Source organism: Panthera pardus, unplaced genomic scaffold, assembly GCF_024362965.1.
Source record: "Panthera pardus isolate Hobbes unplaced genomic scaffold, ASM2436296v1 HiC_scaffold_16, whole genome shotgun sequence".
NCBI lineage: Eukaryota > Metazoa > Chordata > Mammalia > Carnivora > Felidae > Panthera > Panthera pardus.
The window spans coordinates 101,250,412-101,394,590 of NW_026526721.1; the positions used below are offsets into that span (position 1 = coordinate 101,250,412).

General features: G+C 35.0%; 2 pseudogenes; one reads left to right on the forward strand and one right to left on the reverse strand.

The window, feature by feature from the left end:
• The first annotated feature begins 22,979 nt into the window (after positions 1-22,979).
• LOC109258373 (vacuolar-sorting protein SNF8-like) lies at positions 22,980-23,719 on the forward strand (annotated as a pseudogene).
• A 33,978-nt stretch (positions 23,720-57,697) lies between these two features.
• LOC109258103 (60S ribosomal protein L11-like) lies at positions 57,698-96,718 on the reverse strand (annotated as a pseudogene).
• Between the last annotated feature and the right edge of the window lie 47,461 nt (positions 96,719-144,179).

Here is a 144,179-nt window from a genome sequence, read left to right on the forward strand (position 1 = left end):
GAGGGAGAGAGACAGTGTGCAAGTGGGGAGGGGCAGAGAGAAAAGGAGACACAGAATCCCAAGCAGACTCCAGGCTCAGAGCTGTCAGGACAGAGACCAATGTGGGACTCAAATCCACAAGAAAGATATTAGGCAAGCTGTCCATTTTGGCTTCCTCCTCTTCAAAGTAACTGCATTCTATAATTGGCCACTTGAATTGGGATTTTGGCACATGAAATGTATAATAAAAGACAAAATAATACAAACAAGTGTGCAATTGTTCTGGGTGAAAATTTCATAACTTTATTTTCAGATTGCAAATCTCGTGCAAGTACTTACTTCTTACAATGCAGATTTGGTAGCCAATTAACATTGAGTAAATAATAAAACAGAGTATTTAATTTTAACTTATGAATGATATCTCTGATACCCTCATATATGAGACCTCACAGGTATATTGTGGAGCCCATAAAGGTAATCTAAAGGAAATATAGAATCACAGATATATGAAATTGTAAAAATGTTAAATATTTATGAAATTCTAAAAGTATTTAAAATGTATATTTTACATTATATATTTTAATTATTTATTATTTTATACCTTTTTTCTGTCTGTTAATTTTCTACTGTGTGACACACAATAGAAAACATTATGCCAAATATATATATGTATGTGTGTGTGTGTGTATATATATACATGTATATATGTATATATGTATATATATGCATGTATATATGTACATATTTATATTAATTTATATGTGTGTGTGTATATATATGTGTACATATGTACATATATATGTGTGTATATATGTATATATATAAATATTAGTTTGTATATATATATAAACTAATATTTGGAAGTTTGTGAAATTTTAATAAATTTGAAAACATTTAAATATTTAAGTTTTAAACTAAATACTTCAGTGCTTCCACACAAAAAGAAAAAAAAAAAAACCTGCACTAATGCTACAAAGATGAAGTAACTATATCATATATGGAAAATCAATCTTAATAAAATGGGCTGAAATATTTAATACATATGATGGGGTTCAGAAAATATTATCTCAAAATATGTTACCTTGGCATACTGAATATTTCAGGCTGACATATTTCCATGACTTTCCACCCTTCATCAGACCTAGCATAAAACCTCTTTGGTTCTTCTTTTCCTTATGAGGGCTACCATGTCATATAAAACTTAATGTAAAGTGAATTTGCATAGCTTCCTCTTGTTAATCTCTCTGTCTTTTGTTACATGGGCCCTAGCCAAGAACTATCCCAAACAGGTAAGGGATATTTTCTCTCTTGCTAGTTGGAATAATAAAATGATTCTGAAAATCAAATACAATTACAAATAGTCTGAGTTATTTTTAACAGTGCTCCTGAAATTATTCTCATTGGTTCACAGAGTGCATATTTATAAGTCTGGCCTCAGAATTCCACGTTTTAACTGAGGCGCAGATGGCATTTAATCATGGTTATTCTGACATTCACGCTACTATTATATGAGGAGTATATTTAGAATTCAATTAAGGAAAAAAAAATAGAACATTATTTTCTCTATTGTTTTAGTCTCCCTAAGAATCAATTTTACTGAATTTCTTTTGCTTAGTGCCATCAGTCTACTTTACCAGAGATAAATCTATAAATGCATTTTTGAACTTACTTTAACAATTCGGTTCAAATTGTTTAATATATTGCAGAGTGTTCACTACAAGAGTTCTTGGGACAAATTTCTCTCTCATCTTAGGACTAGGTATATGATTCTTCTATGGAACATCTGGCTTGCTTTTATCTTAAGTGTACTATAAATAAACAACATAATCATATTCTACTGTTTTCATTGGCTGCTGAAAAGCTTAGAGCTAAACATGTTACATTCTTCAAGCAAGTGTATCGGAATTAATAGCATCTGTTTAATGTTCCAATAGCCCTCCTAGTTTCACCTTGCTTCCGTTTCCCCCATGACTCCACTTAAAGATATTTATTCATTATAGAAATACCATTTTTGCAAATAGTCTTAAGCATTATACTGTGAATTCAGTGAGGTGTTATTACATGAGCAGCCTTATAGCCAAAGATGTGAAAATCAGAGAGAAGAGAAATGCAGAAGATTTTAGTCTAATTTTAACCATCTTTTGTTCATAACCAGCTGAGCTTTAAAAGACAATGAATGTTGAAATTTCTCAAGAAAAGGAGTTTAATTGAATAGTTGGTTTCAAATGGCTGTTTTATATTACAACTTGGACATTTAAAAAAAAATCTGCCAGCAGCAAAGCAAGAGCAGCTTGGTACAAATACAATGTCGTATTTTTTGTTTGTTTATTTTAATTTAGTATAATATTCCTCATAAAGCCTTCACCACATGTGTATCTGGCATATGGACTAGAGGATTTATCTGTGCTTCAGGCCAAAAGAAAAAGAGGAGGGAGACTGCTGTGAAGTTTAGTACAAACAGAAATAATGAAAGTTAAGATGTGATCCAAGGTTAAAATGCAAGCTAGAGATTATGGCATCAGGTATTCTGAAGTTTTATGGGCTTCAGAGGCCCTCAGGTTTTGAGAAGTGTTACTTAAACTCTCAAATATGTCCTGGGTTTTCTCATCTGTAGAGTTGAATATAAATATATAAAGCATGTAGCACAATGCCAGACACACAGCATTTAGGAAATCTCATTCTTATCCCGTCCTCACTTTTTTGTTCTTACTCTTAATTCACCACAGTGCCTTTCTCAGTGTATTCTCCAGAAGTTTTTTAAATGACCAATGCCTGGGCAGGTGAAGCCAAATATCTCTCTTGGTGGAGTCTGCAGACCTGCAATCTTAGAGCTTTTCAGGTGATTCTATTTCTATTCTATCCAGTCATTATTTCTGAATTGGCCTTACAAAGCATCTGGAAAAGTGTTTGACATTTGATATAATTTGAGTCTGAATATCTAAATATCTACCGAATGAACCTAGGAATCTGAGCATATCAGAATATTTAGCGTAGGATAGAGTTCAGGAAGAATGACTATAGTCATTTGAGCTGAGAATGCTTCAATGATTCACTGGTTATTTTTGAGTTGATAGGAGAATGGACTCTCTTAGGAAGAGTGTAGGCTTCTTCCTAACTATCTACTCCTATCTATTTCCACACTTCCAGCCCTCTGCATTTATGATTTTCCTAAACCAATGCAGAGTATCACAAATGATTTTTTGTTGTCAGATTAAATATTTTCTTTTCAATCTTTCAGAATCACTCGGCTCAGTCAGTCACCTTCCCTTTTGCAAGGATTCATCTGCTTTTGCTTCTGGCGAAACCATACTCCCCTAGTTTTCTTCCTACTTCACTGGCTATTTCTTTTGAGTGACCTTTGCTAGATTGTTCTTATTTTCCTTACTACCCCAACATTGGATGCCCCAGGGATCAGTGATCTCTGATCACTTCTCTTTCTTATTTTGATTCACTCTGTAGCAGATTTCAACCAGCTAAATGACCTTAAATACCATATCTATTCTGAAGACTCTCAAGTATATATCTTCAGCCATGTCATTTCCCTTACATTCACGCTCACATTTCAAAGTCACTATTTTCTATCTCCTCTTGAATGTCTCATAGGTATCTTACACCCAATATGTTCAAGACCCAAATCCTGGGCTCCTCATCCAAATTTGTTCTTCTAGTGTTGCTGATTAGTATTGCCGTGACCAATTTTTTCAGGTCTAAAACACTGGCAGCCATCCTGGATTCTTTTCTTTCACACTCCATATGTACAATACCTTCAAGCCCTGTTATAGCTATATCAAAATTAATTCTAGAATTGGATTATTTTTTATTACTTCCATCTTAGACCAATCTTCCACCATACCTCAAGCGAACTGGTGCCACAGCCTTTCCCAAAACTTACCAGAGAGTAGAAGGTCCTGCATTGTCCGCTATGCATAACTTTCTCCTCAATTTCATTTTCTAACACATTCCCCATGGTCACGGAACCCTGGGTGCTCTCTCCCTTACCATCCCCTGATCTTTCTAAAACATTTACTCCCACTTTGGCATCCACCATTCTCATTGCTTGGAACACTCCTCCCATATGTGTCTATGTGATTGCTCATTCACTTCTTTCGGTGACTTCTCTGCTCAGAAGTCACTTTCTCAGAGAGGACTACCTTGATTCTCAGATCAAGCTCTATCTCCTTATCCTGCTTTCAGTATCTTTATAGCACTTACCTAGATGGTGTTTTGTTATGTAAGTATGCTTATTTATTTGTTTCATTTTTGCTTCTGACCAACTCAACAGAATGTAGGATACATAAAATCAGAGAATTTGGCTGCTTGTTTCTTTATTTATAATCTCAACACCGAGAACAGTCTTGGCATATAGTGGGCATTTAATAATTATTTTCTTTGCTAAAAGACTATACGTCAGAGTGGCATCATTTTATGATTCTTCCATGGTTGAAATAATCCATTTATTAGGATTATATGCTGTTTGCTCTGATTCTCTCGCTTGAGAGATACCACATTACCATCTCATAGCACAATCTCTCCAGTTCTAGTTAGAGCGGGCAGCTTTGACAACATGTGCTGACATTTCTCAAGTTTAAAAAACTTTCTTTAACTTTTGCCCATTGTTTGACTCCCTTTTATTTGCTCTCCTTTCTTATTTTTAAAGTTATTGAATTTGTATTTTATATTTATGGATTTTAGAAGTGTCTTGTGTTTTAAGTTTATTTATTTTGAGAGAGACAGAGACAGCATCTGTGGGGAGGGGCAGAGAGAGGGAGACACAGAATCTGAAGCAGGCTCCAGGCTCTGAGCTGTCAGCACAGAGCCTAATGTGGGGATCGAACCCACGAACCACGAGATCATGACCTGAGCTTAAGTCTGACGCTCAACCAATTGAGCCACCCAGGCACCCCGGAAGTGACTTTAATGAAGAAATATCATTTACATCTGTGTGTGTGTATGTATGTGTGTGCATGTACCTATAGCTTGCGTGGCTAATGCCACAGATGGTTATGCCCCAGCATTTGAGGTAGAATGTGATAGTTCATTTTGTAGGAAATTATTTACAAGGATTCATTGTTGCTCAATTTATCTATTAGAGAGGTCACATTTTTATTGTCTTAAAAAATCTAATTTTCTATTTCTAAATCTCTTAAATTCAGGGTACATTTAACTTTGTAACAAAACTGAGGCTTTATGAGATGTTTTCCTGCTCTTTATTCTGCTGATGGGTATAGAATGTCAAACATTGTTGTAATTTAAAGTGGTATTTATTTTTAGTAATATAAGCTCATGCTGAGAATATTCAAATGCCTTCCTCTGAACATAATTAACACGGCAAGTTAGATTTAAAATAACAATAATAAAATAGAAGTCGTGAAACCAAATAATCAGAAAACTCTCCAATACTGTCTGAATTAACATTTTTTCAATGGTCAAGTCTCTTGCAATACAAACAACATTATTTTAGCCGTTCATATTTTAAGATTATTATACAAAGGAGGGTTACAATAATCATGTTTTACTCTTCTGTGTAATAATGTACAGATACTTCTTTGGCTGCAGTGAAAGGTTTTCCTGATAGAATATTGCATCAGCAGAGCTATGACAAAAATCAAGCCAATGAATCAGCTTCACATCAATTCTGTTTTCTTTCATGAGATTAGAGGAATAGAAGATGAGAGGTCAATTTTCTTTCCTACTCTTAATTCAGAAATCCATTCACCGGAATGCCTCATGTCACAATTAATATTCTGACACCATCATTCTTTCAGTGGAAAGCAAATTTAGCAGTCTAAACTGGTTCTCATCCCCTTTCGTCTATGGTCATGTCTGAACTTCTGCATGCTACTTGCCAACACATACTTCAGATAATTGCTGTACCATGAAACTCCCTCAAAGTATAAGAAATCATGGAGAGTTATAGGGATTAATAATTATTTTACCAATTTTAAAAGAGTGAAACCAGTTTAATAAACATATTAAAAAAGAAAGAAAGAAGATAGCATCTTTTTGACACCATTCCTATTTTTGACATATAAGCCTTGTGCCTACATTCTAATTTTACTGATGTAGCAAATTGACATCTCGTCTATTTTTAATAATCACCTTTGTTTCTCTATGTGTTTGGAGATTCATAAAATGATTTAGAGATGCAAGTGACTCAGAGATCACTTTCTTAAACTTATTTGTTTTACAGATGCTGGCCTGGTGGTATTATGTGTAACCATTCGTGCATTAGCATAGTCTCAGACTTCAACTACAATTCAAGCTGATAAATGGCCATCCTGCTGGCAAAAGGAACCTGTAATGTTCCAGGACAGTTTATCCCATCAATGAGCAGTCCTAGTCATCAAAACGGTCTATGGTAAACTCAAGTAGGCCTTTAGTTTCAAGTTATTTATCCCACTCTTATCCAGGGGAATAGAATATTTTCTATTAGGGTTCCTATTTGCAGGATGATCCTTGAATATTTGTAGAGCTTTCTTAGCTCTCTTCTCATTCTTCTCTTTTCCAAAGTACACACATCCAGGCTCTCAAGCACTTAAAAAATTTTTTTTAACATTTATTCATATTTGAGAAACAGAGAGAGACAGAATGTGAGCAGGGGAGGGGAAGATAAGAGAGAAGACACAGAATTAGAAGCAGGTTCCAGGCTTTGGACTGTCAGCACAGAGCCAGGCAAGGGGCTTAAATCCGTGAGCTCTGAGATCATGACCTGAGCCAAAGTGGGAAGTCTGACCAACTGAGCTACCTAGGCACCCCTCAAGCACTTTTCATGAAACAATCTTACATCATTTAAGTCCCACCAGCTTTTCATATCTTCCACAAATCAAAGCAGCTGAAAGTGAACACAGCACTCTGACTTGCAACTCATACACATTAAATCTTAATCTCAGTTAAGGTATTTGGTACCTAACTAGTGCTTCTTGGATATGTGAAGCTCAGTCTCTCCTAGTTCCAACCTTAATGTTACCTGTTGTGATTTGTCACCCTCTTTTTTGTTTTTTTCTTCCTCCCTCCTTCCTTCCCCATTCCCTTCCTCCACCTCTCTCTCTCTCTCTCAGTCAGATTACAGATTCTGGAATTGTGGCTTCTGTAAAGAACAGCGAAGAGTCTAAGATTTTGCTGTACTCCCAGCTAACACAGCAGCCTGCCACAATCAGAACCAATGGACTTTTCCACTAGGAGAAAAACACAAGAGCCAGAGGACCAGCATGTGCACCAGTTTCTGCAGTCCCAGCTCCTACAGAGGGTGGGAGATGCTTGTATGCACAGTAGGTTCCAGTCCAGAAGACAAGGCCTGAGTTTAGGAAATCTGAATCTTTTATAACAGGCAATAAACCTGCTTGTCCTTTGCATTGCAGGAGGATGTAAGCTTTATTTTAGTAGGCAATGAAAAACAAACAAACAAACAAACAAACAACAAAAAACCTGACCTTTGCTCTGGATAAAGTCACTTCTGCCTATCCAAGGCTGTTCAACATGCAAAATCTTTGAAAAAATAGTCTGGAATGAAGGCAGGTAGCATGTCTGTTTATAATATACACAAAATTGCAGAAGACTCAACTACTTTTAAAATATATTGGTATTACTTCTATAGGTTGTTCTTTTTTATTAAATCTGGAAAATTTCAGCCACATTTCTTCAAACATATTTCTTCTATCCCATTTTCTCACTTTTCCCTTTCTGAGATTAAAATTACATGTGCGTTAGACTCTGTCCCACTGATCATTAAAGCTCTTTGACTTTTTTTTCCCCCCTCTCTGTGCTTCAGCTTTGATTATTTCAGTTAACCTGACTTTCAGTTTACTAATCCTTTCTTGTAGGATATCCAATGTGTTTTTAATCTCATCTAGTGATTTTTTTTCCAGATATTTTATTTTTACGTTCTAAGATTTCCATTTGATTCCCTTTTATACTTTGGTAATTTTACATGAAATTCACCATTTTTTATTCCATTATTTCCTGCTTTTTCCTGTAGACTATTAAACTTATTTTACAGTTTTTGTCAAGACCTGTTTAATTTGTGGGTCTGTTTTCTTGGACTGGTCTTTTGATTATTGATTACATTTTCTCTTTATTCTTACCTCTACTACTTTTTATTTTTTTTTAATGTTTACTTATTTATTTTGAGAGAGAGAAAGAGAGAGAGTGCACACAAGCTGGGGAGGGGCAGACCTAAAGACCCAGAGAGAAAATCCCAAGCAGGCTCCACGCTGTCAGCTCAGAGCCCAATGCAGGGCTCTGTCTCCTGTAACATGAGATCTGACCTGAGCCCAAATCAAGAGTCAGACGCTCAACTGACTGAGCCATTCAGTTGCCCAGCTATTAGTTTTTAATTGTATGCAGGATGATATCTTATAATATGATACCCTGAATTTTTTTAATCTACCACTGAAGACTGTTGAATTTTGTGGTAATGGGCAGTTAAATAACCAGATTATCTTGAATTTGTGGCTACTTGATTTGATACTTTGTAGTGTGAATCTATTTAGATTTTTTTGCTTTGTCCTAAGGATAATATCTTAGTAAGAGGGTCTAGCTCTCCTGGAAAGGCAATGGAAAGTTCTAGGTATTTGACAAATTGTCAAGACTATATTATCAAGGCACAACTCTAGGCTGCATTGGGTAGTAGCTGAAATCACTGCTCAGGTGTTCTCTCTCTGCTCCTCAGAATCTTGTCTGCAGTTCTAGAGTTAAAGATCTAAGGGAATTTATATGAATACTCTTTGGCATATACATTGGAATATCTCACATCCATATGCGTCTTTCATTTCCAAGTTTCTCTTAATGTCTCATATTTCTCAGGCCAATAAGACTGTAATTTTCTGTTTGTGATCTGCCCAGTAGGAACTGAGAAGTGCCCTGGGGGAAGAGGGGAAGCTGTGTAAATGAAGATCTCACCCTTAACCTTTCAGTTCAGGAGAGTCAAATTCTCTGTTTTGTCTGCCTGCATTTCCTCACTCTTCAATATTTTTAAATGGGATTTTTTTGTATTTCCCTAAGAATTGGTAATGTTTTCTGCGAAGGGATTAATTTGTTACAAGTTACTCTGCCAGTACTGGAATCAGCTCTGTAATTTTTAGCTGTGTGATTGTGGGAAAGTTGATTTCTTAAAAAAGCTGTGCTTTTTTCATCTTTATTTTTTTTAACTTAAAAAAAATTTTTTAATGTTTACTTATTTTTGAGAGAGAGACAGAGAAAGAGACAGAGCATGAGCAGGGAGGGACAGAGAGAGAGAGAGAGAGAGAAAATCCAAAGTAGGCTCCAGGCTCCAAGCTGTCAGCACAGAGCCTGGCGTGGGGCTCGAACTCAGGGACTGGACCGCGAGATCATGACCTGAGCCGAAGTCCGACACCCAACTGACTGGGCCACTCAGGCTCCCTTCTGCCTTGTTATCTTTAAATTAGGGATGTTAAGAATTTATACTACCTAAGCATGTTATGACACTCTATTGTCAACATTAATGTAAAGCACTGAAAATGAAGATTGGTGAATTGTAAGAACACACAAACTTTACTCCTAGGCTTACAATAGGAATATCTTTCACAAAAACTCTCAAGACTGATACTCTTAGGTTAGCAATAAAAGAAAAAATACCTATTTTTATTGATTTTGGAGTCTCTTTCTTGATTGCAAACTTTCTAAAATTCGACTCTTTTTATATGATAAAGAGAATTATTCAATTTCTGCCACTAAAATGTTTATTAAAGAGATAAATTAAAAAATTACCACACAGTAGATGTTAAACTATTTTTCTCTGAAAAATAGTAAAAGTTATACATACTAAATCTGCATCTATTAAGCAAATATTCATAGGTCAGTCTGCTATAATTTGAGATGAGAAACATGAAATGTTCCATATACACTTTTTGGCTCTATCTCCTTGAAACTTCCATTAAAGAATAACTAACTGGGGCACCTAGGTTGCTCAGTCGGTTGAGCGTCCGACTTCGGCTCAGGTCATGATCTCACAGTCCGTGAGTTTGAGCCCCGCGTCGGGCTCTGGGCTGAAGGCTCAGAGCCTGGAGCCTGCTTCCGATTCTGTGTCTCCCTCTCTCTCTGCCCCTCCCCTGTTCATGCTCTGTCTCTCTCTGTCTCAAAAATAAATAAACGTTAAAAAAAATTAAAAAAATAACTAACTAAATAATAACCATATAAAAATCACTTTGTTAGCACTTGATACCAGTCTTATATATGTACATATACCCAGAAACACATAGACACAAAAACTCACAATTAGCATTATTGTGGTGTTCTTTGAAAGCCTGTAATCCTGGAGTTGTACATAATGCTAACTGTGTCTGAGTAAATTGCTGAGTCAGTATGAAAGGCTTTCTCCTTTTTTAGCTCATTTTCTCAATACCCCCCATCTCCTTTTGAGCTATGTTCAGCCAGACTAAAATATTTCATCGCCAGCATAACCAGAACTGAGGCAGACCCTGAAATGATGTGGACTCAAGCCCGAGAGAATGCCAGGGAATCTACCAACAACCAGAAGAGGCAAGGGGTGGACTCTTCCCTAGAGTTCTTGGAGTGAGTGTGACCCTGCCAACTACCTTAATTTCTGATTTGTAGCCTCCAGAACGGTGAGAGAATACATTTCTGTTATTTTAAGCTACCAAATTTGTGGTTATTTGTTAAGACAGCCTCTAAAAACAAATTCCACACCTCCATTAACATATTGGCTTCTCACATGTAAGAGCTATACCCTTTCCACCAGTTTCTTTTCTGCAACTCAATGTAGTTCTAAGTATATAATATACTTTTCTTAAAGTGAATAGTTTCTTTGTTAAAACATTGCTTTTCTATAGTGATAGTATGGTTATTTATAATCCATTTTATAACACATAGCATAAAAAACATCATTTCTAGGGATACAAATATATACTGTGCATCACGACTAAAAATATCTTCCCTGGGCTGCGACAATATTTATTACTCATTTTGAAATTGTATAAATGGCAGTGTAGCACCATTTGTATCATTTACACTATGTCATAGTGAGAAAATTTCTCAGTATTGTTTTTTCTTGAATTTATCATGATCCTCTGTGAAGATTATGTCAGTTATTTATATGAACCCTTAACAGATGAGAAATGTTAATACAATGGACTTTTCTTAAGAAACATTTAAGTATTTTATGCAACCGTTGTTACACTTGAGAATTCCCTTCTCTGATTACCAGACTTCAAAAATGAAAGAAAAAACTGAAATAATGTGTCTTTGCTCATTACTATTGAAAGACTCAAGCTGCTAAATAATATTTTGCTGAACACAAATAGTTTTTTACCTGCTAGATGTTTTGCTTTTCAATCCCTTTACCTTTACAATATTTTCCACAATGTGACAATTTGTAACTTTCAAAATATTGTCTAAACACACATCTTTTAACAACCTCTTAAATATCTTCTTAGCTATAATCTCATTTGAGCCAAACACGGAACTGTAACTGATAGTTATAACTGACTTTATAGGGAGCTAGAGATTCCAGAATTATAAACAATGATATATTCATTGTATTTCTGAAGAGTGCACAATTTATAATTCTTTCCAATCATTTAAACCACTACCACCTATAATATAATATAGAGTATTTTTTTAATTATAGAATTCAGTTTTTTATTTTATTATTATTTTTAATGTTTATTTATTTTGAGAGAGAGAGAGAGAGAGAGAGAGAGACTATGAATGGGGGACGGAAAGAGAGAGAGGGAGAGGGAGAGAGAGAATCCCAAGTAGGTTCCATGCCGTCAGCATAAAACCCAACATTGGGCTTGATCTCATGAACTGTGAGATCATGACCTGAGCCAAAATCAAGAGTCAGACACTTAACCCGCTGAGCCACCTAGGTGCCTGAAGTCAGAGTTTTTATATAAATTGTATTATTTTCATGCTCAGAAAAATGTAAGAAATATTATTTATCAAGTTACTAATTAATATCTATTTTAAGAATAATTATAGTAATAAGCTTACACATTTTAAAAACATGTGCTAACCAGTTAAGTTTAAGGGCAGTAGCTGAAGTTCAACTAAGTCTCATGAGTTTGTTTCATAAACAATGTGATAATTATATCCTTATTGATTTTTTACTTTTCTAATTTTAGATGAGACTATTAAAAAATGCTAACAGACTATTATAAAGTGATTATGCTTTGTTGGAAAACTAAGATATTTAAAAATTATAATTTCTTATACAAAATCAGAAAATCTAAACTATAAACACCTCACAAAAGAAATTTTTGCAGATGACATATATTGTGTTTGTATTTGGAGGTGTTCTTCTTGAAGTGCTTGCAGTGATTAATTTTTAACTCATTCCTCTGCAGAACCTTAACTTTTTCCACCAAACAATTTATCAAATTTATATTGATACTTACATTTTAGCTCACATTACACAATCTAACTAAATACTGATTCTAATATTTAGAGTAAATACTCATATGATGCTTATAATATGCAGGGTTCTTTTGTAAGATCTTTTAATACATTAATCCATTTAATCACCTCACAATTCTATCAGGTGGCAATTTTATCATTCACAATTTTATACATAAGGCACAGAGTTTAAGAAATGTATCCCAGGGATGCCTGGGTGGCTCACTCGGCTAAGTGTCTGACTTCGGCTCAGGTCATGACCTCACAGTTTGTGAGTTCGAGTCCTGCAAAGGGCTCTGTGTTAAGAGCTCAGAGCCTGGAGCCTGCTTCAGATTCTGTGTCTCCCTCTCTCTGCCCCTCCCCCACTCATGCTCTTTGTCTCACTTTCTCTCAAAAGTAAATAAAAACATTATTATAAAAAAGGAAATATATCTCAAATATGGAATTAAAAACTCAGGAAATCTTGTTTCAGAAGATGTGCTAACTATCATTTTACCATACCTCTCTACAAAAATAATAACCACTAACAAAAAAATATCAAGGGAAAATATAATAAAGTGATTTAAACTTAAAAAGCAAAAAAAATCCAACATGTCAAGCATACTATCTTGAGAAGAACATAATGCAACATTTCTCACTGACCTTCCTGATTTTATAAAAATAATTACTTTCCTGGGGCACTTGGGTGCTTCAGTCTGTTAAGTGGCCAACACTTCATTTAGGCTCAGGTCATGATCTCACACTTCGTGAGTCAGAGTCCTGCATTGGGCTCTGTGCTGACAGCACAGAGTCTGCTTGGGATTCTCTCTTTCCCTCTCTCTACCCTTCCCATGCTTTTCTCTCTCTGTCTCTCTCAAAATAATTAAATAAAAAACTTATTACTTTTCTTAAAATTTCTCCTCCAGGGAAGCTTTCCTGTTACTGTGCTTTCCTTCAGACCATTCCTCTGACATTTCTTCTATCACCAGTTTCTATAAGCCTAAATCTCATCTCATCCCATGGCATTCCAATTTTGCTGGTAAGAAATCTTTCCTTTCAGATCTTCAGGAGAAGGGATCCTAATTCTAAGTATTATATCACTGTCATTTATATATCAAATTACATACCACAACAAATGTCCTGATGTCTTCACCAAAATGATATCTACCTTCTGTTAAGACGGGTATGGATTATTTCGCCTCTTCTCTTACCCATTCCCTGTTTAGGTACAGTCATTAGTTTCTGTATCTCAGTTTCCTCTAGCCTCCCATATCTAGCAGCCCAAACAACTATAGTACATTTATTTTTTAAATGTTTATGTGTTTATTTTGAGAGAGACAGACAGAGAAAGAGAAAGAGAGAGAGAGAGAGAGAGAGAGAGAGAGAAAGCAAGAAGGGGAGGGGCAGAGAGGGAGAGAAAGATCCCAAGCAGGCTCCTCACTGTCAGCATGGAGCCCAATGTGGGGCTGGAACCTACTAACCTTGAAATCATGACCTGAGCAGAAAGGAAGAGTCAGATGCTTAACTGCTTACGACTGAGTCATCCAGGTGCCCAGCAACTGTAGCACATTGAATGAATGTGTTTAATATGAAATACAGTATATCAAACTCTCACAGAGAATATACCATATTGCTGAATCATTTGAGCAACATTTCAGTGCCAATTTAGAAGAAAGCAATTTACACAGTTGGATCAAAATAATTTTAAAAATTTAGAATTGATAAGATTGAGGAGTGTTACAGATTCCACTTATAACCTAACCATAAATATTTCCTTTGTCTTAAATGTGTTTGCTGTATTAGGATTCAAAATAAGATGCAATGCTATAGATGGTCTGGAATTTCCAATTTGTAGAGGAAAGGAGAAAACTTTACTAATCAGTAAAATTCCCACCATGTATGTATTACTGTCAATTTGTGACTGACAGTTAATGTATTACTGTTAATTTGTAATTATGACATAATTTTTCAGGTTGCATAAATATACATATAGGAGATATTTTAAAAGGACATTTATACCAGCTTAAAGTGCTTTTAAGAATATATTAATATAATTAATTTGGGGATATTTGGTATTTTTTCATGTAGGTCAGTAAAAACAAATATTTTAAAAATATTAATAAAATATTTTTAAAATGTATTTTGAAAGTTATGTGCACTTTGGAAGTAAACCTGGAAAGAATCTTGACAAATCCTAGGGAGCCTACGAAAAAGAAAAGTAGAACAATAATAGAGGGCTTAGCAAAAGTTACCAGCTGACAATTTGACTTTTAAGCTTTCTTATTCAAGGAAAACCCAATTAAAACTTTCCTGGGGTGGTGTGGTTCAAAATGATGGTGTAGGAGAATCCTGAACTCACCTCCTCCCACAGACACACCAAATATACAGCTACATATGGAATAACTCCCTCAGGAAAAGACCTAAAAACTAGCTGAAACTCTCCTCCATAACAAAGGATAAAAGGGCCACATCAACATGGGCAGGACAGGCAAAGATGCAGTCTTGCAGTTTCCCAGTCTTGCCCAAAATCCCTTCCCCTCAGCATGGCAAACCTCAATTGGCAGGGATCTCATAAAGCAGGAGCTCATCCCTGAGAAGTGTGGGATTCATGCTCTACATCAGGCACCTCAACTCTTGGGACCTGCAACAAAGAGACAAATCTCCAAAATACCTAGTTTTGAAAAAACAACAGTCCAGGAAGCCCAAAGGTCTGTGGGGAACCGAAATTACACTCCTCTGCAGACTCACTCAGCCGGGGGCCTAGAGGATATTATGGTAAATGATAAGTCTGATAGAGAAAGACAAATACCATATGATTTCACTTGTATGTGAAATCTAGAAAAAAAAACAAACAAACAAAAAAAAAAAAAAAACAAAGGAACAAAACAAAACTCAGACACAAAGAACAGAAAGATGGTTGCTAGAAGGGCGTGGTGTTGTGGAGTGGGTGAAATAGGTGAAGGGGGCAAGAAATACCAACTTCCAATTATAAAATTAATAAGCCATGAGGATGTAATGTACAGCATGGTGACCATAGTCAATAATATCGTGGTGCATTCTTGAAAGCTGCCAGAGAGTAAATCCTAACAGCTCTCACCACAAGGAAAAAATTTTGTGACTTTGTGTGGTAACAGATGTGAACTGGATTATTATTGTATGTAATTATGTCACAGTATATACAAGTATTGAATTATTATGTTGTACACATGAAATTCATATAATGTTTTATGTCAATTATACCTCAATAAAAAACAAATAAATAAGATACAAGTGCAAGCCAGGACAAACAACAACAACAAAACTCTTACGCCTTCACAAAATGATTTTCATTTACTTTAAATCAATGAAAACTTCATGTAGCCCCAGTTTAGAGCTGGTCTTCCAATGCATGAAGAGTCTCCACCAGAGTAGCCCATTCATCTACGTCCTTTTCCTCTTAATGAAGTTGCACGGAGTATCAACAGCGGCTAACAGCTGCTGTGGCCCCAAACTTTGTATCTGTCCATACTGTAGATCTGCAATAAAACTTTCAAACTATACATGGATCATGATCAGCAATCCCAAAATATTTAAGAAGTTTGTTAAATTGCTTTAAAATGTCTGATTTGCAGCTTTTTTTTTTTTTTTTTTTGGACTGAATTTGCAACTTAGCACTATGAAAATGTTTCCATTTGGTCATCAGAGTAGCTAAAGTACGGATAATTTGTACAGATTCCAAAGATGATAATTAAGGTTATTACAGTGATAACCCCCAGCATATTTGTAGACTTCCTAGGCAGCACTAATAACCAGCTCATCGTCTTTAATTAAAATGGTAGTCATTTTGTTTTCTAAATATAAAATTGGATCCCATTTTATTGTCAGTGGAACAGCATTTTTACTACAGTAGACATTTTATTTCAGTTTTCATTTGACATTAGAACATTTTTTGCCTTATGTGATCCATATTATCAAACTAAATATAAAATAATATCATAATGCCTATAGTAACCAGTAAAAGATCATAATACATTTATACGAGGCAGTTGGCTTTTTAAATAGAATCATGTCTTGTAATTTTATGTGTTTTTCATAAACAGAAAGAGTACAGACATGACTCTTGCAAATTTTAAATAAGTAAATGGATCTATAAAACAATGTAATTGAATCCATGAAATAACCATGATTCCATTGTGTTTGTCATTATAGTTTTTCTTCCTCAATATTATCATTTCTAAATTGAAGAATCAGATTTCTAAAAATTTAAGAGCTACCTGAAGAACAGTAGATGTTTAAGCAACTTTACAGATTAGGGAGAGACTGCTGGACCAAGCTTTCTAAACCCAAGACTTTCTTAGTGTGTATAAAATAGAGCAGATTAGGGACATTCTCTGAACTACAGAGTAGAGCTTGATTTAAAAAAAAAATCGAGGATTTTACAAATGATAAATGTTTTGCTTGCTTGACAAAATTTCCTGAAGATTAGAGCAGTTTCATATTGTGCTTCATCAAATCCTATCATTCTCATTCAAACTAAATGTGCAATTGCAATCATTCCTCATTTTCCCCTTAACAATTGAAGGGCTAAAAGTTTGGAATACTTTTTCAGAAAACTAACCACCATTAAAATTAGTCTTATTAGCATTTTCATTTTAAGGCCACAGTATTCCTTTGGTTTCATTTTTCTATTCAAAATATTTGAATAGAAAATATTGAAATGGTACAGAAAATGGCAATTTATGGCCAATAATAATATTCTTTCATATTTAATATCCTATAGTTCATTGAAATGGGATTAGTTCAGTTCAATTTTCTTTAACTATATGACTTCAATTGTTACATTGATTTTCTGGGTTTTTTTTGGTTTTTTGTTTTGTTTTTTTTTACAAAATAAACAACTTGAGTTAAATGTTACTATCATGCAATAATTTATATTTGCATTTTGGTATATAGTATTTTTTGATACTTTACATTGTGACTAATCATTAATATAAACAAGAAGTATCAGGCTGCGTGCCTGGTACCAAGAATTTGAACAGAAGAGATATCTTGGTTTCAGTCTCTCTCTTCTTCTTTCCTACAGGCAGAAGTAACAGGCTGAGGTGGCAGAGATGCAGGATAGAAGGTGTGTGTGTGTGTGTGTGTGTGTGTGTGTGTATAGGCATACACATGTGTGTGTATACGGGTATACACACATGCACATAAACTTATACACACAACATACAGTACATACATGGTAAGGGGTACTGATATATGAGCCCCATTACAGTGGTTCACATATGCTAAAACAAAATAAATTTAGCCATGTGAATATTTGGGAGACTATAGTTTCAGGACAAGCATCCGAGCAAGGAATTAGCTTGGCTTTTATATGAAACAAAAGGAAGTCAGAGTAGCTGGAAGAGAGTGAGCATGTTTGGACCAGGGAGGTGAGGGCAGAGAGGTTCAGAAGGGCTGGATGAGATGGGAGTAAGTAAACCATGTTGTAAGGGAGATCAGTTTGCACACACGGAGACTAGCAAACATATAAAAAACAAAAACAAAAATACCTTTTTTGGAAAACTTTAAGAAGAGAAGTAGTGAAATAGAAATTGTCCTACCAAAGTTGGCTACGGCTCCTGCAGATCGGGAGAGGTGAAAGTGAAAGCAGATTGATAATCACAAAGCTATTGTAAAAGTCCAGGGTGAAACCATGCTGTCTTTTGAAGATGGTGACACTTGGGCTTGAGAAATGTAGGCAGTGATTAAAGTGCCCTGAACAGAGAGGAAGGAAATCTCTATAACATTGAAACACCGGTAATTACATTTCTGAGAGCAAGTGTTATATTTCTAGCTAGGTCTTATAATTTTTTCTCTAAATCAGATTATACTCACAGTCAGAGATGGGACCTAAAGATCATTATCTTACTATATTAAAATCTCGCTCCATGAATGAACTCTACAACAGATAGTGTATAGATAATGTATCAAATATATTCATGCATACTATCATTGTATATCCTGTAATTTTCTTTTGATAGATAGGAGTACTCAAGCTTTCAATTCTTAGGAGCTTTCTTATTATTAAAAAATATTGACATCCCCAGAGAGATTGTTCTTTATGTATACTATGTCTATTTGCTTTTGAAAGTAGAAATTAAAATGCGGAATTTAAAGATATTCATTAACTAATTTCAAGATAAAAATAAACTCATCATATATTATCCACAAATCAAAATAATTAGAGAAGAGTCCCATTGTTTTACATTTTTGCAAACCTCTCAAAGACTAGCCTACTACAAGATAAATGAATTCTCATATCTATTTCTGCATTCATTCAGTTGTGATACGTTGTTTTGGCTGAAGTGAATGAAGAAAATCTAGCATCACAAGAAATATGTGAATATACATATTTGATACCACACCAAATTTTGACAGATGGTAGTTTCTTTAAGATTACTTGCATATGGAATCCGAAACAATGTCCATTAATTTTTGTAGCTTCTTACATTATAATCCATTGACCTGTCTTCCGCTTTGACTGCATCTCTATCCATTTGTGATGTTACAACATTAAAGTCAGTAGGAAAATATTGGTTCATTGAGGTATGAAGAAATACCAAACACTGATATATGTCTTTATATAATATCAAATGATACATTTGTTACTATTATCACCAGATTTATTAACAAAGACTTTATTGGCAAGCTGTGAAGTTTTCAATGATAGATTTAAGTTTTTGAAAATTCTCCTTTTTAAAGTTTATTTATTCATTTTGAGAGTTAGCACGAGTTGGGGAGGGGCAGAGAGAGAGAGGGAGAGAGAGAGGATCCCGAACAGTCTCTGCACTGTCAGCACACAGCCTGATGTGGGGCTCAAACTTGCCACTGTGAGGTCATGGCCTGAGCCCAAATCAAAAGCTGGACGCTTAACCAACTGAGCCATCCAGGCGCCCCTAATTTTTCACAATTCTAATATTTGGTTAAAATCAAATTTTATTATCCACAGCAAATAGTATCATTTGTTTTTCTTGAAGAGACAAGTCCATTTCTTCACTTTTGAAGACAATGTCTATAAAGTATGCAAATCTGAATTACTATAGTGCATCTGCTAAAACTTCTTTCTAGTGTAATGGTTTCCACAAAAACAAAACAAAATAAAACAAAACGTAATTTAGCTTGCAAGTGTCACAATAGCCCCCTTCCCCAGCACACAGGTGTTTTCCTTAGCAACAGTCATATACTTAGGCAGCAGAGGTGCTTTATGGATAATTTTCATTTCCTCACGTAGAATACTGAAAAACATGTACTCTAGGGTCAAAATTTAATCAAATCAATAATTTGCACTGCTTCATCAAGGGCACTGTTAAGTGAAGCCTTTATTCCTTTACTGTAAATTCGTGGTGGTAAAAATATAATGAATACTAGTGCAGTTTAGTGCCACTGCTTTAATTCATGCCAAGGTGCCATACTTTTTATTGAAAATTGCTTTTGCAATACCAGTGCAGATTTCACCCCAGAAAAATGCTTTTGTGTTCTTACAAAAAAATATTTTTAATTTGTTGATCTCCTGAGAGGGTCTTAGGGACGCCTAGAAGTTCATAGAAGTCACTTTGAAGACCACTGTAATTGCATGATTAAATTATGTTATGCATTTAAATGTGAATAATTTTGTTTGGAATTTATTAATTTTTACTTATTATATTGAAGAATTGAAGAGGCTCAGATTACTTTCAACCTTGCAGAAGCCTTCACCAGATGGATGAGAACAAAGTACACCCAGGTACATGTGAATAGGGCTGACTGAATTGAAGGCATAAACAGTTAAGTTGGGTCAACTTTTCAGCCTTTATATATTTAAGACCACAAACTATTCAGTCAGTGGTCCAACTATGCCTTTACTTTAACACTCTGTCTAATAGGAAGAGAAGTATCAAAAGACATAGTTGACTAATAACATCTTTTTCTAAGGCTGTGGAAGTAACTTCTTACCTCCCCTGTCATTTTCTGACTCCAAAATCACAGTCTACTGTATATTTCCATGACCGAGATGACAAATTTAGGATGTTATGGGCCAAATGGTGTTCCCCCTTCCAAATTCACATGTTCATGTCCTAACCTCTAGTACTTCAGAATGTGACTGTGTTTATAAATAGGGTCTTTAAAAAGGAAAATTAAGCTAACATGAGGTCTTTAGGGTTGGTCCCTAATTGAATATAGTTGGTATCCTTATAAGAGGAAGAGATTAGAATACTGACATTCACAGAACGGAGGATCATATGAGAACATCAGAAGACGGACATGTACACACCAAAAAGGGAGGCCTGATAGACCAACCTTGATGACTCCTCGATCCCAGATTTCTAGCCTGCAGAACTATGTAAAAAATAATCTCTTAAGTCCCCATTCTGTGGTCCTTTCTCATTGCAGCTCTTTCAGACAAATCAAATGCATTTGAAAAGTAACTGCTTCTAAAGCCAACTCAGGAATGTTATATTTAGTTGATACAATTATATACTTGAAATTTCTACTTTCATTGGCTTGGGATGTAAATATATCCACAATCAATGTACACACGCAAAAAATTCCAGCATAAATCCCTTTAAGATCTGATATTTTTAAAAGGGGAAATACAACACGTGTCAAATTGGGTTCTATTATTTTGTAAAATGTAAATTTTAAACAATTACAAGGGGCAAAGAAATGTAGTGTAGTTCTTTGCTCAGAAAGGAGAAAACTGAATATAGAGAATCTAATCATTCTCTGTTCTAGTTCTTGATAGTTGTTAATGGTCTCATACTATATTTTACACACATCAACTCAGTTAATCCTCAAAACCACCTAGAAGCACTATTATTATTCCATTTTATTAAAAAAGGAATATGAGACTCAGAGAGATTACACAATTGCTCAAATCACAGAAATTATAAAAAGCTGAGACTTGAAAACAATTTTTCTAATGTCATAGCCAAGACTTACACATTAAAATTCTGAAAGAAGATGACAAATAACATGAGTGATAATTAATCAAAGATAAGCAACATAGTGATATTCGTTATTTGTGGGCTTTTCATTTTGTTAACAATTTTTCTTTCAATTTTAACATTTCTTTTAAAAAATTTAGAAGTCAGAGAATATTAGAAATAACAGGGCAATGAATATTTACTTTTATAATGGATATAGATTTACCAGGTGTTAATATTTTACTATATCTACTTTACCATTCTTTTTCTATGAAATTACAGCTAATTCTCAAATATTTATCAGAACTTACACATCATCACTTTAAATCTACAAACTTAGAACTTATCTCCTAGCAATAAATCATCTAAAATCTATAATGCATCTAATATTGGTGTTCATTCACACTCAACAATTTAATACTGGTAAAAACCATGTATTAAACAATACATTAACCATATTCAAATTTTTCAGTTACTCCAAAAAATGTTTTTGTAGTGTCTTTTTTCAAGAACCATGAACCATTCAAGCAAAGTATAATGAACATTTATAATGCGATAATGGTTTGGGGTTTTTTTGGTCTCCTTTTTTTTTTAAGAGAGAGAGAGACAGAGAGAGAGCATGCACAGGGCAGGGGCATTGGGAGGGAGAGAGGGAAAAAGAGAGAGAGAGAGAGAGAGAGAGAGAGAGAGAGAGAGAATTTCAGGCAGGCTCTGAAAGGGCGGGCCTACGCCGGCCAACTCCATCTTGTTCTGTGTCCTTCACCTTGACCACACCTCCTCCCCTTGAGTAACCCACCCCTCACCTGCCTAACAGGGCTGGGACCCTTCCACAGCCAATCGGCTGAGGCCACAGCCATTACCTCACCAACTGCCCTTAGGCCCCAATAAAACCTTTGTCCTTTTGAAACTTGCTCTCTCTCCCTGGTATCTCACCGCTGCATCGGTGCAGGTAGGGGATTGAGCTCGAGCTAGCTCGAATAAAGGCTCTTTTGCTTTTACATCGGACTCAGCTCCCTGGCAGTATTTGGGGATCACGAATTCTGGGCATAACAGCTCCATGTTCAAAGCAGAGCCCCAAGCTGGGCTCAGCTCAAAACTGTGAGATCGTGACCTGAGCTGAAATCAAGTCTGAAGCTCAACCAACTGAGCCACCCACGGACAAAGTTTTTGTTTGTGTGTTTGTTTTGTTTTTATCTCTTTAATCAAGATTTATTCTCCCACTTTTACAGATATTATTTAACAAACACACCAGGTTTTTGCTTTGGGATTCGTTTTGTGTTTCTTTGTTTTTCCAGAATTTCTTTCAATTTGAATTTGTCTCAATCTTTCCATCATAGCTAGTTTCAGGGGGAAATTTTTGGTCAGCAGGTCAGTAAATTCACTTAGGTGTGCCCTTCTGGGTGCATCACCTCAGGAGTCACATAATATCAGTGGCTCTGTTTTTATGTTGTTAAATTTGATCCTTTAAGGTGTAAACTGGCTGCCTTTATTTGCATGCATTCCCTTTCCTCCTCCTTCTTCAAGTCCTTTCTTTTGCAACTGTCGTTTTTCTTTCTTTCTTTCCTTCAAGGGCCTGTATTGTGGCAAGTTTGTAATGTTCCTCTTCAAGTGTAAAGATGTCTTCCGACCTTTATAGTTAAAAAGTAATCATTCAGAACCAGCGGTGGATTGTCGGATGCTGGGACCCGGGGTCCTGGCAGCAGGGTGGCCTACAGGCCCAGGGCAGGGATGCATGGCCTCTGGGTGGGAGCCGGCGCTACAGCCAAGAAGGAGCTTGCCGAGGTCAAGTATAAGGAACGAAGGACTGTCTTGGCTGAGGACCATCTGGCCCAGATGCCAAAGCAGTTGGACGTGTTCAAGACCAACCAGGAGGAATTTGCCGGCAAACACAAGCAGGAGATCCTGGAGAAGCCTGAGTTCCTGGCGCAGTTCCAGGACACGTGTGCACTACTGGGGTGGATCCTCTGACCTCCGGAAAAGGATTTTGTCTGAGATGGTAGGCGGGGGAGATTTCTATTATGAGCTGGGTGTCCAAATTATCGAAGTGTGCCTGGCCCTGAAGCACCGGAACGGAGGCCTGATGACTCTGGAGGAACTACATCACCGGGTATTAAAAGGAAGGAGCAAGAAGGCACAGGATGTCAGCCAAGAAGACCTCATCAGGGCCATCAAGAGACTGAAGGCACCCGTTTCCACATCATCCCTGTGGGTGGCGCCTACCTCTTTTGGTCTGTTCCCGCTGAGCCCAATACCGATCACACTGTAGTGCTGCGGCTGGCAGAGAAAAATGGCCACGTGACTGTCAGCGCTCTCAAAGCCAGTCTTCTACGGGAGACGGAGCAAGCACAGCAATGCTGAACACCCTGGCTGGACCCACAGCCCCGGGGAAGCTCACTATTGGCTGCCAGCCCTCTTCACTGACCTTGGCTCCTAGATTACAGCCAGAGGCCAGAGAAGTGCTCCCCTGAGGCTGGGAGTGCAGGAGGGGGTGGGGGCAACAGCAGGCAGGGAGAGGAGGGAGGAGCTTAAAAGCTGAGACTTCCTTGGAAAGGAAAGGAGGAAGTGAAGGGGAGGCTAGGGGAGGGAAGGAAAAAGTAATCATTCAGGTAACACTTTGGCTGTTTGAGTATTTTGTCCCCTCGCCTCCCCTGCAGATACTTTTCACCAACTGATTTTAGTATTTGTTGGTGATTTTGTCTAAATCAGTTATTACAGAGAAAGGTGTAAAGTGATTTTCTGATTCTCTCCTTTCTGATTTTACTAGCTGGCATTCTCCTACAAAACTTTTTTTATCCTATTAAAGTCATATATATAGATATATATAGATATCTATATATATATATCTATATATATATATCTATATATATATATATAGTTCAACCTATCCTTTGCTTTTGATTTTCAGTATAGTTTCTTTTAATTATTCACTGGGTCATTACTACCATGGTTGATGCTAAAAGTAATTTCAAATCCGCCAATGGAAGCAACTTCTGATAGGGTAACATCTGGTTTTTGTTGTTGTTGTGGTTGTGGTTGTTGTTCTTGTTCTTGTTCTTATTTTTTTGAGGGCATTTGGAGGAATAAATCTATTTATTAAACATAGTATGTGCCAGTTTCTTTGCATGTACATTCAATTCTCATAATAATCACATGGAATAGGTAACATTATAATAGTCATATTACAGATGAAAACAACAACTACAACAAAAACAAAAACAAACAAAAACCAAAAAAACAATGCCAGAGAGATAAAGAAACTTAGATAAGGTTATACAGAAATTTGGGCCTGGATCAATCTGGCCTTTTTCCATTTTACCACAAACCCCAGCCAAAGAGCTTATACTGCTTTTACCAAAGCCCTGAAGCTGTTTGTGGGAATCCTGGGTGTCAATATTGATAAGTTCTATGTGAATGAGTCAAGGATTACTCATATGTAGAAACAAAGAAAGAAACAGTTTTCTGTTTCACATCTTGTTACCAGTAACGGTCTTTACAAAACATAGCTGCATCCTGGTAGATGGAGAAATGTGGCTTCTGAAGCATTTCTTTCCTCCCCTCAATGTGACAGCACAATTATATACTAGATCTGTGTCTCATAGTGCTTATGCTTTTTTAATCTCTTAAAAATACTTTATTTTCCTCTGAGAGTGGGAGTTGTTTTTTAAAAATTATTTTTAGTGTTTATTTATTTTTGAAAGAGAGACAGAACATGAGTGTGGTGGGGGTTGGGGGGAGTGGGGAGGGTGGGGTGGCAGAGAGAGAGGGAGACACAGAATCTGAAGCAGGTTCCAGGCTCTGAGCTGTCAGCACAGTGCCTGACCCAGGAGTCCAACTCACAAACCATGAGATCATGACCTGAGCCAAAGTCAGACGCTTAACCCACTGAGCCACCCAGGCGCCCCAAGAATGGGAGGTTTTATATTTCCTATTTAATTGTCTTTCAGTTCACTAATCTTCTTTTCTGTGCCATGTAACTTCCAATAGACTCATCTATGGAGCTTTTAATTCTGGTTATTGTATCTTTCCATTCTAATTCTGTGGAAGAACTCTACATTTTAATTTGTATTCCCTTATGTCCCTTTATTTTCTTGAAAATATTAATCATATTTATAGTAAGATCATTGTCTATTAACTTCAGTATGTCAATCATCTATATGTCTGTTTCTAGTGTGTATTTGTGTGGTTGTGTATGCGTGTATATGTATTGGCCTTGGCTGTTTATTAATTGGCCTTCCTCTGCATGCTTGATTATTTATAATTAAATGCTGTGCATTTTTACTGGAAAAAAATGTATAGGCTCTGGATGATGTTATTTTCATTTTCCTTTAAGAGTCCATTCTTCCCTTTACTATGGCATGAGCTGTCATTTTAATTAGGTGTGAACTGGTAGAAGGAGAGATGTTCCCCTAGGCTCCTTCCCCAGGCAAATCTTAAAATCCGATTCTAGTCTTCCTAGGTCTATGAGACTGCCAAAAATTCTAATCTGCTTTTCAAAAGCTCTCTGCTCTGCTCCTTTCTTGACTGCAATGTACCATTCCAGCATTTGGCAAATGTCCTGAAAGGGCATTAGCACCTGGGCAGGTTTATTGCTCATCCCATTCTTTTCATCTGAAACTGGCAAGTTTCTAATTTTTGTCTCTCCAGACCCATGAGACTGCCGGAATTCAGGTGACTTCATCTCTTTTTAGTAAGAGTCTCGACCTCAGGTCTTTGCCCATATTCTGTCCCTCTGGGTCCGGAGTAACTGTCCTCCTTGAAAAAGCACAGGTAAAGTATTAGCTTGCTTCGCTTGGTGGTTCTCCCTTCTTTGAGACTCCCCCACCCCCGCAACTTTGATTGGGGTTACCTTAGCAGCTCTCAAATCCTATCAGTTTTTGAACACATCCTGACTTTCTGATTCCAGGTGTTTGATGTATATCTTGTATTTTCCTGTCCTAGTACTATAATTATTAACACTTATAAGGACCACTGTTTGCTCTCATTGCTTTTAGTCCGTTTCTGTTGGTAGAGCAATGAATTTCATACACATGCAGATATATGTGTGAGTATATATAAATACATGAAAATATATACTGACATAGGTAGGCATACATACTCATAATTTCACATGGATACCTGCAATTCCAATCCATTAACACAGAGTTATTCCTTCCTCTTGCATTCCTTGTTTGTGTTTCCCTCCTTTCATGATAAAAACCTTACTTTCAAACATTCTATTTTATTTTTAGGGCTTATGGAACAGTAAACAGTATTTCCTTGGAATGCACTGGTATTTTTACTTTAAAGGCTAGAGGCTTTATGAGCAATATAAGCCATTTAAAGTTTATTTCTCAATGCTTTTAAAATGTATTCATTTTAAAACTCTAATGCCCACTGAGCTCAGCATCAAATCCAGATAAAGGCAATATGGAACAGAGTTTGCGTTTAGAGTCTCTGTAGGAAACTCACTTACAAGAGGATGCAAATATATCTTCAGGGGAGTACCATAAAAGTGAATTTGTGAAGACGATGTTAAAATATGGTTGATAATCCTTCCTGAAAGCGCAAAACCTTTCCACTATAAAAATATAATAGTGTTTGCTCAAATATTTATTCAGAGAATCACAGGGCTACCCTGAGAGGCTGTCAAGTCCGTTTTCTGACCTTCAGGCAAGACCACATTTAATCTACCTTAGATGATGAAAATGTCTTTCCTTGTAAAGGACTTCCTTTTTTGGGTAGCCCACAGTTACACTTAATATTTTTAACTGTGAGGGAATCCATTATATGTAGCTTATACCTTCTATGATGCAGTTTAATCCACTTTATCTTCTTCCATTCTAAGTAATGAAAGAAAAATCATTTGTTATTATCTATTGAATAATATCATTTTATAGTCTTGAAATCTTGTTATCTGACTCAGCCTCATTTCTTTCTTTTATTTCCTTTTTTTTTTTTTAGAGTTTGGCCAAGAGTTCCATGGCCTTTTTTGCTTTAGCTTTATCTATTCATAAAACTTATTATTCTGCTATCATCTATTCAAGTTATGCTTAAATTTTGACTATTTCAGAGGCCAGTCTCAGAGCAATGCCATCAAAATGTGGCTGACTGTAACTACTATGTAAGGAGACCATAAACCTCTCATCTGTATATGTTTTAAAGTTATGGTGCATTTCTGAATCCTTATTTTATTTTATCCCTTAGATATCAAAGATTTTTTTTCTGTTCAGTCATATATAGCTATTTAAGCCAATTCTCATAGAAAGCCCTATTATTTAATGTAGAAGGACCAGGAATTCTAGAATAGTGCTGATAATATGCCTCAACCTGACAATCCTTGAACAACTAAGAATAAGATTGCAATGACAACCACTATTTATTGAGTGCTAACATGTGGTGGCCCCTTAATCACCTAATTAAATTATTGTAAGAATCACCTAATTCAATTATTATAGCAATATTTAATTATTATAGCAATATGGCAATAAATCCTATTACTTCAGTTAAATGCAGGGGACTGAAACATAGTTAAATGAACGACACAAGGAATAGAATTATTACTTGAACATGGATCAGTCTGACTTTGAAATGTGTGCTTTTAGCAATATACACTTCCCTGGGATCTTTTTTTAAATTTTTTAAAAATGTTTATTCATTTTTTGAGAAAGCTGGAGTGGGGGGGCAGAGAGAAAAGGGACACAGAATCTGAAGCAGGCTCTAGGCTCTGAGCTGTTAGCACAGAGCCTGATGCAGGGCTTGAACCCACCAACCATGAGATCATGACCTGAGCCAAAGTCAAGACACTTAACTGAGTGAGCCACCCAGGCACCCCATAAACTTCCCCAGAATTTAACTTGGTTTCTAGGACTTCAGAAATTATCTTAGTGATAAGACCTGATGCTACTTAGAACAATCCTAAGGGGACCAGGGGTGACTTGGTTAAGCCCCATTTCAATGTCACAGTAATCTTTGCCCAAGTATGACTTGAAAGCAGTTACACACCTGGTAATTGTAATTTTCAAGCTACCAATTACTAAGCTAGTAACTGACCCCCAAAATGGTTTTATGTAACAGAAGTAATATGGGAAGTTCTATTAGTGCAATACATTAGAATGAAAATGGAGAGGCAATGGAATAACTGAGGACAGAACAACTTTGTTGGAAGGTTAGAGGGATCTAAGAGGGTCAATTTCAGTTTGGGAGAAATAGGGTGTCTTGAGTATCTCAGTCGATGATATCCAGTTTTAGGAGGAAAGTGATTTTAAAATGAAATTATAAATCTGAAGTGTGATATGATCCTAGCCCCCAATTAGACAGTTGCCATTTGGGGCCTGACATAGTACCTAGGTATACAGTGTAACAGATCATAAATAGAAAAAAAAAAAAAAAGTCATCTGGTTGAGGATCTAGCATCAGTGTAGGCCAAATAAGAGGTAACACTGAGAGAGGCTATAATGGCAGCAGGTGGTAAACTCAATCCAAGTAGTGCCCCAAGCATAAAGCAGACAAATTAGGATAAACACGTCTCCTACCAGTCACCTACTACTATAGTTTTGTGGGTTACTAATTATAATTAAAGACAGAGGTCTGGGGATTGTGATTTCTGAGTAAGAATCTGTGGAGCTTGCATCCATGGATTAAAAAGGAAAAACAGGAGCATCTGGGTGGCTCAGTCAGTGAAGCATACAGCTTTGGCTCTGGTCATGATCTGGTGGTTCTGGGTTTGAGCCCCTCATAGGGCTCTCTGCCCCTCCACACTCTCTCTCTCTTAAAAGTAAAATAAACATTAAAAAAAAACAACAACCCTGAAAGATATAATTACACTACACTTTCATTATTTCTGTGATCCATTTCTTTTCCCTGAGAGAGAAGAAATATCCTTCTGGTTTTATTTGAGCAATTTTATTTTTTGATCTTTTGTTTTGACAATTTAGGTTAATTCTGTTGGCAAAACACATAGTTTTTTTTTTTTTTTTTAAACAGGAAATAAAGTTGATAAAATGAAATAACAAGGCTTTTTCCCCCCCTGAGAATTAAAATCACAAATCTTGTACTTTTAGTACATTGGGGTCATGATGTTATTCTTACATAGTTTAAATAATTTTATTTGAATTCAATGTCATGATTTTAACAATGATAATAATACTGATTTAATACAGTTTACTCCATTCCATGGTTTTTAAAAAAGTTTAATTGATAGTTAATAATAAAAGTTGTAATTTCAATTTGTGTCCTTGTTTTGGTCCTCTTTAAACTTTTATCTTGCTGCATATTCCCCTCTCAGTGTACTACTTCTACTGAAAAGGAATGTATTAATATATATTAATGTATTAATACACAACAGCACCTCCTGAGAAAATAACAGCAACAAATATTCATTGAGAGCTGCAACGTACTCAGTATGGTGCTAATAATGCACAAGTTTTAATTTTCGGTCTTCTTTGCACATTAGACACATTTTAAATTATTTTTATAGTCCGTGAGATACACAGTCAGTGAAAAGAATCCAGGATCCAAATCCAGATCTGTCAGCAGCCCGCAGTTAAGGGATTGGTGAAGTAGAGTGAACAATAAATGTGATAAATGGTTTTTTAGACCTAGTGGGAAAGTGTAACCAAAGGTAGGCATTGCTATTTATAAAAACATCTTTATTTGAAATAAATATGCTGTGTGTCTCATAAGTGATGTGTAACTTAAATATTTCACTTTATGTAGTGATGTTCTATATCTTGTTTACTGACTCAATGTTTTTAAAGGAAAAAATAGGTTATAAAGTTGGGGCAACCGATAATTTCAAAAACTCCTTAAGAAGGGATATCTACACTAGTAACAAAATACACTTAGCTTTAATACTTGCTATAAGGAAAGACGATTTGCTGCAAGTGAAATTGTCTTTATTAATTTATGGGAATATTCTGAATACTCAATCATTTTCACTCGCTCATCTCAAGATGTGAGGAAAGTTTTATTGGTACCAAACAGTATTTCTGCTGGTTGTACCTTTATAACTGAGAAATCACTGCTTCTACTGCCCAGGGTGAGATTGAATCTTTTGAGCAGTTTTCCTATAAACAATGACATTCAGCAGAGTCTATATTGCCAGTTCTTGTAGAAATGGCATATTTGTCTAATAGACTATAGTGAGAGCATTTCACATTCCATTCCTTTTATTGACAATATGTTATTACCATTGATCATTTCTTTGGGAAAGAAACAAAATTCATTGTCAGAAGAAAAGAAAACTCAAAGCATGATTAAAAATGAAAGTGACGAGACATTTAAATCAAACATGTGTTAATTGAGTACTTACTTTAAGAGTTTGGCAGCTCATTCAAGGATGCCTTTAAAACTGGTCCAAACCAGTTTGGCCAAGTTGGAATTGGTTGTAGCAATTCCTTTTTTAAAATCAGTTTTAAAGAGGATTTAGTTGTCTTTACCATGGAAAAGCATTATTCTTTAGAAGTATTTTGGGTTTTTTTGAAGCATCTAGCTTGTTTTTAAAGCTATTAACTTCTAAATGTGTAATTTGTCTTATAGTTCAAAAGGTAAATTTGAAGAAAAATATTTTGGTAATTATAATGTCACTGGTGAATTGAGTGTACATCCTTTCAAAATAACTGTTTTCAAGATTATGGTAGTTATTTTGAAATCATCGTTGTAGTTTAATTTTTTACAATTATGTACCATATAGTAATAATTAATAATTTCCATCTTATTAAGTATAAAATAGAATCTTCAATAAAAAATGTAAGGCTAAAGTAGCTAATAAGTTTATGTTCAAGTTTTATGCTTTTAGAAGAAATTGCATAATAAATTCCTTTTGTGAAAGATACTCAAAAGTAGTTTGAAATCAATTTCAACTTACCTCCAAAATGTGTGCTAAATATTTATTTTGTGTTAAATGAATTAATTTTAACTTCACCAATAAAATGAAACTTCCCAAGGAAGAAAGTTTCATTAATACATCTTCAACAATGAAACACTTAGTAAAATTCCACACAACCTGTGTCATCCTCAGAATGAAATTATTTTTTGCACCTTTGCATCATGTAGTTACTTAAAACAGCTTACAGAATTAATGTCAGGCTTCTATCCAATTACTCCTATGTTTTCCTATGTTCTTCTTGGAACTTTAAAAAAAAGCAACTATGTTTTTAAAAGCTATTTGCTTGGGCTTTAATTTCTTGATGATAGAAAAATAAAGTATTCTGCATGCATTAAAAGTAGCTGAATTTCATTATATAAATGAAATTAATGAGTGAGCTGGAATGAGAGAGACAAGAGCATATATAAACTTGTTGGCATATTAATATTTTAAAAAAGGATACTTTCATACTACTGCAGTTCAGGTTTTCAACTGAAATATTGAGGAGGTGAGAGCAAATTAATGTATATTATATAGTAGACTGTCTCTAAACTTAGACAGCAATAAGAAAGATAATTTAAATAAAAGTAAAAAGCCAATGAATCTAAAAATCTCTTGTTTCAATTTCAGGCATACACTAGATCTAAAGGAGAAATAATTGGTGGTAACACTAACAGATTTGTTGATAATATAAATAGAATATTTCTCTATAATAAAAATGATAAATGAGAAAAAGAAAAGAAAAAAAAATTGGAAAAAGATTCCATCTGGTGTTTTGGCCATTTTGCTTGCAAATGCAATGAAGTAGAATTACTACCAACGATGAAGGAAAACCAGTTACGTCTTGGCCAACACACTCAAAAGCACATGTTCGCTTGCCACTCAGCCATCTTTACAGAATGTAGGAAAACCACGGTACTTTAAATTAACGTATTTCCATCCCCTACTGGTAAGAAACTGGATTCATCAATTTGAAGGTTCTTAAATGTGTGACATGTGAATACTTAATTAGAGGTTGGACAGTTCGTTTTAAATACCAGCAGCAGAAATTACATAACCTTCTTTTCTCTTGTAAAAGAGAGCCACCCTTTACCTACAAAGGACTGGTCAGGTTCCAGAGGTTTTAGTTCAGGAGCAGCAAGCACATGGTCTGTAGCCGTTTTACTAACTCCCTGCACTCATGGAAGGGAAATCCATCTACAACAGGACTCTGTCCCAATATGTCTAAGGTCCTTTTACTGTTTCAGGATCTCATTCAAGATACAATGTCACATTTACTTGTCATGTCTCCATTGGCTCTTTTTAGCTATGACAGATTCTCAGTCTTATATGCAGTTCCTTGTTCCTTTAGTCTAACAGACTCATTTCTATGGTGACATAGGTCTACGCCTGTCTTCCACCCCTTAATTAGGTGGTTTCATATATTTGTAATACAGTGAGATTATTTTCCACTGGCTGCATTTTATTTTGGGATGCCCTGATTATCTAAAATTGTTTTTTAATTTGCATACATTAGAGTTCACTATAGGTTTGTAAAGTTCTATAGGTTTGGACAAATGCATAATTTTATCTATTCGCTATAAAATGGTTTCACCAACTTAAAAATCCCCTGTGCTGCATTTACTTCTCCTGCTCCTCCTTTTCTGAACTCTTAGCAACCACCATTGTTTTTCCTGTTTATATACTTTTACATTTTCCAGATGTCACGTACTTGGAATTACATAGTATGTAGACTTGAAGACTGGCATTTTTTTGTTAGCGATATGAATTTAAGCTTCCCCCACATCTTTCTGGCTTGATAGCTCATTTTTTTTAAATCACTAAATTGTGTGCTTGGGTGGCTCAGTTGGTTAAGTGTCCGGTTTGATTTTGGCTCAGATCATGATCTCACAGTTCATGAGATAGAGCCCCATGTCGGGCTCTGTGCTGACAGCCTAGATCCTGCTTGGGATCCTCCCTCTCCCTCTGCTCCTCATCTGTTCATGTTCTCTTTCTCTCTCAAAAATAAATAAACTTAAAAATAAAATAAAATCACCAAATAATATTCCATTGTATGGACGTACCAGTTTCTTCATCCATCCACCTGTTTAAGAATATTTTGTTGCTTTCATTTGGGGGCAATTATGAATAAAGTTGCTGTAAATATTTTTATGCAGATTTTGTGTGAACATAAATTTGATAGCATTCACCAGGAAAAATGTCTGGGTCCGGCACTTTGTTTGTTGGAAGTTTATCAATTATAGATTTATTGTTAACTTATATATATAGGCCTATTTAATAAATCAGTTTTCCTTGTGTGAGATTTTGTAGTTCAAGTCTTCCAAAATATTAGTCCATTTAATCTGTTATTTAATTTGAGGTCATAGATTTGCTTATGGTATTTCTTTATTCCATTCCTTTTGATAATGGGAGCTCTCTTTAATTTCTGCTGTTGATATTGTATATATTTTTCTTAGTTTGCTTGGGTAGAGTTTATTGATTTTATTTCAAACAATCAGCTTTTGGTTTTATTGATTTTCTTTATTGTTTCCCATTGTCAGTTTATTTGATTTCTGCTCTTCCTTTGTTACTTTTCTCCTGTTTAACTCAAACTGAAATTTATCTTCTTTATCTAGTTTGTAAAGTATAAGTTTAGATCATTTATTTTATATCTTCCTTATATAGTAAAACTTTGGATTGTGAGTAATTTGTTCTGAGAGTGTTCTACAAGACAAGCAAACATTTCTAATAATTTTTAACTTAATAAATAAGTAATGTCTTGCAATGCAAGTAGTATGGGTTGCCAAAGTCACATGAGCACAGCTGAACCAATGGTTCTTCTCTCGCTCTCTGTCTTTCTCTCTGCAGGATTGTGGGTGATTGTCTCCCATGCTCAGATGCTCAGTCTCAGGCCATGGTGTTTGGCAGGAATCAGTGATTTTTCAGAATGTTGGAAGTGCCTACAACTGGTACCAATGTATTTTTTGTCACTTCAAAGCACCTATGGACAGCCCTTTGGTTTTCTATCTACAAGCAAGCTCAAGAATGCTTTGCTTCATTTTAGGTCAGGCTGCCTGCAGATACAGACCTTTTCCTCTGCTGCCTTGCTTCCGGTTACATTAACTACATTATATGACAAGAATTTATTAATACTATACTGTAGTCAGCATCTGTGCCAGCATATACAATGGCCCCCATGCAGAAAAAGGTTGAAGAAAGGCAGTAAGAGTAGATGCTTAAGGTGGAAGTGAAGAAGGAAATCATCAAGTATGAACGAGGTATGCAAGTGGCCGCACTTGCAAGATTTTATAAGAAGTCCATGTCTGCATGTCATCTGCTGAGGAGGAGAAAAAGGAGGAGGAATCCCTCACTTCAAATGAGATTAGGAAGATGTGTAAAATGTAGGAAACAGTGCAAAATTTTGTAGAAAAGCACCATCCAAATAAGGCTGTAGTAGTGCAAGTGTTGAATGTGTTTAATGACAATGCAATGTCACATTTCCCTGAAATCCTCAAAAGGAGGCAAAAACAAGTGTCTTTGGATAAGTTCCTTGGTAAAGCTGCAGGAACAGAAAAAGATCCCATTGAGCCGATAGATAGCACTGATTCCTTAGTGAGAGTGAAAGTTGTCCTACAAAATAACCCTCCTCCCTTATACCAGCCATGAAGTTTTTTCAAAGATAAGAGCACATTAATTTGTTTATGTTTCTTTATATTTTGTATTTTCTTTGTTATTTTGGATTATATTACAGAATTATAATCATTTTTATGTGAATATTTCTGGGTTGTGGAATGAATCATCTGAGTTTCCATTCAATATACAAGTGCTTTGGATTACAAGCATATTCCCGGAACAAATTATGTTCACCAAATAAGGTTTTACTGTATTCTATGATTTTTTAAAAAGGTTTTTATTTATTTTTGAGAGACAGAGACAGAGCGTTAGTTGGGGAGGGGCAGACAGAGAGGGAGACAAAGAATCTAAAGCAGGCTCCAGGTTGTGAGCTGTCAGCACAGAGCCTGATTCGGGGCTTAAACTCAACAAACCGAAGGATCATGACTTGAGCTGAAGTCTGACACTTAACCGACTGAGCCACCCAGGCGCCCTTACTGTATTCAAATATAGGCATTTAATGTTCTGAATTTCCATCTAAGCATTATTTTTGCTTTGTCCCACAAATTTTGATCAGTTGTATTTCCATTTTTACTTTAAACTATTTTAAAATTTCTTTTGAAATTTCTTCACTGATCCACGTGTTTAGAAGTGTGTTGTTTAATCTCAAAATATTTGGGATTTTCCATCTATCTTTCTGTTATTGATTTTTTTTCCAATTAAAATATATTATTTTTGTCAGTATTTTCACTTTAAGTATCCCTCTAGATACAGCAGACCCTTGAACAGCATGAGTTTGATCAGCACGGGTCCACTTAATCTGCAGTTTTCTTTTGATGAATATAATATAGTACTCTAAATGTATTTTCTCTTTATTTTCTAAATAACATTTTTTTTCTCTAGCTTACTTTAATTTAGGAATACAGTATATAATCCATTTAACATTCAAAATATACGTTAATCAACTTTTTGGTACCAATAAGGATTCCAATAACAGTAGTCTATTAGTAGTTAAGTTTTGGGGGAGTCCAAAGCTATACTTAAATTTTTGACTGCACGAGGGGCTGGCATAAAGCTCCTGCATTGTGTTAAAGGGTCAACTGGATTAATTACCAAACATTTGAGGGAAATTTTTCATTTGATTTTCACTTTTTCATGTGACTGCAGAAGGTTTCTTATTGCTATGGTTCTCCATGTTTCCCCTTTCCTATCCCTACCCCAATTTTTCCTATGTAAGCTCAGCTATAGGAAATACTGGGAATACTTTTCTTCTGGCAGATTTCCTAGAATTTGGAACTCCTCAAACAAGATGTAAATCGTGGTTAAAATCCATTACAAAAGTATGGATAAGTTTATTTTGGACACCTGTATAGACCCCCTTGATGTGATGTTTTTTCTTTCAACTTTCATTCAATTTTTGTCTGAAAGTTGTTAAGTTTAGGTTGGTTGAGGGATGTTTTATGATCCACAATGTAGTGTATCTTGATGAATGTCTGATTTGAGCTTGAAAAGCATGTGTATTCCACTGTTGTAGGATAGAGTATTCTATAAATGTGAATTTGATCAAGTTGATTGATAGTTCTATTAAGGTCCACTATATCCTTATTGATTTTCTTCCTTGAACTATCAGAAGGAAAAGTGTTAAAAGTCTCTTACTATAATAGTGGATTTGTTTACCCTTCTTGCAAGTCTATCAGTTTTGCCTCAACTGTTTTGATATCATTGTTAGGTCCACGCATATTAGAATTGTTATGTCTTATAGAATTGACCCCTTTGTCATTATGTCTCTTTTACTTATTTATTTATTTTAATTAATTTTTTAAAAATTGAAGTATAGTTGACATAATGTTACATTAGTTTCAGGTGTACAATATAGTGATTCCTTTTTTATATATGATAAGTTTTTCTATTCTGAAGTGTCCTCTGAAATAATAGAGCTACTAAAGCTCTCTTTCAATTAATGTTAGCATAATACATTTTTCCCCATCACTTTCCTTTGGATCTATTTTTGTATATTTAAAATGGGTTTTGCTCTCTTTTTTTTTCTTAATTCACAGAATTCGAAGAGGGTTAACTATAAACTGCAAGTAAGAGAAATATTTGGAGACATTGTACCTCAAAGGAGAAGAAAGAAATGTGGGAGCATATACCAGGAGATGGGCTTAAAATTATTTATTAGGATTTTTGACAAGATAAATAACAGTATCTGTGTCAGATTGTATAAGTTACCCTGGCGTTAAAAAACAACAAACAAACAACAACAACAACAAACAGTGCCACCATCTCAGTGACTTAACCCAGCTAATATTTATTTCATGTTTGTGCAACGTGTGCTTTGCTTTTTCATTTTTCTAGAATCATGGAGGCTGAGCATATCAAAATCATCAGTCTTTCTAGAGCTCCATATCAATTAAGTGGCTGAGGTATTGATACAGCAGGTGAAGAGAGCTTGGTAAATCACTCATTGCTTGTCATCACTGGGAATAATTTAAACAGTCACAAAAGAAGTTGTATAGAAAACAAATAAGCAATGAGTAAATGTTCTCATCATTAGCCATTAGGGAAACCAACTTAAAATTATGATGAGATCTTATTACATCCAACTGCATTAGTCAGCTGGGCTGCCATAACTACACACTACGGAGTAGGTGGTTTAAACAACATGCATTTGTATCCTCACCGTTCTAGAGGCTAGAAGCCCAAGATAAAGGTGCTGGTTGATCTGGGTCTTGCTGAGGACTCTCACCTGGCTTGCGGATGCTGCATTCTCACTGCACCCTCACATGGCCTTTCTTCTGTGTGCTCATGGAGAAAGACATTTCAGATGTCTTTTTCTTTTCTTATAAGGGCACCTTTCTATCTGGACAAGGACCCTACATTTATCACCTCATTTAACTATCTGGACAAGGACCCTACATTTATTAGCTCATTTAACCTTAAAGTCCCCATCTCCAAATATAGTCTCGTTGGGAGTTAGGGCTTCAAGATGTAAATTTTGAGAGAAGGCAAATCAGTCCAAAACAACAACTAGTATGATGGATAAAATAAAAATACTGATAATACCCTGGTATTAATAAAGATGCAAAGCATCTGGACTTCTTAAATATTGCTGACTGCAAAATGTTACAGTCCATCTGGAAAACATTTTGGTAGTATCAAATAAATGAAACATACACTTACTGCATGACTAAGATATTCAATTCCTAAGTTCTTACCCTAGAGAAATTAAAACTTACATTCATTGAAAAAATCTACTTTTTTATTATTAAAACAATAATAAATAAATATGGAGGAAAATTTCGTAAGAACTCTGTTCATAATCATCCTAAGCTTGAAACAACTCAAATGTGGTTCAGTGAGTGAATACACAAATTGTAGTATATTATCCAAAGGAATATTGCTGAGATGGTTACTTTTATGTGTCCATTTGACTGTATTATAAGATACTCAGATATTTGGCTACAGATTATTTATGAGTACATCTGTAAGAGCCTTTGCAGATGAGAGATTAAGCATTTGAATTGGTGGACTCAGTAAAGCATATTGCTTCTCCCAATGTGAATGGGTATCATTGAATCCCTCAAGGATTATAATGTGATTTGATATGATTTTCCTATTAATTCTGTTTCTCTGGAGAACCCTGGCTAGTACAACTACTCACAATAATAACAATAGGGCTATATATATATGTCAAAGGTTCTCTCTACATATCAAAATTTACTTGCTTGGTGATTCTATTTATATAATATGCTCAAAAATAAAACTAAAGTGTTAGAAAACAGATCAGTGGTTGCCAAGTCTTTGAATAGGGGTAGGTTGTAACTGTGTATAGAAAGCATGAGGGAGTATTTCAGGTGATGAACTATTCTGTATCTTAGTCGTTGGGGTTACATAAATCTACACATATTTTAAAACTCATAGAACTGTATATCAAAAAATTTAGATTCACTTTATATTAATCTATGTTTGTTTATTTTTGAGACAGAGTACAATCAGGGGAGGGACAGAGATGGAGACAGAATCTGAAGCAGGCTGCAGGCTCTGAGTTGTCAGCACAGAGTCCAATGTGGAACTTGAACCCATGGACCTGAGAGTCATGAGATAATGACCCACGGACACGAGATCATGACCTGAGCCAAAGTCAGATGCTTTAACTGACTGAGCCACTCAGGCGCCCCATTTAAAAAATATTTTTTTTTAAATAAAATGAGTCAATTTTAATGAATCTTTTGTGTTTATATAGAAAACAATAGGCAAAAATCACTTCAAAAAACAGAAATACTGTCCCCATTCTGATAGATAACTAATATAGGAATTTTACGTATAGTACAGGTGACTTTTCAGTTTCATGAGGAAATATATGATACATTCAATAAATGGTACTAACACAAGTAATTAGTCATGTCGAAGGAATTCACACAATTTAAAAAATAAATTTCTACTGGATTCAATATGCAAATGCAAAGAATGCTTACAACAATAAAAATCATAACTTAGAAAAATGTTTTGGAGATTTTCACCATTACCAATTCTCTTCTCTTTACTTACTAATAAAGCCTCTGTGTTTTCTCTACGCACGTTTATGACCACCTAAATAAAGACCACTTTCCCCAGCACCTCTTGTGACTAAGTCTTTCAACTGATTAAATTCACTCCAGTTTTAAATGGAAATGTCCATCTTTTCCAGGAAGCATCCATTAAGGAATGGGTACACCCTCATTCTGCTTGTGCAGTTTAGGAAATTTACCTAGGTCTCTTTTCAGGGGTGTTCTAAACTTTGTATCTCCCTTAAGATGTCATTTTTCTATTGTTAACCATCTTCCATTCTTCAGGTAACCAACTTTTGAATTTCTTGTAACCGCAGATCTGTTCCATTACATACCTTTATCTCCAATGAAAAGGTAGGACACACAGTCTTCCTTTTTATAGTTTTACATAGTGTTTAATTTTACTTTATATAACAGTCTAACATAAACTTATGAAATATGGGTAACTAAGTTTTTCTGTTTTTATTTCACATTCTTAGAAGCTGGAGGATAATATGTGGAAAAAATGTTTTCAGCTAAATTATTAAAAATGAAAAACAAGTCCTTTTTCTTTGTTTGGCATATCTTCTTTTTCTCCACATCAGCCTCAAACATGGACAGCGAAAAACAAAAAGATGAAGAGCTAAAAAACAAGCTAATGCGGATGGCTGCCTTAGGGGGAAAAGCCAGCCCCAGGGCACAACTGCCAGACTGAGACAGTTGCATGTAGCAGTATTCTGGGAGGTACGGTGTCTGTTTTGACAAACAGTAATTACATTAAATCACATAAATATTATATGCGTATGTGTGTATGTTATGTGTGTGGGAATACTCTCTCATTATTACAGGATTTGATTTATCTGTATATTTTCCCTTATAATATCACGTCATTTTTAACTTTTGTGACAGTTCTTTGTTAAACAACTAAATTTGAGAATTCAGCTAAAAGCATGGATACGTTTTTAACCTTAATTTATGTGTTGTATATGGTTTTATCTTACATGCTGGGAATTTGCCAGCTAGTGCAATTAGGACATTTGCTTGATTAGTCTGAACCAACTTCATTTCAAGAAAAATATTTTTAAAGAGAACGATAAATGATTTACTCTGAAATTTTGCTCTTAAATCTTTACATGTAATGAAAGACTTAACATGTGCAACTGCCTCCTGTTTTCTCAGAAAGATTAAGAAAGTGCATTACGTAAAATAAAAGAGTAGCTGGTTCTTAATCAACATCAAAATTTCCCATTACCAGTGAGTCACTTTCCTTCTTGATGTTGGTAACCCCGCTAACATCACACTATACAAATGAATATTTTAATACATATTATGAAGTTGCATTCATATAATAAACACACATATTTTTAACAAATAATAGATTTGTATATTATTTTATAATTCTTTGTTTAGAGCAATGCACTACATTATTTACTAAAACTACTTAATTACCGCTAGATTATGAGGAATACGAAAGGCTACCGCTTCCTAAAGACAGAGCAAGAAATGTGTCTTTTTGTAAAGGAGAAATATCCTACCACATAGTCATGATTCTAAGTTTTGCAACACAATTATAACACATATCTATATATTTACATCCACATACATACAAAATAATACAAAGAGTAAAATCGTTTTTAACAAATGAAGATTTCTTTTAGAGACTTTTATTCCCCTGACAGTTATAAATGTTTCCACATTTTCAAAGATATTTCCATAGATAGTGGTCGCATTTATTTAATGTTTTTTCACCTGATAATGCACTTATTTAAATTTTACCTTATTAGAAATCAATAAATATATAGGTACTTTATGTTTTAATGTTATAAAACCAAATCTCTGATCTACTCAATTATATTCTCTAGGTTTTAAATTTTGCAAACTTTTTTTCCCCCTCAAAAATTATATTATCATTATCAGTTCACATTCTAATCTAGGGTCCAAAACAGTGTTTCTTCGAGTTGGGTGCTCAATGTACTCATAAAGAATATGTTGTCATCATCACTGGAAATGTGAGTAGTCAGTCTGCTTTTTCGATTTTTTGTTACTCCTGCATCTATAAATTTAATTACACACAATCACCATTTGTCCTGTCTGTTACACAAATGTTGCTACAAAGACATTAAAACTTACACCTTTTAAAGATATAATATTTTACTATTTCAGAAAATATCATCCAGATTTCTTTCCATTTATTTATTTATTTATTTATTTATTTCCTTTTACTTAAAATCTTCAAAAGGTAAACAAAATGTAAATTGTCTGTCTCTAAAGATAGGTTTTGTTTTATTTTATTCTTTTTTGTAAATTGTATGGTGTCTATAAAATAATAAAAATGATAAAATCAGGGAAATATGCATTTTTCAGAATGTTCTTTCCAATTATCTTAGTGATAACATAAAAATTTTATCTTTCATTTAAACTGCATCATTCCGTATATTATATATATAGATATACATTAACATATACCTATTTATCTCTGAATATTTTGAGAGAGGGAGAATATAGTTCAAGAGAGTCAAAAATATTTGCAAAGATACAGGCACACTTTTTTTCCCTCTCAAAACCCCTAGCAGGAGTGAGCTTTGAGAGGTTCTGGGGTCAGATGCTTGTGTACTCATTGACAGAGATGATAATGATGCTTCTGACAGCACTGAGATGCTGCATGCTGTATGACAACGAGCTTGAAAAGGCATCACTGAAGGTGATAATAATGAAGACCAGCAGGAGGACATATTTCAGACTGAGAAGCTAGGAGGGTATTATCGGTCTGATGGAACAGGCTGAGCTCTGGATCCATGTGGATGTCATTCTTCTTTTATTGAGAATCCTGCTGAAATACATACCCTGTACTCTGGGATAGGCTTTTTTGCCGCAGCTTAAGAGACTGAAAAACATTCTTCCTGCAAGAGCAAGTCTAGGGAAGGATAAAGTCCACAAAGAAGGGGAACATTTATTTAAAAAGCAAGAGACTTGAGAAATCACCTTAGGATTTTAATTTTATCATAAAAGAATGACAAGTTATGTTACATTTTACTGTGTATTTATTAGTAAAAACTTAAATATTGACTTTCTTCATCTACAATCAGTCATTCTAAAACATATGATACAGGGTCATTTTTACCTTTTAGTTAGCATGTTTACTAGTTCTACTAAGAATGTTTTGCCCAGCATGCAATTTGTAGTAGAGTTCTGGGTTCCACAGAGAAACTATCAAAAGGGAGTCAGGGGCTAGATCTGTATCCCACAATTCCCTCAAAATAGGTGCTAACACAGGTGAAGAGTTATGTAATAACTATCATTGAAAGGTCAGTTTGGAAATGCAAGAACTCACTCTACACTTGTAACTGACTTTTTAGGGAACAAAAATAAAGATGAACCAGCCAGGAAATGTCTCTGGCTTTGGTGTGCAAGTATGCATCCCGGTTATAATTGTAAGTGATTCTGATTAAGTTTTCCAAAGGCACACTTTTCCTTGAAACGAGTGTGTAGCTGGTTGTAGGTGTTTTGGCAGGGGCATGATAGGATATTGTTTCTAGAGGAAAATTGATCAGCTTCTCATTGGGCTCTTCAGTTTGTATCAGCAGAGTATCACTGTCAGATCCTCAGCAGGTGGTGATATGGGGAGCATCCACTTCTTGATTAACTACTATGGTGACCAATACACAAGAACAGATTACGAATTTTGGTCACATAAACGTTTCCATGAAGTTAAAATTCCTTGCAAATGTAAGTTACATGTAAAAAGTCATGGTGAGGCTTAATTAGCGGATATTCTAGTACCTGGGATTTTTGTTCAAGTTATCTACCCCCATCATGAAAGAAAGAAAGAAAGAAAGAAAGAAAGAAAGAAAGAAAGAAAGAAAGAAAGAGTGAGTTACAGGAACATTGAAAAAATCCTGCAAGAGGAGTGACATGGGGGAATCTGCAGTTCCAGAGAAAGCCCACCATAGCTAAAAACCCATCCCTATTAGTAAGAGATCAAAGTTGGCCTGTTTTAGAACACTGAGGATGCCACTCCCATGTACAGTGTTTCTCTCATCCTCCTTAAGTAATATCACTCATGCTGATGCTTCGCAAGATTATAGTTCTACTTTGTTACTCTCCTTTGAGTTGTAGCATTCTTTATCCAGCTGCTTTTAGACATTTCCACTGGATTGTTTTGAAAGTGTTTTAAAATATCATGTCAACCAAAGCTCACATTGCTCCCAAATCTTTTAGTTTCTTTGTTTTTCTCATTGTAAAATATAGTATTATCAACCACCCAATTGCTAAAGTCAGAAAATTCTTTTATGAAATCCTATTTCTCTCAACAAAATATCGTAATTTGTCTACTTATTTTAACACCAGTTCAACTTTCTGCTCCAATCTCCTCTCCTGTATGTATGTATTTTTCTTATGTTACAGTGGACTATGTTTTCTGAGACAGTAAACTGGATTTATTTCTCTGAAAATAGGAATAATAAAGCCTAACCTGTTCTCATGATAAATAGGAAAATCTGTGAAGATAATTAAACAGAAGTCTCTGTCATTGTTGCTTGTCCAAAATGCATGCGTCACCTTCTCAGAGAGGACACATTTGATGATCATATCAGAATTTTACCCTGACCCTCTCTATCTCATTACTCTATGGTACTATCTCATGGCACATATTTATTGGTAGAATGGGTAAATGTCTCCTGAAACATAATATGTATATGGGCAGAGACTGTTTCCTGTTGAACACTGTATCTACAATCTTAAAACAGTGTTGGTAAACAGTACTCACTCCATCAATAATGGATGAATGATAAGTGAAAGAACATACTCTTTTTAAAAAAATTTTTTTAACATTTATTTATTTTTGAGAGAGAGACACACACACACAGAGCATGAGCAGGGGAGGGGCAGAGAGAGAAGGAGACCCAGAATTCGAAGTAGTGAAAGAACATACTCTTAAGCACAGATGTACTATGAAAATATAACTGGAATTAGCTGTTTATGAATTAAGAGTTCAAAAAACATCACCTTGTCCATTCACAATTCTGGGACCTGAAAGTCACTCAGCTATACCTCATTTACACTTCTTTTCTCTTTCTGATCAGTGAGATAAAGAGCTCCCCCTAATAAGAGACCTTCTGGGGGGCCTTGGTGGCTCAGTTGGTTTAGCACCCGACTTCAGCTCAGGTTATGATCTCACCGGTTTGTGAGTTTGAGCCCCACATCAGGCTCTTTGCCGCTCGCTTGGAGCCTGGAGCCTGCTTCCGATTCTGTATGTCTCTCTCTCTGTGCCCCTCCCCGACTCACACTTTGTCTCTCTCTCAAAAATAAATAAACATTAAAATTAAAAAAAAAAAATAACAGACCCTCTAATATAAAATATATGATGATTATTTATTTATTTATGAAATATACAATGTTTGAAAAAACTTCCTACATTTCATTAAGACATGACTGCTGATATTGTATTGAAATAATGATTGATTTACACCAATACCTTTATAGTCTCTTGCTGTAATGCTATTTGGTTCAATAGTGAACATTTTCTAGGTCTTATTGTCAGTCATGGTCTAAAGTTCACGTTCACAGAGTGTTAAGACATCAGATATTCTTAAAAATACATTACTGAGAATGTCTAGAAAAATTCCAAATACACGTTAACTACCTAAAAATACCCCACTCCTGGTTGTGTTACTGTTTTTGTTTTTTGTTTATTTTTCTGCACAGGGAAGAAAAACCAATTCCCAACTATTCTGTCCCCTCAGAATGTTAATTTCAAAAGATGGCATTAACTAAGGCTATTTTAAAAGTCTGTGTAGTCACTTAAATGTAGCTCCCTCTCCCCCCACCCCCACTCCAATACTGTGCATTCATGTGCAATAATAAGCACTTCTCCTTTTAAGGCTTCCTCTCGAGTGCATAGCAGCACGTTTATGTAGTTATGTGGCTAGACAGTGATTCCTGGTCTGCAGGGACCACTGGGAGGGTTTGGGACCAAAATTTAGGCTCTGACCAATACTGAACTTCTGCTTTGGAGATTACCCTCAACTAGGTACCAATAAATGAATATTTGATTTTGCATTTGCCATTGTCTTTTTCATGTTTAGCTCATAAAGAAACTCAGCAGAGGTATAGCCACATAAGGGATTCAATATTTCTAGTTTTATTGGCTAAAATAATATTTTACAATATCAAGAAATCACCCTAAATCCTAATAGACAGTGTGTCTCTGTAAGGACAAAAATTACCAATTTTGTGTTAGTATTAAAACAGAAGGTCTTTAAGCCCCTTTCTATTCTTGAATTACTTTCAAAATCCTACTCCAAACAAATAGTTTTAAATGTGCTCTGAAATGTCTAATGATCATATTTTTAAAACTATTTTCAAATATAAAAGAAATAAATATTTACAGATATAAATATTGAAGAAGAAGAAAACATGAAGGAGGTGATGAAAATTATTCATATTAAAATTATCCAAAGCAAACAACAGTTAAGAGTTTGAATATTTTATTTTATTTTAATTTTATTTTAGAGAAAGCAAGGGAGAGGAGCAGAGGGTCAGAGAGAGAAAATCTCAAGCAGGCTCTGTGCTCAATGTGGAGCCCATGAACTTGGGATTGTGACCTGAGCTGAAACCAAGAGTCAGATGTTCAACCAACTGAGCCACCCAGGCACCCCACATTTTTTAAAATTTAATGGTTTTTATGCTATTAGAAAAATAAAATATATGTCATTTATACATATAATGAAATATATACATATAAAATATATATATATAATGAATATATATATGTATATAATGAAAAGTTTCTTATGCCATGAAAAAGTCTTCATAAATATCATTACGGGTTCTGTAATATTGTAACAAATAGGTAGTAATAATTCACTTAATAATTCTATTATGGACATTTAGCTGTTTTCCCTAAATTTCCCATTAGAAATTATTTTCATCTGAATTTATATCTATTTTCTCCACGATTACCCAAAATTAATCTACCAGAATCAAATACTGAAGGCTCTTTAAATATTGGCCAATAGCTAAATAAGCTGTCAGTAGTTATGTATGAAAGCATTCAATTTATCAAAAATTCATTTGGCATAAATTCTTATTGTAAAAATAGTAACTTAAGTCAGATGTTAAAAATTATTTGCATTGTTAACATTTTCTTAGTCCTATTGTTAGTTGCAAATTTATTGTCTTTATTTTAGATACTATTTTGATAAAACATTTATAAATATTTGTAAGTTAACATTGCTGTTATCAACACAAATCTTTCATTGCCATGTATATACTGGAGAGTTATGGAATAATCCAAACACATAATAAGTATACAAATCAATTTGAGTGGTGTAGCTAATGTGAATTTTGACACCCACCATAGGTAGGTAGGAATAACATCACATTAATTTTACTTTTCTAAGTAAAATAGAGTCTGTTCTGAGATCTCATCCTAACCACTGGTAGAAATTCATTGGCAGTCGCTTTGGGGGTTCTTTTTCCCATCCAGAATTTTACATAAAGTACATGGATCATGCCTAGTTCAGAACTAAGATGCAAAAAGCATGATGGTTACTATTTACAGGGTTTGGCCTGACCCCTCGATTAGCAGAAAGTATTATAGAATTTTTCTCCCAGCTTCCTGAGTTCTTGCTGTTGCGGCATAAATAGAAACATGTCTGACCGAGCTTAACCCCTTAAGAATAAGCCTTCTCCATTTCTTAAACATAATGTGTCTCCTTTGACATTACTGCCAACTACATTTACCCCTTTATTAAAAGTAGCCTCTCTTGATAGATGTGGGTTACCACAAAGTGTCTATTTTTCCCTAAAGTAAGGAGAAAAAGGGGTATATAAACTTCCCTAAACTTCAAACTGCTGACTCTGAGATGTTCACATTGCTATGGGTCAGAGCTCCTCATCAAAATCAGTTTCATTGCATCAAACCTTTGAGTCTTAGCCATTTGTTAAGGTACCAAGATCTATTCAAGTAAGCAGTTGGCTTCTGAGGGGTTATAAATGCCTTCAGTCTCTAGCCTCTGTGACTAGTCTTCTATGAACTGTTTTCTGGTGACTCTGAAGTTGCCATGACTTCCCTTACTCAGAAAAAATTGCTTTTTTTTGTTTTTAATTTTTATTTCCCCTTTGCCATCTTCAACAACTGGAAAAAAGCAGAAGATAGTCTTCTAATAAGGTGGACCTTGAAGAGGATTTCTGTGCTCAATATTACCCTAAGACACACATGTTCTGTGTAGAATTAATATTCCTGCATCTAAAACTCCCAGGTCCAGTGTCCTTTGTAGTCTTTATATATTAAACATAATCACATTTTCTTCAGCTCTGATAAAATCTTAGGAAATTGAGATTTGCTGTGCTTTAAAAGTTTTGTTTTAAAGTTATTATTCAGTCACTTTTGCTGAATTCTTCTATATTTTGAATACTTGTAGCCAGATTACAAATTTGAAGGCAATCGTTTTCTTTTTTTTTTTAACTTTTTCTAATGTTTATTCATTTTTGAGACAGAATGTGAGTGAAGGAGGGATAGAGAGAGAGGGAGATACAGAATCTGAAGCAGGCTCCAGGCTCCAAACTGTCAGCACAGATCCTGACCTGGGGCTCGAATTCAAGGCCTGCAAGGTCATGACCTGAGCCAAACTAGGACACTTAACCAACTGAGCCACCCAGGTGCCCAATATTTTTCTTTTTAAGTGTTAATTTATTTTTGATAGAGAGAACATGCAAGAAGTAGAGAGAGAGAGAGAAAGAGAGAGAGAGGGAGAGAGAGAGAGAGAGAGAGAGAGAATCCCAAGCAGGCTCCACACTGTCAGCATAGAGCCTGACGTGGAGCTCCATCCCAGGACTGTGAGATCATGACCTGAGCCGAAATCAAGAGTCGGATGCTTAACCAACTGAGCCACACAGACACCCCAAAATTTGAAGGTAGTCTTCTAAAGACATACCATTAGAGTGTCATCCCTTCCTCTTACACAAGTTCCACTTTGACAGAATAAGGAAACACTACTTTTTGGATATTTTCCTTAAAAAATTTTAAACAACTCCACTAAGCTGATTAAACATTCAATGTCCATCCTTAAGGGTACCTTCTCCCCAAGTATCGGCAGTCCCATGCTGTCAAGTGCATATCTTGGAAGCCCTTGTGTCACTGGTCTTTACCAGATGCCTCTGGTGTACCCATTTTCTAAATGTTCAGGTCTCCTTAATGTCAGGTGGCTCCTCTTCTTTGGGGTCAAACTTAAATATTTAGATCAAAAAGAAACTTTGTCAAATATCGATGCTCTAGATGCCTTAATTATACACAACCGGATTCTCTCTACATCCTTGGGGCACTGCAAGAAAGTGAATGATAGATCTGTTCTCACATGGACATTCCCAGCCTTGGGAAAATCTCTAAAAACTGACCTCAACTAAACCCACTTCTGGACCTCTGATTTAAAGTTCTCATCTCCCTTACCTCACTCTTCTGAAAGTATCCTATGTTTTCCTCACACATGCTAAAATCTTATTAAAATTCAAGGAAGTTCTGTATTTTTGTACCAACATTGATTTTTTTCCCCTTTGCTTTATTTGATTATATTCTGTGCATATATCATAGTTCTATGATGAATTTTAACTATTTCTGAGATCAGGCAGATCTTGAATTGAAATTTGATTCCAATATTTATTTTCAAATAACTTCTCAGAATTTCACTTTGATTTCAGCTGTAAAATTAAAATGATTATAACATGATTATGAACATTGTATAGATGATGGGCATAAATTATATAGTTCAGGGCATGACACACAGTAAAAACAATACATACTAACGACACCTAAAATAATTTTGTCCCTTGGATTTTAATATGAAATAAAAGAGATTTATATTACATGTGAAAACTCTCTCCTAATTTTTCTCTTAAACCTAGATTTTTATTCTTTGATTTACTTGGTAATTTATTTGCCTGGTGTTCCATTCACTTCTTTAAACCAGGTTGAACATCCCAAATCAAGTTGAGAACTTAGTAACCTTTTATTGAATATCTGTATTTCACGAATAGTTATATGCTTTCAATAAGAGAAATCTGGACGGGGGTTGAAGATTGGAGGAAATTGTCTTCAATTTCTTCTTTCTGGTGTGAGCTACCACAGGACCTGGGGCAAGACAACACATGTGCATCTTTATCTTCTTGGGATGTGTAAGGAAAAATACCTAGTGCCAGTAAACAGAACACAGCTTATTTTACTAAATTGTCCTGTCACAACAATGAATATTTTCAAAAGCTGAAGAGCATGTCATCAAATAAATCAAAGCCCATGTGTTATTCATGGCAAAATTGACTTTGACATTATTTGGACTCCAGACATTTGGCATTCATGATTCTGGCTTCATCTACATCCAAATGTTGGAGAATGGATATGTAACTCTTGCCTCACTGTCATCCTCTGGCCACACTACTCTGTTTCCATGATCAAGCTGTGTCTATTCACAAACCCCTAAGCGGTTTGAAAGTGAATATGTGTTTTAAATGGAAAAATAGTGCATTTGTTAACAATTAATGAAGTAAACCAGATTTTGATGTTTCGGCATCAACTTCTGGCATCACATAGCCATAATTCGGGACAGAGCCACAACTACAACGGAGGTGAGATTTGGTACCCAGATAGCACCTAGATATTCGGTTTTGACAATGAATACAGTAAGGTATGAAACCATTGGTGAGTGGTAAAAGGAACAGAAAAGACAACAGCAGCCTTGGGCTTGAAGCCCAAAGATGACAAAAAGTCTGTTCCTTCAGAATGTAAGAAATTATCTTTTTCTCGGTAAACTGGAAAGATGTGTGTGCACATACTGCATGGTAAACTATACCATACTTTTGTTTTTCTGACTCATACTTCTTATAAAATTCCAATTATCACATATTTTAAGAAATCTACACTTTAAATGCTCCATAACTATGAGTGAGAGACCGTTTGGCAATCTTTTAATCTAAATAAAGTAAATTAAAAAATTATTTATTTTGAGACAGAGGGGGCAGGGACAGGCACAAGCAGGAGTGGGCAGAGGGAGAGAATATCCCAAGAAGGCTCTGCACTGCCAGCATGGAGCCTGATGCAGGGCTTGAACTCCTAACTGTGAGATCACGACCTGAGCCCAAATGAAGAGTTGGACACCTAACAGACTGAGCCACCTAGGTGCCCCCAAAGTAACTTTTCTTTGTGAGTCAAAAGACAGTCAAGTGATTCTAAGGATATTTTAAAAATAGATTTGGTAAATTTTTCTTAGAATGATATTTTTTAATACACAGATGCATGCAAATACTTTTGCAACAATCATAAAATTTGTTATAAAGACAATATGGTATTTATAGTAACTGCATATATGAACAAAAATTTAAATGGAATTTAAAATGCTGAAAATTATAACTATCATTTATATAGACAATTAATTCATTTGCAAGTATTTTGTACGATGTGAAATTATAAAATTAGGACAGTATTTTTTCTATCCAGGAGAGTTGCTGTCTTTTTAAAGCCATTATTATCATTCAACTAACCAAACACCTACACTTTCAGATAATGCAGGAATTCTGGTGACTTAAGATTATACTATTAGCATATATCGTTTCATGTATAATTTATGACTCTGAAAGTTTAACTTTTTTTTTTCTTTCTTTTTGGACTGTAAGCATAGTGTTCAATTTAAACTAATCCTTTCATCTTCTTTCAATCTAGATTGTGAAGGTCGAGCTGAATATAATATTCCTTATAAAATCAGAACCAAGGTCAGCCTTTGAATTTTATGATCAAAATTTCCCACATGAGAGAAGACTAAGACCTGGGAATCAATCCAACCTCTGAAACTACCATGAGCTAATTACTGAATACTCTTCTCTGAAGGTCCTGGTTTAAAAAATAAAATAAATTCTGTGATAAAAATTTTATAGCTGCAAGTACAAGTTAAAAATAGTAACAACCAAATGGTTTCTTTAAGCTGTGATAATTTGATATAAGTAGTTTTGTGTAAAAATGACCACATTGTGTCTTCAGCAATTATTTGGTTCCTTTGCTCTGGACTCAATGCATTTGTCAGCCAATTCACACAGCATTTTCACATGTCCCGTCAAAATCCTCACTTATGCTTCTATGTCCTTTTGTTTATACAAGTTCAGAATAGATTCTCTTCTTAATGGGTGTTTAAAAGAAAAATATTTTAATTTTATTCTTAAATGACCACATTTACTTATGTGTTCCAGTTTTATTGAGAAGCAATTGACATACATCATTGTATAAGTTTAAGGCATACAGTATGATGCTTTGATTTATTTACATTGGGAAATGCTTACTGCAGTAGGTTCAGCTAACATTCTCTTCTCATATAGATAAAAAAATAAAAAGAAAAGGGAAAACTTGGAAAAAAATCTCCTTATGATGAAAACTCTTCAGGATTTGCTGTACTAACTGCTTTCCTATATATCATACAGCAGCATTAGGTATAGTCATCATGTTGTTAATGGCATCCCTAGTACTTATTTGTCTTATAATTGAAAGTTTTTACTTTTTGACTAATTTCTTTCAATTCTCTCTTCCCTTACCCACTGACTCCAATAACCAATCTGATCTCCTTTGCTATTTGTGTTTGTTTGTATGGTTGTTTGGTTTTCGTTTTGTTTTTGGATCCCACATGTGAGATCATATAGGTTTGGTTTTTTGTTTTTTTTTTTTTTGCTCTGTCTGACTTAGTTTAGTAAAATGCCTTCAGGGTCCATCAATGTTGCCACAAATGGTAGTTTTTCCTTGCTTTCTATTGCTGAATAATATTTCACTGCATATATATGAGAGCTCCTTTACCCATTCATCCCTCAGTGGACACTTAGGTTGTTACCATGTCTTAGCTGTTGTAAATAATGCTGCTATGAACATGGAGGTGCAGAAACCTTTTCAAGTTAGTGTTTTTATTCTTTTTTGGATATATTCCCAGAAGTAGAATTGCTGGATCATATGGTAGTTCTGTTTCTAACTATGAGGATCCTTCATAGTGTTTTCCATAGTGGCTGTACCAATTTACAATCCCACCAATAGTGCAAAAAGAGTTCCCTTTTCTCCACATCAAGGCCAGCATTTGTCATCTCTTGTCTTTTGGTGATGGGCATTCTAACAGGCTTGAGGCAATATTTCAATGTGGTTTTAATTTACTTTTCTCCAGTGACTACTGATGTTGAGCATCTCGTGTACCTGTTGGCCTTTTGTGTATCATCTTTAACAAAATGTCTATTCAGGACCTTTGCCCGTTTTTAATTGGGATATTTGTTTATTGTTATTAATTTTTACTATTGAGTTGTTTGAGTTTTTATGTATTTTAGATATTAACTTCTTATCAGATACATGGTTTGCAATATTTTTTCCCATTCTGTAAGTTGCCTTTCACTTTGTTGATGGTTTCTTTTGCTGTTCAGAAGCTTATTAGTTTGATGTAGTTCCACTTGTTTATTTTGATTTTGTTGCTTGTGCTTTAGTTTAGGTGTCATATCCAAAAAATTGTTGTTACCAAGACCCACGTCAAAAGAGCTTTATTCCCATGTTTACATCTAGGAGTTTTGTGGCTTCAGATCTTGTATTTAAGTCTTTAATTCTCAATAATTTTTGTGAGTGATGTAATTTATGGGTCTAGCTTCATTCTTTTACATGTGATATCCAATTTTACCAACACCATTTATTGAAGAAACTGCCATTTCTCCATTGAGTATTCTTGGCTCCCTTGTCAAATATTAATTGACTATAGATGCTTGGATTTATTTCTTGACTCTTGAATCTATTCCACTGGTCTTGTGAAAATAAATGAAGGAAACCTAATTTAAAATGGAGTTGGGAAGCCCTGAAGGGGGAGCTCTTACACCCTGCAACTTGCTATAAAAACCACACCTCCAGAAATTCCCCAACTGGAAGCTTACTTTACCTGCCTCAGCAAGACAAAAGAATTTCTCCTTGCCCAGCAATAGCCAGCTAATGAGAACTCAGTGAAACAGCCTCACCCAGCTTTCTCCTTTTCCCTATAAAAGAAAGCCTTCTCCATTCTTCAAACATGCATGTATTTCACCATAGTTTGAACATCCCAAATTGTAATTTCTCTACTATTTCCAAATAAACTCATTTATTGGTAAAATAACTGGCCCTTTTGTTTTTTTAAGGTCTCCATTCGTCATTACATGGAGACCATAAAGGTACCCAAAGGAGATGAACCCTTGAGGAACTAACAACCACCAGAACCATGTGAGTTACCCATTTGTGGCCCCAGTGCTCTCTGCTTCTGTGAGTTCTCTTTTTCCTTTCCCTTTTCTTTCAGTCTCCTTTCAGATCCAAGTTCCCTTCTTTTGGTTGAGCTCTCCAACTTTATCAGGATCTGTTTTGTTTGTTTGATTTTAGGAAGGCCCTTCTTCAGGTTTCTAAACCTCTGGTTTTGAATAACGGGATCCCAATCTGCTAAATTCTCTCAAGAGGATCTTCTTTTTGGGACCCTATTGGGTTTTATGTTTAAAACTATGGTCCCTCCTCAAGTGCATTTTAATGTAATTGGACCAACTTAAGAAAAAAGAATCTAGAACTCCCATGGCCATTATAGGGAAATTTTTATCTCCCCAAATGTGCCTTTTTTTTTTTTTACAAGCAAATTAGAAGACCATGGCTCTAAAATAAAATAAACTGAATAGGATACCTACTTCCATTGGTATCTTTAGGCTTCTGATTTTATTCAGGACTCTAAAATTGCCTCTTTTCAAAATACCATTTCTAAATTAACTGAGGCAAACAATTGAAAGAAGGTGAAAAAGCTTCTGAGGCCTCTTTCTTCTGTCCCCTTCCCCCCTGCTCTTGTCTCTATCCACACCTCTTATACCCTCTGCTTCCTGATTCAATTCTCTCACTTCTGAACTTCCCTTTTTCTCCAGACTTCTCCCTGCTCCCTCCTCCTCAGAACCCATTAGGACCTGCCCCTTTAATTAGACCCACTGAGGGGCGCCTGGGTGGCTCAGTCGGCTAAGCGTCTGACTTTTTCGGCTCAGGTCATGATCTCATGGTCCGTGAGTTCGAGCCCCATGTCGGGCTCTGTGCTGACTGCTCAGAGCCTGGAGCCTGTTTCAGATTCTGTGTCTCCCTCTCTCTCTGACCCTCCCCTGTTCATGCTCTGTTTCTCTCTGTCTCAAAAATAAATAAACGTTAAAAAATATTAAAAAAAATAATTAGACCCTCTGAGAACCCTAATGCAGAGCTCTCACACACTGCCACTACCTCACATTCTCCAACAGGAAGAAGTTTACTCCACATACCTTAGTAAGGGGAAAGAAGCAACAGCTCAGCCAGCCATTGAGAACTCAGCAAAACCCTGAACTTCCCAGTTTCCTCATTTCTCTTATAAAAGAAAGTCTTCTTTTCTATTCTTCAGTTGTGCCTATGGTTCACTGTAGTTTTCTTGTCATGAATTATAACATCTCTGTTATTCCCCAGTAACTCATTTTGCTAGTAAAAATAACTGTCTCTTTTGTTTTTTTAAGATCAATAGTCTGTCTGTTTTTTATACCATACTGTTTTGATGACTATAGCTTTATAGTATAGCTTGAAATAAGAAAGTGGAATGCCACTGGTTTTGTTCTTTCTTTGGATTTTTTTTTTGCCTTTCAGGGACTTTGTGGTTCCATATACATTTTAGGAGTGGTTTTTTTTTCAATTTTTTCTTTATTATTATCACAAGAATAATACATAACTGTTTCTCTCTACCCCCCCACCCACTTGCCAGAAATAAGCACTATTAACAGCTTTTTGTAGTCTTTCCAAATGCTTAAAAACATATACACACATTATCCTATTAAAGCCTTACAAAAAGATGTTTCAAGAAGTATTTGATTTAAAAATGCATATTAAATTTACCTAAACAGGATAACAGATTCATAATCTGGATAATTTCTTCAATTTTTCTTAATTTACTCATAGAGCCACCACATTGTTTCTTAATCTGCAGATTATTTAAATATATAAAATATATGTGACACAATATATTTTTTTGCTTGCTTTCTTCTGTGATGAGTGTTTGAGTTATTCCAAATAGCTCTTTCTTACAAAATAGCAATAACATCATTGGACCTACATCTTATTCATATTCAAATGTAAACTAATTTTCTTTATTTTTTGAATCTCCAATCAATGACCTTTTTTTAAAATCATAAAATATTCAAAGTAAACAAAAAGTGAAGAGAAAAATGTAACAGCAGCCATGTACTTAACATCTAGGTTTAACAACTGTTGGCATTAAGTCATATTTCTACAACTATTAAAATGTGTTAGACTTTCCCTTGAAATGCATTCCCTTCCCCCCCACCAAGGAAACCCTGACCCTGAAGTCTAGGTTTACATGCTTTGCCAGTGTTTTATATTTCACTATAATATGTAGTAGATATCCCAAACTGTTATGATTTGGAATTTTTAACATTTACATAAATTACAAAATACTCTATATATCACAAAAATTTTGTTCTTTTATTTTTTTCACACAGCAGCCATCCATGTATACATGCAGGGATCAAGTTCATAAGTGTTGTGTGATATTCAAATTTCAGAATATTCCTCATTGTATTTTTCCATTTCCCTACTGATAGTCATTTAGTTTATTGAAATTTTTATTATTAGAAAGAATTCTTCATTTATTTATCTTAGATATGTGTTTTATGTATATACTCAAGAATGATTTCAGTATATTTACTTGAAAGTAGCATTCAGTTTTATTATATAGTACTCTTAAGCTCTCCAAAGTGATAGAGCCAATTTATAATCCCTCTACAGAATGTGATAAATAATATTTCTCCATATTTTTATCAACAGTTTTTAACCCTTTATTAGAGTTTTATAAAATTTTAATTTAAGAAAATGTTATGGTTTTTAACTGGTGCTTAATAGTTTTAGTTGGTCTTTCTCAGATTACTAAAGAAGTTGAATAAATTCTGATATATTAGTAACCAATAAGATTTCTTATACTATATATATATATATATATATATATACATTTCTTTTGATGATTTGTAGAAGTTATTTATATAGAAATAAATACTTGATAGTAATTATTTATTCGTTTTATTTGTTGCAAATAACTTTTCATGGCTAGGATTATCTTTCAAGTTATTTTTGGTAATTTTTTCATTTTACAAAAGATAACTTAATGTAAACAAATGCCACTATTTATTTTTCTGGATTGTATTTAATGTTAGGAATTAAAATCACTAGCCTCCACACAACTTGATTATCAGGATTAAGAACGAAGATCATCTATGTCAACATGACAACTATTTGTTTCAGAAGATTCTTGCCCAGAAAGCTAAGGCTATAAAGGAATAAATGACTTTATTGTCAGAAAACCAATTTGTGTAACTGGAAAACTCTCTCCTATTAGAAGAATAGAAAGCTAAGCTAAGCAAACAATTCACTTACGAAATAATAATTTGCTAATCAAGATTTTCTTCACAATCCTCACTTCATTGTGCCCATCAATTTTACATGATTTTGTCACTGACTTGGCCTGATTATACTCAATTTCTCACCTTGAAACCTCTTAAACCACTTGAGAACAAACTCAGAGATGTGTTAATATCTTCCATGACCAACCAATTTCTTCTAAGAATTACTAAGACTGTCAAAATGGTGTCCTCTTTTAAAAAAAATAGAATAAACTTAATTTGCTTTAGTGATCACTTATGTTGTGTGGTTTTCTGAAGGAACCAAACAGCTAACAATCCTGGAATTCACACTGAGATCCAATCAAGACACTCTTACTCCTATACTTCAAAATCCCCAACTTGGAAACTATACTCCTCCAAGAGCGTTAGCTTCCTTTCAGAGGTGCATCCAAATGCTGATAGTGAATTAAGTGTTGCATTGTGTCTGACTCCAGTTCCTTTTGTCGAACTTGCAAATATTTTCCTAGGAAAGCCAGCACTTTTAGGAATCCTTGATTACCTGATAAGATATAAAAAACTCTTGTTCTGGGCAGAAACCAGCCTTATTAGTAATAATAGGACTTTGCCATATTTCAGAGTGAGTCATTAAGAGGAATGTCACACAGAAGAGGATGTACCTAGGATCAATATGGCTATCTCTCAAGCTGGATGTAAAAATTGATGAATTTAGATTTCAACAGAGCATTGTTCTTTACAAACAAATTTCCCCTTGCGATAAATCTCCCCAATCTCCTCTTGTTTGTCCCTAAGAGTCTGGACTGGAAGTGACCTCTTATCTAAAATTTTTGTCTGCCAGGAATTGAAAATTTGTCAGGTCTGCAGCAGAGGAAGCCAGCCATATTCAGTTAAGAGGCCTGAGAAATAAGGTACACCAACAACATAGACAATGAATAATTTCTAGACCCTCATAGGTGTGTCAGATTGCTGCCTTCTTTAAAATTTTTACTTATTTATTTATTTTAGCATTTCACTGAAAAGTTTTTGTTGGTCTTGGTCTTCTGGATGGAAATGGAAATTTATTTTTCAGGAAGGAGTATCCCATCATGCTTCATGCTTCACCTGTAACCAGTGCATGGCCTCCTCTTTGCTGATCCTGTTTTTGTATTTGGCCACAATGTAGCCTGCCCTGTGCTTCTTGTCTGCAATGCTGAAACTTGACTTAGAACCACATGGAAATCTAGGCTGTAGATACCAATGCTTGGATCATGTTTGATCCCCAGATTGATGTGTTCCTGAATCCCCAAACCAAGGATTCCAGTACTGGAGAAGTTAACTCATACTCCAGCACTTTTAGACCTTTCTCTAGGAATTCCTCTGCCTTGACCCCATGGAATGTGCAGTGGACAGCAATCTTTTCATTTCTCTTGATGCCAAAGGATCTGATGGTGTGTCTAGCTTTGGAGAACACAAAAGGTCTGGCCTGTCAACTGCCCCAGTATCTTAGCTGCCTGAGTCAGTCTGTCCATTCTCCTTCCACCCTACAGATACTGAGGCAGAGCTTGTAGATGGGAAGTGCCCACATGGAGTTCTCTTTTCTGCCTTGATGTGGTGCAATGATGGGGAACAGGAAGAGCCAGAGTACTGCTTGTTAAGTGTATTCAAACTATGGCTCTAATTCTCATACTTAATATTAAAAATGGCACAATATCACCCAGGATAACTGAGAATTAAATGGGCCCTTGGGAAACTTTCTAAAAAAAATTTTTTTTAACGTTTATTTATTTTTGAGACAGAGAGAGACAGAGCATGAATGGGGGGAGGGGCAGAGAGAGAGGGAGACACAGAATCTGAAGCAGGCTCCAGGCCCTGAGCGGTCGGCACAGAGCCCGACGCAGGGCTCAAACTCACAGACCACGAGATCATGACTGGAGCTGAAGTTGGACGCTCAACCGACTGAGCCACCCAGGCGCCCCGGGAAACTTTCAATATGAGCAAAACATTCATTTGAGAAGTATCTATAAGAAAGGAGAAGGGGTATAAAATTCCATATATCCATGGTTTGACTGCATTTTTACATGAAAGTTCTTACATTCAGATTCCAGGTTGTTTTGATTAAATATTCCTTGGCCAGAAAAATTATAAGTATACAAAGTTTTATATCCCTCTGCATTACCCAGATCACCACTTGAACATAATGACATTTATGTCAGTGGCTAACATTCCATAACCCTCTTTATAACCCATTTTCCTTCCATTTTCTCACACCAGAAATGTTCAGAGCCTAATTGCTTAAAATTAATCTTTTTGGGGGGCACCTGGATGGCTCAGTTGGTTAAGTGTCCAACTCTTCATTTTGGCTCAGGTCATGATCTCCTCTGTCAGCAAGGTGTCTGCTTGAGATTCTCCCTGTCTCTCTCTGTCCCTCCCCCACATTATATATAATAATATGTATTATACATATTATTATATATATTATTATATATATTATATATGTAATATATAATATATATGTATAATATATAATATTACATATAATATTATACATATATTATTATATATAATATATATTATTATATATAATAACATATATATTTTCCCAGAGATTTACTTTATATAGAGTCATTTTCTAGAAACAGTTTTGATTATTTTGATCTCCTTCATGTAGTTATTTTGTTTTCCATGGTTACCTATATTTTCTTTTATACATACTTAACACTTTTTAGATTCATAAACATTTTACTCTGACTTAATGAATTAAATAAAGTATTAGGAATATGTTTAGAGAGAACTGTAAAAGCCATATAATAGTGTATTCAACTAAATAGGACTTTGTTTTTCCTTATTCTCAAAAAGACTGAAGATAGAGTAGGCACTATAACCAAGATGGCAACGTAGATTGTTTCCAACATCAGACTCACTCACAAACAGACCAACTAACAACTATTAATACACAAGATGCCATTTTGAAAGCCCCGGAACCCAGGTATAGGGCTGAAGCATCCCCCTAGACCATAATGCAGAGAAGGGCTGCATTGGAAGGTTAAGAGGAGTAGAACAGCTACACTGGACCATATCACCCTTTCTCTAAGCTGGCACAGCACTGCACTGAGAACCAACCACTCCCCGCCCCCCACCCCCAGCCTATGGTTTCTCCAGTGGGAGAAGAGAGTCCAAGGTGTATATCTAAGGTGCCCAGCAAATGGGACACTTCCCGGGAGGCCTATTTGGGTTTTGCCTCAATGAGGAATTCTGGGACTAGCCCACTGGATTGAGGTAGAGATGGAGAAGGTGGTGGGACTTACAGCAACCAGTGCCTAGACCTTGGAGGACCTAGCTCCTGCTTGTGGCTATGTCAAAGCAGAGACCCTAGCCAGAGGTTCCAGAAGTGGGATTGCTGGATCACATGATGGTTCTGTTTCTAATTTTTTGTGCAGTCTCCATACTGTTTTCCACAGCTGTTGTATCATTTTATATTTCTGCCAACAGTGTATAGGGTTCCAATTTCTCCACAACTTTGCCAACTCTTATTATCTTAAAAAATTATTATTAGGCCTATGCCATGAAATTTATTCCCCTTTGCTTTACCTAGACCAGTGGAAGGAAATACATATCTTCTTATGTATTTATTTATTTATTTATTTCTGAAGGAGGGAAAGCCTTCCACTTAGAGGAATTGCCAGGTATGATTCCCCTTCCTAGAATCTGTATCTGAGAAGATTTCTTTTTGTGTCAAGACTTAGAAGAAGGAGGCCTTGGGCTTTCTGCCCTAACCTCTACCTATTATTTCAGTATTATATTACAGATTCCTGTCTCTTTCTTGGGGATGAGAGAGTCACCCTTAAGAACCAAAAAAAAACGAATGGCTAGGCGCTCTCCTTTCTGTTTTAACTAATAAAATGCTAACCTGAAATGCTCACATGTCTGGGAAGAATGGAATATTCAGTCAAAACAAGAAGAAAATACTGCCATGACAGAGAAATACAAGTACTGTATGATTTCACTTACGTATGCAACATAAAAAAGCCGAACTTACACAAACAGAGAGTAAACTAGGCAATTGCCAGTGGTACAGGATAAAGTGGGAATAAATGGGTGAATGTGGTCAAAGGATATAAACTTTAGTTATAAAATAAATAAATTCTGAGATTGTAATGTACTGTATGGCCACTATAGTTAACAATACTGTATTGTATATTTAAAATTGCTAAGAAAATAGATCTTAAAAGTTCTTAACACACACACACACACACACACACACGCAAAGTAACTATATAGATGATGGATGTATTAACTAACTTAAGAATGGTAATCATTTCACAATACATACATGTACCAAATCATCATGTTATGTTCATATACACCGTATACATATACACAATTATATGTCAATTATATATACCAACAAGGGAAAACATTTAAATAATTGAAAAAAAAGACCAGAGAAGGTAATTTCAGTTGAATCCACAGTACTTCTTATTTATCTCCAATGTGCATGAATTCTATTCTCCAAATCATCCCATCATCCAAAATAGATGCTAATATGAGCTGTTTCATCAGTGATACAGGCAACAGAAAGGAAGGTAACAGAAGAAATTAAAGACACTTCCAAGGTTTGCAGAAAAATTTAAATCTCAGTGATGAAAGTCATATAACTTTGCTTAGTTATGGCCAACAAATAAAGGTTTTCAGATATAATATGTAGTCTTCATGTTTCTAAAGTGTTCAGTTGCTTGTGGTCAATCAACCATCACACTCATTTTAACTAAAGTATTTGGGCAATGCAGCTCTTCAATTGATTATTTTTGTGTTTCAACTAAAAAAGATATCTGTGATTTCACACATTTCTAATTTATGCTGAAGATCATATATCTAGCTAAATTTGGAAATTATATTACTGTGGAAGAGGTGAGAGACAGAATTGAATTGACAGTCCTTTTTTTATATAATATCTGCATTTCAAGTTCATGTTCTGTGCTGAATTGTGTTGCCCACCATTATTTATATGTTGAAGTCCTAACTCCCCATACCTCAGAATGTAAATGTATTTGGAGATAAAATCTTTAAAGAGGTAATAAAGTCAAAAATCAAGTTGTTTTTTTTTTTAAGGTGAGCCTCTATCCTATCTGACTGATCCTTATAAGAAGCAAAAAAAAAAAAAAGTTAAAAATCTAACATTTGTTGAATAATGATAAGAAAATGGTTTTGAATATTTCAGGCAAAGGGAAGACAAGGAGTAAAGGACTTGAGGAAGAAATGTGTTGGTAATGTGTGGGGAAGAGCAAGGAGACAAATGTCAAGCATTGAGCTTTTTATTTAAAATTTCAAAAGTAGGGGCACCTGGGTGGCTCAGTCGGTTGAGTGTCCGACTCATCTCAGGTCATGATCTCACAATTCGTGAGTTCGAGCCCCATGATGGGCTCTGTGCTGACAGCTCTGAGCCTGGAGCCTGCTTAGGATTTTGTGTCTCCCTCTCTTTATGCTCCTTTCCCCCTCACCCTGTCTCTCTCAAAAAAAATGAACATAAAAAAATTTAAAAATAAAAAATTTTCAAAAGTATATATATATATACATATGTATTTCTTTTTTTACTGCTTTATTGAAACATAATTAACATAGAACATTGTGTAAGTTTGAGGTGTACAACATAGTGATTTTATATATGCATATATATGCAAAATGACTACCACAAAAAGATTAGTTAACACATCCATAATAGTAATATATATAGAATATTATATATGTACATATATATTATACATAATATGTATGTAATATATATGTATATATTATATTATTATACTATACATATATGTGTATATTATATATATTATATGCATATGCATATATAATATATTATATTATATATGTACTTATATATGTATAATATATATTATATATGTACATATACATGCATATGTGTATTATACATTATATATATTATATATATGTAATAGTTGGTAATTGGTAATATATTACATATATATATATATGTTATTGGTCAAAAGATATAAACTTTCAGTTATAATATCAAAAAAAATGTCTGGCAATGTAGTGTACAACATGATGACTATAGTTAACAGTACTGTATTGTATAGTTGAAAGTTTCTAAAGGAAGTAAATTAATTTTAAAAGTTCTTACCACACACACACAACTATATATATTTTAATTGAATTTCTGAGTAGAAGTCTTTGCTTTCCTTTAGACAATGTAAAATAAAAATAATATAGCCCCTTTCTTCATTAAGGAAAATATTTTTTAAAATGTGAATATTATTTTGAAATGAATATGCTTCTATTACAAAGAAGCTATAAAGCAAATCACTTTGGGCTAAAAATATTCAGGCACTATGTTAAAATCCATTCACTTTGATCATAAGGCAAGCTAAGAATACATAAGTTTGTGATACAGAAAATTAACTAAAGAACTTGCCCCTATTGAAATTGGGAGAGAAATTTATATATAAATTCATTTCAATCATGATTGAAAGTTTTCTTATTTTATTTTCACATGCAATTTAGTGTAAAAGTGTAAGGGCTCTCTTCTTACAGATTTATAAGACAACTACATCTTGAATTCAATTTTAAATCCACTGGCTTAAGGTATTTTCCTGGAGACAAGAAATATGTGTTTGTAAGAAACAAAAAATCCATAAAAATACATACCTATTGTCCATAAATAACAACATCATATTTTTTTCTTGTTTCTTTTTAAATCTTAAAATACATATAAGAAGTTACAGGAAGTTTTGGTTATTGTAGATATCAATTATGATATCTTATACATCATTTGTTAAGTAGGTATTAAGACGAAATTATCAAAAGTGATTTTTTGAGTTTCTAAACATGGAATATGTTTTATACTTTTACATTAACTTCCATTATGACAATATTTTAAGGTTGCATACCATAATCATGAAAAATATTTTTCCATATTACCATTCAAAAAATGTATAGTCAGAACTCTTGTGCACTAGGTATCTCAAAAAAGATGGGGCGCCTGGGTGGCGCAGTCGGTTAAGCGTCCGACTTCAGCCAGGTCACGATCTCACGGTCCGTGAGTTCGAGCCCCGCGTCAGGCTCTGGGCTGATGGCTCGGAGCCTGGAGCCTGTTTCCGATTCTGTGTCTCCCTCTCTCTCTGTCCCTCCCCCGTTCATGCTCTGTCTCTCTCTGTCCCAAAAATAAATAAACGTTGAAAAAAAAAAAAAAAATTTAAAAAAAAAAAAAAAAAAGAGAATAAAGCACACTGCTTACTCTCAAGAAGCTCACAGTCTAGCAGGGACGCCATTCTAATAAACAGAATACTGCATTCAGTATGAGAGGTGAAATGATCGTTGGATGCCTAGGGTGATATGATAGACAATAGACAATATGGGTGGGGCAATAAATTAATTCAACAGTCATTCAGCAAATATTTCTTAACCTTTCACTATGTGCCAGACATTATTTTAATTGCTGGGGACATGGTGGTGGACAAAACTACATTAAATGGTTTACATTTCATCATGGGAGACAGATAATAGGCAAAAAAACACAGGTGAGCATTACGTCATACAGTGGTAAGGGCTTCATGCCTCACGGGACTTCTGAATTTGAACTTGCCAATCATCCGAGTATAGGGAAGACTTGCTTAAGGTAACTTGACTGGGATCAGAAATCATGTCAGGTGTTATTCTCACTATCACAATGTGGAGAGAACAGAAGGTAAAAAGTCAATGAAAATAATTGTTCTAGCAGTGTTCTGTTTCCGGGCTTGTACACACATATGGAAAGCATGATCAAGAATGACTACAAAAGAATTCAAAGTGTGTTTGAATAAATGATATGTGGTATGTGGTAAACACAGGCAAAGATTTGGCTATCGGGTAGCTCAAGTGAGTAGAAATAAGGTTTGGCATCAAAGGGTGAAATGAAGGGGAAAAATTTTAACCATTTTTAATTTTCCCCTCTCATCTTATATATATGGGGCATACTTTTTAACCTGTCCAGATACTGTGGGATGAGGTGGAATTAATGGATATGGAGGGAAACTTTTATATTTCTGTATGTGACACAAAGGAAAATGCAGCAACAACTTTGTGTGTGTGTGTGTATGCCGGGGGTGGAAATGGAAATTAAGAAAAAAGATAAAGGACAAATGTCCATTTAGAGAAAAATATTTAAGGTCTTACTTGGAGATAAGTATTATAACCCCAACTCTTGTTTCCTCGTGATATCTACATCTGCGTCATGATACCTACATCTACCTTACTGCATAAGACTTTTGTTAATGGGTCTATTGCTTTGTTGAAAAGGCTAAACCACAATTATTCAAGAAAAGTCAATATATGAAGTTTGGTATATAGTCAGTTTGACCCACAGGTACATATGAAATGTACATATGAAATATTTCTAAAATGGTTCTGTTACTGAATTTGGGCAGTATAGTAAAGCAGTCAGGACAAGTGTGCTGGCTATGGAGCCAAACAATTTGTGTTCACATCCTGCCTTCAGCCTTTACTGTGTGGCCTTGAGCATGATAATTGACCTCAGCGTGCCTCATTTTCTTCATCTGTAAAATAGAGAATATAAGTGTATTACATTATGATTGTTGTGAGGATTAAATAAAGTAACATGTAGTTTATCAGTACAAAGTCTTAATAAAGGTTAGTAATTTCTATCTTTAGTTATCTCAATAGAAAATACTTATAACTTCTTAAATCACTCTCTTATCTTGCCTCATTTGCAACATGAAAGAAAAAGGTAAATTATGTATAATATTACAACTATTATAAAACTATCAGAGAGTTAAAATAAAAAAATAATAGAAGATTAAGTAATTCAAATAATATAACTAGATTTTTATTTTTGTAGAATAAAAAAGTTATGTGTCTAAATTGCAAGAGGAAGACTAGGACAACTGAATCTATTTCAGTTTAGGACACTGAGTATCTGAAATTATGTGAGGATTTCAAAGGCAGTGTCAACCATTAAGTGTATATTGTTGTTTTTTAAAACTTTGTTTTCACTGTAAACCTTATGGTAAAATAATGTTTTTTTGAACCTAATAATTAAAAAAATGTATTTGTAAGGTTATGTGTGCATTATTAGCTCCTGTTGTTAAATTTAAGCATCTTAATTAGTTAGAGATTGCATTTTTACTGCAAGTAAAAGAGAATATAACTAAAAAACGGCTTAAACAAAGTTTGCATTTTCCTTACATAAGAGAATTCCAGAAGCAAATACCCCAGGACAAATATAGCAGCTCTTTTTTGTTATAAAATGCCCACACCTTTCCTCATGCCCAGTCGTCTTTATCATATGGTTTGTCACCTGATAGTTATGAACAGGAGTTCTATATCCAGTATCAGGAGAGTGTTCCAAAAGAAGGATAGAACAAAGAAAGGGCAAAGAACAACTGCATGTTTCAATTATTGTTTAAAAGTGTTTTTTGAAAATCAGTATCAGTAATTCTCACTTATATCTATTTGGCCAGAACAATAAATAAAGTTCAAGTGCTAAGCTTTCTAAGAGAGAAGGGGAAAACTGATGTTTTGTGAGTAGTGTCTACCTGTCTAAATAAAAACAAATCTGGAGTCAAAGAATAGTGATTTTTATTTTATTATTTTTTATTTAAACATTAAATTTAAATGTTTATTTATTTGTTTATTTTTTATTTGTTTATTTATTTATTTATTTATTTAGAGCCAGAGAGAGCAAGAGCAGGAGAGAGGCAGAGAGAAAAGGAAAGAGACAACCCCAAGCAGGCTCCATTCCGTCAGTGCAGACCCAACGCTGGGCTCAGTCTCACCAATCCTGAGATAATGAGCCGAAATCAAGAGTCAGATGCTTAACCAACTGAGCTACCCAAATGTCCTGCCATTTTTTATTTTAAGTAATTCTTTTTAAATTGCTGCTCTTTACACCAATTGCTTATTCTGAAAAAAACCAATAAATCAATGAGGTTTAACAATTTGAATATATAGAATAATTATATTTTAATAATAATAAGCAAATGTTTTCTTTAAATTTAATAGACTAAGAAAAACTCTTAAATGGTGATCTCATATATATATATATATATATACACCATGGGCTGTACAGAGTAGTTAAAATAAATATCTATAGGGATATTTGGAAATCCTTCAAAACATGTTATAGAGCTATTTCTTGATAGCCTTTGGGAATAAATAAATTTCAATTCCAGATCATTTTTAAATTTACCTTTCTATCTGGTTTCTCATGAACAGAATCAAGCAAAAATACGAAACACTTTAAGATCATCACAAAGGATGTGAAGCATCATAAACCTGCCCAATGACCTTGAGATATTAAATACTTCATGCTGAATGCATGAATATATTTATTCAACACATATTTACTTTGAACCAATTAAGTATTACCCTATGCACAGTGCAATGGTAGTATTGAGATTCTATGATTCAACTTAACGTTTTGAAATGTTTTATATAATTAACTGTTTTGTGGATGATCAAAGGAAAAATAAGTTAAGTCCTTTTTTGAAAATATTTTTTCTTGTTTTATTAAAAAGCTGTCTTTGAACTGTCAGCACTAAGCTTAGTATAATTATCTTGATGATGCGAGGAAGCCCAAGCTGGTTGTAAGTCACAAGAAATGGCACAAAGCTAAAAGGAAGATGAAATCAAGTGAGTGGATAAAATATTCTTCTTTCATAGGTGGGATCTAAGAAGGGATGTACTTCACAAATATTCCTTTCAGTTTGAGAGCAATTCAAAAAAGGAAAGAGTCAAGAGCACCATTGCTTCAAAAGCTGACCTAGAATAGCTTTTCAATGTAACAGAAAGTATTCTCACTGGGGAAAGCAAAGGCTGCAATAACTACATGATTTTAACCTAGATCTGGTTCATACAAGTGCCACCTCCTGGAATGGAGCTAGTTCAAGTGGTTACATCAAGTGAAAACGTGAAGATTGTATGCATCTTTCAGAATTCTGAGTTCAAACTTCATTTGGTTGAAATAAATTGTGCTTCATCTTAATTCTTGTTTCAAGCCAGGATGCACATGCTGATTGATTTATTGCCATCAAGTGATAAATTTTCTGAACAATAATATATTCCCCCCCCCCCCCACTTTAAAATAGCTTACAGGAAAGATGAACCAAGGAAAATTAATCCTATACAGAAGAATGCCATGATGAAAGTAATACAGAGAAATAAATTGTATTTCCAGATATTACACTTCTCACTCAAGATATAAGAATCCCCAAGAAGTTGGGAAAGAAGAAAATAATAAGCTCTTACTGGGTAATTAATATATTTTTTCTTTTTAAATTGTTATTATCAGTGTTATCAATGCTACAATCACTCCTATGTTCAGTGAGTTTCTCTAGGGAGAACAAATAACTGATTTGATGTTATTTATCTGACCAGCTTGTATTGGTCTAACAAATGTAATGATTTAAAATTTCTTGATCAGCCACTAGGAAACTTTACAAAGCTATCTTTAAATATACATATAAATTTATTATTATATAAACATATTTTTCTTACAAATAATTTTAACTCTTCAGTCAATGTCAAATTCCACCCCCTACCTCTGGGAAAAAAAAATCATGAAGAAACATATTTTTTGTTTGTGTGAATGATATGTTTGGTAAACTTATCAAACTATCATCATTCAAAACATAATCATGGGAGAGGGAAGATGGTGGCATTGGAGGACGCTGGGCTCACCGCGCGTCCTGCTGATCACTTAGATTCCACCTACACCTGCCTAAATAACCCAAAAAACTGCCAGAGGATTAGCAGAACAGAGTCTCCAGAGCCAAGGGCAGACGAAAGGCCCACGGAAGAGGGTAGGAAGGGCGGTGAGGCAGTGCGCGCTCCACGGACTGGAGGGAGGGAGCTGGGGCGGAGGGGCAGCTCACCAGCCAAGCAGAGCCCCCAAGTCTGGCTGGCAAAAGCGGAGGGGCCTGACGGACTGTGTTCCCACAGCAAGCGCGACTTAGCATCTGGGAGGTCATAAATTAACAGCTCTGCTCAGAAAGTGGGAAGGCTGGAAGACAAAGGGAAGGAGAGCTGCTGAGCCCCCGGATGACAGAGCTCAGTTTGGTGGGGAACAAAGGCGCTCGCCAGCGCCATCTCCCTCGCCCATCCCCCAGCCAAAATCCCAAAGGGAGCCAGTTCCTGCCAGGGAACTTGCTTGCTCTGCGCAAACACCCAACTCTGTGCTTCTGTGGAGCCAAACCTCCGGCAGCGGATCTGACTCCCTCCCGCTGCCACAGAACCCCTCCTGAAGTGGATCACCTAAGGAGAAGCGAGCTAAGCCTGCCCTTCCTGCCCCCATGCACCTTGCTTACCCACCCCAGCTAATACGCCAGATCCCCAGCACCACAAGCCTGGCAGTGTGCAAGTAGCCCAGACGGGCCACGCCAACCCACAGTGAATCCTGCCCCTAGGAGAGGGGAAGACAAGGCACACACCAGTCTGACTGTGGCCCCAGTGGTGGGCTGGGGGCAGACATCAGGTCGGACTGCGGCCCCGCCCACCAACTCCAGTTATACACCACAGCACAGGGGAAGTGTCCTGCAGGTCCTCACCACTCCAGGGACTATCCCAAATGACCAAACGGAAGAATTCCCCTCAGAAGAATCTCCAGGAAATAACAACAGCTAATGAGCTGATCAAAAAGGATTTAAATAATATAACAGAAAGTGAATTTAGAATAATAGTCATAAAATTAATCGCTGGGCTTGAAAACAGTATAGAGGACAGCAGAGAATCTCTTGCTACAGAGATCAAGGGACTAAGGAACAGTCACGAGGAGCTGAAAAGCGCTTTAAACGAAATGCAAAACAAAATGGAAACGACGACAGCTCGGATTGAAGACGCAGAGGAGAGAATAGGTCAACTAGAAGATAAAGTTATGGAAAAAGAGGAAGCTGAGAGAAAGAGAGATAAAAAAATCCAGGAGTATGAGGGAAAAATTAGAGAACTAAGTGATACACTAAAAAGAACTAATATACGCATAATTGGTATCCCAGAGGAGGAAGAGAGAGGGAAAGGTGCTGAAGGGGTACTTGAAGAAATTATAGCTGAGAACTTCCCTGAACTGGGGAAGGAAAAAGGCATTGAAATCCAAGAGGCACAGAGAACTCCCTTCAGACGTAACTTGAATCGATCTTCTGCACGACATATCATAGTGAAACTGGCAAAATACAAGGATAAAGAGAAAATTCTGAAAGCAGCAAGGGATAAACGTGCCCTCACATATAAAGGGAGACCTCCTATAAGACTCGTGACTGATCTCTCTTTTGAAACTTGGCAGGCCAGAAAGGCTTGGCACGAGATCTTCAGTGTGCTAAACAGAAAAAATATGCAGCCGAGAATCCTTTATCCAGCAAGTCTGTCATTTAGAATAGAAGGAGAGATAAAGGTCTTCCCAAACAAACAAAAACTGAAGGAATTTGTCACCACGAAACCAGCCCTACAAGAGATCCTAAGGGGGATCCTGTGAGACAAAGTACCAGAGACATCACTACAAGCATAAAACATACAGACATCACAATGACTCTAAACCCGTATCTTTCTATAATAACACTGAATGTAAATGGATTAAATGCGCCAACCAAAAGACAGGGTATCAGAATGGATAAAAAAACAAGACCCATCTATTTGCTGTCTACAAGAGACTCATTTTAGATCTGAGGACACCTTTAGATTGAGAGTGAGGGGATGGAGAACTATTTATCATGCTACTGGAAGCCAAAAGAAAGCTGGAGTAGCCATACTTATATCAGACAAACTAGACTTTAAATTAAAGGCTGTAACAAGAGATGCAGAAGGGCATTATATAATAATTACAGGGTCTATCCATCAGGAAGAGCTAACTATTACAAATGTCTATGCACCGAATACCGGAGCCCCCAGATATATAAAACAATTACTCATAAACATAAGCAACCTTATTGATAAGAATGTGGTAATTGCAGGGGACTTTAACACCCCACTTACAGAAATGGATAGATCATCTAGACACACGGTCAATAAAGAAACAAGGGCCCTGAATGATACATTGGATCAGATGGACTTGACAGATATATTTAGAACTCTGCATCCCAAAGCAACAGAATGTACTTTCTTCTCGAGTGCACATGGAACATTCTCCAAGATAGATCATATACTGGGTCACAAAACAGCCCTTCATAAGTGTATAAGAATTGAGATCATACCATGCATACTTTCAGACCACAATGCTATGAAGCTTGAAATCAACCACAGGAAAAAGTCTGGAAAACCTCCAAAAGCATGGAGGTTAAAGAACACCCTACTAATGAATGAGTGGGTCAACCAGGCAATTAGAGAAGAAATTTAAAAATATATGGAAACAAACGAAAATGAAAATACAACAATCCGAACGCTTTGGGATGCAGCGAAGGCGGTCCTGAGACGAAAATACAATCGCAATCCAGGCCTATCTCAAGAAACAAGAAAAATCCCAAATACAAAATCTAACAGCACACCTAAAGGAAATAGAAGCAGAACAGCAAAGGCAGCCTAAACCCAGCAGAAGAAGAGAAATAATAAAGATCAGAGCAGAAATAAACAATATAGAATCTAAAAAAAAACTGTAGAGCAGATCAACGAAACCAAGAGTTGGTTTTTTGAAAAAATAAACAAAATTGACAAACCTCTAGCCAGGCTTCTCAAAAAGAAAAGGGAGAGGACCCAAATAGATAAAATCATGAATGAAAATGGAATTATTACAACCAATCCCTCAGAGATACAAATAATTATCAGGGAATACTATGAAAAATTATATGCCAACAAATTGGACAACCTGGAAGAAATGGACAAATTCCTAAACACCCACACTCTTCCAAAACTCAATCAGGAGGAAATAGAAAGCTTGAACAGACCCATAACCAGCGAAGAAATTGAATCGGTTATCAAAAATCTCCCAACAAATAAGAGTCCAGGACCAGATGGCTTCCCAGGGGAGTTCTACCAGACGTTTAAAGCAGAGATAATACCTATCCTTCTCAAGCTATTCCAAGAAATAGAAAGGGAAGGAAAACTTCCAGACTCATTCTATGAAGCCAGTATTACTTTGATTCCTAAACCAGACAGAGACCCAGTAAAAAAAGAGAACTACAGGCCAATATCCCTGATGAACATGGATGCAAAAATTCTTAATAAGATACTAGCAAATCAAATTCAACGGCATATAAAAAGAATTATTCACCATGATCAAGTGGGATTCATTCCTGGGATGCAGGGCTGGTTCAACATTCGCAAATCAATCAACGTGATACATCACATTAATAAAAAAAAAGAGAAGAACCATATGATCCTGTCAATCGATGCAGAAAAGGCCTTTGACAAAATCCAGCACCCTTTCTTAATAAAAACCCTTGAGAAAGTCAGGATAGAAGGAACATACTTAAAGATCATAAAAGCCATTTATGAAAAGCCCACAGCTAACATCATCCTCAATGGAGAAAAACTGAGAGCTTTTTCCCTGAGATCAGGAACACGGCAGGGATGCCCACTCTCACCGCTGTTGTTTAACATAGTGCTGGAAGTTCTAGCATCAGCAATCAGATAACAAAAGGAAATCAAAGGCATCAAAATTGGCAAAGATGAAGTCAAGCTTTCCCTTTTTGCAGATGACATGATATTATACATGGAAAATCCAATAGACTCCACCAAAAGTCTGCTAGAACTTATACATGAATTCAGCAAAGTTGCAAGATACAAAATCAATGTACAGAAATCAGTTGCATTCTTATACACTAACAATGAAGCAACAGAAAGACAAATAAAGAAACTGATCCCATTCACAATTGCACCAAGAAGCATAAAATACCTAGGAATAAATCTAACCAAAGATGTAAAAGATCTGTATGCTGAAAACTATAGAAAGCTTATGAAGGTAATTGAAAAAGATATAAAGAAATGGAAAGACATTCCCTGCTCATGGATTGGAAGAATAAATATTGTCAAAATGTCAATACTACCCAAAGCTATCTACACATTTAATGCAATCCCAATCAAAATTGCACCAGCATTCTTCTCGAAACTAGAACAAGCAATCCTAAAATTCATATGGAACCACAAAAGGCCCCGAATAGCCAAAGTAATATTGAAGAAGAAGACCAAAGCAGGAGGCATCACAATCCCTGACTTTAGCCTCTACTACAAAGCTGTCATCATCAAGACAGCATGGTATTGGCACAAAAACAGACACATAGACCAATGGAATAGAATAGAAACCCCAGAACTAGACCCACAAACGTATGGCCAACTCATCTTTGACAAAGCAGGAAAGAACATCCAATGGAAAAAAGACAGTCTCTTTAACAAATGGTGCTGGGAGAACTGGACAGCAACATGCAGAAGGTTGAAACTAGACGACTTTCTCACACCATTCACAAAAATAAACTCAAAATGGATAAAGGACCTGAATGTGAGACAGGAAACCATCAAAACCTTAGAGGAGAAAGCAGGAAAAGACCTCTCTGACCTCAGCCGTAGCAATCTCTTACTCGACACATCCCCAAAGGCAAGGGAATTAAAAGCAAAAGTGAATTACTGGGACCTTATGAAGATAAAAAGCTTCTGCACAGCAAAGGAAACAACCAACAAAACTAAAAGGTAACCAATGGAATGGGAAAAGATACTTGCAAATGACACATCGGACAAAGGGCTAGTATCCAAAATCTATAAAGAGCTCACCAAACTCCACACCCGAAAAACAAATAACCCAGTGAAGAAATGGGCAGAAAACATGAATAGACACTTCTCTAAAGAAGACATCCGGATGGCCAACAGGCACATGAGAAGATGTCCAACGTCGTTCCTTATCAGGGAAATACAAATCAAAACCACACTCAGATATCACCTCACGCCAGTCAGAGTGGCCAAAATGAAGAAATCAGGAGACTATAGATGCTGGAGAGGATGTGGAGAAACGGGAACCCTCTTGCACTGTTGGTGGGAATGCAAATTGGTGCAGCCACTCTGGAAAGCAGTGTGGAGGTTCCTCAGAAAATTAAAAATAGACCTACCCTATGACCCAGCAATAGCACTGCTAGGAATTTATGCAAGGGATATAGGAGTACTGATGCATAGGGGTACTTGTACCTCAATGTTTATAGCAGCACTCTCAACAATAGCCAAATTATGGAAAGAGCCTAAATGTCCATCAACTGATGAATGGATAAAGAAATTGTGGTTTATATACACAATGGAATACTACGTGGCAATGAGAAAGAATGGAATATGGCCTTTTGTAGCAACGTGGATGGAACTGGAAAGTGTGATGTTAAGTGAAATAAGCCATACAGAGAAAGATACCATATGGTTTCACTCTTATGTGGATCCTGAGAAACTTAACAGAAACCCATGGGGGAGGGGAAGGAAAAAAAAAAAAAAAGAGGTTAGACTGGGAGAGAGCCAAAGCATAGGAGACTGTTAAAAACTGAGAACAAACTGAGGGTTGATGGGTGGTGGGAGGGAGGGTAGGGTGGGTGATGGGTATTGAGGAGGGCACCTTTTGGGATGAGCACTGGGTTTTGTATGGAAACCAATTTGACAATAAATTTCATATATTAAAAAATAAAAAACATAATCATGTTTTAATTATGCTTTAGTTGGAAACATGGATTAGTGATTAAAAATATGAAGTTTATAATATCAAAGATCGATATTAGTGAATTATTTATTCTAATCATTAACATTAAACTTGAAATCGTTATATATGCAAAACACAATATTATGCCACAAATCCACAACAGTAGGCTTTTCAATAAAGATAACATTGCTGTCACAATTATAATAAATAAATCAGTAATATGTATTATTTATTATAAAAAGCACTGAATGTACTTAGATGTTTATTTTAAAGTTATTTTTATCATTGTGGACTACCTTGACTGTAAGTCTTGCTGTTTTTATATGAGAATGACCAAGAAATAACACATGGACTATTATTTGCAGCAAAATTTAAATAGCTCCCATTTGTATTCTCGTATTTCATAAAGGTATGTTGTAATATTATGGCAATAAAGCAGAGGAGAGGAAATAACTAGAGAAATAAATGATAGATTAATGAAACCACATCAACTACTGATAAAAAATATAGGCAGAGAAACTAAGGATAGTTTTGGTTGCTTGCTTTATCTTTCTTTAGTAAGTGATTTATACCTTTATATGATATAACAAACCATCTTTATATAGAACAGGATGCAAAATTTATATACATTTTAAATAAAATATGAGTTTTCAGAGAAATTCTTTCTTTAAAAATATATTATTGGTTATACTTCACTAGACTCTTGAGGGACATGTTTATTTCAAATTGTCGTTAGTTTTGAGAGAGATAAATAATCAAGTGAAAAATACAAGTTATTTTAAAATGTAGTGTAATTGATATGCAAGTGTGGTATATTGGTAACAAGTAGTAAAGGTAAATATTTCATAGGTTTAAGGAGGGAATGGGGAGATGGCTGTGAGTGAAGAAGATTTAAAATTTATAAAGAAAATAGATGTATGGTGTTCAAAAGTCTGTTTCAGTGTTTTATAGCCATAGCTTGTAGACACACTCAAACTCCCCAAAAGCTTTCCATCTGCCATTCTGGATGCATAGATCTATGCATTCAAATAAAAGACAAGAACTGAGATAGTTAATTTTTGTTTACTTGTTACAAACCTTAGAGAAAAAATAAAACTTACATGATATGGGTGGCAGGAAGCCATGAGAATATGAGTGTGAAGGATTAGTCTTTGCCATTAATCTTATGAATAGAAGTAGAGAACAATATGGAAGAAATTCTATGCAAGGTAAAAGTCTTAGAAAAGTGAGGGTGTAAGGAGGGTACTGAATAGACCAGTAGAACAAAAGATCACTTATAATGTGGTATCAGGAGAAAAGAAGGGATTAATAAAAATAATAGGCTGTGGAAGGTGTAAAAGCTGAGTATGAACTTTAATACAGGCAATACAAAATAACTCGATGATACAAGGTTTTATTAGGAATTTTCTGGCAAATGCCAGATTGCTTCATGGAGAAAAGGACACCATTTAGAAAGCAATTTCAATATTATGAAAGTGAGGCAATGTGGGAGGATGTAAGAGGACATATTGGTTATGCAAAGATACTGGATTTTATCCAGAAAGCAATGAACTGTAATTTGCATTTTAGAAATTTCACTATGCAGTGTGGATAATATCCAGAAAGAAGACACAATTGGAGGTAGTGGGATAAATTGGGAGAATTCTGCTTGATTCAGAGAAGAAATAATTATGTTGGAGAGAAGACAATAAATTCAATAACTATTTCTGAGTTTAAATTGTCAGTACTTAACAACAAATTGAAAATGAGGCTGTTGATGGAGACGATGCAGTTAAAGGAGATTCATTGCTTTCTGGCTTGAGCAAGTGGAAACAGAGGGCCATTCTGAGATGTATCAGATAATTGGCTGGAGAAGTTTCATGGTATTGAGGGTGGCAATTAGTGACAGTTTCAGTTTACAACAAATTGGTTCCATTATCTGTGGATATCTGGATGGAGGCTGGATGACTGTCTCTTATGTTGGATATTTTGGGTCTGAGGTTAAGGAAATATTTAATATTTTCAGGGTTGGGGGATAATGTTAAAAAGAATGAGGATTTGAAGACAGAGAAAAAAGAGTAAAACAAGGGAAAGAAAGAAAGAAAGAAAGAAAGAGATGTATAAATAACATATAAAACTCAACACCCGAAAAACAAATAATCCAATTAAAAATGGGAAGGAGACATGAAAAGACATTTTTCTAAAGAAAACACAGACAGCTAACAGAGACATGAAAGGATATTCATCATCACCCATCATCAGGGAAATATAAATCAAAACTAGAATGAGATGTCACCTCGCTCCTGTCAAAATGGCTAAAATAAGTAATATAAGAAACAATAGGTGCTGATGAGGAGGTAGAGAAAGGGGAATGTCCTTATGTTATTGATGGGAATGCAAACTGCTGCAGCCACTCTGGAAAACAGTTTGGAGGTTCTTCAAAAAGTTGAAAATAGAATTACACTATGATCTAGCAATTGCAGTGATAGGTATTTACCCAAAGAATACAAAAATACTAATTCAAAGGGATACAGCACCCTAACTTTTATTGCAGCACTATCTACAATAGCCAAATTACAGAAAGAACCCAAATGTCCATTGACTGATGAATGCTATTAGTCGCCCATCAAAATGAATGAAATCTTGTCATTTGCAATGACATGGATGAGGCTAGAAAGTCATATGCTAAATGAAATAAATCCACGAGAGAAAGACAAATGCCATAAGATTTCACTCATATGTGGAATTTAAGAAACAAAACAAATGAACATAGGGGCAAAAAAAAAAAAAAAAACAAAAAAAAAAACAAAAAAAAAACCCACAAAAAACAAATAAGGAGGAAAACCAAGAAACAGATTCTTAGCTATAGAGAAAAACTGATACTTACTAGAGGGGAATTGGGAGGAAGGATGGGTTAAATAGGTGATGGATATTAAGGAGAGCATTTGTGTTGAGCACCGGGTATTGTATGTAAGTGTTGAATCACTAAATTCTACACCAGAAACTAATACTACACTATATGTTAGCTAACTGAAATTTAAATAAACAACAAATTGAAAAAATAAAAATGCAAAGACAGGCCACAGAGTAGGATAAAATATTTGCAAAGGATATATATCTTAAAAGGACTATGATCCAAAATATATAGAAAACTTTTAACACTCAATGAAAAAACAACAGAGAAGTGTTTAAATATGGCCCAAAGACCTGAACAGATACCTCATCAAAAAAGATATACAGATAGCAAGAGAGCATATGAAAAGATGCTCCAAATTGTTTGCTATAGGGAAGTGCAAATTAAAACAATAGTGAGAAATCTCTACACATCTATTAGAATGGCAAAATCCAGAACACTGACAACAATAAACACTGAGAATATGGAACATTAGGAATTTTCATTCACTTTTGGTGAGAATGCATAATGGTACAGCCACTTTGGAAAGACAGTTAGGTGGTTCCTTACAAAACTAAACATACTCTTACTATTGATCCAGCAATCATGCTCTTTGGAATTCACTCAATAGAGAAGATTTATGGTCTACATTAAAATGCCCACAGATATTTATAGTAGTTTTATTCATGATTGCTAATACTTGAAAACAATTAAGATGCCCTTCAGTAGATAAATGAATAAACAGTGGTGCATACAGACAATGGAATATTTTTAGCGCTAAAAAGACGCTAAAGAAACTTACTTGCATATTATTAACTGAAAGAAGACACTCTGAAAAGGGTACATGCTATATGATTCCATTTATGACCTTCTGAAAAAGACAAAGTTATGCAGACAATGAAAAGTTCAAGGATTACTAGGAGTTAGGAAAGGGGAAAGAAGAACGAACAGGCAGAGAACAACGATTTTATGGCAGTGAAGCTATTCTGTATAGTAGTACAATGGTGGATATATATCGTTATACTTTTGTCAAAATCTATCGAATGTACCATACCAGAGTGAATTCCGATGTAAACTATAGGCTTTGAGTGATGATGTGTTAATTGAATGTAATAAATATACCATTGTGGTGCTCAATGTCAATAGTAGAGGAAGTCGTTGGCAAAGTGGGGGAAGGGAGGGATACAGGAGTATATGCGAACTCTCTGTAATTTCTGCTCAATTTTGTTGTGAACCTAAACTACTCTATGAAAATAAGTTTACTAATTTAAACTCATACCATACACACATACAACTTCATGTGATATTGGTTAGTTTTATGCTCCATGTATATTTGTTTATGATAAGATTGCTTCACAAAGAAAGTTCAATAACTTGTAAGGATTCAAGAATCTGTATCTATACTTACATCTCATAAGGTAGGAAAAAAGCAGAAAGAAAAGGTAGGGTAAGGACAGAGATTAGTCAATAATTAATTGAAGATATCCATGACATTTACCTTCACGCTTTAATGGACCATGAATTTGGCTTGAAGCTTGTTAGAAATGCCCATAAAAGAGGGTATTGTGATCATTTACACATTTTACCGTGATCATAAGATTAAATATGTTCTTGGAGGAAGAACAGTTGTTCTTTAAATTCTGTGCTAACATTGCTTTGGCATAGCTGCAATGGGGCTTTGCTTCCTGGGCAAATCTTACAGCATTTTCTTCCATTTGGACTGATAAGGAATTTCATGAAAGCAATTCTTCAGGAGTGGTGGGGTGGAGCAAGAAAATGCAACCTAGTTACTCTTTGTTGATTTTATGTAACATAGCAGCAGACACAAGGAAATGTATCCTATTTGAAGGACTCAGTATACAGATCTGACAATGAAACAAATATGTGCTCAACCAAAGTTTCCAGTGTAATTCTGTTGAACACAAAATGTCTCTGCATATAGTCATCCAGGCATTCAGAGATGATGAATGACTTTAGCTTGTCTTAAGCTTCTACACCCTAGGTTGCATATGCATGCTGTCCATCAGAGAGGAATTCATGCAGTGAGACATGGAAAGAGAAGAGTAGACTAGGGCAAAGGAGATCAGTGTGCTTCAAGCTGAAATGTTTTTACAATTCCTTTATTTTTTTTGTGACCTAGTTTACCTATACGGCTTTTTGGAAAAGTGCTCTTTGTTTATATCAAATTGTAAAAGTATTGTAAGTTATAAAACACTCAAACAATTTTACATGTAAAAATATATGTCAGGTATAGATTTGAGTCCATAAGCCAATTCACTTACTTTGAATAGGATTATAATAAACTGTGGCAAGTAAATAAGATAGAGAAAGCAAAATATGCTGTGATGCACATGTAAGTGTTCTGTGAAGAAATATTTCAGTGCTTAATTGTAACCTCAAATTTCATTTCATATAAGAAAACAGAATTTCTTGCTAACATACATTTTCAATTCATTTTCTTATTTTACTATCTTTCTGAGTAGCTTGACCACAAATAAGAATAAATAAATAACTTCTGCCTTAAGAAACACACACAGATAGTTACAGTATTTTAAGAATTAGAAATCTTAGAACATCATAAACTTGATAATGTAAAGATCAGTCTTGTTAACGACATGTCACTACTGCATGATATTATTTTGGCCAGTACAGATTTTAAGTTCAAATGCCAATATGGTCCAAGCAGATATCCCAACTGGTAAATTTGGACAGCTGAGATCTGTGGTGACAAATAAAGCAATGCCATCAGTCATTGGTGTCCTGAAATAAACATGAACCTGAGTTATGCATATCTCCTGAATTCTGGAGAAGTACAAAGCAAACTGATTCCATCCATGTTCTGGATACACACACACACACACACACACACACACACACACACACATATACATATATATATACATACACATATACATACATACGTATATATACATACACAGGATATTTTATACATTTGAAAAATAAACTATTTTTTTCATTCTTACCAACAGTGAACGAGGGGTTCTTTTTCTCCAAATCTTTGACAGATGAATGGATAAAGGTGAATGGATCAAGATCTGGAATATTATTCAATTATAAAAAGGATGAAATCTTGTCATTTGCAACAACATGGGTGGATCTAGAAAGTATCATGCTAACTGAAATAAGTCAGTCAGAAAAAGATGCCACATGATTTCACTAATATGTGGAATTTAAAAAATAAAACAAGTGAATAAAGGGAAAAAAAGCCAAACCAAAAAACAGACGCTTAACTATAAAGAATAAACATATAGTACCACAGGGGAGGTGGGTGGGGTGATGGGTGAAATAGGTGAAGGGAATTAACAGTATAGTTATCTTGAGCACTGAGTAATGTATGGAATTGTTGAATCACTATATTGTACACATGAAACTAATCTAAAATTTTATATTAATTACAGTGGAATTAAAATTTTTAAAAAGGTAAATTATTTTTATTAATAAGCAAAATTTTAATATTGGCATAATTATATGTTGAATAAATTGCTATTTAAAATATAGAAAAATGATATTGTCAATAAATAACTAAAATAGTTTTTCTTTCACTTTTAAGAATATTCACATTTTAAAATTTTATATAATATTATTTCATTGTTGAAAATACTGACAAATACATATGTAAATTAAAAACATGCAGATCCACCAAAAAGAAAACCAGTATTAGAATTTTGGTGAATTCCCTTCCTGATATTTTATTTGAATTCCATGTAACTAATAGAAAAATTAGGATAACATATCATTTGTAGTTCTATGATCTGCCTTGTGACTATTATAATGTAACAATTTTTATACCATTAAAGTCTTTAAATATTTACTTTTAAATGGCTACGTGATATGCATCATATAATTGCACCATAGCTAATCAAGCAAAACTCCTAGTGTTAGGTATGTGTAATGCTCCTAACTTTTTCACTATTATGAAAAATTCTGTCTATATTAAAAAAACACAAATATATAGGGACATCCGGGCGGCTGAGTCAGTTAAGCATCTGACTTTAGCTCAGGTCATGACTCACAGTTTGTGAGTTCGAGCCCCACGTTGGGCTCTGTCTGTGCTGACAGCTCAGAGCCTGGTGCCTGCTTTATATTCTGTGTGTGTCTCTCTCTCTCTCTCTCAAAAAAAAAAAAAAAAAAACCCAAAACTATATATATATATACATATATTTATATATATATATACATACATTTATATTCTGTGTGTGTCTCTCTCTCTCTCTCTCAAAAAAAAAAAAAAAAAAACCCAAAACTATATATATATATACATATATATATACATACATATATATATATACATATATATATATGTATTCTTCTTACTGCCAGAAGACTTACTACCAGTATGTAAAAATTTCTATCTCTGCACAAACTTATCAGCTATTAATAGAAGACAAAATTTTGTCAATTTGATTGATAAAAATAACATGAAATCTCTATTCTTGATTGTTTTCTGGTAGGTATAAGCATATTTTGCTGTTTGCTGACAATTTTTTTTCTCCCACCAATATATTTTTTTAGATTTATTCAACTTTTTAATGGGAAGAAAGTGACTGGTTATAAAAATTCAAGGACACATGTATTAAGGATAATAATCCTTCTCTAGCATAACTACTGCAACTATTTTCCTATATCTTCATTCTTTAATATTGTTTATTAAAGGAATGTATAAGAGATTGTAAATGTCCAATATTTATAAATCTATGTAATTTTGCAACATTTAGTAATATTGAAAAAAGGAAAAAGCTAAGATATTTATTTGTATATGCCTTAGATATATAATCATCTTTCTATGGTTTTACTCTCACTTTTTAATAAATTCTATTTCTTGTGTCAAATTAAGAATGGGAAGTCTTTAAATTCTTCTGTCTAGACAGAGTAGATAACAGGATTGGCTTAATAGCAAACTAAGTAAAGTTAGGCAAATTAACATTTTTCAGATTTGACTATAGAACTGAAGAGAAACTGCCAAATGTAATTATGAAGATTTCTTTAAGTAATCCTTTTCTCACTTCCCTAAATATGATTGAATGTGTGCTGTTGTATTCTGTAAATTCTTTGTAACAAAAATATATCTTCATTCTAGCCCCAATAGATACTCCTGTTGTATACTTCAATATTAAATTGGATCATAATAAAAATAGCTCCATCAATATTTATAAAGAAGAATTTTAAGTGATCTTTAGTCCAAGTAGGAGAGTAGAAAATGACTTTAGCAGTCAAAAATCACCTTTAACTGGTCCCAGAGGAATGAGCATACACTTGTGTTTGTAGAAGAATCCAATTATGTTGCAGACATGCATTTTTTTGATTGTGGATTTGCAGTTGGGAACTTTGGAAGTTGGAAGATTAATTGATACAATGTCATGTTAGCTATAACCACAGTATAAACCAGAGTTTTAAATGGGTGCCTCCTATGTATTTTATTCAAATATGTGCATCAAGATCATCCAAAATATAAGATTGCATCACTGAAATGGGTTTTCTTGAATAATATGTGAGATATTTCCATGGTATCCAATTTAAAAATAAATCACTTTACACATCTTAACCTTTGTCTGCTGAGGACTGCATTTTTGATACTGAGCAAGAGACCTGGATAAATAAGCAATTAAGGTGGGGTATAAGCAACACAAGAATGTGGGATTCCTGGGAAGAGAAAGGCTAGGTGATGAGTTATTACTATTCTATTTCCATTCATATCATAAAAGTGTATTGTTTAAATAACTAATCCAAATTGTTTTTGTATCAATCTGAAGAATAATGTATGCTTAGTCTCATTTTGAGATCTAGAACACTTGATACATGTTAGTACTTCATTTAACTTTGAATAATATTACCTTTAATTTAAACAGTAGGTCTTATATAAACACATAATATTCATTAAGAAAAGAATTATAAATTTTGAACCAAACTGAGAAGCTTCCTGACCTTTTTATGTTTTATACATCTAACCATGGAATATCAGTGGATAAATTATCATTACAGTAAGCAAGAAAGGATCACTGACAAATCATTTCCATGAAAAAAGTTACGAGTGATTAATTATTAATGATTAAAACCAATATAATCATGAAATATATCACAATGGATGATTTAATTTAACACTGAGTGATAGAAAGATGATGAAATAGAGTCAGGTAAATTAGAATCAAGTAGATATAAATTAGGATCTAAGAAATAAAGGTCGAAGATATTAGAAAAAATTGCCAACTTTATTTACATGAAACATTCCTGGGACTATCTCATTCAGGCTAGCTGAAGGAAGAAATAAACCTATAGAAGCAGAATTGATCCTAACTGGTAGGAGTTAAAAGTAGAGAAATGTTTCTTAGGGAAGAATGAGAGCAATAGATGGCACCTGACACATATTAGGAGTTTAATAAATGGTAAATAAAATTTAAGACTGAAAATAGGTGGAGAAATGAGGATCAAACGTCATCTGCTTCTGATAGGTGTTTATTGAATGTCAAATTTAAAATAGCTACTCAAAAACTAAGATATTTTAATCAATTAATCGACACCTAATTTGATATTTATATCTTGCTAAGTACAAATTAAGCACCTGTACATACTCCTGAAGGTTAATACATTCATATGAATGCAGTTACAATTTTAGTATTTATGAAATTCTAAGTTAATTAAATGGTACAAAGAGTAATTCACTGCATATATTTAAATGGGTCTTTCTATGTATTGCTATGACTCTTTTCTTTACCCATTATTTTTTATTTATTTAAAGTTTTAATGTTTATTTTTGAGACAGAGACAGAGCATGAGCAGGGGAAGGGCAGAGAGAGAGGGAGACACAGAATCTGAAGTAGGCTCTGGGCTCTGAGCCATCAGCACGGAGCCTGAACATGGGGCACAAACCCACCAACCGTGAGATCATGACCTGAGCCGAAGTCGGACACTTAACTGACTGAGCCGCCCAAGCGCCCCTTACCCGTAATTTAAAAAAAAACATTTCCTCTGGGTACATTTGCACAAAAAATAATCACACTCACTGGAAAAATCATAAAATTGAAATTAGAAGTTGCTTGATATTCAGTGTAAAAAAAATTGGACTGGAAAAATCTTCATTTAAATATTGAGAAAGTTAAAATTTGAAATACAATATTGTACTTCACTTAAAACATCCATACTAAAGGGTAATGAGTCTGAATGTGCATAAATTTATAATTTTATTTATCAGTTACTCTTAAACAGACAATTACCAATATTTTAGGAGTACCAGATGTCATTTAACTTTGGCATGAGTAAGTTTTATGTAAAAATATTATTAAAGCCACGAGGTGGCAGAGAAGCAAAAATAAATGACCTGAATCAATTTAAAATTATATATGAGTAAATTATGGAAATAGCCCACATGTCCATTGACTGATTTTATATATATATATACATATACATATACACATATACATATATATGTACACACATATATATACATATAAATATTAGTCAATTGTATTACTCATTTGTAATATTACTCAATTGTAAATTGAATATCACTCAATTGTAAAATAGAAGGAAATCTTGCCATTTGCAATGACATGGATGGAACTAGGGAGTATTTTGCTAAGTGACATAATTCAGTCAGAGAAAGACAAACACCATGTGATTTCACTCATATGTGGAATTTAAGAAACAAAGCAAATGAGGAAAAGGACAAAACAAAAAGAGAGAGAGAGACACACACACACACACAGAGGCAAACCAAGAAACAGACTCTTTTTTTTTTAATTTTTTTTTAATGTTTATTTATTTTTGAGACAGAGAGAGACAGAGCATGAATGGGGGAGGGGCAGAGAGAGAGGGAGACACAGGATCCGAAGCAGGCTCCAGGCTCTGAGCCATCAGCCCAGAGCCCGACGCGGGGCTCGAACTCACGGACCGCGAGATCGTGACCTGAGCTGAAGTTGGATGCTCAACCGACTGAGCCACCCAGGCACCCAAGAAACAGACTCTTAATGAGAGAGAACAAACTAATGGTTGGTTACCAGAGGGGAGGTGGTTGGGTGGGATGGGTGAAATGGGTGATGGAAAGATTAAGGAGTGTACTTGTGATGAGCACTGGGTGTTGCATGGACATGTTGAATCACTATATTGTAAACCTGAAATTAATATTACGCTGTAAGTTAACTAACTGGAATTTAAATAATGTTTTAAAAAGAAACAAATAAGGAGATGAACATTTATTGAGTGCCTAGTATATTCCAGAAAATGTGCTGTGTGTTTTCACACTATTTAATTTTCCAAAATATCCTGGTATTTTTATCCTTGCTTGTTCAGTAAATGAATACCTTTTGATGAGTTAAAGGAATGAATTGTGATTCTCTCTTTTACAGTGAAGAAACTGAAATTCAGGATGATTAACATATTTTCTAAGAGTATGCAGCTAGGAAGTGACAAACGTGTTTAATCTTAGTTACACAACTTATATTTTTACCATCACCTCATCCTATATTTTAGTATGATAGAAGTCAAATTATTCCTGAATTGAAAGAAATCTTTCCTAACTTTCAGAGGCTATATATTACTAATTACATCCATCAAATAAATTTAAACTTCCCAGAGTCAGTTCATTCACCCTGGGGATTCTGAGATACAACTATTTAGACAAAAATTTCTGCTGCAGCTCCATCAAGGTTTTGTCTGTTTCAGGACAGATAAAGAAATCATTCACAAACAGCAACATTTTAATTACAATAGACCTAAATCTAAGCGAATCTGAAGATTAGGTCAGGGATATCCCATAAACTCAAAAGCTATCACTATATAAAACAAATTTCCAGAGAAAGTTCACAGTTCTCATATTATGAGTATTTCTTTATTCCATGACTTTTTACTCTTAGTGGTTAGTGGAAGTTAAAATAACTAGATATAAAGTAATCAGAGAAAAGTTTAGGAAGATTATCCTGGAATGAAACAGAAAGAAAATTGAGAAGATTTAAGTCTAAAATATTTAAGCTTATTGTCAAATATATCTCTATAGAGGTTGGACCAAAATGGTCCTAACTGAAATGTCTGGAAATGTTTGGTGAGCATAGTGTGACATATAAAGTTGTTAAATCACTATTTTGTACACCTGAAACTAATGAAACATTGTGTGCCAAGTCTACTAAATTTTCTTATTTATATACTTATTTTTATTTTTTATGAGAATGCTTGTTTCCTTAAAGCTTTGCCAACTGGATATTAAATCACATGATTTTTGGTTTTGTTTGTGGTTTTGTTGTCCCCCCCCTCCAGTCTGATAGATATGAAAGGTATGTCAGTTTAGTTTTGAATTACTTGTATTACAAGTTAGGTCTAGCCTCTTTTCTTATGTTTACAGGCCAAATATATAGCTTTCTTTGTAAATCATCTGTTCACGAACTGGCAATATTTAATAATTCTATATATACATTTATCCTTTAACCAATTAATCCTCTTCTATAAATGTATTGTTTACAATACAGTACTATTTAACCTTGTATGTAAAGTTCCAGCTATTTCAATAAGACAAGGAAAAGAAATGTATGTATATGTATGTATACATATGTTTGTGTGTGTGACTAGAAAAGAAGAAATAAAACTTCCTTAAAAAATATCCATTGGATATTCTTTTTTTTTAAATTTTTAATGTTTTATTATTTATTTTTGAGAGAGAAAGAGCATGAGTGGAGGAGGACAGAGACAGAGGGAGACACAGAATCTGAAGCAGGCTCTAGGGTCTGATCTGTCAGCACAGAGCCCAACACGGGGCTCAAACCCACAAGCCGTGAGACCATGACCTGAGCCAAACTCAGACACTTAACTGACTGAACCACCCAGGTGCCTCCCATTGGATATTCTGAAACAATCACTCTTCTTCCCAAAAGTCAGAAGAATATTCCTGGAACTAATAAGCAGGTATAGCAGGGTTTTAAGATACAAAGTTAATATACAAATTATTTTCCTGTATACCATCAATGAATTATTGTAATTGAAAATTAAAAGAAAATACCATTTATTGTGGCCTCAAAAAGTAAGCACAAATCTAACCAAATACATAGAGAATCTATATATGAAAAACTATACAGTGCTTATGAAATAAACCAAAGAAGTTTGAAGTAAATGGAGAGACATTCTATGTTTATGAATTGGAAGACTCAATAATTTTTAAGATGTGAATTTCTTCCCATCTTAATCAGTACATTCAATGAATTTTCCATAAAAATTTCAACAAGGTATTTTGCAGATATCAACAAATTGATTATAAGATTTGTATGGAGAGACAAAGACGTAGAATAGACAAAATAACAGTGAAGAAGAACAAAGTTGAAGACTTACACTACCTGATTTCAAGACATAACATATGACTACAGTAATCAAGACTGTGATATTTATTGATGAAGAAATAAACACATAGATCAATTCAACAGAATAGAAAACATAGAAACATATTCTCACAAATACAATAAACTAGTATTTGAAAAAAGAGAAAAGGCACATCAGTGGGGAAATTACATTCTTTTCAACAAATAGTCCTAGGAAAATTGGACATGCATATGAAAATAAATGAAACTGTATACAGAACTTACAACCTTCATACACACATAAAAATAAAAAATAGACCTAAATATAAAATGCAAAACTATAAATCTTCTATAATAAAAGAGGGGAAAATTTATGAGACCTTGGGTTTGGTCATGAGTTACTATATGTAAGAACAAAAGCATGATACGTAAAAATAATTGAAGTTATTAATTTAATAAATATAAAATAAAAGAGTCTTATCTGCAAAAGACACTGGAAATAGGATGAAAATGTAGGCCGCAGACTGGGACAAAATATTTGTAAAGCACATATCTGATAAAGGACTCGGTTCCAAACTATATAAAACATTTTTTTAACTGAACAGTAAGAAAACAGATAACCTAATTAAAAATGGGCAAAAAACCAGACAGTCCACCACATAGAATATACAGATAGAAAATTGCATGTGAGAAGATAAATTTAAATATAAATGAGTCACCACCAACACTTGTAAGTATGTCTAAAATCCAAATGTAACATACTAATATGAGATGTTAATAAGGAGCAAAACTTGGGTGTGTGGTATATAGGAACTCTCTATACTATCTTTGCAATCTTTTTATAAATCTAGATCTACTGCTGTAAAATAAAACATTTATTTAAAAAATGGAAAAAAGGTAAATATTCATGCTTGAGGGGTTAGCCAAATAAAGTAGGGTACCTCAACACAATAGAGTATTATACAATTATAAAATAGAATACAGAAGATATCTTTAAATTAATATTGAGTTATTTTTAAGATATATTAGTAGATGGTGTAAAGATAGAAACTTGCCAGTAGAAAGTATTCTAGAATATTGTTCTTTCAAAAATATTTTAGCACTAATAATTTTTTGGGGAAATAGCAATTCCAAAATGACTAACATATCCAAAAAGAAAATTGAAGGTACAGTGCAGATCAAAAGACTATGGAGGTGCAAATGGAAGGTTTGTTTATATTTTTATATTTACTTTTTAAAAATTTTAACTGTTTATATATTTATTTTAGGAGAGAGAGAGCACAAACAGTGGGGAGGGGTAGAAAGAGAAAGGGAGAGTGAATTCCAAGCAAGCTGTGTGCTGTCATCTCAGAGCCTGACGCGGGGCTCAATCTCAGGACTGTGAGATCATGACCTGAGCCGAAATCGGGAGTCAGATGCTTAACGAACTGAGACACCAAGGTGCCCCAGAATGTTTATTTTTAAAGACAATCCCTTAAACATTCCCATTCTTCAAATTATTCACTGTTGGTTATACATTTGCATATCTCAATTGCATAAGATTTGTGGAAAACAAATGTGATATAATAGAAAACATTAAGAAAATAGTAGGCATCAGCATATTCACATGGATTTATTTATGTAGAAACCAATGTTTTATGATCATAGGCTGTATTGTACGATTTTTCTTTATTCTTTCCCTCACCATTTCTCACCAGATATGCTTGGAGTACTCGTTGAGTGGCAGACTGTTCTAAAGAGAAGGTTTGCAAAGCATAAGAGACTCTTAAAAACTGAGAACAAACTGAGGGTTGATGGGTGGTGGGAGGGGGGGAGGGTGGGTGATGGGTATTGAGGAGGGCACCTTTTGGGATGAGCACTGGGTGTTGTATGGAAACCAATTTGACAATAAATTTCATATATTGAAAAAAAAAAAAGAGAGAGAAGGCTTGCAACATTGAATAACACTTTTGAGACTTGTATTCTCAAAGTATTTATACCCTAAAGTGGGATGAAGCTTGAAAGAGACAATAAACAAAGAGAAAAATCCAAGGCTGTGAGAAGTTGTAAGAAGAAAATAAAATACTAAGGGAAACCATCACATGATCAGAGAAACCCTCTCTGAGGAGTTTATATGTCACCTAAAATGGGAATGACAGAAAGGAGTCTATTCTACAAAAATTGGAGGCATGATATTTCTAGATAGAAGAAATAGCATTGAGATCAGGGCAGGAATCAGCTTGGTCAGTTTACACAAGAGAAAGTATGTGAGGGTGGCTGTAGTACAGTAAGTGTAGGGGAGATGGACACAAACCACTGTCTGTAAAGGAAGTCAGGAGATGGAATACAGCTTGATTATGACTGCACAATGGTCTTGTATGGTTTGAGATTTTTGTTTTCTATAGCAAAATAAATGATAAGCTTCTTGTGGCTATATATCAATTATTCTCAACTGTAGAGGCTGAAAGTTTGTACCTATTGAGACAATCAATTTTGGTGTGGGGTGATAGGTGGGGGATTTCCCTGCACCAAGAACATAAAAAACATTTTGCTGTGATGTGTGGTCATAAAAGGTATTTTTATTACCTACACTGCTTTGGTTGGCTTTTAGTCATAGTGCATAATATGTTGTGAAATGCCACAGTATTCATGCGTGGTATGCAATTCAATTTTAAGGCTTATCAAAAAGGCACATGGATTTAAAAAAGGTGAGACACCACATCATAGTCTACTATAGACCATAGAAAAAACAATGCTCTTTATAAAAGGTGTCTAAATTTGTTTGCTGTTAGTGATATTAGCATCGTAAACCTATGTCTCATGGGCAACAGTAGTGAGATATATATAGACAGAGATAAAGGGAGAGAAAGATCTCTTGATGCGATTGGGGGAAATCTATGTTAGACATTATAACAGAGATCTCTGGATCCATTTGGAGAAATCTGAAAACATTTATTCTACTTTAAAGATTTAGCTGCTGGTGCTTAGGAGGCAGGATTTGAAAAACACCAAAAGGACAAATTGATCAATCTGTTAACTGAATACTAAGCAACTCCTTATTTTCAATCTTATTTACACTAAAACAAAACAGCACTAAATTAAACTAAATATATTTAAATATTTTAATAGTCAATAAGATTTCCAAACCGTTTTTGACTTTCCTTAACTGTATGGAATAACTGCCATTACAACAATTCATTTGAAGTTATATGAACTAAGGCAACAAAAAAAATCGCTCCCGAGCTATGTGCAAGTGTCACAGAATGCTGCATCTACTGCAAATATTCTTTCAGTAAAGATTTGGTCTCTGTTTTGCCTCAAAACCTAAACACAGAGCTTTTATTTTTTAAAATTGAGTTATGATAGAAAGACCACATCAAAATATCGAATGCGGCTCTGACACAAGGATATGTGACTTTGCACAGCTCTTACTGGTTCAATGAAAGTGTTGAATTTCTGTGTATCCATGTGCAACATTAGGTTCAAATTGGCTACCTCATCAGATTGCTGTGAGAAGCATATAAGAAAAACACAGTTGTCCACAAGTTAACTCTCCTTGTATTCCTTCTTTGGTCTGTAGTAGGGAGACATGGACCCGTTCTGTAGTACGGTTGTCCCTACATTTGCAGGGCCATAGCCAATGTGGTCTGGTTGGTCCTATTAACCCGAGGGGATGTAGACATTTCCAAAGCAGCAGGCTGCTGAAGGCCCAGGGCCTGAATCGGGGCTCACTTGCCCAGGTCTAAGGAGGTTCTATATCCAGTGCTGGGGAGAACTTTGACCCTGCCCCTACTCCTTATTCCCCATCATGGCCAAAGGATGTGAAATGATTTATTCAATGATGAGTTTAATGAGAACAATTAGGTCTGTGTTCTGTCCCAGGATCTAACAAGAAGACCTTTAGAAGAGGTCTGTAGGTGCCAGATGTGCTTCCTTTGACCTCAAGGTAAATTTTAATTCAAGAAAAGAAAACTGTACTTATTGAACATAAAGCCATCTTTTGTAATCTAGTTTCACTTTGATGTCTCACTCTTGTACATGTGTGTCCATTTCTCAATTGACTTTGAATTTAAAGAGTACGTATTGTTAGTGTGTGCAGAAGCCCTAATACTTACAAACAAATAGGACCTGCAAACTGTAACATGGCACTCAAATACAATTTATGACTACAATCATGTATTCATATATAATACCATTGTTTGTAAGGTACAAGCGTACAATTGTATATATAAAGATTAGACAAGCTACATAAATGTCTGGGTCAGGCTAAGTATAAAAGCATAGACAGTGTGGTGCCAAGAAAAGATTGGTGAGTGCATGACCTGTGCAGAACATTCACATTCAGTAATTTGAAATTCTGCAGCTAAAGAAAATAGTTGGAAAATTGGTTTAGCCTAGGGCTGCTGGTGTTAGAATGCATTTTCTTTGAGGTGAGAGATTGATTGTTGTTATTCCTTTTAATACCCCCACTACCCGTCACTGGACCTGGTATTCTTTAAGTACCCCATGAATAATTCTTCATTTATTGAACGAATGGGTGAAGAGCACAATTCTTTCAAATCTATTATTTATTGTCTTTAGCTCAAATTGCCCCTGTCAAATGTCCATCTGCATTTAACGTTAATAAGGCTCATTTCGGTGTGCCAGGTTGCTAATTGAAAGTAATTTAGACACTTATATATGCACATACACACATGTATGCACATACACACACTCAAATTATTTAACGCAAAATCAAGAAATGTGAAGATTTGGTATGGTTGGGTATCTCATGTGTATAAGGTGTTGACATATTTTTTCTTGAATAAATTTAGTTTTAGATTATAGGTAAACTGAAATCAATAACTTTTCTAAAAATGCATGTTACAAATACATGGGAATATATTATTGAATGAAGAAGACTCTGAAAGTCTATTATTTAAATGTTTTCAATATTGAAATACACAAACCCCCATCATGGTAGGTCGAATGCTTTCTTCATCAGTTTCTGTCAATACTTTCTAATAGCTCTATAATTTCCAAGAATATTTGATTTTATGTTGGCAAATCTGAACTATAGGGACAGTTCATCATTTTCAACTTTATAATGATTGCTTGCCATAAGTGATAATACTCCCTACCATAAAGTGCTCAGAATCTATTGATTTCTCAGTTCTTTATCTACACACACGCATACTACCTAAAATCCAGATGCAAACAGAAATATGTCACACTTTTATAGATAGCATAAAAACATGTGATAAAAACTATAAAAATTATTGATATGTAAGTGAGCCAAATGAAACATTTTGGATTTAGTTTGAAATATAGCCAAAACTGAGTTATTATAAACACAGTAGAAATAATCTCCCTTGGACTGGTTTCGAAAACATATTGAAGGTTGAGGATTTCAAATTACCAAACAAAGTTTTCATTCTCTGATTCACATTTCATGGACCAGGCTTCCATATGTTCTAATATTGCTAGGAAAATAAGCTATCATATTTTAGTGCTCAGGAATTTTTTATTCTATCAGACTATGTGTTCACAAAAATTAATAAAATGTACCACCAAAATTATGTTTCCCCTTTTCTGCCCCCAAATATACATGTGTGCAAACACTACCACCCACACATGCTGAAGCATGTATTTTTAGTTTAAGGGCATTCCTTCTTACTTCATTATGAATTTGAAGCAATTAAATGGGAACTTCCATCATCTCTCAATGCCATATCTCCCTGCCATTCATTGTCAGAACTGCATATTCTTTCTTTCTGACTATTACCAAGGATGAATTCTACATGATCCTATATCATTGTAATTTCTCTATGGCACTAAATCTACCCTGCCTCACTTACCTAAGAATATTGCCTCTGGCAATTTTTCCTCCTTCTCTCTGCTACAACAAAATGTATATTTTACTGGATCAATCACTTCTTACATTAAAAAAAAAAGAAAAAAAACACCTTTCTTTTGATCACACATATCTTAAATTTCTTTTTTAGTTTTTTAATTTTTTTGTTTTAGAGAAAGAGAGAGAGGAGAGTGGGGGGAAAGGGGCTGAGGGAGATGAAAAAAAAAGAATCTTAAGCAGGCTCCACACTCAGCGTTGATCCCGACACAGGGCTCAATTCCACAACCTTAGTTAGGATCATGACCTGAGCCAAAATCATGATTTGGATGCTCAGTTAACTGAACCACCATGTTCCCCATCGATCACACATATCTTTATAAGCTACCATTTGATTTTGCTCCTCAAAAGAGTTGTCCACATATGCTATCTTCAATTCATCTTTGTCCATACTGTCTTTAATCCATTCTCCAGCTTTCACTCCTGGTACTCCAACCAGTTGCTTTTATTACAAAAATCAATGTTCCTCACATTGTTGAATCCAATGATCAGTTTTTGGACCTTATTTTCTTTGAGCTACCAGCAACATTTGGTGCAGTTGTTCATTCCCTCTTCCTTAACGTCTTTCTTCACTTGTTTTCCAGGATAACACACTTATTTTGTTTTCTACCTATATTATTTATCACTCTTTCCAGCACCCTTTTACTGAGTATATATCCACTACAATCACCTTGGTCGCAGCCGTGATCGTCTCTTTCCTAAACTAGTACAATGAATCCCTAGTTGCAATGTCTGTTTCTATCTTTGCTTCTCCCTACCCCCCATTCTTTAGTCAACACAACTGTCAGAATGGTCCTTTAAAAATCTTAATCCAATCATATGCCTCTTCTAATCAAAATCCTGCAATGTCACCCATACACTTAAGAGTAAACGGTTAAGTCCATAAATAGCCTACAAGGCCCTACATGACCCAGTCCTCCATCATTTTGCAGAGTTTATTTCCAGTATTCTTCCCCAAATCACTTTGCTGCACTGAATGTCTTGCTGTTCCTTGAACACATAAGTCTCCCCTGCTGTAGGGTCTTGTGGTGCTGTAAGTGCCACAAAATTTTGTCATTTTTATGGCTAAATCTATCATCTTTAACATTTGCTCAAACAGTGCTTTAAAAAAAAATCCAACGATTATCTCAACCCCGGAATACCCAGTTTCCCTTACCATTAGCTGTATTTTTCCCCCATAAAAATCACCTTGTGGCATACTACATATGCTGTTGGTTCTCTATTGTCCCTTATTGAACTATTAAACTATAAGTCTACAAATTCAGGGCTTTTTATTTTATTAGTTCACTGAGAAATCTCAAATGTTTGAAACACAGTGGTTTCTCCAACAATACTTAGCGAATAAATTAACAAAAGTTCCCATAGCATGACTTCATTTATGTCATGTTCTTATGACTCTAATTCCACCAAGTAGCACTTCTGGAATTACTGTGTGTGTGTGTGTATTTTATAATCTGCCTTATGCCAATTGTTTGCGTGTTGTAACAGTGATGTTTTTCCTATATTGTGTGAAGCTATGCTCAATAGGAAACTCCAGAGCCGACTGTTTTTTACCAGCTAGCTGCATTATATACTAAATGACACCTTCTGTGATGTATTTATGCTTCATTTTTAAGGCGACCTATATAATTTCTCATGGAATTTTGGCCACCACATTTATGTGCTTTGACTCATGCCTTATTGAATTGCCTTGAAAATGGCTCTTCTATATCTGTGCTCATCCTGTATCCTAATTTTCTACAAATTTTTCGTGTTTTTCTATGGTCCTACACATAGTGGTCAAGTGTAAACTCTAGAATTAGATCACTAACTTACATACCAGCTCTCCTTTACTAGCTGTATGTCCTTGGACAAGCTACTCAATATCTTTATGCCTCAGATTCAATATCCAGAAATTAAAGATAATAACTGTATATCTCACAGGATTTTGTGAGGATTCAATAAATTAGTATGTCTAAAACACTTAAGAGGAGTGCCTAGGTGGCTCAGTCAGTTAGGCGTCCGACTTTGGCTCAGGTCAAGATCTCATGGTTCACAAATTTGAGCTCCATGCCAGCTCTGTGCTGACAGTGCTGAGCCTGGAGCTTGCTTCCGATTCTGTGTCTCCCTCCTTCTCTTCCCCTCTCATTCTCTCTCTCTATCTCAAAAACAAATAAGCATACAAAAAAAGACACACTTTAAAACACTTAGAAGTGTCTGGCGTATAGTAAGTGCTAATTTACTGTGTCACATTTCTGCTGGAGTGTCTAATTCTTGCTTCTTTTTAAGTTTTTCTCATCAAATTTCATTCCCCACACCCCACCCCACCCCCCCGACCTGAGAGAACTAGCTCAAAGCAAACCTATAACAAGTAAATCTTCGGACTTATAATGGTAGAATTTACTTTCTGTTTGATAATTTAAAGATATGTGACTTACACTTTTGTTATGCCATTGGTCTCTCTCTCTCTCTCTCTCTCTCTCTCTCTCTCTCTCTCAAACCTATGCACTCTGTATTTACCAAGGGTGGTTTTCTTTCATGTCTACATATTTTTCATCAGAATAATAATTTGTTCAGACACTGTAGTTACAGACAGAGAATTTGAAAGCTGGCTGTTCAGTGGAGCCTTCTTTAGGCGTTTCAAAACAGACACAAATCTCTCAATGCTGAAGAGATGTAGGCACCTTAACACCCGCTGTGGAGAATCACCAAGCTTCCTAGGTAGTTGTGACTGAAGGCATAATTGTTGAATTATATCACACCTAATATCATCAGGTTACATCCATTAGGAATAAAGCCACATTGCTATAATGGTTGGGGGGTTTCTGCAGTCCTTTCTTATACATCAGATGATTGTCCTATGAACAGGCTTTTCCAATGGTATCATTCCTCAGAAAATTGACAATTTCCTCATTAATCCCACAGCTATGTTCTCCATAAGTAACCAAAATATCTGCGAACCTTTCAGAAATTAGAGCTAGTATTTGAAGCTGTATTTTACTAAATTTTATGGATATCATAAAGGACATCTTTGCAATTCTAAGCAACGCTATGCTGGAGCCAGCTCACATGCTTCCAAATCTCTTATCTGTAAAGCCTAAATATATTCCTCTGAAGAAAATCTCTTCTCCACTTTACTGAATGTGTTCTTTCTCTGTCACAGTTCTTGACTGCAAACAGACACTGGTTCAAACAGATTTAAGTGCAAAAGCAGTTCATATACTCACAGTGATGCAGGAAAAACTGGAGAACCAGGCTTGGAAAACAGAGGGAAACAAAAGAGGCCTTAAAATCACAGCTGAAGTAAAAATTAAGCTTCAAAACCATTGGGTGAGCACATCACTTCCACTGCTACTGAGCACCTGTGTTGGGATCCACCGTAGACAGAACCAGCATTGGACAATGGAAACTGCAGCTTCTACTACAACTGCTAGTTCTAGAAATGAGACGTCGCTTCTGCTGCTGACTCAGAGTTGATTCACCATCCTCCATGTTGCTTTTTATTAAAGTATTTCAATTCAAAGCCTGGAAATCTGGGTGTGACTTGCTAAGCAAGAGAGGCCTAAAAAATAAGCATCTGGTCCTTATTGCTTCCGTAGTTGAAGGCAAACTCTTTCGAGCACTACATTTTGTGAAGTGGTTAACTTCCTAAACATATGAAGGAGTTCAGAATTGGTTACCAAAAATAACCAAGTTTGGTTCCATTTCTATTTTGCCAATAAAATTAATACTTTAAAATTAAATTAAGAGATCTATGCATCCTCATGTTCACTTCAGCATCATTCACAATAGCCAGGATGAGGAAACAACTTAGGTGACTGTTGATGAATAAATGGTTAAAGAAAATGTGGCGTGTATGTACAGTGGAATACTATTGAGCTGTAAAAACGAGGGAACATCGTGACAACTTGGATGAACTTTGAGGACATTATGCTAAGTGAAATAAGAGAAAAAAAGACTGCATGATCTCACTTATGTATGAAATCTAAAGAAGTTAATCTCATAGAAACAGAGTAGATTAATGGTTTGCCAAGGTCTGTGAAAGAAATGGGGAGATGTTGGTTAAAAGGTACAAACTTCCAGATTAACACGTTCTGGAGATTTAATGTACAACATGGTGACTATAATTAGCAATAGTGTAGTATACACTTGAAAGTTGTTAAGAGAGTGGATCTTAAATGACCTCATCATACGCACACACACACACACACACACACACGGTAATGATATAAGATGATGAATGTGTTGACTGATAGTATTATGACAATCATTTTGCAATATATGTAAGCATAAAATCATCACATTGTACATGTAATATGTAATCTTTATTACTAACCTAGCATCAGTTTCTAGTTGCACAGTGCCCTTTTAGGGGAATGAATCTACCCTTTTCCCCTGTAGTCATGTTCCATAAGAGATTGATACCACACTCAGCTCCAATTTTGGGTGATATAACAGTGACCCCATCTCTATTTCCTGGGACTAGTACAAGAGGGACATATACAGTACATATATAATTCTTTAATCTGGATACTATTCTAAGAATGTTTCTCATTTGTTTTAAGATAGTGAGCGATTGTAAACCACTGATAGACATGAGAAAATGGATGTAGCACTGATATCACAAGTAGCAGCCATCCTAAAATGAAAATTTTAGAAAGTTCTAGAATGAAACTGAAAGAGTAAAGGGGAAAATAAAATCACTGGAAAAATATGGGCTTATTAAAATATTATTAAACTACTGGATCAAACCAAGGCAGAAACTTTTGGACTACATTGTATATGATCCAATACATTACCTTGTGGCATAATTTACTTTTAGTTGGATCCTCCATTGTTTGCAGCTCAAAAAGCCTTAACAATTGGAGCAAATTAAAATATACATATACACAAGAGAAGATCATACTATACATATGTTTTCAATATTAAAACATTTTAAGTTACTTTCCCAAATTTCAAAACAAATAACACATTAATTAATGCATTGATTTCAAAATGTATAGTTCCAGAGGCGCCTGGGTGGTTGGTGTTGGTTGGTTGGTTAAGTGTCTGATTTCAGCTCAGGTCATGATCTCATGGCTCCTGACTTTGAGCCCTGCATAGGGCTCTGTGCTGACAGCTTGGAGCCTGGAGCCTGTTTCAGATTCTGTTTCCCTCTCTCTCCATCCATCCCCTACTAGTGCTCTTTTCTCTCTCTCTCTCTCTCTCTCTCTGTCACTCAAAATAAGACAAACATTAATTTTTTTAAATGCATAGTTCCAGTTCTCATGAATTTTTAGCCATGAATTCTATGGATATATGTCATTTGATTTTATTTCAGAATGTCCTTATGAATGGATGCCTAAAATATTTAGGGTTTTGCTTTATTTTGTTTTGCTACTATAATAGATGTTGTAGAGGTAAAAATGGCATGCCCTTGTGCAATTATTTTATTAACTCTGTAGGATCGTTGCTAGAAGTTTGGCATGTAAGTCAACCAATATACATATCTGAAATGTTCTAATTTATAGCAACACTGCCCTCCAGAAGTTTATAATGACTTATATCCATCTGTGCATGAAAATACTTATTTCTCCACATGCTCATTCAGGCTTGGTATTGAAAATTTTGTTAAGCATTCCAATGTAAGAGGAGAAAAACACTCTATTATTTTTTTCAATTTTTATTCCTCTCATTGTCTATATAAGCCAATGCCAATTTTTATATTTGTTTACCATCAATACTTCTTTTACAAAATGTTCGTTTATGGCTCTTATCCACTTACTCCTTGAGGTGTTCATCTTTTTTCTTGTTCTGTAAGTGCTCAATGCATGTTGGTTATATTAACACTGTATTTCATGACTTGAAAAAATTCTCCCTTTTGTGTGTAAATGTGTTTATTGCTGCTTTATATACATATAATCTTTATATATTAATCTTTCTTTTATGGATTTTAGTTAGTGTCATTCTTAGTTTATTGGATTTTGGTGTATCACTTCCCTCCTCTAAACTGTGATTCTCAACTGTTTTCAGTCCATTGGGCATTTAAATAAGTGTGAAAATTCTCTATCACCCCAATGAAAATCAAGTGAATACCAAAAAAGAAAATGTTGATTACCGTAATTAAACTTGATATAAACTTCCCCATGCCATGTGTTTTCTACGGTTCTAAAAGAGTTAAGAATGGACTGGTGTGTCGTGTTTATAAACTCATGATTAATTCTGCCATAATTGAGAAAATAGTATTCATCTTGGTTTTTGATTTATAATCTTTTAGTATCTTCATGTTTTAAACATATTTTAAAATACATGAATTTTATTGTTAGGAAAATATGGAATAAGTTTATGATTGTGGAAAGACAAGACTATTGATATGTATCACATGCAAAACATGCTTAAAGTAAATAACTTGCAAACTATAATTCAAAATAACATATTTTCATTCTTCTTTGAAGAACTTATATTCATATTGTTATATTTCTATATCGTCTTAACATAATTCTTACTAGTATGCATATTTCTGCATCTTTAAAAACAAACATTTGTCATAAGTTTATATAATTAATATCACAATTTTGATAGGTATAATGACATATTAATATAGGAAACTAATCTGTGAGTTTTCAAGCATCACTTGTAGTTACATAATATTTTATTGCAATAAAAGAAAACATCAAAGAGGAGATTATTCAAGATTATTTAAATTTATTTTAACTGAATAAAATAGAAAATAGAAAACTTAGATGGAAATAATATGACATTAATCTAATAAATTTATTCTAAGAAATAAGAATGATTTTTAATGATTAATTATGTGGGATCACTGGGGTTATTGTCTCACTATGAATGAGGTTTCTTAAAAATAAGCTGGATGTTGATGCCAAACTAAATTTTCTACTGCTGCATCCAAATTTTCCAAAGGTGAAGCAACTATCTATGTATTCCCCATACCATTACTATTTTTTTTATGCGGCAAGTACTGTCTTTATTTTCATGAGATCAAAATATAGCATTCAGTTATGACATTTAAACAGCCTAGAAGTCTTATCAGCACAAAATAAGAGCTAAGCAAACTGAAAAATCAAATATTTTTCTTAGATTCGTCAGAAAATTGAGGTTGCAAAGCAAACTACCATCTTGAAATCTGGAAAGATGGGCAATGTAAGAGAAACACAGCTAATCTGGTGCAGAAGCTACCAGAACCATAAACTGGTTGGAACACTTAAATGATATTTTGATGAATGGTTGGAGGCCAAGTGTGGGCTATTTTGAGAGTAAGAAACTCCTGGTGTGATTCAGTCTTAGTTGGGGCTAACACATTTTTTGCAGGGGAGCGTGCGGTTTAGCTTCAGGAACCTATAAGTTTCTCATATTGAAGAACTTAGAAAAGTTACCTTCTGTCTTTGAAAAGCAACCATTGTGAAATATACATAGTATGCACTCCGTGAAAAAACCTAACTGCCAGTGAAAAACTTTATCAGAGCCTTATCTCACATAGGCAGAAGTGCAATTACCTAACACAAGCACTCACTAGCCTTCCAATATTACATTAAATGGTAGGAAAAAATAAAACAAAACAAAGGAAAAGGAAGGAAAGGAAAGGGAAGGAAAAGAAAGGAAAGGAAAGGAAAGGAAAGGAAAGGAAAGGAAAGGAGAGAGGAGGATAGGAGAGGAAAGGAGAGGAAAGGAGAGGAAAGGAAAGGATAAGAAACACTTGTGAAGATCACAACCAAGAAGCACAGGCTCACTAAAAGACTAAGAATTGATAAAAAAATTATTATAGGATACTTATCTTCCCCAATTCCAATATAATAACTCCAGAATTATAACTGGAAATAATGCAAAGCACAGACAATATTTAGGAAGAAGTTTTTAGGGAAAAACAAAGACAATGAAGGAGATAAAAATAAAGGCACTGGAGAATTTTGAAGCCCCTGACACCTACCATAACAGCAAACATTAAACACAGCCCAACTCCTGGCCAGTTTAATATAAACCTCACACTAAAAGCATATTTGTCCCCCGTTCCTATTACCTGATATATCATATCCAGCTTTCAACAAAAGTAATGATAAAAGTCAGGAAATAGCACACATTGAAGACACAAAGAAAGCCTCAGAAACAGATACAGACATAGCACAAATTTTGGAATGATCAGAATTAAACAAACAAAACTATGACTGATGTATTTATGACTTTAATATAAAAGGTAGGCAACAATTTGGAAGAGCACATGTGTAATATAAATAGAAAGATGGACACTCTAAGAGGGAATCAAAATGAAATGATAAAAATCAAAAATGCTGTGACAGAATGAAGAATGCCCTGATTAGCTTGTCAGTAAATTAACACAGCTGTGGGAAAAAAATATCAGTGAGCGTATTCCAACAGAAACTTAAGCAAACTTAATGCAGAGAAAAATAATTAAAAAAACTAAATACTATGGGAAAAGTATAAAATATTTAAGTTGTATGTGCTTGAATTATCAAAAATAGAAGAGAGAATAGAGAAGATAAATATGTTAAGTAACAATGGCTAAGAATTTTCCAAACTTAGTGACTTATACCAAACTATAGATACAGGAAGTGCAGTTAGCACCACACAGGTGTAAGTACCAAAAATCTACATCGAGGCATATCATATTCAAATTCCAGAAAACCAAACAAAAACATAAAATCTTCAAAGAAAACAGAAAAACAAAACACCTTGTCTATAGAGGTGCAAAGATAAGAATTAAGTAGAAAGTCTCTAGAAACCATGCATTTAAGAAAAGAGTTCAGAGAAATATTTAAAGTGTGAAAAAAAACCCCATCAACCTACAATTTTATATCCAGCAAAATTACCTTTAAAATACAAAGGAAAGACAAAGACTTTCTTAGACAAACAAACACTGAGAAAAATTTAACCTCAGTAGATTTGTCCTGTGCAAAATGGTAAAGGAAGTTCTTCAGGAAGGAGGAAATTCTATAGGTCAGAAAATCAAATCAGTGTTTTATAAAGGAAAAGCAATTTAAATGGGAATAAATGAAGGTAAACTATTGTATTGTATTTGTTCTTTTTTATTGAAGTATAATTAGCATGAAATATTATATCTGTTTCATGTGTACACAATTCTATATATTATTCAGTGCTCACCATGAGAATTATAGTCACCATCAGTCACCAAACAATATTATTATGATATTATTAACTGTATTCCCTGTGCTGTACTTTTTCATCTTCATGACTTTTTAATTTAATTTTAAACTGAAATTTTGTACCTCTTAATCCAATTGATCTAATACATAAGCATTCAAATAAAGAGTATTAACAAGGAATTGTGTGATTTAGCGTATGGATAATGGTGAAATGAATGTCAACAATTTTATAAAGGAAAGGAGGGAGGAATTGTGAATACTTGCTTATAATATACGTGCACTAACCATGAAATGGTATAGTACTATTTGGAAGTAGATTTAGAGTAGTTGTATATGTATACTGCAAGCTCTAGAGCATCCAATGAAACTATTAAAGACAAAGAAGCATGGTGGTGCCTGGGTCACTCATTTGGTTAAGCATCCAACTCTTGGTTTCATCTCAGGTCATGATCTCCCAGTTCATGGGAAGGAGCCCCACAGTGCAAGGATTCTCTCTCTCCCTCTCTCTGACCTTCCTCTGCTTGCATGCTCTCTCTCTCTCTCTCTCTCAAAAATAAATAAATAAACTTAAAAAAGAAGCATAACTGATATGTTGAGAAGAGAAAAATAGAAGGGCACCTGGGTGACTCAGTTGGTTATATGTTGAACTTTGGGTCAGGTCATAATCTCATGGTTCATGAGCTTGAACCCTGCGTTGGGCTCTGTGCTGACAGCTCAGAGCCTGGAGGCTGCTTCAGATCCTGTGTCTCCCTCTTTCTCTTCCCCTCCCCTGCTCGCACTCTGTCTCTTTCTCTCAAAAATAAATGAACATTAAAAATTTTTTTAAATAAAAAAATTTAAAAAAAAGAAGAGAAAAATAGAATCATATAAAATGTTTAACAACATAGAAGATGGAAAAAGAGAGGGAAGAAAGAATTAAAAGAACAAGTGTGATGAATAGAAAATAGTAGATGAAAAGATATGAATGAAACTTAGGGACACATTCTTAAATCAAAAAAGCCAGCCTGGAAAGTATATTTACTGTATTATTTCAATATAACTTTCTGAAAAAGGCAAAAATAAGAACAGTAAAATGTTAGTACTTGACCAGAGTTCAGGATGGATGATTGAAAAGGAGAAGCATGGGGAATTGTTATAGCAGTGAAACTATTTTGTATGATACTCTAATGGTGCATACATGACACTATGTGTTTTTCAAAACGTATAGAAATTTATAGTATAAGGGATGAACTTCAATATGTGCAAATTTAAAAAATTCTTTAGGTTTGGAGGTTCTAGGGAGGAATGGCAGCTATGACAAGAGAATATAACTGTATCACAAATGTCTGAAGCAATTTCAGTGAAGGAGATGGGAGACAAATGTGCTGATCTGAGTAACTTTGGAAATAAGTGGAGTGTATAAGACTCAAGGCAATAGAAATTGCACATAAACACTGTATTTCACTGAAAAAAATTTTTCCTAAGGGGATAGAGATTGAGATTCTGATACTGCCATAACGTGTACACTGGAACCAACCAATTTAGTGAATGTATGGTTTAAGTTGGCAGTCATAAAGATGTATTTCTTATTTCATTAAAAAAAAAAACTGTCTAATACCTCCCCTCTCATGCGAACAGTTCCAATGTAAAAGTCTTCAAATTGTATGCATTTTCCGTTTTCCAAATTTTATGCTCATTCTTTGCTTCCTCATCATAAGATTCATCTTAGGAAAACATGGTTTTTGGGCCAAATCCAATCTATGCTGGAGAAACCCAATATGGGTCGTCTTGGGCTGATTTAGCATGCTGCAAAATGGCTTCTCTGGGATGGCTGTTACCAGTTTTGTCCAAAGTAATGTTCTTCACAAGTTATGGTGACAGAGTGCTCCCATGGGTTCCAGCCCAGCCACTATGACCTGGGCCTGCTACAGGAGGATCGGGTTTATCAGAGTTCAGGGGATCCAGTCTGTCCTTCTCCAGCTGTTTCCTTGCATTCTGTTGGTGGGGGTCAGGGAACATCAGCATGGTATGAAGGGATGATGTAGTCCTGGATTAGAGTCTCAGCTTGTTCAGCCTTCTGCTGGGTTTTAACCAAACATAATTTTTCTCCCCTTTGACTCTTGTTGGGATTATAATAGACTTTAGCCAATACATTTCCAGTTCATACCATGATCTGGTTCAGCTTTCGGTGCCACAGGCAGCAGACAACACTTGCATTTGTGATGTCTATTTCGTACACTCTTTAGAAAGTCCTGCACTCAAAGAAAACAAGTTTTCCGCTGCTATATGTAAGTGATGAATTACTAAATTCTACTCCTGCAACTAATATTACACTATATGTTAGCAAACTGGGATTTAAATAAAAACTTGAAGCTACAAAAAAATAAGTTTGCAGTGAAGAAACCCGATAAAAACTCACTTAGCCAGATGATTAAGGTCAACATCAACAGTGATAAGTCATGTTGATATTAGAGTCTTTGATTGAATGAAAAAAAAATGGTGATCTTCCTTTCCAAACCCATAACCCCAGTGTAATCATGAGAAAAACAATCAAACAAATTTCATCAAAGGTGCAGCCTACTTAAAATACTTTTTTAAGTTCATTAAAAAAAAAGGAAGGTCTGAGAAACTGTCATCATTAAAAAAAAAATTTAAATATTTTTTAAATTTATTTTTGGCAGAGAGAGAGCACGAGCAGAGGAGGGGAAGAGAGAGACAGAAACACAGAATCTGAAGCAGGCTCCAGGCTCTGAGCTGTCAGCACAAAGCCTGACACCAGGCTCGAACTTGTGAACCACGAGATCATGACCTGGGCTGAAGTCCGATGCTCAACCTACTGAGCCACCCAGGCACCCCGAGAAACTGTCATCTTTAACAGAAAGCTAGGGCACATGAAAATTAAATGTAGTAAGGTATCCTAGATGGGATCCAGGAACAGAAAAAGACACCGAGTAAAAACTATGGAATCTGAATAAGCTATGGCTTTAGTTAATACTGATACTAATAATACTCATTCTACTACTACTAATAATTAGTTAATAATATCAATATAAGTTCATTAATTGTAAAAACTGTACCATGATATTTTAAGATGTTAATAACAAAGAAATCTCAGTGAGGATATACATGAGAATGTTGTACTATTTTCTCAATTTTTCTGTAAGTCTAAAAATGTTCCAAAAAATAAATTTATTTTTTTAAAATGTAAAGGTCAACTGTCTCTTATTAAGGAGCTCAAATTCAATGAAGTTATTTTTATTTGCCCTCATAGTCATGTCTGATACAGGATCAATTCCCTATTTCAGTAATTTGCTTCCTACACTCTCTTTGTCTAGTGTATTTTGTATTAAAAACTAAAAATAATAAAATCTGACCTTTAAAAAATATTATCACTATTTTTGATAAGGGAGCTAATCCATTATATTACTTTAGTAATAATCTTCTGTACTTCCTTTTTTCTCAAATGTTATTTTTTTCTACTCAAAATTTATCTCTAAGTACTCTCCTACATTTTAGAAATGTTGTAAGCCTGAGGATTTGGAGAATATAGATCTATATTATTTCATTGTATTATATGGGGAAAGTTGTTCCTATTTTCTTTTTAAGGAGAAAGCTATTTCCCTTTTCGAAAGCTTAGTATCATGGAAGAAATACATAAAAATGTTTTCAGAAGGAAGTGGCCACTGGTTCCAGTTACCTACTACAAATGGAGCTATAAGAAAAAAGTATAAGCCATGAGGACAGTGAGCTCATATCTTCAGTCTACTTGTAGATCTATAAGTAGCAAGTGATCCTCTCTCTCTCATGTATTCATCCATGTATCTTCTATCATCTAAGACAAAGAAAGAATGAATTAAAGCTTCTTTTATCTCAGCTATTGTCATGAGATGTCTTGCTGTATATTTTATTATATATATATTTTATATGTATATATATAATATAATATATATTATATTATATATGTATATATATTATATATTATATATTTTATATATTATATAATATATATATAATATATTATATATATACACACACACACATATATATATGTGCTTTTTTCACTCTTTGTAGCAGAAAATATTTTCTATGGAATTGTCATTGCCCATAATTACTATGCAACTGAGATAATACCACTATTTTTTCTCTCTCTTTATTGAAACTATATAACATCTGCTATATACAAATAGTTCTAACATAAAATAACTCAAATGTAATATGACCCTTATTGTAGTTTCCTATAAATATATAAATATTAAAAGAATCACTCAAATGAATCACAAAAAAATTATTCTTTTTTAAATGTCCTTTTTTTAAGTTAATTTATTTTGAGAGAGAAAGAGAGAGAGAAGCAAGCATGAGCAGGGAATGGGCAGAGATAGAGGGAGAGAGAGAGAATCACAAGCAGTCTGCACGGTCAGTGTGGAGCTGGAATTGGGGCTCAAACCCACAAACCACGAGATCATGACCTGAGTCGAAAACAAGAGTCAGATACTTAACCTACTGAACCACTCAGGAGCCCCTAAAAATTAAATATTTTTATTGGCCATTGTAATAGTTAATTAGTGCAATGTGGCTTATATGAGTTTAATAAGAGATTTAACCCAAGTTCATATACTTCAGTTAGCCTATTAAGTAAGATTTTTTGGTATGAAAATACTTTCACATTCTTCAAAGTGTATCTCAAGTTTTTGTAATAAGTATGATCTTCCATTATGTTAACATGCTGGTACTCATGCGCACAATTTTACCTGCTAAGATATGTGGCATTGCCCTGACAAACTATACACTCTACCATTAAATAAAGATATGTATGTTTGTTTACTTAAAAATAATTTTTTTATGTTTATTTATTTTTGAGGGAGAGGGAGAGACAGAGCGTGAGCAAGGGAGGGGCAGAGAGAGAGGGAGACACAGAATCCAAAGCAGGTTCCAGATTCTGAGCTGTCAGCACAGAGTCGGATGCAGGGCTTGGACTCAGGAACACGAGATTAGGACCTGAGCTGAAGTCAGACGCTCAGCTGACTGAGCCACCCAGGCACCCCTGTCTGTTTATTTAATAAAGCAGGAAATAATTTTATAAAATTAGTTTTCTCAGATTTTGTGGCTTACAAATTTGAGAAAAAAAGGCAAATAAAAAGTAAAAACGTTCAGAAAGTAAACTACAATTTAAAAATTGCTCCTTTAATACATGAGTTATGAAAATCAAGAGTACATGTAGGGTACACATTAAAAGTAAAATATATTTTTTCTTTACTTTGAATGTGTATTGCCTTTTTGTTTTCCAAATAAACCCATCTGTATTAATATATAGTGTTCAACAATCAAGAGGTTCCATGGCAGAATGTCCTAGGCATTTAATAATTCAAACTTAGATATTTTTAATCAAGTAATTTATTCATTATTTTGCTCCTTTACTAATAAATTATCCCCTTATTTATAAAAATACATATTTGAGACATGACGATAACTGGGCCCTGCATACAACAAGAATGAGACACGATCCTTATCCTTATGCTTAGAGTCTCAGAAGATTCTTTGTGTAATTGAAGTTCCTTATTTGAAAACAACAGAAACCAACTCCAGTTAACTCTGCAGCAGTGAATTTTATTTAAAACATACATTTTAAAGAAAACATATGTTTCACGGTTGGAAAATGTACAGGAACAAAAAGTGGCTGGGCAGCCTGATCTACAAGTAATTCATACTAACGTGTCAGGCTGGGATGTCATCATCAATGCTGCTGAAGACTGAGAACGATGTTCTGCATTATCCCACTGGATCTGGAGGCTGCCCCCACTATCACTGGTCCTGCTGGTACAGCTGTACCAGGCATTGGGTACTCCTCATGATGCAATGAACATTAAAGAACCTTGGATTTTTCTTTGCATTGGTCTTTCCAAGTTAAATTCAGAGAGATAGGATTATCCTTGATTTAACTGTCTCTTTCTCTCATTCCACAACCAATCTTCAGGAAATCCTGTTGTCTTTTATTTCTGAATATATGCAGAATCCAGCTACATTTCACCATTTTTGCTCTATCCCAATCTCAGTATGCTGTGATCTCTTGCTTGGATTACAGCAAATCTCTTAAATGGCCTTCTTAATTTTACATTTGATACACTGCTGTCTATCCCCAACAGTACATTTGGAGGGAAACTTTTAAATCCTAAATCAAATCATGCCACTCTTCTGCTCAAACCTCTTCAATGTCTTGCTAGTTCATTCAGAGGAAATCCAAAATTCTTGGCAAAGCTCAGTGACTGAGTACATGGGGTTAAGTAATCTGACTTCTTGCTAAGTCTCCACCCTTCTTCGGTCCCTCTGGCCTCCTTGCTGTTCCCGCATAAAGGCAGGTAGAGCATCTCACTTACTAGTCTCGGCAAAAAGGCTCTTCCTCACATACATGTATTGCTAACTCCCTCTTCTTCAAGTCTCTCCAGACCACCCCATTTGGAAATGCAAATATGCTTTTTCTCCATGTCATTCTCAATCCACTCACCCCACTCTATTTTATCCTAAGGGATACATCGAATAACAATTTATTCTTTTATATGTATTTTTCAATTATTTGCCTCTCCTCCTTTCTACCAACAAACCAACCAACAAACAAATGAATAAAATAATCTACACCAGGAGATATGTTGCAGAAGGAAGGAAGGATGAATAGGCAGGTCACAGAGGATTTTTAGAGCATTGAGACTATTCTGTATGATACTATAATAGTGGATATGTGCACATTATACTTTTGTCAAAATCCAGAGGAAGTGCAGCACCAAGAATGGACCCTAATATAAACTATGGGCTTTGGGTGGTACAAATGTACCACCATGCTGTGGGATTGCTAGTGACAGAGGCTATGCGTGGGGCAAAGGGTATATGGGAGCGCTGTGTATTTTTCTGTTCAATTTTGTTGTGAATCTAAAGCTGCTTTAAAAGAAAAAAAGTGTATTAATAAAATCTCTAAATTAGAGGAAATAATTAGCACAAATATAACTGAAAATAGATTAAGCTCTAGAATATACCCAGAATTTCTAAATGTAAATCTGAAAAGATAAACTTAACAAGGGGCACCTGGGTGGCTCAGTTGGTTAAGCGTTTGACTCTTGATTTCTGCTCAGGTCATGATCTCAGAGTTTTGTGGGTTGGAGCCCCGCCCTGGGCTCTATGAATGACTGTGCTGAGCCTGCTTGGGATTCTCCCTCTCTCCCTCTCTCTCTGCCCCTCCCCCACTCATGGTCTCTCTGTCTCTCTCAAAATAAATAAATAAACTTAAAAAAAGAGAGATAAACTTAATCAAGAATAGGACAAGACGTGAAAAGAAATTCCAAGAAATATTAATGAATGTAAAAATATCCTGTATCTCTGGGGCGTCTGGGTGGCTCAGTCTGTTAAGTGTCCGACTTCGGCTCAGGTCGGGGTCGGGGTGGGGCTCTGTGCTGACAGCTCAGAGCCTGGAGCCTGTTTTGGATTCTGTGTCTCCCTCTTTCTCTGACCCTCCCCTGTTCATGCTCTCTCTCTCTCTGTCTCAAAAATAAATAAACGTTAAAAGAATTTAAAAAAATCCTATATCTCAAAAAGAAAATGTGAATCAATACCACATTTTCTAAAATGAGTTTCCATGTCATTCACACACATTGATAATATTCATAATAATCATAATAATTAATTGAAAAGTATGTTGAGCAATAGTACCTAGTTTATATTTCTGTTGATGTCTAAAATGATATCACTGCTTGACATAATAATGTCACACTATCTACAGTACTGTCTGTGTTTAAAATTCCTTAAAAAGTCTTGGTATTTCTCTTTCCCTAGACTTACTTTGTAGAATGTCCCTTGGTCACACGGAGTAAAGGCTAAGAGGAATAACCAAAGTTCATACATCAGAAATTACTAAAGGAGAGTCTCATGGGGATATCTATTATGTAAATTGCTAAAATAAAACGCTGGAAATCTTTTGGTATAATGCCTATTTTCAAAGCTTTCTTTAACTGACAATCTCTAGAAAATGTTAAGCTGTTACCTAATTTGATGTTTCTTGACCTTGGCTAAGTTTCAAAATCAGCGGGAGGATTCAAAGAATCCTGATGCCCAGACCATTTCCCAAACTAATCTTTGTTGGTATTCCTGGCAAGGGACACTGGTGTCAAGATTTTCTAAAGCTCCCCAGTGATTTCAATGCACAAACTGGTTGTAAAATGCTGCTTTAAACAGAGACTAAAGATGAGTGGTAGTTGAGGAACAAAGTAGGCTAAACGATGGCCCTTCAAAAAATGTGGCCAGGTTCTGATCCCCGGAACCTGACACTATTGCTTTATAAGGTGAAAAAAGTGAATATTGCCTTCCATGGAAAAAAAAAAGTGATTAAAAATCTTTAGAGAAGTAGCATTTCAAGGATTATCCAGGTGGTGCCTAACTGTAATCATATATATCCTTATAAGAGAGGAAGAGGAAGCATAGGGACAGAAACATGAAGGAGAGGACATTCTCAGAGAATAAGGTGATGTGAAGGTGGTGGGAGAGATAGGAGACATGCAGCTAAAAGCCAAGGGAAGCAAGGATTTCTTGCTGACTGCCACCAGAAGCTACAAAGAAGCAGAGAGTGGATTATTCCTCAGAACCCTTGAGGGAGTGTGGTCCTATCAACACCTTGATTTCAGATTTCTGGCCTCTAGAACCAAGAGCAGATAAATTTATGTTGTTTTAAGCCACCAAATTCACGTTATGTGTTAAGGAAACCACATGAAACTGATAAAAGGAGGAATGAGATATAATTTTATTTTTCAGGGAAATCCCCAAATCTTTAAGGCAGGGCAGCTATAGTCTTAATCAGGTAATGGCTAATAGGACACATACATAGCATATATGTTGTCCTTGGTGCTGTCTTGTGGACTTGCCGGGCAGTGGAGCAGGGACACGTGCACCAATAGCAACGGGCAAGATATCCATATATATCCAGCAGAATGAGCATCTCTCCATCCTTTCTCCAATTGTACAGTGTCGTATTTTTGCCCGTGAACAGCTGGCTAACCCATGGGAAGAGCTTCAAGAGACAGATTCTAAGCATGGCAAAGGGGGTAAAAACAGGCAGCCAACTATGTAATAACAGAAACCTCTGGCACAGGAAATAATCTTCAGTGACCTGAGGAGATCAGCCAGGGAGTTTACATATCAATGACAGTGCTGTTCATTAAAGTCCCTGTTGAACTAGCCTTTTTCTAAATGATCAAACGGCGGATGTGTGGTGTCTGTGTGGAGGTGAGCCTCCCAGGTCATCAGCTTATCTCTTTTCAGCACCTTGTATATTTTAAACTGACTCAATTCACTCAACAACCCTATTTCATAGTTATTATTATCCTCATTTACAGATGGGGAAATGTGGTTCTGAATCATTAACTTGTTCAGTGCCATGAAAATGTCAATGGCAGAGCTGAGATTTGTGCTTTTAGCCACAAGGCTACACTGCAGCAATGGGGTTTGGAAGTTTCAACGTATCAGATGTGGTGAGCCAGAGCCACTTTCCGGGGCACTGACCTATGTACTTGCACAGAACCCCACACTTAGAAGGGTGCCATAATTGGTTTAATTCAATTAATATCTTAATTTTTGAACAGAGGGCCCCATATTTTCACCTTGCACTGGGGCCTACAAATTATGTAGCCAGTTCGGCTCTGAGTCTTTGGGAATCTCATAAATACTTTATTTCTATTCTCAGTTTTCCATTCCTTACTAGGAAAAGTGCCTAAGAGCACATGACATCTAGTAACAGATTTTGAAAAACTATATTTCAGAGATTCTCAATGCATCCTTTAATATCATTTTTAACGTCATAGATTTTCAGATGTACCTTTAAAAACCTAGTGTTGCATTCACTGTTGGTCAGTGGCAGTCCTGATTTTGTAGCTATCACCTACACTTGTGCAAAGATAATCATTGCTTTTGATAGCATCATCAGATCAAGTTATCTACACTGTTGGAATAGCACATTGTGTTTAACTGCCACTCAAAATGTCTTCAAAAAGATTAAGCTAAGATTAAAAGAAAAAAAAAAACCTATGAATTATTACCAGGCAACCTGTTAAACAGCAAATTTGAGTTTATTTGACCTCACTGCACCACCTTGGCAAAGTCTTCGAACTGTCTTGGGAGAAGTCAGAAGTCAGATATATATAAGCAATAATATACATATATATTACGTCTTATTTATCATATGTGATATAATACATGTTTATATCTATATATTTGTATATTAATATATTTATAAATATATGTTATATATTTCATTCTAAGAAACTGTCTCATGCCAATGACTAAAAGTCCTAAGATCTACATTTCACAAGATGAAATCCCAGGCAAGCCCATGATATAGTTCCAGTTGGAGTCCAAGTCTAAAGGCAGGAGAAAGCAGATGTCTCAGCTTTAAGACATTCAGGGAGAAAGAATGAAGTCTCCCTTACTTAGGTTTTTGCTTTATTCAGTCCTTCAACAGACTGAATTGAGGAGAGTGGGGCTCCTGGGTGGCTCAGTCGATTAAGCATCTGACTCTTCTTTTCTGCTCAGGTCATGAACTTAAGGTCCTTGAGTTTGAGCCCCACATCAAGCTCTGTGCTGATAGTGCTGAGCTTGCTTGGGATTCTCTCTCTGCCCTCCTGCTTGTGCTCTCCTCCCTTCTCTTGAAATAAATAAACTTAATACTGAAGATATCAATCTGATTTGCTCAGGCTACCAATTCAGATGTTAATCTCATCCCCAAATACCCTCACAGACACACACAGAAGAATGCCTAACCAAATACCTAGGCACCCTATGGCCCACTCAAGTTGACACATAAAATTAAACATCGCACTCATGACAGATATGCACTGTATTAAGGTACCACAGAAATAAAACATCACACAAGTAAAAGAAGCTGTTAACTTTTGGCACCAAATTAGTACAACAGGGTAGCCAATCAAAGTAAACATAACACAACTGGAGGCAGTAGACCATAGAAATTGCCAACTCCTTTGTAGGAGAGGGATTAAATTTTAAGGAACCAAGAAGTTAGTAAGATAGATTCATGCGACAGGCCAGTGTATTGTTCAATTGTTGACACTCAATTTGTCAGAAAATTCGCATTTTGGACAGAACTGTTTAACTTCCATGTGATTCAACTGAACAAATGAATAAGAGTTTAATACATGTAGAACAAACTAGTATCAAAACTTGAATAAGAGTGTCAGAAGCTTGGAAGAATACCCTAGAGCTATAATAAAACACTTTAAAAAAAGAAATCCTGCTGCACCATCAACAGTATTAGGGACACAAAGAATATATTGCATGGAAAAACCAATGTATCAATGATTCCAAGTTGAAAGCAATTCAAAATTCAGACATTAAATTTAAAGACACTTTAGTAATGCCTTAACTAGTTTGTTTCACTACTCTTTCCATTGTAGATTATAAGAGTGATGAATACATGATAAAATTTTGTCTAAATAAACATAGTTGTCTAATAACTATAAGACAATAAGTTATATTAAAATCTTATGTCTTAGCTTAGTTTTTCTTCTTAATTATAAAACTTTTTTTGTAGCTTCTCGTAGCAGAACTGAGTTTGCAATGTCAGGTCTATCTTAGGATCCTCAGGGAGGAGCCCCAAAGGCCAAGACACAGGGGAAGGGAGGAAGCCACTTCAGGTAAGGTGACCATCCCTAGGAAGCCAAAATGTCCCAAGAACTCTTGCTGTGCCACCCTGAAGGGGGCCAGAGGCTTTGGCCAGGATGTTCCTGAGGCAGAAGATACTAGAAGATACCATAGAGGATGGGCTTAGGCTTTCATGTTCTATCACTTGAAGGAAAGGGTTTTTGACACAATGCATTGCCAACGTGCACTCCCTAGGCTGAACATGGTAGGTGTAGAAGTTGCTTATGAAGGTGCAGTGGAGGCCATGTGTGTCCATCTGGGACTGCACCTTCTCCAAGCAATATCATCCACTGATAATGGGCCTACCAGGCTTAGGAATGCCCCGGTGCATCCCTAGTACTGGTTGCTAACCATGTTTGGGAAGAAGGCTTTGACCTTCAGTTTTCCCTTGAAGTTCCCCATGAGCTTGAAGAGCTATGAGATATTGATGATATCCTGCTGCATCAGAACCAGTGCCAGCTTCAGCATTCTTGGTTCCAGTCAGTGCAGCCCTCCATGTATGAATTATGTTCTCTCAGTTTCTTGTTTGACAGAATATCCTTTTTTCTGCCATGTGTATGTATTTAACCCCTTTGAACAGCAGAGCCTCCCTTTGGCTCAGCTGCTCCTGCAGCAGTTGGCCAGGAGCAGCTGAAAGCCTTTCCTGCTGGGTGTGGAAATGAATCTCGGAAACGTGGGCAGTTGGCCCATAAATAGCCAATTGGAGACGTGCTTTATAGGGGTGTGTACCTGGTGGGTTTGAGAAGGTCCTGTAGGGTCTGGTGCGGTTTCTCTCATGTCCCACGAAGCTTCTATTCCCAATGAGAATTCTGACCAGTGAATCTTTCTTCCCCCTGACTATGACTTTGGAGCATGCTTCCAGGTTCTCAAAGGAGTTGAGGTCAGTAATTTGTTTCTTTTTTCATAGCGGTATATAAAGTAATACTATATTATTTTAATAGTACTAGTGTCTTCGATTTAATGAAATGGAGTAGTAATTGGGAAAATCATAGGATCAAACTTTTCATTTGCTTTCTTTACCCTGAAGCTACATAAGATATTCTTTAGCAGGGTTACAGATAGTTCCTGGGCTGATGAATAATATAAGGATTGAAGCATGGTATTTTTTTTCTCTGTGTTTTCAATGTTACTGGTGGCAGTCAATCCCCCAACCTGCAGTTATTAAATTTCTCATGTTCTTCTCCCTATTTTAGGTGGTAGCTACCCAAAACCCCCACAGGCTTTAATAAGCACTTCTTTCTAGTAAATTATCTGTATTAATTTAATTAGTTCTTTCATTAGTGCATGGCTTGGACTGCCAGTTTCTAATACTGAAACTAAACATGTACTTCATTCAGTCTGAATTAAGCAAAATGCCCAATCTCAAATAGTCTCTACTTTCTGAGGCTCTCTTACCAGAAACTTGTACCTTATTAATAATATTTATATAGGAGATCTTGGTTGAATATATCAGAAATCAACTAAAGGTAACTACGGAGAGCATGAACATCTTAGAAATTTATTACCTAGCTAATGTGGTTCCATGTGCATTGTTATCTGAATTCAAAGTCCCAGATGGTATACCAAATTGGCAAATATTAAGTCAAATATTGTGCAGCTGCATCCTAGCAGACTTTAAGCCTAGGGTGGGTGATGCTCTAGTGAGGCCAAAAAAAAAAAAAAAAAAAAAAAGACCCAGAGACAGCAATTGAGGCATAGGATTATGGGAGGGACTTATGCACAGGGAGTCCAGGAGCAATCAACTGGACAAAGCATCCTCTGCTGGGATCTATGTGCAGCAAATTTTTACATCATAGCAACTTTACCTGGTAACTGTCAGTGGTCCTTCTCTTCTTCGCAAGGCCTGTGTTTCCAAGGGGATCAAGGTCTGCCACCCGGCAGACTCTTCATTGCAAGGGAGCTGATCTGAGTTGGCTTCCCCGGGTGCCGTTGACCTTGAATACTAAATAACACTTACTGCTGCACATTCTGCTTGATGGGAATATAGAGGGAAGACAGGATCTCCACAGTTTCAAGATAGTGATCAACAGGGGCATTCGGGGTATACTTGAACAAACTATATATGCAGAATGTATCATACACATACTGATCCGTACTCTACACATCAGTTCCTGAAGGGGGAAAATTGTCTAACATCTGAACCATTTGGCTTTGGTAGTAGAAAGCGGAATACTGCTTCCTCATAAGAACTATACCTTGCTTTGTTCCTCAAATATGGGAAGCAGTTTCAGGTGCAAATCTGTAGGAAGGATTCACAGGGTATTCAAATTTACCTAAGAATTTTCTCAGGTATGTAGGGATACAGCAGAGTATAGAGTATTCTAGTCATTGGGAATGAGCTATCAGGCTGTACACATGTCAGAATTAGAGTTTAGGATTCTAATTTAAGATGGGAACTAGCAAACATTTATTTCTTTCACCAAAAATCATGCTGAAATGACCCCTCAAAATGAGGTCAAATTAAAAGGCATAATTCCATCGAGAATAGAAAGAGGAGAAACAGGAGCCTTTCCTTGTTGTTAATACTGGAAGGCAGAAATCCCACTGACCAATGAAAGTGGACAAAGAATGTGTGAATATGTTTGGTGTGGAAAGCAAGAAAGTGTTGTGTGACAGAAATGCAGGGTATTAAATAATGGACTGTATAGTGAATAGCAGAGTTGGATCTTTCCCCTTTTCAGCATTTCCAGGAAAATAAAACCACTGGCAGCACCAATATTAATTCCTAGGTTAAAACCATAAAAGACATGATTGCCTGGAAAGAACTTGAGCTCTGTGGTATTTATTACTCAGAGAAAAGGCATCCTTATTGTAACACTAAATATCTTTACTTAAAAAAAATTACCAATCTATTAAGTTGCCAGTCCATTAAGTAACTCCTCTATTCAGGGGACTTATCCTTTACAGAAAAAGAACTACATAACTGATGATGAAACTCATGCTGTCAATCCATACTAATAAAATTTTGTTTGTAAATTCAATGCACAACCAAGGGGAATTTGAAAGCCATTGGCTCAAACGTAAAAGACCTTTATAGAGTAAACACTTAAATATTTCTGTACTTTGTTACTTATATTCCTCATTGCCTTAGGAAGAGAGTGTGTGCATGTGTGCGTGTAAAGTGTGTGATGATTAAGACTTCTTGGTTTAATAAAGAAGAGAGAAGCATCACTCCACTCTGTCATCTTAGGGTGTCTTGAGAACACAAGATCTTTTGATTTCCCACCCCTCCTATCGCTCCAACACGAGGTCCTGAACCTTCTGATTCTTGGAACTGTAAACATGAATCTCTAACATTAATTCAGAAGGTCCCCTGGGGAGGTAGTGGAAATAATCACCGGTGTATTTTGTTATTTCACAAGTAATTGAGAAAATTTTTCATTTTTTCTTTTTTGTACAAATCACATGAAATTTTGTAGGTTACAGTGTAACCACTCTGGTTTAAATCAATTACACAGTTGTTCTCTGCCTCCATTTGTATTGGTGGAGAGGAGACTTTTGTTGAGAAGATTATTTTTCCCAATAACTTCTATGTTAGACTGGCTGTAGCCACTTGGACTACTGTTTCTAGAAGTAGAACCTTGACCTCTCAATCCATTTCTAAGAATTTTTTACTTAAATAAAGTATGCATATAGGGAACACTGCACACACACACAAAAAGGTGGAATTTAAGGTAGCATTTCAGCATGTTGTGTGACATATTTGGGGTAAAAAAAATTCTTTAGAGTTCCTCAAACCATGCTTATACCTGAAATTGTGCAATTTCTAATCCATTATATGGCCACATTTGTCTATCTCATTATTTCCTGTGGCACACTATTACGTACATCAGTACTAGCTGCGAGAAGTGAGAATGGAAATGAACTTGTTAATCTGAGGATAGCATATTTTGTTCTGTTTTTTTTTCCCAATTGAAAAATTATTCAATGACTCAAGTGGCAAGTTGCATTTCTGTAATACAGCTTTAAATATGCTTAATTCTGCTCATCTGCCTGAAATATTTTTACATAATGTTTAATGAAGTTACATCCTAATCTGTGTTTAGAAAACATGTGCTTGCACTGTTATATTCTATTTTTAACCTTATATCTAGAACATAAAGTTCTACTACAATTACATAGAGGCCACTTTTACTGTAATTTTGAATTTTCATCGGTCCATTGGGAAAGCTTAAGATGTGTGTAATGATAATGTGAATTTTATTGAGCCTCCTTCCTCAGGAAATAACCACAGTAATTATTTTCTACTGAGTGTACATGCTGGTTGGATTGTCCTGCACCTCCTTCAGTGTGAATGTATCCCCTAGCTAGATGCTATATTACGTGAAACTTCATGCCTGTGTATCGCATTTTTTAAGTTTCTTGACAGTGGTGTTGCCTAGGGCTCCTTGTGTACAAAACCAAAAAATCCCATTCCCAGAATAATTGTGAATTCTTGTGGGAATGACTTGTTACCACTTCCAGGAGGGAGGAACCTTATAGAGTCAACTTGCCACCATAGGGATGATTTGTCTTCCCAAGTAAAAGTACCATACAGATGCTTCCAATTTGGTCTTGCTTTCTGGGAGATTGAACCTTCTGAGAAGACAGAAGATAGATTGTGAGAGCCATGCTGTTGAGTTCATATGTGGTTCCCATCTATAATCCAGTGATTACTCCATTCCTGACCTGTCAAGCTCAGAGGCAGCCCATGACAAAGGCTGTTTATCAACCGACTGAGTAATTTGTCTATGTGGCTGGTGAATAGTCTCTAGTGGGCATTTATATCTGACATGAAAATTTTCAGTTGACATCCATTTGCATATGCCCACCCATGTGCCTTTCCCCTAGAACTCTTCCTATCTGCTATACCAGTCATTTAACTTTCAGATGATTTGCTGCCCAAATTCCACATAAATTCTCATCCCTGGCCACCTCTGTTTTCCCATAAAGTAAATGAACAAGTGTAAAAATAGAAGTACTGTCTGTTAGAAAAATTTTCACTAACACTATCCTTCAGAGGTACCACTGAGTATGACTACAACGCAGTCTCCATTTGTGGGTTGTTTTATTTATTCGGTTTGCTGTGTATACAGAGCCAATCTATCCATAAACCAAACGTGGAATGTTTACTTGTATTCCCTCTATATACCCATATATACAAGATGAGGGAGGGATGCACATATGGGGGAAACATGGGAATCTAGGTTATGTGTTCATGCAGTTGTACCTTCTATGAACTGCTGCTTGATCTACCTAATTTGATTTTATGGGATATAAAAATGGGCATGTGTCTAAGTTATCTAGGAATTTAAGCTTCTATCTCCATCTGGCTGCCAGAAGAGAAGGGGAGGACACCTTTTGAGGGGGCACTTGTTGCTTTGCAGGGAAGAGGCCTTTGCAGCATATTCCCACATTGGCTAGTTGCTAGTACTTAATAGGAAAGTGTGAGTTCCCTCCGGAGACTGAGGATTCAGAAGAATCCACAGCAGAGTTTCCCATTCTAAGCTTCAGTAACCCAGATTTTCTCAAAAAGGCCTCTAAACATCTCCTAGCAAACATACCTAAGCTGAGAATTCAGTGACCTGTAGCTCAGTGATCTTAAAAATATCCTGCTCCTGCTCCTCAGTTTGTTCTTCACACTGCAATATATAAGGGCCTTTTTGTAAGCTATGGTGGTGGCTCTCTGATTTGTAATCATAGCTATACACAGTTCATCAATCTTCCTCTGTAGTATGTCAGTGTAACTTTGTAAATACCAGCCAATTCCACTATCCTTGCATGCATTGTTCTTTTCAACTTTTCCAAACCTTATTTATTACTCTGGGCAAGGCATTCCCCTCCACCTTTGTACCACGACCACCCTCTCCCATTATTTTCTAGGATGTTCCTAGCTTTACCTCAAAAGCGTATGGAGTTGCTGATGGCCATTAAAATAGGAAGTAGTCAGGGATACTTTTTGTGTGTGTGTGTGGGCATTTCTCTCTTAAAAGGAGATATGAGTAACTTCTGCCCATGACTGAAACCACTGATAAATTCTGCGCTTCCTGTAACATAATATATGTGATTAACGGGGTGCCTGGGTGGCTCAGTTGATTAGGCAACTGCGTCTTCATTTTGGCTCAGGTTATGATCTGAAGGTTTGTGAGGTCAAGTCCCATGTCAGCCTCGGTGCCGAGCCTGAGATTCTCTCTCTCTCTGTGTGTCTCTCTGTCTCTCTCTCTTTCTAAAGTGTGTGTGTGTGTGTGTGTGTGTGTGTGTGTGTGTGTGTGAGAGAGAGAGAGAGAGAGAGAGAGAGAGAGAGAGAAACTACCATGAAAATGTTCATTTAACACTTAACTTTTCATTAAAGACCGCTGTGCAAAAGTTACATGATGTACCATCCCTCAATTTATCCTTAGAATGGAAATTGTTATGCACAAATACCTATACTTGGTTGGAAGAAATTTATCCTGAGCAATATACTTAGGAAATAAAACCCCATATAAGAGATTAGTGAAGTTAGAAGTCAAATCCACTTGAAAAGAATTGGAAATTGGCAAGATAGAAGTGCCATTTAAGCCTGAAATTCAAATAACCATAAAGGTGAGAAACCATCCCAGAGATCAGGAAAAAAAAGAGTAAACCATAAGCCTAGATGGAGGGAATTGTGGGGTACTTTAAGGGAAAGAGTAAGTACTTAAACTGGGTGAAGTATATGTCATATAAAAGTGAGGCCTGCATGTGTGTGTTGGTTCTGCCACATGGCTGAGCATCTTCCAGACTAATCTTGGGGAAGTGCCAGCCTGGAGCAACTGTGGAGCCGCGATTTTTTATTTATTTATTTATTTATTTATTTATTTATTTATTTGCTTAGGCAGAAGGATTTCTACAGTTGGCTTTGGTATTTGCTATTTTCTTATTTCATTAAGGGTTAACACTTCATTATGAAATCCATGGAGGCCTCATGTCCTTAGGGGTATGTATGTGTTTGTGGGGAGGAGTTGCTGTGTTTTACTTGGTTTTTCATAGATTCCACATATAAGTGAGATAATATGGTTTTTAATCTTCCTCTGACTTATTTCACTTAGTATAATACTCTCAAGGTCCATCTGTGTTGTTGAAAATGGCAAGCTTTCCTTTTTTATGGCTAATATTCCATTATTTATAAATAATGTGTGTATGTATGTATATATATATATCACCTGTTTATTCATTCTTCCATCATCGGACACTTAAGTTGCCTCCCTGTCTTGACTATTGTACATAATGCTGCACTGAACATGGGAGTGCAGATTTCTTTTCGAGTTAGTGTTTTGTTTTCTTTGGATAAACTCCTAGAAGTAGAATTGCTAGGTCATATAATAGTTCCACTCTTAATTTTTTGAGGAAAGTCTATACTGTTTTCCTTTCCAATTTGCATTCTTAACAGTCACAAGGTTTTGCTTTTCTTCACATCACTAGTACTTGTTTTGTCTTTTTGATAATCACCATTCTAACAGGTATGAGATAATCTCATTGTGGTTTTGATTTGCATTTCCCTGATGATGATTAATGATGAATACTTCTCTATGTGCATGTGGGTCATCTGTATGTCCTTTTAGAAAGTCTATTCAGATCCCCTCTCCATTTTTTAATTGGATTATTAGGGTTTTTGTTTTGATTTTTGCTATTGAGTTATAGGAATCCTTTATATATTTTAGATATTGTCCCCTTAATAGAAAGATGATTTGCATAAAAGTTCTCCCACTTGGTAGGTTGCCTTCTTGTTTTTATTTTTGGATGGTTTCTTTGTGGTATTGGCATATAAAAGACACATAGATGGAACAGAATCAAAAACCTAGAAACAAACCCTCATATATAATTGATTAGCTTACGACAAAAGAGCCAAGACCAGTCAAACTGTTTCGATAACATAGCGTTGTCATATAGTTTGAAATCAGAAAGAATGATGCCTCTAGCTTTAAGATTGCTTTGTTGAGTGTGTGTGTGTGTGTGTGTGTGTGTGTGTGTGTGTGGTTCCATATAATTTTTTGGATTCTTTGCTCTGTTTCTGTGAAAAATATTATTGGAATCTTGATAGAGATTGCATTGAATCCATAGATTGCTTTAGGTAGTATGGACATTTTAACAATATTGTACCAATCCATGAGCATTAAATATATTTTCAAACATTTGTATCTTCCTTACTTTCTTTTATCAATGTTTTACAGTTTTCAGTGCATTTTTGGGTATCTTATTATATTGATGTAATTGGAAATGAGATTGTTTCTCTTTTTATTAGTTATTAGCGTAAAGAAATGTAACAGGTTTTATAGTACTTTTTGTATCTGAAAATTTTCTGAATTCTATGTTTTTGTTCTTTTGTTTTTGGTTTTGGTGGAATTTTTAGGGCTTCCTATGTATAACATCATGTCCTCTGAAAACAGTGACAGTTTTACTTACCAATTCGGATGCTATTTATTAGGCTAATTTCTATGGCTAGGACTTTCAATACTATGTTGAAATAAGACAGGTGAGGGAATGTATCTTTTTCTTTTAGAGAAAAGACTTTCATTGCCTCACCATTGAATGTTAGCTGTGGGTTTCTCATATATGACTTTTAGTATATTGTGGTATGTTGCCCTATGCCCACTTTGAGAGGTTTTATCATAAATGATGTTGAATTTTGTCATTGTTTTCTGCATTTGAGTTTTTTTTTTTTTCAACGTTTTTTTTTTTATTTTTTTTTATTTTTGGGACAGAGAGAGGCAGAGCATGAACGGGGGAGGGGCAGAGAGAGAGGGAGACACAGAATTGGAAACAGGCTCCAGGCTCCGAGCCATCAGCCCAGAGCCTGACGCGGGGCTCGAACTCACGGACCACGAGATCGTGACCTGGCTGAAGTCGGACGCTCAACCGACTGCGCCACCCAGGCGCCCCTGCATTTGAGTTTTTTAATTCTTTGTTGTGTCAATGTAGTGTATCACATTGATTTTTTTTTTTTTTTTAATGGATATTGAACCATCCCTGCATCCCTGGAATAAATCACACTTGATCATAGTGCATGATTCTCTTCATTGTTGAATTTGTTTTACTAATATATTGTTGAAAAATTTTGTATCTATATTCAGGGATATTGGCCTATAGCTTTTTTTTTTTTTTTTTAATTTTATTTATTCAGAGGCAGGAGAAGGGCAGAGAGAGGGGGAGAGAGAGAATCCCAAGCAGGCTCCATGCTGTCAGTGTAGAGCCTGATGTGGGGCTTGACCCCATGAATTGAGAGATCATGACTGAAGCCAAAGTCAAGAGTTGGACCCCTTAATACACTGAGTCATCTAGGCGACCCTGGCCTATATTTTTTGTGTGGCATCTTCATCTGGTTTTGGTAATAAGGTAATGCTGGCCTTGCATTTGGAAGTGCTCCTTTCGAATTTTTTGGAAGAGTTTGAAAATGACTGGTGTCTTCTTTAAATATTTGGTAGAGTTCACCAGTGAAGTTGTCTGGTACTGCTTGGGGATTTTTGGTTATGGATTCATTCTGCTTACTAATAATTTGTCTGTTCAGATTTTCCTTCATGCTCTAGTCTTGCTAGTTTCTGTGGCCTAAGGAGTTTTTTCCCTTTTCTAGGTTGTCCAATTATTGTTTAAGTCTTTTAGGATCCTTTGTATTCCTGTGGTATCAGTTTTCACACATCTTTTTATTTCTGATTTTGAGCTCCTTTTTTCCTCTTTGTGAGTCTAACTAAAAGTTTGCCAATTCCATCTCTTTTAAAAATCCAGCTTTTAGTTTTCTCTTTTCTATTGTCTTTTTAGTCTCTATTTCCAGTCTAAATCTTTATCTGCTTCCTTCTAACTTTGGGCTTTGTTTATTTATCTTTCATTCCTTGGGGTAGAAAGTTAGATTTTTTTGAAATCTTGTTTCTTAAGAACACGAATGGATGACTTCTGATTGAACTCTTCACTCAAGAAAAGATGGTAAAATGAGTTATTTGAAAGTGAAATTTCTATCAATCAAGGTATTTTTAAGTATATTAATTAAGAAAAGATCTAGGCAAAGGTATAAAATGTTAACTATGAAGATATTTTATTTTCTTGTAATATTTGTCTCCCTTATCCTCACTATTTCTCCAAACTGATATTAAGTTTAAACAAAGTTAGTGTTTACAAAATAACTTTAATGTATTTTCAGAGGTATATTAGTGATTTAGTCAAGGTTTACAGTTGATTTTTTTTTTTTAATTTCACATTCTATTTATTGCACAGAGGAGGCACAAGATGATTCCTTTGGTTTATCTGGTTTGTGTTTGACCTCATGAAATACCTTAATCTAAATTTGACTCCTATTATAAGTGATTTTTATATTTCATTACCCAGATGATACCTCATGAACACACTGAGCAGAGCAGTACAGTGAAATATTCTTTTACCTATTGATAGCATGCCAAAACCCATTTATTTTTTTCTATTTTGCAACAAATCAACGAGAGTACAGATCAAATAAGCTGAACAAGTATTTTTAAGAAACATTTGGTACCGCCTCATGGTGCTAAGTGGGGCAAAAACCATTATGCAAAGACTTAACAAAAGGCCTTTTTAGGACACTGGAGATGTATATTCTAATCCATTACTACCCATATCAGATGAACAAAATAACCCTGGAAATTCTGAAATCTATGCCTAAGTACTGTACATATTCAAACCATAATACAAATGCAAAGGTAGTTCAAATAGAGCATTGTGACGTGATCCAAGGAAACACTGTGGAGTTAGTTGTATTACACTAAAGGAAGTGATTTGGTTGACACTATGGATTGCAAGCTTAAAAGGACACTGGAGTGTTGTTGAACATCACTAACTAAAATATACCAATTATCCAATATAGAGGGAAAACAACCTGAGATTAAAATAAGTTGCTAAGTAGCTAAAATTGAACTATGTTTTACAAAGGAAACAATATCAAAATACTTAAAAGTCTATCTCTTTGTAAGGATTTCTTAACCTTCTCTCTTGTATCAGTGTGTTTCAGCTACTATAACAAAGCACCAGGGACTAGGTGGCTTATAAACAACAAATCTCTCCTACTTCTGGAAACTAGAAGTCTAATATTAGGGTGTCTGCATGGTAGTGTTCTGGTCAGACCCCTCTTTTGGGTTGCAGACTGTCATCTTGTTGTGTCCTCCATATGGTGGAGAGCAGAGAGCAGCAAGCTTTCTCATGGATTCTTATAAGGACACTAATCCCATTCATAAGGGCTCTGCTCTCATGACCTCATTCAATCCTAATTATCTCTTGAAGTCTCTACCTCTTAATACTATCTCACGGGAAGCAGAGGGAGGGTAGGTTTTCACATACAAATTTTGAGAGGACCCAAACATCCAGTCCATAGCAGCTCTATTGACAATAGAGGTCAGATATTCTTTGCTATTGGAGGTCAACCTGTGCATTGCAGCAGGTTTAGCAGTGTCCCTGTATCCACAAGGTGTCAGAAGCACTCCTCGGTTCTATCAACCAAAACTATCTTCACAAATTGGCAAATGTTCCTTAGGGGGTCAAACCCACCCTGGTTGAGGTGCACCTGGGTGGCTCAGTAGGTTGAATGTCCAACCCTTTGTTTCAGCTCATGTCACGATCTCCTGGTCATGCGATTAAACCCCATTGTTGGGCTCTGTGGGGACAACATGGAGCCTGCTTGGGATTGTCTCTCCCTCTCTCTGCCCCTACCTTGCTCATTCTCCCTCTCTCTTTCTCTCTCAAAATAAATAAACACTAATACAAACAAACACCACTCTGGTTGAGAACAACTGCTATAGGTGAATCTTTTTTTTTTTTTAATCTTTAACAGCGAAATGTGTATATGTGCACACATGTACACATACTATACATTCCATTTACAATATATATTTGCTTATGTGTTACACATGCTAGAGGTAGGAAATAATTGTTGGTATGCATGTGATACTAATATACCACGTATATTAATATACTAGTAAACTAATGATGTAACCATCTTATCTAAAAAAAAATTTTGCTTTATCCTCTCTACTACAGAATACTATGTCAATATAAGTTTATCACAGTTAAAAATAGTAAACACAATCAATTTTTGTATTAACGCTTATATTTTAATCAGTAGCTTTATGTTTTTATTTTCACAAACTAAAACCTCAACATATATAAATGAGGAGTGCTTGTGTATTAAGTCCTTGATGTTAGTTTTTTTGTTTTGTTTTTGTTTTTTTTTTGTTTTTTGTTTTTTGTTTTTTGTAAAGCAAAGTATAAGTTTGCTATTCTCAGGTGGAGATATTAACATGGACAACATCAACAAAACTTGCCTAAGGTATTTTGGCAAGTTGCTATTCCTGAGACCAGAACTAATGGACTGCTCAGAATAATTCATTGATTCAAGAATGATGTATTGAATACCAACTATGTTCCAGGTATTGTTATGGGTACCAAGAATATTGTGATGAATAGGCAGGAAGAAAATAACCTAACTATCCTGGAACTTTTCCTTTTTCTGGAGGCAGGGGTGCTGTTGAGATAGAGAATAAGTACATTTTAAGTATGTTAACCTAATTAGATAAATAACTTATGAAGGAAATAAAATATATAGCTCATACAGAGAGTACCAGGTGGAGTTTGAGTGGTATTACATTAGCTAGTTAGAGTGCTCATAATAGGCTTTCAGTAGATGACATTTTAACTGAGAAGTGATGGAAAATAGAATTGTGGTTAGAAAAATATTTCAGCCAGAAGAGCAGTTAAAGCAAAGTCCTGGAAGTTCAAGAAGGTGGCATATTAAAGTGATATACAGCCTACTAGTGTGGCTGCAACCTAAAGAACAAAGTGGCAGGAGATTCTTAGATTTCCATAAAATAATTGTTACTTTAAATAGTATATGTATCTTAATTTATTAAACATTTCCTTTTAGATAGCTCAGATTTTACATTTAAATCTAAGCCCTGTTTGAATTTCAAAGACTGATTCTACCAACCCAATAACATTTCTTTCTGAACTTAGTTCAAGCATTAGAAACATTTGCTTAAAAACAAAGTGCTCACTCCAGACCTTTGCTCTGCCATTCCTGATATCTGATATCTTTATTTTCTTTGTTGTCTACCTAAATTCTCTTTTTAATCCTCTCTCAAAACCTATCCTGTACACTGTCCTAGTCACCACCATTTCGATTGGATTGTAGTTAAGTGTTCTGACCTGCTTGCTATACCAATCAGTTAATTGTCCAGTTGGAAAACACAAGATTACTACCTCCAATAAGCCCATTAACTGTGAAGTTTATATAATCTAATTATATAAATTGTAAGAGCCTTAAAGTTGGAGATAGTTGCTGAAGTCTATATATAAAATACGTAGACTGTTTTATCCCATTAGGATCCAGTGTAATAAGTTACTCCTATGCAAATATTTAATGCCAGGAGTCTACACGGTTGATGGGATACACTTGTGAATAAAACAAAAGTAGCCTTGTGTTCATTATATTCTCAAGTAATGAAGAAAATTAAATACCATAAATACAATAACTAAGTTATAGATAATCTTAGAATGTGTTAAGTGCTATGGGGAAAAAAAACAGGTTTGCATATTATAGATGATATTTTAGCTAAGACTTAACATTTTTTTTTATATTAAAGAAGTTAGATAACTAATCAGTGCAATTATAATACAGCATACTTAGCCAGTAGAAAATGTGTATGGAAAACAGACATAAATAAGAGCATTTGCAATAATTTTAAATGTTAGTTACAAATGGTAGTTATTCAGTTTTTGCAGTAGTCCTTCCCTCTGCCTGTGAGATCAAGGAAACAAAAGGTACAATTTTCTTAAATTGTGTCCCTTGCTAAGAAAATTAAACTTCATGGATCTCATTTTTCAAGAATGAACATGTTGTACTGAAACAAATTGCAATACTTTACCCAATTCTTTCAATAAATTAGAACCAAAGATACAAGGCTTTTTAATAGATACTTGTTTGCTAAATTCTTATCAAATTTTTTTCTAGCATAGTTATATAGGTGTATAGGTGAATAGTGTACATATGTATTGAAACTAAAAACTCAAACTATATATAGTTTCAGAATATTATTTTCGTTTTATTTCAGTAACAGGTGCAGTCAACCGTTAATTCAAGTAGCTTGAAAAAGGTCATTTATCATCTGACTCACAGTAGAAAATGTGGAATTTAACTGTAGCTTTAATAACCTATTCTTCATAAAGTGATTTCTCAAGTTGAATTAGAATTTTCTAATTCACAAAATGTAAGAACTGACTTCTGAGTCTCTGTTTGGAATATCTTTGCTCCATTTTATGTGAAGGCAACTTAAACACTGTCACTGTATGTTTGGATAATAGAATCAAATATAAGTATTTGTTTAATCTTGTTATAAACAATTGCTATACATTTCAGATGATCTCAAGTCTCATGATTAGATTGTTACTTCTTTAAGCATAAGGATTTCTTCAGTAGTATTTAAAGCATTTTGTTGGCAAATTCAAGTGATGTTAGACTATATCCTGCTTTATCTGTTCACTTACTTCCTGATTTAGGATAATCACTATCAAATGGATCACTGTTTTAAGATACAGAAATTTCCTAAGATAGGAAATAGAGAACTTACTTTGGTCAAATTTAGTCAAAATATCCAGAGCTAAAATATGTAACATTTAGAAATGAGAATTATGTTTTTTTTTTTATTCCAGTATAGTTAACATATAGTGTTATATATCAGATGTTCAATACAGTAGTTCAACAATTTGATAACGTTATTCAGTGCTCATCATGATAAGTGTACTCTTAATCCCCATCACCTATTTTTAACCCATCCTCCCATCAATCTTTCCTTGGGTACCATGTTTATTCTCTATAGTTGACTCTGTCTCTTAGTTTGTCACTTTTTTTTTTTTTTTTTTTTTTTGGTTCCTTACGTTCCACATTTAAGTGAAATCATATGGTTTTTGTCTTTCTCTGACATTTTTTTTTTTTTTTTTTGCTCAACATTATTCTCTAGTTCCATCCATGTTGCAAATAGCAAGATTTCATTCATTCTCTTTTTTAAATTAAGATTTCATTTTTTTTTTTTTTTTTTTTTTTTTATGGCTGAATCATGCTTCGCATGGGTGTCGGGTGGGTATCGGGTGGGTGTCTGCATACCATATCTTCTTTATCCATTCTTCTATCAATTGACATTTGGGCTGTTTAGTTTGGCTGTTGAAAATAATGCTGCAACAAACATAGGGGTGCATAAATCCTTTTGAATTAGTATTTTTGTACTCCCTGGGTAAATACCCAGTAGTGTGATTATAGGATTATAGGGTAGTTCTATTTTTATTTTTTTTAAGGAATCTTCGTATTGTTTTCCATAATGTCTACATCAATTTGCATTCTCACCAAGAATGGTTCCTTTCTCTACATTCTAAGTAATATTTGTTTCTTGTGTTGGTGATTTTAGCCATTCTGACAGGTGTGAGGTGACCTCTCTTATGGTTTTGATTTGCATTTAATTTTCCCTGATAAGTGATGTTGAGCATCTTTTCATGTGTCTGTTGGCCATCTGGATGTCTTCTTTAAAGAAAGGTCCATTCATGTCTTCTGCCCACTTTTTAATTGATTATTTTTGGGTGTTGCTAGGTGTATGCCAGAAGGGACTTATATAGTCTTAGCAGGCATTATAACGCACTATAAAGGCTCTATTAATTAGTGTGGAACTGACAAATGATTAGCATAGAGTCCAGAGACTGAACTACATATAGAAATCCATTATATGAAAGACTTCAAGGTACTCTTTCACAGACATGTGTATAGCCATTTGGAAAAAATCTAAATGCCTCTTATTTCCACTAGCTTTCTGTATTTCCTATTCTAAGTTGATATATTGATGGTTCTTTCTTTTTCCTTGGTAACTTTTTCCCTTAACTTTTCTTGAGCTGTATTACATTGGTTGATATGGACAGTACTCAACTCACTTTTTTGTTATAAACAATCTGTTACATCATGCTGGAAACCAGTTTGAAACTTGTTTCACAAACACTTGCCCATGGAAAATAGTTAATTCATACAGATAGACATTCAAAAATCATCTAATATCCAAGTAAAAATACTACATAATTCACCAGTGCTTGAAATTGAACATTATTTAGGAATCTTTTATTACCTATGTAATATTGTATAACACAGATGGATAGAGTGGAGAGGAACCAGCCCTCATATATCTTATTTGATCCCACTGAAATTATGTACTTTTTAGGTGCTGTAGTACAATTTAAATGTTGAAAAGCTGTTACTTTCAAATGGATTGTAAACAATGCAGTTGTAAAATTGATAGTGACTTTCGACCTGTCTGTCTCTAAAGGATATTCTCTTCTGTCTTATATCTTATAAGAAAAATACTAATGTTCACAAAATGAATATTATGTATGGCTAACCTTATCAGTTCTATTTGGCTCAAGTTAGACACTTATGTTTCTACATTCTCCAAATTTTCTGAAATAGTAACAATGAGGTCATGCCACTGCTATAATGAATCTAGCATTTTAGAATAAGAGACATGTGAACAGTTGTAATATCAAGATAACCTTAGGTTATTCCTTCCCAAAATGTTAACACTGCCCTCCATTTTCATACACTGCTGAAGGTTAGAGTTGAGATATCAAAGTACAAGGTTTATACTATATGTAGAACAGTTGTTGAAAATCTCCCTGAAAGTCATCACTGAAAACCATCATTCACATATAAGGATATGTTTCTGTTGAAACCAAGTGGAAGTAGTTTGCCTTTTCCTGCTAACTTAAATTACTGCCTTTGTGAATCTCTTTATAAGTGCCAAATTCAAGTCATGATGTGTTCTGTGATGGCATTCATCAGGTTGTCATTCATTTTGCAAAGTTAAAACTAATTGGCAGTATTTTAAGTGTGTTTTAATCCTTTAGACATGTTAGTAGTGGAGGAAAAAAAAGCCTCAAAGTGCCTGGCAAGCAGATGGCTGAATATAAACTGTGTGTTTGCCAGGCTGCATGCATTGCCCTGCTATGTGAAAGCAAGACCAATCCTTATGCATATACATTTTTGAGGAATTCAGTACTTCAGACACAAATTCTGAATTTCATAATTTTTAACAACATAATGTAGATCTTTCTGAATATCAAACAAGTGTGTATACTGAATACTTCACCATGTAAAAGTCTTATAATATCAGGAAGTTCTAGATTATATGTAATCATTTCTTAGTACTTCACATGATCAGTTCTCAACTCTGGATTTGTAAGTTACATGGATACATACCAGATGCGTAACTGACAAAGGAAGGCATCCCTCAGTTAATTAACTAAAGTTACTGACAAACACATTATACTATTCTGCCTGGGAAATGATTCTATTTTACCTGGGAAAAGAACAGTGATGTGTGTACCATTCACAGGCAGTGTTAAATAGATTGGGGATAACCAGGCCTCATATATGTTCTTTATCTCCCTCAAACTCAAGATGCCTAAAATGAGTTCAGTTTTCTGATAAAAATCCACTCTACTAAACCAAACAAATCTTGAATTGGAGATTAAGGAAGATATTGCTAGATAATCCTACAATGGTTCTCAAAGTATTCCCTGAAGTCAGCAGCATTAAATCACCTGGAGACTTGTTAGAAATGCAAGTTCTTCAGCCTCCAGACCTAATAAATTAGAATCTCTGGGGGTAGGCCCAGAAATCCGTGTTTTAACACCCTTCAGGTGATTGTGCTATATACTAAAATTATGGATTAACTGCCCTAGAAAAAAAACTCAAATAATACTCTAGAAGGTAGTGAAAATAACATATATACTTGGAAGAGTGAAGTCTGCACTCAGATTTATAAACTTAAATTCTTTTAAAAGGCCCCAAATTGATTTTTTAAAACTATAATTTATAATATAAATATTAAAGTTCTATAAAAGGATAAATATCCAGTTCTTTTAGGAATTTAGCATAACATTAATATCCAAGTATAGAAAACAATATATTCAAATGCATACATACACATGTTACACATTTAACCTAGAAATAAAACCTGAAAAAGGTTAATACATAAACAAATGTTAAAAATGCCATTTGTTAGAGTGGAATTTGCACAGACTTAAAATACAATAAAAAGGGTTCAATTTTAATTGACTAAATGTTATTTTCCTGTGCTGTTTCTTCCTAATTAAATATTGTATCAAATTACATCACGTAATCCTAGTTTTCCTGAGAACTAGATACTTAATGATCAGTGAATAACATGCACATATTCAGAATGTGGTTATTCTGTGAAAATGAATTTAAGATATTCTTTATTCAATTTTTTAAAAAAATTTAGAATGAGAATCTGTCATGTGTTATTTTTTTTTTTTTCTGGCTTCAGAAGAACTTGCAGCATTATGAAATCTCTACATATGATCTACACTTGAAGTAATGTATGGCTCAAGACTGGTTCATGAGAACAGACTGTATTAAAATGGAAAGATACACTTTGAGATCTAGAGTGTAAATCTAATTTGGCCTCTATCCATAGCATTTTCCTATTTGGATTAATTTGTTACTGGTGTCAAGTCACAAATTTTAATTATATAGAACATAATTATACTAGGTAAATATACTCCTAGGGGGAGTAAATGATTGAATGTTACTGATCTTAAGTGATCTTTTGAGTTATAAAAAGGGTAGGCTACATAACTTAATATTTAATAAAATGGATAGAATGCAAAAAAAAACTTATGGAAAATGAATAATAAAGTTCCAAGGACAACTTAGCTGACTAATGTCATTATATCAATTATGACATATTTAAATAATTGTACTTCTAGAGCTAGACCTAGGTACTTTATTGACATGTTGCCAAAACAATACATTTGAGGGGAACACTAAGAAATGAAAAATAAAATGGAACTTAATCTGCTTTTTGATGTGTATTTTCCTTTGGTCTCCATGTACTATTACATTGCTTGCACAGTTAGTAGAATTTCACAAAGTAATATGAAAGTCAAGTAAGTTCTGGGTCTAGTGGTGTTTCACACTAATTCAGCTAAGACAGTGGTGAAGACTGTTAGCCTCTGTTAGTAATTGATGCTGGCTGTATATAAGTTTAAATGCACTACTGAAGTTGTATAAATGTTTTTTCCCTGAAGTTTCTAAAACTTAAATCTCAAGTGATATATTTAAACTAGGATCCCTTGTTCAAAAGAAAGTATAAAAGTTATTTTGAAGATTTTCTTCTATTAAGTATATTCTGGTGTTAAATATGCTTTAGGTGTAAACACTCTAGAAATATAAACATGTTCAAAACAATAAGATAGCAAATGCTAAAGTTTCAAATATAAAAATATTACATGGATGTATAAGGAAGATATTTGCTTGCAGCTTTAATTCAACCTATTTGGTTTAACATATTAAAGTTAACCAAATTATTACATTGAATTTAAATCATTAAAGATAAAAAAGTACACATATAATTTATATATGTATATATGTATACATAAGTATAGTATATAAGAATTAACATGTTTCAGACATCAATATTGATATTAATTATATCAATATTTTATAACTTAAGTATGGTCAGTTCTAAAAGTCTATACATAAAGTTTTCTTCACCACTCACTGAACTATTAACCTTTGCACACTGCAGTTCAAGTTAATGGTCAGAATTTATATGCCATTTCCCCAGAGTTGATAAGCATTATATGCCCTTTACAAATGGTAGTAACAGGTACTATCAATGACACTGAATATTAGGTCTAAGCCACGAAGCACACTAAAGTGGCATTCTGTCAGTTTCTATAACTCCTCAGATATGATCAACAATAGACTATTATAGCAATAGTTAAGCATAACTCATCACTGAAATGGTAATGCTATTAAATCTAGACATCAAGGGGAATGTGATGCTATAAGGCTACAAATACAACACTTCAATTATGTTCAAAGATCAACTCAGGTAATATAGAGAACCACAAATCTCACATAATGCCAAATAATTTACAGAAGTATTAGCATTAAAAATAATTTAAGTTCATGTTATCTTAATATAATTTCTAATGAATTTTAGTCATATAAATTGGAAATATTTTCACAAATGATTCTTTGTGGTCCAAACATGGTTTCAAATCTCGATAGTAATTGAATGAGCTGTGTATAGATCATTATCTAGCATATTCTTGCACCCTTTGAACGGAGTCCAATAATTAAAATTCTCACTCAAGGGGCGCTTGGGTGGTTCAGTCAGCTGGGCGTCTGACTTCGGATCAGGTCATGATCTCACTGTCCATGAGTTTGAGCCCCGCATCAGGCTCTATGCTGACAGCTCAGAGCCTGGTGCCTGTTTCAGATTCTGTGTCTCCTCTCTCTGCCCCTCCGCCCCACGCTCTGTCTCTCTCTCAAAAATAAACATTAAAAAAAAATTACAAAATGCTCACTCAAAGTAGATAATGGAAGGAACAGCCAAGGTGGGGGTGGGGAGTGTTATAGAAGTATATCCTGTTAAAATGATCAGTAAACAAATGCTGAATTGTATTCACCTATGCTAATCTCCATTACAGTGGTGATCAAGTTCAGGTATTTATGATAATCTATTCCACATTAAGAACTTAGGTTGCCATTATCAGTTGTAAAGCATACTGGTCACATGTACCACTCATACTGATGTATAAGCCAGTATCACACGTTCTTGGGGACTATCACCAGTCAATATCAAATAGTCCACCTGAACTTTGTACTTTCTGAAAAGAGAAAATAACTCAAAAGTTACTTCCGTGTTAATCTAAGTGAAATACCACATTTTGCATAGATGTTTGACATTAGGGAGGTATTAAAAACTTGTTTTATGAAAAGAATTTTAATGTGTTAAGTGTTGGACCAACTTCTTTCAGTTTTTATCGCTTATTTAGTCCCCCATCTAAGGCAGCTGGCAATCCTCTGAATCCTGTCTTTCATCTAATGACTCTGTTAACAACTCTTGTGGGTTTTACAATTAAATGGGGAATGATAGCATCTTATCCTTACTAGTAATGTAGTCATAATGTCCTTTCCAGTTTCCATCCAAGCTTTATTCAGTTACCCCCTTTATACTCCTCCTCTAGGGAGACTCTTCTACAACGAAATACATCTTTGGATGGTATTCCATTACCCTGCGCATGGTGTACATACGGTCTCCTGGATCAGTGGTTCTAAAACATTTGCATACAAATCACTAGGGTAACTTGCTAAATGCATCTCAGTTGCTAGTTTCCAGAGCCCAACTCCCAGATAGTCTGATCCAGCAGGGTGTAACTGGGGTCAGGAATCTAAAGTTGGCATGTCACTGTGACCTAAATGACCTGGCTACCTTCTCCCTCGTCCTTTCCTACCACTTAACAAATTTCAGCTTCATAGTATAAAATAGTTTGTAGTAGTATTCCCCCTTCATGCTGAGGCATGCCAAGGGAGGTGTACAGATAGTATTTATTATAGACATAATTTTTGTTTATGAATAAAGACAAGGGAATAGAGAATGTCAGGGTGGCTATATTTTTGTAGGGTGGTAAGGGAAGTTATCCTTGTTAAGGTGACTTTTGAGTTGAGATGCTAATGAAGTAAAGGAGAAAACTGAGTTAACATCTGGGTTAAGACCATCCTGGACAATGGAAAGACAGAGGTCTTAAATCTGAAATTCAGTGGGGAAGGAGTTGCGGTATGAGACACAGTTTGAAATGCAGGTGGGACATAATCTTTTAGGTCTGGATGAAATAGAGATTTCTGGTAAAGAATTTTTAGGGTGTTAGGTAAAAATGTATACTCCTCAAGTCTTATGGAATTTTTCTGAGAGGAGTGTACCAGGGCCTATATTGATAAGAACAAACAAACAAAAAACAACTTCCGAAAGAATTATGACCTATCATAGAACTTCAATTTTTTTCTTTTTACTAGAATGGGAACACATTGTAGAGGAGTGCCTCTCAAACTTGAGCAAGCATCAGAATGCCCCACTGGGCTGCTTAAAACAGATTGCTATGCCTCCCGGAGTTTCTGATTCAGTAGTTTGGGAGTTGGGCCTGATATTTTGCATTCCTAATAAGTTCCCAACTGATCCTGATGCTGCTGGTCCAGGGACCACACTTTGAAAACTACTGTGAAGAAATTTTGAGTCAGGTAATAACAAAGACCAGTTTATAATTTCACAGTGTCTAAAGGTTGATTAGGAGGTAATTAAGCTAAGGCCTACAGGGAGCAAGGACAATTTCTGGCAAAAAGAATAGACTTCCTGACATCTTCAAGGAGCAGGAGATTGATTTCTATTTTGAAGCTAAGAAAGGCTGGAGGCGAGGCTGTAGTATGAATAGTGAAAAGGAAGGTGTTGAGAGAAGAGCTCAAATGCTGGCAGGAGACAGATCAAGGGGGAGCAAGATCCTTCAGGGCCTCGTAGGCCATGTTAATTAAATTGATCCTATTCAAAAAACTTAAAAATCCATTGGATGGCTTTAAACAAGGAAATAACATCATCAGAATTATTTTAAGTGTTTGAGGGAAAACTGAAACTACAGGGGACTAGTAAATTAAATAAAGGAATGGAAACCATGACTATTTCAGATAGAGTGATCCCAGTTTCATGTGTAACCACACAGAAGAATACTAACAGCTTATATGTTTATAGTGCCCTAAAGTCTGCAAACAATTTTCATGTACGTAACAGACTTTAATAATTTGAAATAGATGGAAATCAATACTTCTGATAAGAATGTAGGGAGTTTTTACTGAAATCCACTAAATTCTTGACACTTTGTCAAATAGATTTAGGAGACCTGCTGGAGATAAGGCTGAACTTGCTTTGTCTTAAACCTCAGGTTATCAGGGGATTATAAGCACAAAGGAGCCCACAAACAGAAAAGGGAAACACCTAAGGACAGAAACCACAAAATACTGATAATCCTCAAAGAAGTATTGATGCACCACATGTCCTTGAAGTAGCTTTGATAATTTTATCAGGAATTGGCATGGCGGTGATGGGAGAGGTAAAAGATAAGGTATAACAGGAGACACGGTTTTATTGTATGCACATATTCAAGCTTATTAGTCACAGAGTCATTAAGGTATACTTTCTCTAAAGATAGAAAATGCGGTTCTTTTGGGGGAAAGATCTATAGAAATAGGCTGAAAGAACCACAGGTACATACTAGGCTGATGGAAAGTCATGTGTTTTCATATGTAACCCAAATGAGTGATGGATGGATCATCTTTTCAAAGCCATCAAAGGAAATCTGAAAAATAAAAATTATTTTTCCTTAATAGAGAACATTAGATGTGTTTTTCAGGTGTTTTAATTCATATAGTTTAGACAGGGACTTTGGCAGTTTTGTGTCACTCTACTTATCCAATATTCTACTCCCGGGTGATCTTTACACACTTAACACAAATATGCATACACTCATATGTATGTACATTCACTATTCCGCATGAATTAATCTTCTTGTATGGGGGAAACTTAAATTAAGCCAGAAGAATACCCATAAAAGAACAAAAAACAAACAGGAAAGAATAAGACATTAAAATAGCTCATTGAGGGGTGCCTGGGTGGCTCAGTCGGTTAAGCATCTGACTTTTGATTTTGCCTCAGGTCATGATCTCATGATTTCTGGGATTGAGCCTCTTATAGGGCTCTGTGCTGACAGTTCTGAGCCTGCTTGGCATTGTCTCTCTCCCTCTCCCTCTCTCTGCCCCTTCCCCAGTCATGCTCTTTCTATCAAAAAATAAACCTTAAAAAAAATAAACTGAGGGGGTGCCTGAGTGGCTCAGTCAGTTAAGCGTCCTACTCCAGCTCAGGTCATGATCTCACAGTCCGTGAGTTCGAGCCCCGTGTCAGGCTCTGTGCTGACAGCTCGGAGCCTGGAGCCTGCTTCAGATTCTGTGTCTCCCTCTCTCTCTGCCCCTCTTCTGCTCATGTTATGTCTCAAAAATAAATAAAACATTAAAAAAACAAACTAAAGAAAAATAGCTTATTTGAAGAATATGACAATTTAAGATATGAAGTAATCTTTGAATATTAAGGATTAAGGGACATTCCTGCCTGACTTCTTAATGTTAGGCAGCCTGTATGTACTAAGATGGTATAATTCCCAACAGAATCTTAACTTGATTTACTTACTTACCCATGCTTTATTAGTGTGTTTTTAATGGAAACTTACGTGCTTTACCCTCCTCACCTATTACACTCTGAATCCATGTTGTGACTTGGGGTACATTTATAAGTCGTAGGAGAGTGTTCCTTACCATAAAACCTATCTTGTAATGAAGCTGCTGACCCAAACCTGGTTAATGCAGTTCTCCCTCATATCAGTTACACAATATGTAAATCAAGATATAAAAAAATGATACAGATGGGTCTACTTAGAATAAAGGTAAGGAGTGATTAGCAAATGAATATATGGCTAAAGAATAAGCAAGGCACATAGAATTATCCCCACATTGTTACTTCTACAACAAATGTGTCAGATTGTTTTACAATGAAAATTACCACAGTAGCTGCTATTTCATATGCTCTTCTGCAATGTCTTGCCATTTTCCCATTAAAAATCAGATCTTATTTCTCAATTTGTTTTTTATCATGGCAAGAGTAGGATAAAAGTTTTGACTACTTTGACCATCAGGAATGATGTGTCAGAAATGATGCCACATCAGCTATAGGCATTTACTGGCCTAGTAGCATACATCTGCTGCTTGTCCCATGGAATACTCCTACTTTGGATGTACTCTTTCAAAAATCAACCACCATGCTGTGAAAAGAGAATCCCAACCCATGTGGCAGAATAACATACAGGAACTCTGGTCTACAACCACAGCTTAATTTCCAGTTAACAACCAGAAACAACTGCCAGCCAGGTTGGTGGGCCATGTCTTTTGTTTGGACCTTCCTAGGAGAACACAAGTGAGACTCATTCACATGAGCCCAGCCAACCACTGTTCAATGACCTATTATAGTTTTTGTTTGCTTCAAGGCACTAAATTTGGACCATTTTTGGAACAAGTAAATGGAATACCAACAAACACCCCAGCCTAGAAATGAGAAGTCCTTCATTAAAGTTAATAAAGTAGCCTAAGGAGGTCTCTGGAACTTTCCATGGACTTTGGAATGCAGGACATTCTGTATTCTAAAGGATGTTAATTATGAGGGTGCAAATGATTAGTTCAAAACCATGAATGCCTGGCCCTCTAAATGATTTTCCCAATAAAAATCTTCTAGTCACATGCAGATAAAGATAAAGTGAGGGCAAGGTCTTCATCTTTTAAAACTTTTTCTAGCTTTCCCCCCAATTTCTCTTTAAAGAAATCTGCCTCTACCCTCCAAAACATAGCATTTTCATTATCCTAGACCAGTGTTTCCACAAGAGCTTACACTGTATTCTTTTGACCAAAAATGTTTGCTCCCTCCCATCTTCCCCAAATCATATTCCCAGTGATTTGGCATCCCCTGTCTTAAACACAAGATCTTACTAGTCTGTAATGAGCTAAAATAATTTTAGAATTTAATATTTGTTATGAGTTAGAAACACTGAGCTGAGTGAATATTTTCTAACTATAGCCTATTACCTCATTAAATTATATACTGTCACCATCACCCCCAAAGGGTACAAAAGAAGGTTAGAAAAATGGCTTCTAAAGGTTATTCTTTTAATAATTTCCCCTTTCCATGGTATTTGAACACTGAATTTAATTTCCCATATAGATTATTAGGCCCAGAAAATCTCTTGAATTATTCATAACAAATGCTGTATTAAAATATTTTTTGTCAGTTGAGCCTCCGACTTAGATTTCATCTCAGGTCATGATCTCATGGTCAGGAGATTGACCCCTGCATCAGGCTCTGCACTGATGGTGAGGAACCTGTTTGGGATTCTCTCTCTCACTCTTTCTCTGCCCCTCACCCTCTTGTGCATACACCCATGCTCTTTCTCTCTCTCTCACTCTTTCTCTTGAAATAAACATTGAGAAAACATATTTTATTATCTACAGACTTCCAAAAACTCAGTGATCATATTTGGACTTCTCTAATAAATACCTCATTTAAATGTACTACATAAACTAATAGACCTTTTCCAATAACAGACTGATTGCTTAATTACACAGGTTAACTTGTCATAGGGATGAAATGTGCTTTCAAGTAACAGTGGAAATTTCAGTTCTTAAAATGGTGGAAAATTATCAGTAAATTATAAGACATTTAACTGAATATGTTTTATATTTGGACAAACTTAACACCATCATCTAAAAGATAGTGGTCTTGTTTTTAAATATTTTGGGGGGAGCTTTATTTTCCTTTCTATTGATATACTTCAAAAACCAGGAGATTAATAAACCACACGATCTGGGTAGTGGATATTGTATAATCATTGCAAGCTATTGGAGAAATACAGCTATGGAGTTATAAGACACAAGAGATAAGCAAAGTTTTCAAAAACCCAAAAAGGGTGATAACTTAACTTTAGAACATTTATTACGATATAATATTAGAGGTCGGAGATAGATGTTATTCCCTTTTAAGAGGCCAATGAAATGTTCTTTTGGCTTAGCATCTCATTAATTGTTATAACCATCTGGAATTTGAACACATTTCATATCCAATTATTTTCAGAGAAATAATTATTTGATAGTATTTTCCCCTGAGGTATTTTAGTGCTTACATACATCTGAAGAATATTTCAATAAGCTATTGAAATTAACCTGCTCATAGCAGCTAATCATATTTTCTTTGCCCTTTGCAAAGAATTCTCATAAGTAACAGAATGAAACCAGATTGAATCTTAGAAACATGTTTAAGATGTTTAGAATTTATAGTGAAAATGCAAAGTACTGTCAGCACCATATTTAAGTTTATCCATACTTAGCTACAAAAGAAGTAAACACTTGAGAGTATGTTATGTATTTAGATAGAATGTTAACTGAGTGCCTTCTATCTTTCTAAATTGTCATAAAAATAATATATTTGGGTCACTGGGCCTTATAAATCTCAATTGTCTGCAATTATAAATAAGTTATGATAAAATTTAGAAACAGTAAAGACTCTCTTATGCTATGTCCAAAATTTTAAAATTTATCTTTAATATAATAGTACCTCATTATATCTTACTATATTCTGTTTTAGTATGAGAAGAGAATGAAGTCTTCATGTTAGCATTAAGAAACATTTTGCTGCCCTATATAGATGGAATAGACAAGAGCAAAAGCAATTGAGGGGACCATATAAAAGGTTATTTTACCCATTTAGTAATAATAACTTGAGCTAGAGCAGTGGATGTAGAGATTAAAGAATGGGAAGGAGTTTGCGTACTATCTAGGGTACAGAATTGGACTATTAAAACACAGAATTGACAAGATTCATAGGTGAGGTTATCTGAATAATTTGTGAGATAAACAGATAAAAATACTTTTAAATTAAACGAGGTCAATTACTTTCCAAATACTTAGATTATCAAATAGCAGAAAGGGATAAAAGCAATGCTAAATTTCGAAATGAAGGTGAGAGAAATTATATTCCCAAAAATCCAAGATTCAGTGACACGCACTGCATGCCATGCACATTTATATTTGCAGTGAAACTATACTCTCTGAGCACCAACATCTTCACTTCTGAAGTGAACATAGCTTCTGAGCCGTATGTCTTTATCACCTCAAGCATGCAATATGATCCTCTTTCTCCTGTCCAGAATATTTGATGGGGTCCTGATAGTTATTCCAATCTTCCCTTAGATTTTGTTCTTTGACAAATAATTTTACTAATTTTACTTTCACCTTTCCTTTTGGCTTTATTAATTTCTTCACTAAACCTGCCGGACGAGATGGTTATTTTGCATAAAGCATACCTACAGACCATTGTTACTTGTTTTTTGGATGTTACAGCTTACAGTGGAAATTGATGCTATTCCTGAAGAACTAAAAAGTCGTAAGTCAGATCTTCACATTTCCAAGTGTATAAAATAGGCCTTGATTAAAATCCTATCATACTGAGAAAGAAAAACAACAACCCCATAGTTTAATGAGGTTGGGAAGATTGAGCTAAAGCCATGTAAAGTTACCAGAAAACAACGCCATAATAGTGGCTACAAAATGTCATAACCAGTCATTCTTAGTAAAGCTGCTGCTTTTTTTTTTTTTTAATGTTTATTTAATTTTGAGAGAGAGAGAGCACTGGGGAGGGGCAGAGAGAGAGAGAGAGAGAGAGAGAGAAAGACAAAGCCAGAATCAAAGCAGGTTCCAGGCCCTGAGCTGTCAGCACAGAACCCGCCACCATGGGGCTTGAACTCATGGACCGCGAGATCATGACCTGAGCCGAAGTTGGACGCTCAACCAACTGAGCCACCCAGGCGCCACTTTGGTTAATCTCCATTTCTAATCTGCCTCAGAAACAACAATCAATCTACAACCCATCGCCATTTCCCTTAAATCTTCCTCAAAATTCATCAGCAGGAACCTAAAACTTACAAAATATACTTAGCTCTCACCATTTTTTAAACAGTTCCTCTGAAAAGGGCTCTGCTGCTGCATTGAGTCAATAAATCCAATATTGTCAAATTACAGGCTTGTTCCTCTAATTGTTGCATTTACAATAAACATTTCAAATACATATTTCAAAAAAATGACTTATGTAGTAATACTGAGTCCCTTTTCTATAGGTTAAAATGTACAGGATTGTCAGCTTCATGCTTTGGGGGATAAGAATACTCTATTTTAGGTTTTTAGGTTTCTAGAAGTTGGGGCAATTATAAACAACAATTAAGAAACTTGATAGTGTTTAAAAAGTATAAAGAATATAATACTTAATATTAGAGAGTAGATACTTTCATTTTTTTTCAAAAGTTGAGGAAAAACAAAAACCTTTGTTTTGAATATTGTCTATTTCTCACAATCAGTAGGTTTTATCTAAGTTGACCCAAGTTGAAGATACCCTGCATTTGGGACGGTAAAAGTATGGACAGACCCAGCAATATTTCTACTCCTCTATCTTTTCTGAATGAAAAATAAAAGCAATAATGAAAAACAAAAACAACACACAAAAACTGAATCTAGCACATTAAGATCTGGATCAGAATATCTGAAGAATATTAAAGTAGAAGTCTAAATGGAGTTGCGGAGAATAAAAACACTGAATAGAAACTACAGTAATGCTTGTAAAGATTGAAGTGAATGTAAAATATGATCTTTGCAAAAGATATATTTGGAAGACAAATTCTAGATTAATGTAACAACCAAAATAATTGCTTAAGGACGAAGGAAATACTTGTTAAATTCCTCATTTTTACTGAGTGGTACCAATCCTCAGTTTAAAGCTGTATCTTAATAACCAAGGAATATTACTTCTATGATGTATTTTCAAACTAGTAAAAACTAAGGTAAAATGCAAACGGGTCTATAGAAGTGGGAAAGCAACAACAACAAAATAACTAGAAACAGAAAAATGGAAAGCATTTTACAAAAACAATTTTTAAAGAATAACTTGAAATGAAATAAGTGAGAACATTGTTATAGAAGAGATCATAGTCCATTCAGGTTTATTTAAAATAGTTAGTATCCTCTTATGACAGGATTCCAAGAGAACTATACTTTATGAAAAGAATATACACTTAGGAGTCAAAAGTATGAAAAAAAACCACACACACGCAGAATCAGACACATCCTAGAATGCCTAAAAAATAATTCTTGTTACTGTATCTAAAAAAAACATAGAGATGGAAATTTTTTGCTGTATAAATATAACACCTCTGGAAAAATTCTTTACATCTAACACATTAGCTTTGAAAATAAATGTAACTTACCTAAATTCTCTTTTAAAGGATAATAGTCTCCTATTAAATATATGGGCTATTCATAAGAGGTCTACCTAAATATAAAACTTTAAAAGTGTACCAAATAAGCACAATTACAAAAAAATAAACTTTCACAATATCAGAATTATGAAAATTGAAATTCAAGGCAAAAGTAATTCAATGTAGCATAAATTATTTTTATAAGCATTATGATTTCAAGGAAGATTAAAATAAAAACTGTTGCTTTTTATAAAAAAATAACCTAGTATTAAGTATTTGAAAGAACAATTGTTGGAAACATAAGCATGTATTAGGAAAGGTTTTAACAAACTCCATAAAGAGCTTATTAATCTTATAATTAAGGACAATATTTATTTTGTGAGATGGAATTTTAATAAATGTTTACAAGCTATTAATAATGCTGGAGAAAGAATGGGGAGATT